At 35.5% G+C, this 144179-nt stretch overlaps 1 protein-coding gene across 2 annotated transcripts; it reads left to right on the top strand.

Annotated features, from left to right (window-relative positions):
* The first annotated feature begins 29254 nt into the window (after window positions 1-29254).
* Window positions 29255-120595, top strand: COG6 (component of oligomeric golgi complex 6). 2 transcript variants are annotated; one of them, XM_016212915.2, is made up of 19 exons: window positions 29255-29436; window positions 30150-30293; window positions 34749-34820; window positions 38853-38911; window positions 48394-48505; window positions 50290-50372; window positions 50711-50781; window positions 53325-53418; window positions 57092-57220; window positions 57300-57391; window positions 58907-58971; window positions 69787-69878; window positions 74892-75009; window positions 88636-88767; window positions 89107-89274; window positions 92203-92310; window positions 93400-93453; window positions 105030-105109; window positions 119099-120595. In XM_016212915.2, exons 1-19 carry the CDS (start codon window positions 29284-29286, stop codon window positions 119244-119246), a joined length of 1974 nt encoding a protein of 657 aa, XP_016068401.2. In that variant the 5' UTR covers window positions 29255-29283; the 3' UTR covers window positions 119247-120595. The 2 variants fall into 2 exon arrangements, with proteins under 2 accessions (XP_016068401.2, XP_016068402.2); XM_016212916.2 differs by lacking the exons at window positions 105030-105109; window positions 119099-120595 and adding an exon at window positions 103605-104812.
* The last annotated feature ends 23584 nt before the right edge of the window (window positions 120596-144179 follow it).

Here is a 144179-nt window from a genome sequence, read left to right as displayed (position 1 = left end):
TTTAAATGGTTTTCATCTCTATTTCTTCTTTGGTGAATTGCTTGTTCTTAACTTTTCCTAATTTTTCTTTGGGGTGCCTTGGTGGTTTATAGAATACGTGTCATACAGGACCAAGGGATAAGCCTCGAAAAATAATTTAAGACTTATTTAAGAGGCCTTAAAGGCCTGACTGAGCATTTAAACCTGAGATATTAAACAATAAGACTTTGCATCAATGATCTGCATGTAGGAAGGGCCACTTGATTTTGAACCTTTGGGTGGCCTCCTACTGGCAAAGTCTGGGACAATTTGAGCATAAAAAGAAATAATAATAGCAATGAACTATGACTCATTGAATAAAATGGCAAACTCTAAGTCTTAAACAAACAAGTTTAAAGTTTGATGAGAAATGGAATATTTAAATAGTTTCAAATTACTCCCATGAAACTCTTATTAAATAGAAATGAAAAAGGGGCAACTTCAGTGAAGAATCCTGGCAGACACCACCTTAATCAAATGACCAGGGTGAATATCATCAGAAATTAGACTAAGTAAAACTCTGCACTGCCTGATAAGAGGCAAAGAGAACCCAGCATCAACTACAGTGACACTCCTACCCATAACGCCGAATCTCATGATGAGAAAACAGCTCAGAAAGTGAAATTGAGGGCAATCTATACAATGTGTCATACTTTTCAAAAGTGTCAGTCATAAAAGTTAGGAAAGGTTGAGAAACTGTCCAGGACTGAGAATAAAAAAGAAGTGACAAATAAAGGCATCTGTGATTTTTGTCTTTAGTGAAACTTGAACGGGACCTAAGGATTTTTTTTTCAAGACCTTCAAATAATTTACTGCGACTCAACCTGTGTGGGACAGGCCAGGAGAGGGCTGGGAGGGGAGTGGACAGCCGGGGAGCTGGCAGCATCTGGGACGGTTCGCAACAGTCTGCAAAGCGTCTGTGGGAGATTCTGCTGTGGCCTCGATCCGCTCTCTCCGGCTGGCTGGCTTCTGGGGAACTTCCTTTCTCTCCCCCCCCCCCCCCCCCCCCCCCCGCACCTCCTGGTCTTGCGCCTGTGCCAGGGACTTCAGGCGAGGCCAGGAGGGCAGCCTGGGCCCGCAGCCCCCGCAGGCTCTGCTTGCGCACCTGCGCCGCCCTGTCAGGCACGCGAGGGTGCGGAGGACACCCTGGACGCCAGCGCCAGGCGCGGCGGGCCTCGGCGGTTCCTGGGGTCGTGGGGTGTCCCACAGCTGGAGCCACAGCCGCCGCCCCGGCGCGTCCTGGCCAGCCCGCGCTTTGATGAGGGGAACGCGGGAGCGCAGAAGCGGCCGGTCACACTGCTGCCCGTCAGCCCAGAGGGCGAATCTTCCGAATTTATCACCCCCTTCCTTGACCCACAGCCTGTGCTGGTGACTGTCCTCAAAGGGCTTGGTGGCGCTGAGCAGGTCAATTTACACAGCCAGTAATTTTTCAGTGCTATTTTCCTGATTTTGATGTTCTTATTGTGGTTATATTTGTGGAAAATATACACTGAAGCATTTGGTGTGATGGGTGTGGAGTTGGGATTTTATTTTACTTTATTACAAGCTAATCAGTTAGCCTGTTACTATTTTAAGGATGCTGGCAGAAAACATAAGAGGCCTGGGGCAGAGACAACGTATTTCATTACTCCTGACACAGGAAGCAGCATGAACATAACCATGTCTATTCCCGTTCCCATTGGAGGCAACCCAGAGAACCCAGATGGCACCTGCATATGCAGTGGGTTGCAATACAGGGAGAAACACTGAGCTTGGAGAGCCTGCTGTTTTATAGGAAACAGTAAGCAAGCCTGATCTTTGTCCAGAACATTACCTCATCTGTCAAGGTTGCTCACTGCAAACAGAACTCTGCTACATACCCAAAGGAATAGAGCGTGTGTCCAGTAAAAACATGTACAGGAATTTTTGTGGCAGTGTTCATATTATTCCTCCTACCTCAAGATTGTGAACAACCAAACTCCCATCAATAGTAGAGTATAAGTTGTATTCATAAACTGAGTATTTGTAGCAACTAAAAAGAATGAACTGTTACATTAAACAACGTGAATGAATCTTATGATCATAAGGTTAAATGACCACATAAGGTTAAATAACCAAGCACAAATATAAAAAATATGTATATAGTGTATTGTTTCATTTATATAAAGTTGAAAGGCATATGGAGCTAATCTGTGGAGATGGAGGTAAAAAAGATGGGATCCTGAACATAATGACTAGGAGGGGCATGAGGAAGGCTTCTGAGATGCCAGTAATTTTCTTCATCAGTGTGGTGGTAATATGGTTATATTCACTTTGTGATACTTCATTGAGCTTCACACATGATATATGCAGTTTTCTATTTTTTATTCAACAAAAGATTTAAATATGAAAAAAATGCTCGTGTAAGCTTACAGTATAAGTGAAATAATACGAAGATGTGTAAAGGCGATGCTAAGAGCTTTCTCAGCTTCATCTCCTGGATTATCCATATTTAATAGACCACTGTGCATCCTTTTATATATTCTCCTAGTTAAACAAGCAAATACAATAATTTATACACAAATATCTCTGGCTTCTCTTTTTTGTTTCATTGTTTGCTTTGATCCATTATATAACACATACTTTATAGACTTTAAGCTCCAATATTTTTATTTAACAACTTGTTATGGACTTTTCTATAAGTCAATAACTATAGTTGGAACTTCTATGTCTAAATTTCCTACCTAACATGTAAAATTTTACATAAATAAGAAGATACACTGTCATTTGTTTTTAATGAAGTCTTTTATTTTCTTTCTGTGTTCCTCCATGTGGTCTCTCTGACTTGTTGAAAAACCTGGCATTTTTCTCCCTACTTATATTATTATTTATAAATGAATAGTTTGTCTATATAATCATTTATGTATATAAAATGAAAATTTACATCAAAATGTATAAAATATGTTCATATTAACATTCTCATACTTGCCCTGGCTCCTCTCTCTCTCCCCTCCTCTCTCTCTCAAAGTATGTCCTAGGGTGAAGATTAAAACTTTTTAAAAAAATATTCTCATACTTATTAATTTTACTATTTATACTCTATCTTATTCCCAAAATACATTTAATGTTGCACTTTCACTCATTTAATAATCAAAACTCCATATAGTGCACAGACATTCAAAATGTTATACAGCCCTAGCCAGCCTGGCTCAGTGATTAGAGTGTCAGCCTGTTGTCTGAAGCAGCCTGGGTTCGATTCTGGCCAAGGGCACCTTCCTCAGTTGTAGTGGACTCGATCCCCGGGCCTGGTCGGGGTGTGTGCAGGAGGCAACCGAGCGATGTGTCTCTCTCACATTCTCTCTCTCTCTCTCTCTCTCTCTCTCTCTCTCTCTCCCCCTTCCACTTTCCTTGAAATGCAATGGAAAAAAATATCCTCACGTGAGGATTACAAAGAAAAAGTTATATAAATGTACCTAGCTATTTGAAATACAGCATGCTAAAGATGAAAAAGTGTGAGTAGTTTTAGTTTTCATCCCAATTTAAATATTATTTAAGGCATTTGGGGAAAAAGTACTTTCTTTACCCAAAGTACTTATTACACATAAGACTTTACCAGATGTATTGTTTGCACCTACTGGAAGCAAATGGAAATGTTAGGCTCAATAATATGCATTAATTTTTCTGTCTACTATCTGCATTTTATTCTCTTCTCTCTGGTGGGGAAAAAACTCATTATTAAATCATTAATGTTTTTGCTTATAAGAAGTTATAGCCAGATAACTAGGTGTTCATTCATTACACTTAATTTAAATTCTCTTACCTTTTGAAGGATATCATAATTTCAACAAATAATTGTTTGTTTTGTATTTTTTTAAGAAAATTACCCTGTAAATTGACATGTATTTCCTCAGAAATCCTGCCTAACATGTGGAATTAAAATAAACTCAATGGCATTTTATGGGGGGGTTTTTTGTTTGTTAATCCTCACCTAAGGATATTTTTTTCATTGATTTTTAGAGAGAGTGGAAGGGAGGGAGGGGGAGGGGAAGAGGGGGTTGCTTCCCGCACACGCGGGGGGTGGGGAGTGGGGGAGGCAGGAATAAAACCTGCAACCCAAGTATATGCCCTTGACTGGGAATTGAACCTACAACCCTTTGGTGTGGGGGCCGATGCTCTAGCCACTGAGCCACATCGGCCAGGGCTATGGCTTTTTTTTTTTTTAAAGAGTGGTATTAGCATCATTAGAGTTTACAAAAAGTTTACATTCCCTTATAAAGTTAAACTGGAACAAGGAGCATCAATTCAATGACCAAAAAATAATAATTCTCAATATAAAAATTCATCATCATAAATTTGTGTCAAGCATGGTAAAATATGTAGATACATACTTTATAATTAATTTTTATTTGATGTCGACTTTCTGTCAGAGGCAGGTGATTTATAAGTCAGAAGTAATAACTGTACTTATCCTTTACTTAAAAAAAATAAGAGATGGGTTTTAGAGACAGGAATCTGAGGAGCCAGCCTGCAGTTATGCAAGAGAAAGAGAGCATTCTTCGTTGCACAGAATCACTCATATGATATGTTTTAAGTCTGAGATTGAGTCTGGTTTGAGGATCCTGCCAGGGGTGACAGGATCAGGATGCTTTTCATTTGCAACATTTCTATTAATTAGGTTTTGGAATAATCTCATCTTAATTAAAGGGTCTCCCCCTGTCTTCTCTCCTCTGACATTATTAGAGCACACTGTTTTTGCTCTTTCAGACATAAGGAATAAGGCTGACCTCAGTAATTCACCCTCCATATTTTATCAGGCCTCTCACTCAAGGTGCTGGTGCTTCATAAAAGTTGCCGTTCACCTATTGTCATTCCTCCCCAAGCTTTTCTCTATGTTCTTCAATCCCTCGTACAAAGTGCCAGCTGGTTTTGGTGGCTCTGTTCCTTGGCCTCACAATTGAATTTCTTGTTCAGGATGAACCACTTCATTGCTGACACCAGGTAGCTCTTTGAGCAGACTGGCTGAACACTGCAAACCAAATAACCCCAGGGGTCAGCTATTCATTGTGAGGGCTGTAATCATTCATAATCATATGCCAATTGCTGGAAAGCAATTCAAATTTTACTAACCAGTTACTGTTGATAGCTTTGCTATCAAATCTCCTATGATAGAGTCTCTCCTGATTTAGGTCTTGCTGCTTTTGTGTACTTACTGCTTTAAGCTGACCAAAAAATTGCATTGCATTAATATTTAAAATTAAAATCGATGATTACCCTAGCACAGTGACAGAATGCTTCTGCTGAATGCCATTGAATTTCTCATTAATATTAATTAGTAGTTTGTAGAGAAATGGTTTAACAGCTAAGCTACACAAAAAATAATTCAAATATAGATTAACTGAGACGTAAATCTGTGATCAAAAAGAATTGCTTTTAACCATGTGTTTGATTTTATGGTCTTTCTTAGCAGTTTCAAAATTCTTAATATTTCAGTAATAACATGTAATGTATTTTTTCTAGTAGGTTGGTTATTGGCAAATATTTTCAATTTTATGATCAGCATAAATTTGTTTTAGGTTGCCAGGGATGACATAAAATTTTCCAGTGAGATCTTTACCTATAGGCATAATAACCCTGATATGCATATGATCATCACTAACCATGACTTACTGAATATATTTTAAGAACTTAAGACCGAACTAAGAATCTGATTTTCCTTACCCAAAATTATTATCATACTTAGTTTAAATTCTTTTTCTTGATTGTGATAATTAATTTCCTCTGTGTTTAAGCTATAAACACATGTCATGTTTGTAACATTAGATGAAAATGTGTCCACAGAAGAGTAATTAAACATCCACCATCCTAACTGGATGTGTTTGTAAATTTCAAGCAGAAAACTTGATTTTTATAAAAGAAAGTGTGTTTATGTATTTGTTAATCAACAAATATTTATTGATTTGCATAAGGTATACTAATTTCTGCTGTGGGGTATATAGATGAATAACACTATTCTTTAAGGTATCTTACTATAAGAGAAGAAACTGATGAGGAATGTATGCAATAATCACATACAAATTCCACTTTATATTTATTCATTTTTCCACAAACTCCCTAGGTTTGTGAGAACAAGAGGGAGAACAAAATTATTGTAGGAATAAAGTTTCTCTTTGGTACCTGTCATATTTGGATATATGTTCACTGAAAAACACACGTGCTGAAGCCAGAACAGGAGAACACAAACTTTAGAGCACATCACAATCATCTGGACGACAGTTAGAACACAGGCTGCTGGGCCTCACCCTCAGTGTTTCTGATACAGTGGGTCTAGGGTAGGGCCTGAGAATTTGCTTTTCTTACAAGTTTCCAGGTGATGCTGATATTCCTAGTCCAGGAACCACCCTTAGAAAAACCACTGGATTTTTAGTAAAAATTACATAGGAGCATTTCCTTCCTTTTTAAGCATTCCCTTTCCTTTTTTCCTCTCTTTCTCCCTCTCTTTCTCCCTCTCTTTCTTCCCTCCTATCCTTCCTTCCTTCCTTCCTTCCTTCCTTCCTTCCTTCCTTCCTTCCTTCCTTCCTTCCTTCCTTCCTTCCTTCCTTCCTTCCTCCCTCCCTCCCTCCCTCCCTCCCTCCCTCTCTCCCTTCCTCCCTTCCTCCTTTCCTTCTTTCTTCCTTCTCTTTTCCTTTGTAACATGGAGCTTCCTCCTCCTCACTCTTGAAGACTCAGTGGGTCTACACAAAGGATCAAAAATCAACACTTTGAAAAAGTTTACACTACAATTTGCTGAATTCTGGGTTATTTTCCTTTCACTCTACTGGGGAAAATTAAATAGGGGAGAGGACTGGGTAAACATGGTAGGTAAGCATAACTTAAAGGGATTGGTTAAAGTGGAGAATTTGTACTCTTTCATTTAATTCACTAGTCATTAAAACTTCCCTCCACATAAACACCCAGGTGAGCAGCCTTAGGTGTCCAAAGGTGGCAGAATTTAGAACATTCTAAAAGGGCAGCTTTGATTGCTGATGGGCTGTGTACTTCCAGTGTTGGAGCTCATTAGGAGCTAAGTTTGATGCTCCACAGGGGCAATAACAAATAACTCTGTGCATCATAGGTATTATCCTATTTTTAAGCCACTTCAAGGACCTATATCATGTTTCACCCTCACTGTTCTTAATCCAGTAGCACACTTTTATATTTCCCAAACTCTACTGTGAGAACACCACAAATGAGTATAGGCACCTTCTGAAAGCGTTAATTTTAATTAAAAACTGCACTGCTACATTATCTCTCAGGAGAAACTCTAATGCTGAGTATTTCAACACACATTCACTTCTTTGGTGCTGAGTATTATCTTAAGCACCATAGAAGTGAATGTGTGCATGCATGTATGTGTGTGTGCAAGTGTGTTTTATACTTTTGTGATGGTAGGATATTAACAGTCCTTCTAGACACAAGCAGTGTCTACAACTATTTTTTTCTGATTGCTAAATGGTAACAATTGGGGGTGGAAGATGGGAAAACTAGTCCTGCAATAAATTATGTAACTTCCATTACCTAAGCTGCCTTCATTATCTGTGCCTTCAGAGCGTGGTTAGATGATATCATATTAAATTAACAGATTTAATACTTCTTGTTATCAACAGGACAGCCAGCCCTTTAAAATAAGCTTGTACATAATCAATTACTAAACTCGTTAATATGTTAAAGAATGACCAAGCCTATCAAAACCTGAAATAACTTTTTGTTTTTAAAATAGTATCACAGCCCAGCCGGGCTTGACTCAGCGGTTGAGGGTCGACCTGGGATCCAGGCGATCGTGGTTCAATTCCCGGTCAGGGCATATGCCCGGGTTGTGGGCTGGATCAATGACTCTCTCATCATTGATGTTTCTATCTCTCTCTCTCCCTCTCTTTTCCTCTCTCTGAAATCAATAAAGATATATTAAAAAAATAAAATAGTATCACATTTATGACTGGGAATGGTCTGCCCTGGCCAGTTTGGCTTAGTGGTTAGAATGTCAGCCCATGCACCAAAGGGTCATGGGGTCAATTCCCAGTCAAGGGAATGTACCTGGGTTTCAGGTTTGATCCCCTCCCTGGTCAGGGGCCTCCAGGAGGCAACCTATGGATGTGTCTTTCTCTCATTGATGTTTCTCTCCCTCTCTCTCTCCCTCTCTCTCTCTCTTTTTCCCCTCTCTCTCTCCCCCTCTCTCCCTTCTCCCTCCCTTCCACTCTAATTAAAAATCAATGTAAAAAATATCCTTGGGTGAGGATTAACAACAACAAAAAACTGGAAATGGTCAATATAATTGAGATATGGCAGATGACTTTAAATTATAACAACATTCTCCTTGGAAATGGCCTTTAGAGATGCGGTGTTTCTTTCTGCTCCAAACCATAGACCCATGCCTTTGAAAGGAACTTCAATGTCATGTTCCACCAAATGGAGAAGTCTCTTCTGTACTTTCCTGAGATACTGTCAGTTGAATCCTGCTTCACCCATTCCAGTGAGAGTGATCGTATAACTATTCTTTTGTTGAACAGATCTAAATAATAGAAGTTAATTCCTTTCCAAAGTTTTCACAAAAATACTAATCCTCCTTTCACAAGTCAGGTCTGACTTATTTCCAAGCCCATATTGCTTTTATAGTATCACATTGCCCCCTAATGAATGCCTACTATGTGCCAAGAAGTTTGCAGGATAATTGTTAAGAACATAAAAATTAATGAGACCCAGTGCCTCTTCTTAAGGTGTTTATAATTTACTCATGGAAGAGATAATAAATACATGCATATAATCATTAATAATTCAAGGACAAAGAGAACTGTTAAGTTCTATGAATCTTTGTTCAGATGAGATAAAAAGGAATCATACTCAGATGGAAGGAGGTCATGAAGGAGAAACCTGGTAGGTGAAGATACAGAAGTAAAGTGGGGAGAACATACAAGGCAGAAAGGAGGGCATGTGCATAATGGGCACAGAAAGCACTGGGCATGTTTAGAAAGAAATTAAAATGCTTGGAGTGCAGCATAAAATAAATATAGTTCACTGATCAGAATGAAATATAATAACTTATTTTTCACATGGGTGGGGTCAAATTATAGCTCACCTGGAAGCCAAAGACAGCTGTATGGATTTGATTGTCTACACTAGTGTTCTGCAAAGTGGGGCATAACTCTAGGAGGTATGTATGAGAATGCAGTGGGTGTGAGATGTCAAAACTTCACTTAGTTTTTTTTCTTCAATTCATTACTAGTTTAATTTTCACACAACTCACTTCAGTAAATATGTTAAATATTTATTAATGGTGTTTGTAACTACTATAATAATTCCTTATATATACATAACAATTCAGTGCACAAGCATGTGTGCATGCATTGTCACTCTAGAATTTCCAGCCTCATGAGCACAGAGAAGTGACTTGTGTAGCATCTCTCTGGCAAGACTCCACCTTCCTTCAGTAAATATTTGAGAATATACTATGTATCAAGCACTATTGAAGGAATTTGTGAACAAAAATGTTCTCTTGGAGCTCATAATCAAATGGAGAAGACACACAACAAACAAGTAAGTCAGCAAATACAAATATGGATTGGAGGGATATTTTTGTTGCTCATACACACAATTTTTCTGGAGCCAGGAACATACCGAACTTCCAAACCAACCTTTGGAAGTGAAATACCAAGTAAAGGGAGAGTCTGAGACTCTTGGCATGTTAACTCATAGGAGGTAAATTATTTGAGGCAGTACAAAATATTTTATTGTTTTTTAGATCATCTATCCACTACCGCTCCATCCAGAAGAAAATTCATTGGCATGGAAGAACTTGAGGGAAGAGAGCCAGGAGTTAGGGACCATGCCAGATGGAAAGAACTGAGGTTTGGCCCAGACTAGACGGATTTTTCTTCTCCTACAGAGTGCATAATGAGATGCTAAGGTGGGGGATGAGCAGGAGAGAATAAGGGAACCTCTTCCACCTGCGTTCCCCCATGCACCCTGTAGACACTAAAAGAGAAATATGGAACCTGAAGAGATGAATTTTGTATGTTCTCCTAGATTCTGTGGGCTTGACTTGCCAACAGCAAGCTTTATTATTAATGAAGTGTGTCATTCCTTGGTGAAGAAATCAACTCTTTATAATTTAAGGAGAACTACATGTCAGTAGTTAGAAAAAAGAGAATCAAAGTCTTCACAATAGGATAGATCCTTAAATTTTGAGAGGATGTTCATAGTTTATTAAATTACTATAAATCTGCCCACCCTTTCCCTGTTTTTGAGATCTCCTTATCTCTACTTAAAGGTTGTTAGATGCCTCCTTCTCTGCTACCAACAAGAAAATTCTTTCAGGGCATCTGAAGTTGTGCCATTATGTAAAAACAAAAACAAAAAACCCAACTGCCATCTCATGTGTAAAGATTCAAGGATGTGAAGATCAGGTCTGAATTGTTAATTATTTTATGCCTGGTCCTCAGCAAGGTGCTTTAGACAAAACAAATGCTTAGTAAGTGTTTGTTGAATGGATAAAAATGAATAAGTGAATTGAGTGTGTGAGTAAATGAAAGACTGATCACTCAAATACTTTCTTTTGCTGTTGAGTTATTAAGACAATTGGAGTTCAAAGAAACCAAATAATGAAAATTTGAGCACAGATGGGTGGTACTTTTTAAAATTTGTGTGAGGAGAGATCAAAGATGGTGGTGGATTGAATGGAAGCTACGTTGACATTCTCCCAGGACTAAACTGGAATTACAGCTAAAATATAGAAAAACCACCCTGAATAATCAAACGCAACTGAAGATGAACTGGGCAGCACCCTCATAACCAAGGACATAAAGCAGAGACTGTATAGAGGCTGTTAGGAAGTGTGGAGAAGACAAAGGGCTGACTGGGCTCCCACAGGCAGCAGGTAAAAGTCCAGGGGGATATCTCAGCTATGGGAGGTTTCTAATGAGAACTCTGAGGTTTAAACCCCAAGCTGGGCTCCCCAGCCCAGAACACCAGAACTGAGAAAGGTGCCTACATAGCTGTGAAGAGCAGCAGGGTTTCTGTCCAGCAGGGAGAGATGGCTGGAAATGCAGGCATGCTCTTAAAGGGCCAACACACAAAGTTTCATGTGCAGCCACCCTGTGGAGTTTCTATAGCCTGAGGCTCATTAAGAGACTGAATAACAGCCTCTGAGTACTTTTATTCATTGCCTGATTTGCTTCTGGACCCAGGGTTTAAAAAAGCAGACCTTGGTGCACATCTTGGCCCTGTCCAAACACACCCAGCCCCAGCAGAGAAAATCAGAAGCTGTGGAGTGTGGAAAACTTCAAACAGTCACAAAGAGCATCTGACATTGACCTGCACCAGAAACCATCCAAAAGACTGGGAGCCGTAGCAGATCTAATACATAGAAAAAAATCTAAACAGGCAGCCAAAATGAGGACACAAAAAAACAAGAAAATACTCCACTTCTCTAAAAAATGAAGGAACAAAAGAAGTCTCCAGTAGAGCTAAATGAAATGGAGATAGGCAATTTATCAGATATAGAGTTGAGAATACTGATTATAAAGATGCTTAACAGCATGAAAAAAGATATAGAAACTATGAAGGAAATGAATAGTAACTTAGTAGAAATGAAAAAACATTGGAAAAAATGAACAGCAGATTAGAGGAAGCTGAGAATCAAATCAGTGAATTAGAAGATAAGGCAGAAAAATCCCTCAGTTGGAGGTCCAAAGAGAAAAAACAATTATAAAAGAGGAGGACAGTTTAAGGGAGCTGTGGGACAACATGAAATGTAACAATAGTCCCATCATAGGAGTACCAGAAGAGGTAGAAAGTAAGCAAGGGTTAGAGAACCTGTTTGAAGAAATAATGGCAGAAAACTTCCCTAACCTAGTCAAGGAAAAAGTCATACAAGTTCAGGAGGCAGAGAGTCCCAAGCAAGAAGAATCCAAAGAGGCCCATGCCCAGAGGCATCCTAATTAAAATGCCAAAAATCCAAGACAGAGAATCTTTTTATTTTTTATTTTTTTTATTTTTTTTAGAGAAGCGGAGTATTTTCTTCTTTTTTAAGGGAGAGGGAGAGGGAGAGATAGAAACATCAATGATGAGAGAGACATTGATCGAGCCCACAACCTAAGCATGTGCCCTGACTGGAAATCAAACCTCGATCTCCTGGATCCTAGGTTGATGCTCAACTGCTGAGCTATGCCCGGCAAGGCCAAGACAGGGAATCTTAAAGGCAGCAAGAGAAAAGCAATATGTTACCCACAAAAGAGCTCCCATAAGGTTGTCAGATAATTTCTCACCAGACACTCTACAAGCTAGAAGGAAATGACATGAAGTATTTAAGATAATGCAAAACAAGGATCTGAAACCAAGACTACTCTATTCAAAATAAATGGTGAAATACAGAGATTTCCAGACAAAGAAAGGCTAAAGGAACTTACTACCACCAAACCAGCATTGCAAGAAATGTTAAAGGGACTACTGTAATAAGAAGTTGATAGAGACAAAATGAGAAACATAGGCATAAAGAAATAAAATGGCAAAAAATAAATACCTATCAATTACAAAGGTAAATATAGATGGATAAAATGCCCCAATCTAAAGACATAGGGTAGCTGAACGGATAAGAAAAAAAGCCCAAATATATGCTGTCTACAAGAGACCTACCTCAGAACAAAAGACTCGCACAGGCTGGAAAAGAAAAAAAAAACTGCTGGAGGACTTTAAAGGAGAGATCGACAGCAATACAGTCATGGTAGGGGAGTTTAACACCCACTGACTTTACTGGATAGATCTTCCAGGCAAAAAGTCAACAAGGAAACAGTGACTCTAAATGACTCACTAGATCAGATGGATTTAATTGACATTTACAGAGCATTCCACTCCAAAGCTGCAGAATAGGCACTCTCCTCAAGTGCACATGGAACATTATCAAAGATACACCACATGTTAGAACACAAAAGAAGTCTCTACAAGTTCAAGAAGATTGAAATCATATCAAGCATCTTCTCAGACATTTACACAATGAAATACTATGCAGTTATAAAAACGAAGGATCCCTTACCCTGTGAGATACCATGGTGGGACCTGGAGAGTATTATACTTAGCAAAATAAGTCAGTCAGACAAGAGTCACATGATCTTACTCATATGTAGAGTCTAATGAACAAAATAAACCAATGAACAGAATAGATCCAGAGACATAGAAGCACGGAACAGACGGACAAATCTCAGAGGGAAGGTGGGGGTGGGTGAGTAGAGATTAACATAAGAATTTATATGCATATATGCATAACCCATGAACACAGACAATACTGGGGTGAAGGCCTGTGGTCAGGGGTTCAAGGTAGAGGAGATTAATGGGGGGAAAAAGGACATTTGTAATACTTTCAACAATAAAGATAAATTTTTAAAAATAAAAATTAAAAAATAGAAAAATAAAAATTTCTGTGAAAGTACCATCAACAATTTTGTCTACCCAGGTTCAGTGGACTTGGCAATGTATGGATAAATATACCAAGACTCTTTTTTTTTTTTTTACAAAATCTAATTAAATTTATTCTTATTTTAATTTTAAAAAAATATCTTTATTGTAGAAAGCATTACAGATATCCTTCCCTTTGTCCCCCTTGACCCTCTCCACCCTGCTGTCCCCCCGCCAGGCCTTCACCACACTATTGCCTGTGTCCTTGGGTTAAGCAAATATATATGTAAATTCTTTGTGAGCTTTGTGAGATTCATCAGTCTATTCTATGCTTCCATGTCTTTGGATCTATTTTGTTCATCAGTTTATTTGGTTCATTAGATTCCATATATAAGTGAGATCATGTGATATTTGCCTTCTCTGACTGGCTTATTTCTTTTATCGTAGTAATCTCTAGGTCCATCCATGCTGTCACAAAGGTTAAGAGATCCTCCTTTTTCTTCTTCTTCTTCTTCTTCTTCTTCTTCTTCTTCTTCTTCTTCTTCTTCTTCTTCTTCTTCTTCTTCTTCTTCTTCTTCTTCTTCTTCTTCTTCCTTCTTCTTCTTCTTCCTTCTTCTTCTTCTTCTTTCTTCTTCCTTCTTCTTCTTCTTCTTCTTCTTCTTCTTCCTTCTTCTTCTTCTTCTTCTTCTTCTTCTTCTTCTTCTTCTTCTTCTTCTTCTTCTTCTTCTTCTTCTTCTTCTTCTTCTTCTTCTTCTTCTTCTTCTTCTTCTTCTTCCTTCTTCTTCTTCTTCCTTCTTCTTCTTCTTCCTTCTTCTTCTTCTTCCTTCTTCTTCTTCTTCCTTCTTCTTCTTCTTCTTTCTTCCTTCTTCTTCTTCTTCTTCTTCTTCTTCTTCTTCTTCTTCTTCTTCTTCTTCTTCTTCTTCTTCTTCTTCTTCTTCTTCTTCTTCTTCTTCTTCTTCCTCTTCTTCTTCTTCTTTTTTTCCAGCTGCATAGTATTCCATTGTGTACATGCATCACAGATTTTTTGTCCATTTATCTACTGATGGGCACTTAGGTTGTTTCCAGATCTTGGCTATTGTAAATAAAGCTACTACGAGCATACAAGTGCATATTTACTTTCTGATTGATGTTTCAAGATTCTTAGGATATAGTCCCAGAAGTTGGATCACTGGGTCAAAAGGTAGTTCCATTTTTAATTTTTTGAGGAAACTCCATACTGTTTTCCACAGTGGCTGCGCAATTCTGCATTTCCACCAGCAGTGTACTAGGCTTCCCTTTTCTCCACATCTTTGTCAGCACCTGTCATTTGTTTATATGTTAATGGTGGCCATTCTGTCAGGTGTGAGATGATACCTCATCATTGTTTTAATTTGCCTCTGTTTGATAATTAGTTACTTTGAGCATGTTTTTATATGTCTCCCCGTCATATGCATGTCCCCTCTGGAGAAGTGTCTATTTAGATCAATTCTCCACTTTTTAATTAAATTATTTGTCTTCCTTTCATTAAGTTGTATCATTTCTCTATATATTTTGGAAATTAACCCCTTATCAGATATACATTGGCAAATATGTTCTCCCATATAGTGGGATCCCTTTTCATTTTGTTCATGGTTTCCTTTACGGGACAGAAGCTTTTTATTTTGAGGTAGTACCATTTGTTTATTTTTTCCTTTGTTTCCCTTGTCCTGGCAAACATACTGCTATGAGAGATATCTGAAATTTTGCTGCCTGTGGTTTCTTCTAGGACTTTTGTGATTTCATGTCTTACATTTAAGCCTTTTATCCATTTTCAGTTTATTCTTGTGTATGGTGTAAGCTGGTGGTCTAGTTTCATTTTTTTGCACGTACCTGTCCAATTTTCCCAACAATTTCCCAATTTACCTGTCTTTACTCCATTGTATGTTCTTACCTCCTTTGTCAAATATTGATTGAGGGTATTGGCTTGGTTCCCTTTCTGAGTTCTCTGCTCTGTTCTATTGATCTATATGTCTGTTCTTGTGCCAGTACCAGGCTGTTTTGATTACAGTGGCTTTGTAGTATAACTTGATATCTGGTATTGAGATCTCTCCAACTTTGTGCTTCTTTCTCAAGATTGCTGCAACTATTAGGGTTCTTTTTTGGTTCCCTATAAATATTTGAAATATTTGTATTAGAACTGTGAAATATGGCCTTGGTATTTTAATAAGAATTGCATTGAATCTATAATTGCTTTCAGTAGTGTGGACATTTTAATGATTTCTTTCTTCAAGTCCATGAACATGGCATATATCCTCCTCTATCTCTTTTTTCAAAGCTCTCTAGTTTTCATAGTATACTTCTTTCACCTCCTTGGTCAAGTTTATTCCTAAGTATCTTAATTTTTTTGTTGCAACGGTAAATGGTTTTGGTTTTTATTTTCTCTCTCTGAGAGTTCATTACTGGTGTATAAAAATGCCATCAATTTCTGGGTGTTAATTTTGTATCATGCTACTTTGCCAAATACATTTATCAAATCTAGCAGTTTTCTGGTGGAGTCTTTAGGGCTTTCTATTTATAATTTGTCATCTGCAAATAATGACAGTTTAAATCCCTCTTTTCAAATTTGAATGCATTTTATTTTTCCTTCTTGTCTGATTGCTGTGGCTAGAACTTTCAGTACAATGCTGAAAAAGAGCGGTCAAAGCAGGCACACCTGTCTTCTTCCTTTTCGTAAGGGAAACACTTTCAGTTTCTGCCCATTGAGTATGAGGTTGGCTGTAGGTTTGTCATATATGGCTTTTTTTATGTTGAGCTATGATTCCCCTATTCCCACTTTGCTGAGAGTTTTTATCAAAAAGGGGTGCTGAGAGTTTTTATCAAAAAAGGGATATTGTCAAATGCCTTTTCTACAACTATTGATATGGTCATGTGATTTTTATCTTTCAGTTTGTTTATGTGATATATATCTTATTTATTGATTTGTGAATACTATACCAGCCTTTCATTCCTGGGATAAATCCCATTTGGTCACTATAAATATTCTTTTTAAATATATTGTTGCATTCAATTTGCTAATATTTTGTTGAGGATTTTGACATCTATATTCCTCAGGGATATTAGCCTGTCATTTTTCTTTGTAGTGTATTTATCTGGTTTTGGATTTAGGCTAATGCTGACCTCGTAAAAAGAGCTTAGAACTGTTCCTTCTCCTTGAAATTTTTGGAATAGTTTGAGGAGGATAGCTGTTAGCTCTTCTTTGATTATTTGGCATATCTCTCCTGTGAAGCCATCTGGTCCAGGACTTTCCATTTCTGGCTGTTTTTTGATTACTGCTTCAATTTCAGTAGTTGTTATTGGTCTATTCAGGTTTTCTGATTCTTTCTGATTCAGTCTGGAAGATTGTATTTTTCTAAGAATTTGTCTGTCTTGCCCAGGTTGTCCAATTGTTGACTTGTAGTTGCTTATAATATTTTCTTACAATCATTCTTATTTCTGTGGTGTCAGTCATTCATTCACCTCTTTTGTTCCTGATTTTATTTATCTGTGTCCTCTCTCTTTGTTTTCTTTATGAATCTGGCTAAAGTTTCATCAATCTTGTTTATCTTTTCAAAGAACCAGCTCTTGGTTCCGTAGATCTTTTGTATTGTCTTTTTAGGTTGTATGCCATTTATTTCCACTCTGATTTTTATTATTTCCTTCCTTCTACTTTCTGAGTTTTCTTGTTGTTATCTTCTAATTCTTGTAGTTGTAGGGTTTGATAGTTCATTAGAAGTTTTTCTTGTTTCTTGAAATAGACACGTAGTGCTATGAACTTCCCTCTCGGGACTGCTTTTGCTGTGTGGCCTAGATTTGGGGTTGTTGTGTGTTCATTTTATTTGTTTCCAGGAAGCTTTTAATTTCTTCCTTGATCTCAGTGTTAACTTACTCATTGTTTCATAACATGCTTCTTAGCCTCCACGAATTTAAATGATTTTGAGCATTTTTATTGTAGTTGATTTTTAGTTTCACTATTGTGATCAGAGAAGATACTTGATATGATTTCAATCTTTTTGAACTTGTAGAAACTTTTTTTGTGTGTACTAACACGTGGTCTATCTTTAGGTACATCCCATGCGTACCGGAGAGGAATTTAAATTCTGCAGCTTTCTGGTAAAATATTCTGTAAAACTCAATTAAATCCATTTGATCTAGTGTGCCATTTAGGGTCACTAAATTGTTGACTTTTTGTCTGGAAGATCTATCCAGTGACATCAGTGGGATGTTGATGTCCCCTACTATGACTGTAGTGCTGTCAACCTCTCCCTTAAATCCTCCAAGATTTTTAAAAATATATTTAGGTGCCCCTATATTGGGTGCATATATGTTTACCTGGGTTATATCTTCTTGTTGGATTGATCACTTTCATATTATGTAATGATCTTCTTTGTCTCTTGCAATGGCCTTTGTTTTGAAGTTTATTTTGTCAGATATAAGTATTAATACCCAGTGTTTTATTGTTTCCATTTGCATGGAAAATTTTTTCCCCATTCTTTCACTTTCTTTTTTAAAAATATATATTTTTAATTCTCTCCCAAGGATATTTTTTTCCTTGCTTTTCAGAGAGAATGGAAGAGGGAGAGCAAGAGCGAGCAAGAGAGAGAGGAGAAATAAATTGGTTGCCTCCTGCACATGCCCCTTCCGGAGATCAAACCTGCAACCAATGTATGTGCCCTTGACCAGAATCAAACCCAGACCCTTTAGTCCACTGGCTGATGCTCTAACCACTGAGCTAAACAGGCTAGAACTCCATCTCTTCTCTTTCATCCTGTGTGAGCTGTTTGTTCTGAGGTGGGTCTCTTGTAGAAAGCATATGAATGGGTCACGTTTTCTTATACATTCAGCTACCCTATGCCTTTTGATTGGGACATTTAATCCATTTACAATTAAGTTTGTTACTGATAGGCATTTATTTTTGTCATTTTTCTTCTTTATGCCTGTTTTTCTCTCTCTCTCTCTCTCTCTCCCTCCCTCTCTCTCTCTCTCTCTCATTACAGCAGCCTCTTTAATATTTCTTGCAATGCTGGTTTGGTGGTAATAAACTCCTTTAGCTATTTTTTGTCTGAGAAGCTCTTTATTTCAATATCTATTTTGAATGATAGCCTTGCTGAATAGAGTATTCTTGGTTTCAGATCCTTAGCTTTTCATTACATTGAATACTTCCTGGCACTCCCTTCTGGCCTGTAGAGCTCCTGATGAAAATTCAGCTGACAGCCTTATGAGAGCTCTTTTGTAGGTAACATATTGCTTTTCTTTTGCTGCCTTTAAGATTCTCTCTTTGTCTTGAATTTTTGGCATTTTAATTAGGATATGTCTGGGCATGAGCCTTTTTGGGTTCTTGCTTGGGACTCTCTGTTCCTCCTGAACTTGTGTGACTTTTTCCTCGACTAGGTTAGAGAAGTTTTCTGCCATTATTTCTTCAAACAGGTTCTTTAACCTTTGCTTACTTTCAACCTCTTCTGGCACTCCTATGGTGTGAATATTGTTCTGTTTCATGTTGTCCCACAGTTCCCTTAAACTGTCCTTTTTTTTTTTAGTTGTGTTTTCTTTTTGGTTCTGGGATTGATTTTTTTCTATCTTGTCTTTGAATTTGCTGATTTGATCCTTGGCTTCCTCTAATATGCTGTTTATTCATTCCAGTACGTTCTTTATTTCTGCTATGTCATTCTTCATTTCCTACTGTTTGTTTTTCATAGTTCACCATATATTTTTCATGCTGTTGAGCATCCTTATAATCATTACTCTGGATTCTGTATCTGTTAAAATGGTTATCTCCATTTCATTTAGCTCTTCTGGAGATTTCTTTTGTTCTTTCATTTGGGGCTTGTTTCTTTGTCTACCCATTTTGGTTGCCTGCTTGGGTTTGTTTCTGTGTATTAGGTAGATCTGCTATGACTCCCAGTCTTCTTAAGGTGGCCTTATGTAGTAGGTGGGACCCAGTGGCACAATCTCCATGATCATCAGAACTGAGTCCTCTAATAATGTCCCTTGTATTTGTTCTTTGGGCCCTCCTGTTGTAATTGAGTCTCAATTGCTATTGGCTCATTCGTTCATAGGTCAACCCTCAGGCTGGTGGACAGTGAGGGACAACCCCCAACACAGTGTGCAGGCTGCTGTGCAGGTGCTTATCACATAAAGTGTAATTCACCTCAGCAGGGTTTGGAGCCTGCCTATATCTCCCTGTGGATATACTGCTTGTGAAACTTATTGGATCTTGTTCTGTTGTTATCTTAAGCTGGCCACTGAGTTAATTGGTTTTGGGCCTCTTTGGAGGGTCTCTGGTGAAAGCCAGTGTTAAACGCTGTTTGTGACTGGCCCTGAGTACCCTCTTTGGAGCTATAAGTGATCCTCACCTTGTGGCTCCCTCTTCTGGAGCTAGGTGGATGTAGAAAGTACCAAGATGTTCACTAATGTCTACTTTTACTAGACCCAGGTCCAGGAGCAGGACAGGCAAAAACTCAAATCACCTAGAGATCTGTCTCTGCCTGCAGTCTGACAGCCTCAGTCATGTAATGAGTCGCAGGCTGTAATCCTCAGTAGAGCATAAATTGCACAGGGTGAGGTGAGGGGGCTTCCAACAAATGGGGCAATTGCTTCCCCCCAGTGTAAACTGTGTTGATGGGAAAATACTGCTTGAGAAAGATGGCTTTTGTAGCATGGTGGAATAACTCAGCACAGGGATCCTGGCGGTTGTCCTCTCAGGTCTCTCCTGGGAGCCACAAACCTCAGACTCTCCTCACTCAGCTCTAGTCCACTCTGCCTCCCTCTGCTGGAGCCCAAGGTGAGAGGCTGCAAATGAAATTTACTGCATTGGCCCTTTAAGTGTGTGCCTCTGTTCCTAGCTGTCTCTCCCTGTCAGACAGAACCCTCGGTGCTTTTCACAGCCAGATGTTATTTAGGCACCTTTCCCAGTTCTGTTCTCTGGCCTGAGGAACCCAGCTTGGGGTTCACGTTTCAGACTTCTCAGGGGGATCCCTACAGCTGAGATATCCCTCCAGAACTACAGCTGCTGTGCGTGGTATCCTAGCCAACCTTCTTATATCTCTGTACTTCCTACCATTCTCAATGTGACCTCCTCTTTGTGCCCCTGATTATATGGGTTCTCTCCAGCTAATCTCCATTGTTTATTCAGGAAATGATTTTTCTATGTTTTAGTTGTAACTCAATATTTGGTTCTGGGAGAAGGCCATTTTAGCTCCACTTAATCTGCCGTCATCCTGGAATCTCCCAAAACTCCACTTAGTTTTAATTTTTAATCTTAAAAACAAAAGATATTAAGCATTACTAAATTTACTTTTGATTGAGTCTGGTTCCCATCCTGTGCATAGTTCAAGTTCATACGTCACACTGCGTATACAATAAGGGAAGGATCCTGAGGGAAAAGTGGACATAATGCTGAGAGATAAGGAGGACCTTTACTTTTAGCTGGTTTTAGGGTGTTTCTCACATCAACATGCTACCTTTCAGTGAGTTTGCAGATTTGAGGGCCTGGTTAGGTGCTTATAGATTATATCATCTAATTTTAACTAAACTCATCACAATATGGCAAATAGTTTTAAAAGATTCCTTCAGAGGACCCACAGATTGAAGATAATGTTAATAATACAATTACAAATAAATAAAAAGTGACAAAGCTGATATTCCGTCTACTCTAAGTACAAGATGTTCCTCGGCCACATTGCAAGACAAAAACAGGAATAATCTGATAAGAAATGCTATTCTAAAAAGTGGATATAGATTCAGCTTTATTTATAATGAACCATATTATACTATAAGTGGTATAACACATATTGTGCCTTTGTGAAAGCTTGAGGGGTTTGCTATTGTTTTGTTGTTCCCATTTTTGCGATGATAGCCCTTAAACTAGATATTGAAATAACCTGAACTTGAAACAAAAACAGAAACTTTTTTGTTTTATCATAAAATATTAACCAAAGTTTTAAAAAATAATGAAGCATATACACATATAAAATCTATGACTGTGAAACAATTAAGCATGTATAATATTTGTAAATCCTATGCATACATAAGTAAACACGTGTATTAGTGATAAAAAGCTAGAGAGTTAAAAAGTTATTTAAACACTAATAAATAAAATTATTAAAATATTTTTATATTCTTTTGATCTCAATCTTTTACATTTTTATACCTTTTTTGTTTAAGAATATATCTAACATATTAGTACAGTCATAAATTAAATATATATTTATAAATATGTGTGTATACACTGTACATTCTCAAAGTATTTTACCTGAGAGGGGCTGATAGTTTTTAAAAGTTTGAGTACCACTGCTTAACATTTTGGAATAGTGATTCACTGAAGGTTTTGATCCATGATACATCAATGTATCAGGATATTCAAGAACTGCATTGAGGAAAAAAAGTGGTACCAATGTGCTATAAAAGAGACTACTTGAAAATAGTCTATAATAAAGAAAGAAGGAGCCCAAGCCAGGTGGCTCAGTTGGTTGGAGTGCTGTCCCACACACCAAAAAGGTCTTGGGTTTGATTCCCAGTCAGGTCACATGTCTAGGTTGTAGGTTTGGTCCCTGGTTGCTGCATGTACGAAAGGCAACTGATCAATGTTTCTCTCTTCCCCCCTTCCTCTCTCTAAAATCAATTTTTTAAAAAACCACACAATCCTCTGGTGAGGATTAACATTTTTTAAAAAGAAAAGAAAAAATAAGAAGGAAAATGGTTAATAAATTGTTGAGTTAACTCAGAACTTGAGTAAGGGAGATCTTCATGAAAACAGAAAGGAGAAGCAGGATGCGGTAGGCACTTGGAGGCAGGATCTGCATGGTTTCAGTAAGTGATTCACTGCTAGGCAAGGTGAGGGGGGGATGAAGAGCCACAAGTGACTATGACTTTTTCCCCTGGAGAGCAGGATAAAAGCTGAGCACGTTTGAAAATAGAAACACTATGTTTTAAGTTTGATTTAGAAGGAGATATATTTTCTTTAATTTGGGTGGTGGTTTATTTTAAAAAAATCAGTCTATATGTTATTCATATTAATTTCTAACTTACTAAACAAATACCTATGCAACTCCTACTACATTTCAGAAACTACATTAAAGTGCCAACTATTCAAAGATGAGTGAGATGGTTTCTAGCTTCAGCAAGTTCACAGATTAGTGGGATAATAAAAACATGTCAATAATGATACATAATGTGAAAAGTACAGTGAGAAAACCACTTGTCATGTGATTTGAAAGCACAAGAAAGGGACACCAGGCCTGACTGGGAACGTTTTTGGAAGATGAGGCTCCGGAGCAGTCTAAAGAAATAAGTGCTAGTCAAGGGAAGAGGAAAGGATTTCATTCTGTGCAGAAGGGATATAAGATGGCCAAGCCACAGCACAGTGTATATGAGAAGCTCGAGCAGAAGAGTTCAACAGAAATCAGATTCCCTGTGACAGGTGGACTGCTTAATTCTGCTAAGAGGCTGCGGGCTCATATATTCTGCAAAGAAAAATCAATAGCAATCCATTAAAAGCAAAAGGTTGTCAGGCCCATGCAGGATGGCAACAGGGGGAAGCCAAATAGAAAGAAGGGGAAATATATAGTTTATATGGAAGCTACTTTATATAGAAGTTGAACAACAAAAATATTAACTGTGGCTGTTTAAATTAATCACATCTAGTAATTAAATGTGGTATGTGTTTAAATGTGGTATGTGTTAAATGAGAGAGGCCAGCTGGCAACCCTGCATATTGAGACCCCAGAGCAGGCAAGGAAACACAATCAGAAGATTGCTTCTGGAGAATACATGCCTCCATAAAAGATAAGAGGACATAGCTGGAACTCCAGAAAGTACATGAATATTTACATTTTACTATCAAAAAGGGATTTATGTGTATTCATGTACATGTGTCTGCCAGATGAAACTTGAAATTCAAAGTGAATAGAAAATGTGAGAAAATACATATGTATTGTTTGAGAATGTGGTACTGTTTATGAAACTTGGACAGGAATGAAGGATTACTGTATAATTTCACTGATGATGCTATGAAATAGCTCAGATTAATGTGCCAACTACGTGTTACTTTATATATTATATAATACATCTTGTATACTTAATCAAATCCTCATTAACCAATAATTCCGGTGGTGGTATAGCATTTTACAGAAGAGGAGATTAAGAATTGGAGGCAAAAAGTGAGTTACCCAGTATTGTATGGTGGGGGTGAGGTGGGGGTGCCCGAGACATACCAGGAGAAACTGAGTTGTGTGGCTTTGTGGCAAGGGCTTGAGGGACAACTGCCAATATTCCTGTGTTGAGTCCTTCCCACCACCACACAGATTTAGCGTGGTAAACTTCATTAGCTCCACCATGGAAACTCCCTGAGCAGTCATACTCGGCTAGGGGTGGGGGATGACAGACACCAGGGAGAAACTGAGTTGTGTGGCTTCAGGGCAAGGGCTGTCCTCCTGCACAATCAACAGGTGCCACCTTTTCTGTATGGAAATTTCCCCTCACAGGTCCAAATTTTAATCTGCATTAGTCTGGTGAACTCCACCAGTTAAGCCTGATGAATCCCTGAGACCCTGCCTACTGCAAAGGTCTGCGGGCCCTGGGAGGGTGGCAGCTGACTTCCATATACCCTGAGACTCTTGCTGAGTGGCCTCAGGCCCAGCATTGGTGCCAAATCTGAATCTGTATTAACCTGGTGAACATAACTTGCCCCATCTTGGTAATGTCCTGAGACCCTGCCTCAGGCAACTTGTGTACTGCCCATGGTCCTTTCAATGGCTATGCCTTAGAGGCAGCAGTGGCAAGCCTCTGCTTGCCTTGGGCCTTTTGATGACCTGGTCCAGGGCAGGTACTGGTGGCAGTTGGCCTCAGTTTGCAGTTTTGCCTTTCCCAGGCACACCCAGGCACTAGTCAGGCGGATACCAACCACTGATAGTTTTGTAGTTCCTAACACGTAGCCCCAAGCCAGTTACAGGCATCCTCTGACATTGACCTACACTGGAGTCCCTCTCAAGAGTCCCCAGAAGAACCAACATACCCAGTGGTTGGTTTCAGACCACAACATAGCACCATTTGATTAGCTTAATAAGTAGCGTACCCAAAGAGAGGCCTCAGCAGGGACCATATCCTGCTAGGGTGAATTCTGCTCCTTGGGGTCAGCCCCTGTCTATCATCTTTTAGGCTATGGTCATGGCTACTCTTCACAGCCAGCTATCCTAAGGGTCAATCCTACCCAGTGACATGACAACAGCAACCAAGATTCAAAAACAATAGGAGGGCATACACAACCCACAAAAGGGAAACTTCTAGAGCACCCAGCTCAGGTGATCAGGGAGACCACTGGGCCCCACAAAACACCTACTATATAAGTATACCCTACTAAGACTGGGAGATATAGGAACCTGCCTAATGTGTAAAAACAAACACAGAGAAGCAGCCAAAATGAAGAGACAAAGAACCATGTCCCATATTAAAGAATAGGACAAATCTCTAGAAAAATACCGAAATGAAATGGAGGCAAGCAAACTACCAGATAGAGCTCAAAACAATGGTTATAAGGATGTTCAAAGGACTTGGTAAGAATGTCAACAAAGAGATAGTAAGCATAAAAAAAAGACAAAGAAATCATAAAAAAGAACTAGTCAGAAAGAATACAATAACTGAAATAAGGAATACACTAAGAGGAATCAACAGCAGATTAAAGCAGAGGATCAAATCAGCAATTTGGAAGACAAGGTAGCAGAAAACACCAATCACAACACCAAACATAAAAAAGAATTTTAAGAAATAAGGATAGTTTAAAAGACCTCTGGGACAACAGTCTCATCATTGTGGTACCAGAGGGAGAAGAGAGAGAGCAAGAAATCCAGAACCTATTTGAAGAAATAATAACCGAAAACTTCCCTAATCTGGTAAAAACAAAAGACATACAAGTCCAGGAAGTACAGTGAATCCCAAACAAGATGAACCTAAAGAGCCCACATCAAGACACATCATAATTAAAATGGAAAATGTTAAAGACAAAGAGAAAAATTAAAAAGCAGCAAGAGAAATACAGTTAGTTACCCACAAGAGAGCTCCTATAAGACTGTCAGCTGATTTCTTAACAGAAACTTTGCAGGCCAGAAAGGATTGGCTCAAAATATTCAAAGTGATAAAAAATAAGGGCCTACAACTAAGACTACTCTACCCTGCAAGGCTATCATTTAGAATTGAAGGATAGATAAAGAGCTTCCCAAACAAAACAAACAAACAAAAAAAAAAGCTTCAGACAAAAAAAAAAAAAAAGCTAATCTAGTTCATCACCAACAAACTAGTATTATAAGAAATGTCAATGAAATTGCATAAAAAAGGGAGGAATCATAAAGTTGAATAATAAAATGACAATGATTAAATACCTATCATAATCATTTCCAATGTAAATGGATTAATTAAAACAGATAGGGTAGATGAATGGATAACAAAACAAAACCTATATATGTGTTGTCTACAAAAGACCCACCTCAGATGGAAAGACATACACAGAAAGTAAAGAGATAGAAAAAGATATTTTATGCAAATTGAAACATGAAAAAGCTGGGGTAGCAATACTTAGACAAAATAGGCTTTAAAACAAAGGGTATAATAGGAGACAAAGAAGGACACTACATAATGATCAAGGAATCAATTCAACAAGAGGATATAACCAGTGTGAACATTTATGTACCTAACATAAAAACATCTAAATATATAAAGCAAATCTTGACAGACATAAAGGTTGAGATAGACAAAAATACAATTGTAATACGGGACTTTAACACCCTATCAACATCAATGGATAGATCTTCTAGCCAAAACGTCAACAAAGGAACAGTGGCCTTAAATGACACATTAGGCTAGATAGTTTTAATTGATATTTGCAGAGTATTTCACCCCAAAGCAGCAGGATATACATTCTTTTCAACTGCACATTTTCCAAAATAGACCACGTTAGGCCACAAAACAAGTCTCAATAAATTTAAGAAGACAAATCATAACAAGTATCTTCTCTGACCATAATGGTATGAAACTAGAAATCAATTACAAGAAAAAAACTAAAAAACACACAAACATGTGGAGGCTAAATAACATGTTACTAAACAATGAATGGGTTAACAATGAGATCAAGGAAGATATCAAAAGATACTTTGTGCTATGTAAACACAATAACCTGAAAATCTATGGGACACAGTGAAAACAGTTCTAAGAGAAAAATTCATAGCAATACAGCCTACCTCAAGAAATAAGAAAAAAAATCTCAAATAAACAATATAACCTTACACCTAAAGGAACTAGAAAAACAATAACGAACAAAGTCTAAAGTAGAAGGGAGGAATAATAAAGATTAGAGCAAAAATAAACAAAATAGAGTCTGAAAAAACAATATAAAAGATCAATGAAACCAAAAGCTGGTTCTTTGAAAAGATAAGCAAGATTGAGAAACCTTTAAAGAGACTTACCAAAAAAGGAAAACAAAGAAAAAAAAGACCCAAATAAATAAAATAAGAAATGAAAGAGAAGTAACAAATGACACCAGAAAAATACAGAGCATATAGAAATGCTACCAAAAATTAATATGCCTGCAAATTGGACATTGTGGAAGAAATGGTTAAATTTCTAGAAACGTACAACCTCCCAAGACTGAATCAAGAAAAACAGAAAATCTGAACAGGCCAATTACAATGAACAAAACTGAAGCAGTAATAAAAAAACCTCCCAACAAACAAAAGCCCAGGACAAGATGGCTTCACAGAAGAAATAACACCTATGCTTCTCAAACTATTCCAAAAAATTCAAGAGAAGGGAAGATTTCCAAGCTCATTTTAAGAGGCCAGCATTATCCTGATTCCAAATCCACACACAAACACTACAGAAAAAGAAAATTATAAGCCTATATCCCTGATGATCATAGATGCAAAAATTCTTAAAAAAATATTAGCAAACCATATTTAGAAATACAGCAAAATGATCACACACCGTGATTAAGTGGGATTTATTATAGGGATGCAATTTTGGTACCATGTCCACAAATCAACAAATGTGATAACCACATAAACAAAATGAAGGATAAAAGTCACATGATCATATTAATAGATGCAGAAAAAGTATTTGATAAAATTCATCACCCATTTATGATAAAAACTCTCAGCAAAGTAAGAACAGAGGGAACATACCTCAACATAATAACAGCCATATATGACAAACTCACAGCTAACATCTTATTCAATGGGAAAAAGCTAAAAGCATTATTTCTCTTAAGATCAGGAATAAGACAAGGATGTTTACTTTCACTACTCTTATTCAACATAGTGTTGGAAGTTCTAGCCAGAGCAATTAGACAAGAAGAAATAAAGGCATCCAAATTGGAAAGGAAGAAGGAAAACTGTCATTATTTGCAGATGACATTATATTATATAGAGAGAACCCTAAAGATTCACCAAAAAACCTACTAGAATTGATAAATGAATTGAGTAAAATAACAGGATACGAAATCAATGTTCAGAAATCTGTTGCACTTTTATGCACCCATAATGAACTTTCAGAAGAGAAATTAATAAAACAATCCCATTTACAACTGCATCAGAAAATAAAATACCTAGTAATAAATTTAACCAAGGAGATAAAAGACCTGTAGTCAGAAAATTATAAGACATTTAAGAAAGTGAAAAAGATACAAATAAATGGAAGTATATACTGTGCTCATGGATAGGAAGAACAATAGAGTTAAAATGTCCATACTACCCAAAGCAATCTATAGATTCAATGCACCTCTATTAAAATACCAAAGGCATTTTTCATAGAAATAGAACAAATAATTCTAAAATTTATATGGAATTACAAAAGACCGTGACTAGACAAAGCAATATTGAAAAAGAAGAACCTGGTATCAAACTATACTACAAGGCTATACTAATTAAAACATCATGGTACTGGCTTACAAACAGACAGATGAACCACAAGAGGTGCAGGGATTTTATTCTGACCCAAAATTTAAAAGGTGAGAAAAGAAAAAAATATATATATTTGTTCTCTAGACCTTCCTAGGAATATATTTCTCATCTTGTTACTTATTTCCTTGTTATTTACAGCCACACCAGCTTTGGGAGTTTGTGGAACAAATTCTTTCTTGGCTTGGGGCCTTTGCATTTACACTTTCTCCTGCCTGGGAATGATTTTACTCTGTATTTTATATTCTTCAAATCTGTTTAATGGGCAATTACTTTCCAGACCTTCCTGGGTGAAGCAGGCCTTTCCATTACTATTTAATTGCACAGTACTTCGTTTTTTTCTTCACTAATCCTAATCTAATAACATTTATTAAGTCTTTTGTCTCAGACACAAAATGTAGAACCTCCAATGCCTAACGGAGTACCTGGCTCATAAAACACCTTCAATAAATGCTTTTTTACAAAAAGGGGAGGGGTGGGGGAGAGGAGTGGCTGGAGGTGGAAGAGGGCATAGAGGGGATAAATGGTGATGGAAAAAATAAAGTATAAAATAAAATTAAAAAAGAAGAGCATTCGGGTGAGGTGAATTTAATTTCAATTAACTTTTAGTGAACTTATATGTCAAGGCATAGGTCTGGTTGTATTTTCCTAATACTTAGTTTGTACTTTCTTAGATTCAGGATTCCGAAATCCTTTTAATCCTATAAATATGAATTCCGAGCTCTACGTACGACCGCCATGGCCGACCCCGTCGGTCACCCCTCCCCACGCTGAGGTTTTTGCGCCGCCTTCCTCTAGCTCCCCTCCCCTTCCTCGCTCCCACCGGCCTGGCTGAGCCGCGGAGTCTCCGCAGAGCCTTCCCAGGGGCGCATGCGCGGTACTCTGCGCACGCGCAGTACTCGCGCGGCCGGGCTGAGGTGGCCGCGGCCGAGCTTGGGGCTGGACCCGGGGCGCTATGGCCGAGGGTAGCGGGGAAGTAGTCGCAGTCCCTGCGTCCGGGGCTGCCAACGGCCTCAGCAATGGGGCCGGCGGGACCTCGGCGCAGCCCAACAACCCGCTGTCGCGGAAGCTGCATAAGATTCTGGAGACTCGGCTGGACAATGACAAGGTAACCGGCGCTGGCAGGGCCGGGTACCCCCGTCGCCCGCGGGGCTGAGCCGGGCCAGGGGCGGCGTCTGGCCGGCACCCACTCCCGCGCCCCTCCTGCGCACCGCGGAGGCACCCCAGACCTGCGCGGAGAGGGTGAGACGGCGAGGCGAGGGGCCCCTGCAAAAGCGAAGGGGTTTCCTGGGTACTGCTCCTATTGAAAACTTTGGATCGCGGAGGCAAACCGTGGAGTCCCTTTCTCCAACTCGGAGGCGGTTCTGAGCCGGGAGCGTTCGGGGCTGGGTGAGAAACTGATGCCGAAGAGCAAATTACAAGTTAAGCCAACGCGAACCGGGGGCCAGGAGGACCGGGAGAACGGGGCTAGGTATAATTGAGCATTTCCACTGACAAGTGAAAACAATTAAAATATGAAATTATTTTATGTAATACTTCATTTTATTTCTTATTTACATTATATTTTATGTAATGTAACGCGAAAGAACCTGCTCATGGCTAAAGTGAAATAGTATTTACTAGTTTTTGTTGTTGTTATCTAAGTACTGTCTATGATTTGTGGCCTCAAGCTGTATTTCTTTGCAAAATAGCTGTCCACATCTAAATTGGGTTTTTTAATGGAAAAAAATTATTTGAAAAGGATTTCATTAATTTTTGGCTTGAGATTAAGAAAACATTTGAAAATTGATCCTAATAATTTTTTTTCTATCAATTGTTTAGGAGATGTTGGAAGCTCTTAAGGCACTTTCAACCTTTTTTGTTGAAAATAGTTTGCGGACTCGAAGAAATTTACGCGGAGATATTGAACGCAGAAGTTTAGCCATCAATGAAGAATTTGTAAGCATTTTCAAGGAAGTGAAGGAAGTATGTAAACTCTTTTCATTAAGCATTTATTGAAAATTTACTGTATACCTGGCTCTGTACTAAGTCTTTTTATGAATTAGGTTGACATATTTGCTATTCATGTTTCATGTTCAAATAGAAAACTTACTTCTGAAGCATCTAGATCTTTGGATTAGCGTGATTTCTGAATCTGTGACTTCCACTAATGCTGGTAATTAGAAAGTTATGTTCTAGGATATTCTGTTAGGAATTTTAGCTTTTTAAACAATAAAAAAATTTTTCTCTGATTGGTTTTCCAGTAGAGATAGTCCCTCATTGAATAAACCTTCCTTGGAGGGGCTAATCTTAACTATCTCCAATGGAGATACTTAAGTATGTAAATAATGATTCCTCATATTTGAATGAACAGTCTACTCATCATGGGGTAAAAATGAGTTATATTTTTTATGTTCTATTTTATTTATCATGTAATATATTAATTATGTTAATATAACATAATATTGCATAGTTAATATTTCTGTGTGAATTGTATGGGAGAGTTATACGTGGCTTCAGTGAGTACTTAATAAAAACATTTTAAACAGGAGGATTTTACTGATTAAAGGATAATAATCTGGAAGTTTAAAAGGAAAGTTAAGTGGTGTTCACCAAAATAAGGAAGAAGTAGTAGTGATGAGCACATCCAGACTGGAGTCTCTAAACACCCCTTTCCACTGAAAGAAACAATCTTAACAGTATCATAAAGCAAGGAAGCTATGACTATTGGGAAATTATCAGAAAGACTGGAGCTACTTGAAGAGGCTTCTACTGGCCAAACATAGGACCATTTGAGCATCAATAAGAATAACTTGGTGGGTTGAAACAATGAATTCATGTGTAGTCCATGAATTCATAATCATATTGAAAACCAAACAGAACCCTTATTAGTTATCTTTCATGGATATAAGGTAACCAACTTATTATTTTGAAAACTGCTAAATAAAAGGAAAGCATCAAACATTTATCCTGTCTTTTGTACCAACTACCTGTGGTTGTTGAGGGCCAGCTTTTCTTTTTCTTTTCTTTTTTGTTTTTTAAATTTCAGAAAGAGGAAGGAAAAGGGAGAGAGAGATAGAAACATCAATCATGAGAGAGAGTCATTGATTGGCTGCCTCCTGCACACCCCCTACTAGGGATCAACGCCACAACCTGGCATGTGTCCTGACTGGAAATCGAACCATGATCTCCTGGTTCATAGGTTGATGCTCAACCACTGAGCAATGCCAGCTGGGCAAAGCTTTTCTTTATAGAAATATTCCATCTAATAAATGAAGAAGAAATGATAGAACTAGATTAGAAGTTGCAACCACTCTTGAACGTGTGGGTCTAGCTTAGGGTTTTTCAACCTTGGCATGATTGACATTTTGGGCCAGGTAATTATTGAGGACTATCTTCTGCAATATAGAATGTTTAGTAGCATCCCTAGCCTCTGCACACTAGATGCCAGTAGCACCACTTTCTCCCCAGTTATTGCAATCAAAAATGTCTCCAGACAATGCCAAATGCCCCCTTGGAGGGCAAAATTGCCCCAGTTGAGAACCGCTGATCTAGCCTTTGGTCATCACTAGCTGCTAACCTCATAAAAAGAGGAACAAACATTATATATGACTATCAATAAAGGTATACAACACCAGAATTCTTGCCAGAAAATTGAACCAGATATAATCAAGCTTCTAGATCTAACTGCTGCAGTTTATAGGAAATAACAGGTGACAGAAGAGTATATTAACACTATGAAGACTCAGGAAAATCTGGAATGTCAGAAACTGTATGGGCAAATGAACTGGTTTCTTCAACAAATAAATTGTAAAAAAAAAAAAAAAAAGAGTTCCCTGGGTTGCTAGTTGGTTAGAGTGTTGTCCCGATATGCCAAGGTTGTGGGTTCGATCTGAATGTATAAATAAGTGGAACAGCAAATTGATCTTCCTCTCTCTCTCTTGCTCTCAAAGCAATAATAATAATAAAAGAAATAGAGAAATATTCAGTTACTATTTGTGAATATTCTTTGGTTCCTTATTTGAACAAATTGAAAGAAATTGAGACAATTGGGGAAATTTGATCACTTACTAGATATTTTATATTAGGAGGTTATTGTTAAATGTTTAGATGTGTAAATAGCATTGTGATTTTTTTTAAGAGTCCTCTTAGAAGTATATATGGATACATTTATTGATGAAATTATATTTGGAATTCAAAATGATTCAGTTGTGGGGGAAGGAGCAAGTGGATGGGGAGAGAGGAAGAAAGTGTGTAGAGAGATGAAACGAAGGTGGTCACGCACAAGTTTGTAATTGTTGAACCAGATGATATGTACATGGGCATTCATATTATCTCAACTTTTGGATATTTTTGAAAATTCCAGATAATAAAAAAGATTTTAAAGAATTCATGATACTCTAGTTGTATTTCACAACCTATAATTTTATTTAGTTGGGGAAAAAAGAAGACACTTTAAGTTCCAAGACTTTACAAACAATGTAAAAGGCCCTTGAATTACAATTTAGCAAATCTCTGCATTTAAGTAATATATTAAGATATATAATTTCTATTAATTTACAAAGCAAACCAACTTAGTGTATTATGGTAGCGAAAGTAAAATAATATTAGGAGTAGTTATTCTTGACCTAGCTGACTGATAATGTCATAGTACTAGTCTTATTAGATTATATGGTAAGATTTGAGGGAATGGGGAGATGGGTTTGTGTATCTGCTATTGCTGACATTAACTGATATCATACTTTTATTATGTCAAAACAGTTTAGGACTTAGTTTAGTAACTTGAATTACATACTGATTATAGTAAAATATAAAGAGTAACATTTGAAAATATCTGGTGCTATACTTTTTATAATTTAAAGTACTTAATAGAGAGAAGGGGAAAAATTCTTAATTCTAGAACTAAGATTTATGCTCATATTCTTATAAGTGATTTCCTAACTCTGGTTTTTTCCTTATGTTTTACTTATAGCCCTGCTTGGCTTCTTTCTTTCTTCTTCTTTTTTGTTTTTTACTAAATTTTTATTTATTGATTTTAGAGACAAAAAGGGAAAGAGAGAGAGAAAAACATCACTTTTTGTTGTTCCACTTATTTATGCATTCATTGGTTGATTCTTGTATGTGCCCTGACCAGGGATGTTCTGAACGTGCAACCTTGGCGTTTTGAGACAACGCTCTAAGCAACTGAGCTACTTGGCCAGTGCTTAGCTGCTTTCTTATCTTTTGCCCCTGATTGTTCAGTCCCTTCATAAAACTGTCCAGTTTCTATTGGAAGGTATGAGTATTGTGTTGAAAGTGATAACAGTAAGACCCTGTTTACCACTGAAACTCACTTTCCTTGCATATCTTTATGTGACACCGAATTGAATTGGGAAAAAGAAGATAACAGCAAAGTATGAAGCTAAGTGTGATTTTGTGACTATATTTTCATAGTAAGATATTGGTTCAGTCAAATCTAGAGGATGGTTCAACAAAGAGTGTAGAGTCTGAAGACCTATTAGAAGACTTAAAAAAAAAAATCATTCCATGGAAGAGATAACAGTTGACCCAAACTAAATTAGTAGTTGTTTGGATAGTAGAAAGGAAATGGATAAGACATATACATTTAGGGGTGTAAATGGTAAGACTTAGTAACCAATTAAATTCATATGTATTTGGGGGGGCTGGGGTTGGAAATACATATGGAGAGAATGTTACTGTGAAAATTATCAGATCTGTGGCATGATTTAATATGTGACGACTTTAGAAAAATAGGCACTATTTGTGGGGTTTTCAAATTTGTTTGTTTTATTAATTAAAAGTTACAAATAATTCATCATAGAAAAGTTAGATAATAAAGTCAGAAGTAGAAAGAACAATTTATTTATGAGCCCGTTATCCAGAGATAACTATTGGTAGTATTTTATTCTATGGCCTTTTCTGTGTTCTTTTGCACATATATATATATATTTTTCTAAAAAATGGGGAGACATTATGTATTGTTTCATAATACTTTTTTAACCTTATATAGTCAGTAAGTGTGTGTACGCGTGTGTGTACACACACATACTCATTGATAATGTATGCTCAGATTTCCATTGTGTGGTTGGAAGTGTTTCACATTTTCCGTTTGTTTTAGGCAACTGTGTTGATCATCCTCAAGTATATTGTCATACACTTATCTGATTAATTCCTTAGGAGAAACTCTTAGTATTAGAATTTCTGAATACAGAGGTATTAATATTTTTAAAGCATTTGCTGTTTTTTATTATTTCACTAGTTTTTTTGTAACATCTTTTCTAACACTAGATGTTACTCCTTTTAATAATTTCCAGTCTTAGATATGGGATATTTTGTCATGTCTTGGCCAAAAAAATTCCTGGGTTGAAAATCAGGATTTGGCTAAGAAGAGAAATTTTTTTTAACAGTATATTTAATGATGTTCCTTTTCCCCTTTTTTAGGAACTTGAAAGCATAAATGAAGATGTTCAAGCAATGAGTAGCTGTTGTCAAGATATGACAAGTCGCCTGCAGGTACTGTATAATGGCTTGATTTTAGCATAGTTCCTGGTACAAAGTAACTCTTGGATAGGTCTACAAAATGTATGGTTATTTACTACATCATGCCCTGTAGGAAGTTTGTAGTATTGTTCAGTTAATTCCAGAAGTCTTCATATTTTGAAATGCTGCTCCAGAGTTAATTGTGTAGAATTTTGATAAACCTTTTAATCCCATAAATATCCCGTAAGCCCAGTAGAAATTAATTCCATAATAGAAAGCCTTAGGAGTAAGTTCAAACTAATGCTATGCCTGATAAAGACCAGCTTAATTATGATTCATGCTCAGACTAAAACAAAAAAAATCTCAGAAAAATATGTATACTTTCACTCATAGTCTGTTTATTAAAGCTGTTCTGAACATCTAGTTTGGCTGTAGAGTTAGCATTTGATCTAATTACCCTCAGTCATCTAATTCTGGAGTAGTGAATAGAATAGGTTCTTCCTAAGTTAAGTGTCTTTCATGATTATGGCTACTATCTTCACATTTTTATTCCAAAGTTTTACTCGTAAGACTCCCTTAGACTTATTGACAGCTGTAATTATTGTAGGAAGAATCATGAATCTATGCACATTCCACAAAATAATTGTAGTGACTTGTGTGATCTGTCTGTAGAACTAGCTGATTCCCTGTTTCTAAAATTTTAGCTTTCGTAGTCTTATCTAAACTTTTTTATTCTTAAATAATATATCAGATATTATTGGCATATTTATTTTCTAATCTTCAGATCTTTGTTAATACTCTACTTAAATAACCATATAAATTGCTAATTGTTGCCATTTCACTTTTTTTGCATGTTACTTCTTTTGCTTAATTGACTTTATTTGACTTTTGTTTTTAACTTTTTAAAAATTTCCTTTTCTCATCTTGTAGCTTCTATGATTTAATGCCTTTTTTCATACTATACTTTATAAGGTTTTCTGTATTATACTCTTGTATTTATTTTGTAATGTTAATCATATATTTTGTGTTACGTTAGAGTAGTTTCCTCTTCTTAATGTATTGCCTCTTATTTTCTAATTCTTGTCTTTAATTATATTTTTATTCTTTTTATCATACCTATTTTGAAGTGTAAAAGGTCAAAGTATTACTCTATGCTACTTTCAAAACAGTTTATATGTATTTTAAATCCCAAAGTGTCATCTATTTTGTCCTTTGTATTTTCTTTGGATCGTCAGTCTTCTTTCTTCCCTATAATGGCATAAAACTTTTTTCTTTCTTTTTTTTTATCTCAACTTTACTGAGAAGTAATTTATATACAATAATAAACTACATCTATTTGAAGTGTACAAATCCATGTATTTTCATAGTTTTATACACCTGTGAATCAACCATTAGTAATCAAGATGTAGAACATTATCAGCACTTGCAAGATATCCTCATAGTTTTTATACTGAATATTTAAAAATATTTTATACTACTTACTGTTTACATTCATTATTTTAATTTAATTAAATTTATTGGGGGTATTATTGGTTAATAACATTTTATAGGTTTCAGGTGTACAATTCTATATACATGATCTGCATTGCAGTGAGTACTCACCATCCTAAGTGAAATAAGTTAGGTGGAAAAGGACAAGAATCATGTTATTTCACTTACGTGTGATACATTCTTTTGCTTGTTTGTTTGTTAATCTTCACCCAAGGATATTTTTTCTATTGATTTTTAGAGAGGAGGGGGGGAGAGAGAGAGAGAGAAACATTGACATGAGAGAGACACATTGATTGGTTGCCTCCTGAATGCACCCTGACCAGGGCAGGGATTGAGCCTGCAACTGAGGTACGTGCCCTTGAACTGGAATTGAACGCACAACCCGGCGGTCTGTAGTTGACGATCTAACCACTGAGCAAAACTGGCCAGAATAATACATTCATTTTTGATTCTTAGATAAGTAGGTATTAGATCCATGATTTTGAAAGTTTTGTTCATTTACTGGCAGTAATTTATTTGGATATAGTTTTGTTGTAATTTTAATAGTACCCATTTATACTATCAACTCTAGAATAGTGTTTTCAATTCATTTATTTATAAAGAGAAGTATTTCTTGGTAACTCCCCTCTCTTTTACATTATAAGGTGTTATAAGGGCTTTACTTGTAGGGTGTTATAATTTAATTGGTTAATTATTTTTTTCTAAAATGCTTTGGATTTGGGACATTTTAGAAATTGATATTATGAGATACATTTAGAAATTTAATTAGTAATTTTTTGCATGCTATGGTTTATCCCTTTGGCTGTGGTTTTACTTTAATAAATTATATTTGGAGTGATATGTTTCTTATTTAATGAAAAATAGTAATCTTTAATATTTAAGATAAATTGTCTGAAAATTGTTTTAGGATAATGATCTTCACTAGTATTATTAAACATTATTTTGGAATCCTCACTACAATTTGTAAGTGAAGAGTCAGGAAATACTCAAAAATTCTTATTGCATAACATTGTATTCAAATATAATATTTCAGTGTTTAATTGACAGTGCTGTTTATAAGACATACCCTCAGTAATGACTGAGACTAAAAAGAAGCTAGTAAGCATTTTATGATAGTGATTTTGTGAAGAACTCTTTTTTTCACAAATATTAAAATGTAAGTAAGTTTTATAATTGAAATAGTATATTTTAAAAAATTGTACAAGGCAAGATAAAGGGTGGAAGTGGATCTTTAAAGCAAAATGACATTAGGAAAGATAAGCATTTGAAGAAGTTACTGGATTTGAAGAATGATAATTTTAGAAGACTACCATGGGAGCTATCATGTTCAGTTCCATTCATTAAAAGTTTGTGATCTGCTGAATTATTTAGGTTTAAATCTATTTTCTTAAAAATATCTACTATTTGTTGGGCACTTTATTTGGTTGCAAGGAACACAGACTCTAAATAGCTTCCCTAGAAATGGTGGTGGGGCTCTGTTACTGACTGACACGAGGTGTATAAATCAGTAAAACGGAAAATTTCAGTGACAATCTGGATTAGGCCTTTAAGAACCCAGAACTTGGTGGTGGTTGGGGGTGTTTTTAGATCTAACTAATGCAGCTCTAGGAACATTAGCTCTAGGAACATTGCCTCTTTTTTGTACTGACCTAGCATGAAAATGACCCAGCATCTTCATGTGTTTTTTCTGGTATCCCTTCTTTAACAGACTGCCCTCCACTCTTGTGTTTTTGTCTACTTTATAATTTCTGTTTACTAGTGGCTTTATGTATATATATATAATTCTGGCTCACTTAATATCCCCTTAAGGCATGGACCCTCTGTCTCTTTGCCTTACAACCACTTGTTTCTTCATTGTTAAATGCCTTTGTTGAGGTCTTTGAGAGAATCTGATTGACTACATTTGTCTTCTGTTTCAATCTACTTTATAAATATTTGCCTATTTTTGGTTAGAACACCTTATTTTTCAAGTTTTCACTCCCGATCCTTTCAGTTCTGAATTGTGGGAGGAAGGAATGCTTGGTATGAAACTTGGTCAGACACAGCCCTGTGTCCTTTAGGTGGGGCTGCCTCTAATCTTAACTAAAATCCTATATGAAGGGTAGTTTGTATATCTCAGCTTCCAAATTTTTATCTCCATCTTGGGCATTTCTGACACGTTCTATAGTATTTTAGTGACTTAACTTACAACTCCACTTACAGGTCTCATGGAATCTCAACATGTGCATAACTGAAGTCATATTCATCATTCTTAACTTGCTCTTCCAATGCTTCTGTTTCACAAAAAGCATCATGAACTGTTAAATTCCTTAGTCAGCATCTTGATATCCTTTTCTTTCCTGTAAGCCTTAGTATTATGTGTGTTTTGAGAACATTGAGTGAGTTCCTCTTGGTAAAGTAGTGTATGAACCATAAAACTTCTGTTTCAGTTACGACTCAGGCATTTTATAAACTTTTGAGTTGTGGAGTGTGATCTCATTTGCTATAAGTCTGAACTCAGTAAGTGGTAGTAATAGTTTTCTGAAGTATAATAAAATTGAAATGTACTGATACTAGATATGTTTATAATTTTAGGCAGCAAAGGAACAGACTCAAGATTTAATAGTTAAAACCACTAAGCTTCAAGCTGAAAGGTAAGTTTTTCCTTATATAATCACCTCTTCATTAATTTGGAGATTAAATAGGCAGAAAATTATAGATAAAACCAAATCAAACTTAAAACAAAATAATAAAAAACATGATTCAAAATTGATACAACATATAAGGTTCTAAGCTATTGTCTAAGAGTAAAATAAACATAAAACAAGAGCTTAGGAACATTAAACTTGATATTGAGGTTAAGAGAGTATTCCTTCTTTGGCGGTGACAGTGTGTTGTTTATTGTTTGCTGTAGAATTAAAAAATGATTGCTTTTAAAAATGTATTTTTAGATTTTTAATAAATTTTTTTAACAATCATTGTCTCTCTTTTAACTATGAACAGTTTTCTCTGGTATATTCAGGAGTTAATTATATAAATTCTTTTTGGAGTGGTTTACAAATAGGTATACTAATAATTGTTGACTGAATCAATGTGTGAATGAAGATGAGTATAATATGGATTCATGTATTGTAATGTCTTTTGTAATTTACTGTTGATTTGATTGTCTCTCTTTCCTACTGATTTGTGAGCTCCTTGAGAACAGTGACAATTTCTTATTCTCCTTCTGTCTCCAGTACCTAAAACGTGGATTCAATAAAAAATTTTTGAGTGCATGGATATGGAATGCAACTATTCTAATGTCAGGAAAGGAACATAAAATTAAAACTGAAAAATAAGCATTGTATTGGAGCTTGTAACATAAATGGTATTACAATTAATGTCTACAGGAGGCAATATTAGAATACTGTGCTTCTATTCATATTTTCTCAAAACTATTTAAGTAAGGTTATGTTCATTATTTTAGTAAGCCTATCAAAGTGTTTTGGCCTGGTATGCTTTTGGCAAGTGAAAATTTGTGACATTCTAGTATCCCAAGGGCTATAGATATGTGCCAAGTGGACATTTGTGTGACTGTATCAAATGAAAATAGCGTAGCAGAAAATATGATAACAGATTCCTAGGAGCTGGCAGAGAGTTTTTATTTTCCATTTCAAAAAATACTATGTTATTGTTGAGAGTATTACAGATGTCCCCCTTTGTTCCCCCCCACCCATCTTCCACTCCATCCCAGGTCTTCACCTGTCCATTGTCTGTGTCCATGGACTATGACTAATTCATACTTCTAAATCCCTTCACCTTTTTCACCAACATCCCCTCCCATCTGGCAACCGTCAAAATGTTCTCTGTATCTATGAATCTGTTTCTGTTCTGCTTGTTGGTTTATTTTGATTTTTAGATTCAATCGATAGATATGTATTTATTGCCATTTTGTTCACATTTTGATCTTTTTTTTTCCTTCTTAAAGAAGACCCTTTAACATTTTGTATAATACTGGTTTGGTGGTGGTGAACTCCTTTAGCTTTTTCTTGTCTGGGAAACTCTTTATCTGACCTTCAATTCTAAATGATAGCTTTGCTGAGTAGAGTAATCTTGGTTGTAGGTCCTTGCTTTTCATCACTTTGACTATTTCTTGACACTTCCTTCTGGCCTGCAAAGTTTCTGTTGAGAAATCAGCTGACAGTTGTATGGGCGCTCCCTTGTAGGTAACTAATTGCTTTTCTCTTGCCGCTTTTAAGAATCAATCTTTGTTTTTAACCTTTGCTATTTTAATTATGATGTGTCTTGGTATGGGCCTCTTTGGATTCATCTTGTTTGGGACCCTCCCTGCTTCCTGGACTTGTAAGTCTCTTTCTTTCAGCAGGTAAGGGAAGTTTTCTGTCATTATTTTTTCAAGTAGGTTTTCAATTTCTTCTTCATTCTCTTCTCCTTCTGGTATACCCGTGATGCAAATATTGGTACCCTTGAAGTTGTCCCAGAGGCTCCTTACACTATCTTCATATTTTTGGATTCTTTTTTCTTTTTGCTGTTCTGATTTGGTGTTTTTTGTTTCCTTATATTCCAAATTCTTGATTTGATTCTTGACATCCTCTACTCTACTGTTGATTCACTGTAAATTATTCTCTATTTCAATTAGTACATCCTTCATTCCTGACTGGTTCTTTTTATGTTGTTTATGTTCTCACTAAGGTCTTTGAAGTTCTCATTAAGATTCTTGAAGTTCTCAGTAAGTTCCTCAAGCATCCTTATAACCATTGTTTTGTACTTTGTATCTGGTAGTTTTCTTGCTTCCATTTCATTTAGTTCTTATTCTGGAGATTTCTCCTATTCTTTCATTTGTGACATGTTCCTTTGTCTGCATTTTGGCTGCTTCCTGGTGTGTGTTCTATGTATTATATAGATCTTATATGTCTCCCAGACTTGGTAAAGTGGCTTTTTGTAGTAGATGTCCTGTAGGGCCCAGTGGCTCAGCCTTCCCAGACACCTGAGTTGGGCACCCTTGTGTGAGCTGTGTGCACTGTCCTATTGTAGTTGAGCCTTGTTTAATGGTGTCACGGGGAGGGATTGACCCCCCAGGCCAATCAGTTACAAGGATTGGCTGTGACTACAGTGAAAGAGCTACTGTGCAGGAACCTGTCCCATGGAGCAGGACTTGCTTCATTGGGGCTTTGGTGCTCACCAAGTCCGCCCCTTGAGTGTGTTACTCATGGAGGTGGTAGGGTTTTAATCTGCCATGGTTGAAGCTGACCATCAGGTGCAATGGCTCTGGAGCCTCCCAGGAAGTGAAGAGTCAGCCACTGCCTATTCCCTGCCTGGGGCCACCCAGCATGAGTTACAGAGCAGTCTGCAGATGGCTGCTACTTGTGTTGGGCTTGGAGGTTCCCAGGAGAAGCCAAACTGTGAATGAAAGTGGGCTACTGCTAGTGCCAGGCCTGGGACCACTTATTGAGAGGTACAGGGCACACTGAGGCCTGCTTCTGCTTGTTTGAGAGAAAACAAGATTTTAGGAAAGTTCTAAGCATGAGGCAGGAGAGGCCTGTTGTATGGAAAAGCTACTGGAAATGGCTTAGGTGAGCCTGCAAGTAGGGAAGGGTAGGGTCTCAGAACCACCAGGGCAGTGTGAAAAATTTGAGCCATGTTGATGGAGATTCAGATATGGTGCCTGCCTGTGGTCTCTGTGGCAGGGAGGGCTCTGCAAAGGAACAGTGGCCTCTGCCAGTACTTCTGTCTAGGGGAAAACTGCCCCTCCAGCTCTTGCTCTGATTCTAGAGAAGTTAGGTCCTCCTCATATGTCCCTAGATCCTTTCAAGCTGCTATCTTAGTGCTGGAGCTTGGAGGGAGTGAGTCTGAGTAAGTCCGTGTGTGGGCTCTTTTAGAGGAACTGCCTTTGACTCTAACAGCCTCATGTCACTCAGCCACAATCCCCTCTGGTTTTTCCTGGCATGGAATCTACCAGGCTGCGGGGCCTGGTGTGGGAGAAATCTCAGTATCCAAGATAACCTTCCCAATTTTAAATTGCCACATGTGATTGTGGGACCAGCCAGTTCCATGATTCTTCCCCTTCTGCCAGTCTCAATGTGCTGCTTCTTTAATTCCCTAGTTGTAGGACTTATGTTCAGCTAGATTTCGGGTGGTTCAGAGTGATGGTTGCTCTGTATTTTAGTTGTAATTTTGATGTGGTTGTGGGAGGTGGCGAGTACCATGTTTACCTATGCCACCATCTTTTTTTCAATTTTTAAGTAACTTTTAAAATTTTCTTTTTTACAAGAAACTTTGTTAAGCAATTAGCTTTAGAAATAGAAATTTGATGGGCTTATTTGGATAACATGTTATTCTCATTCAGACAGTAAGTGTACACAGGATACGAATATTTTTCCAACTGGTTTTGATGGAGGTCAGTCATTGTGACAGCTGACGCTCTAATAGGTAAAGTTTGATGTAGCATTGTCTTCATAGAACTACCACTTAACATTTCCCCTTAATGTTTAGTTGATAGAAGATGTGTTTCATTGATGATCTGGAAAGGCTAAATCTACATGATCATTCTTCTATCTTTTTTAATACTATTGAAATCACTGTCTATTATATATATTTTATTATCTCCTGTAAATTGGCCCACTAGCCAAATTTCTCTCTGGACTCAGAAAAATAGTCTCTGGTAAATGTTTCTTTTTTAGGTATAATACGTTAATGTGGAAAGAATGTAGGCTTTGAAGACAAAAATCTCAATTCTAATATAAATCTTGGGTAAGATCTCATTAGATTTTTAATTATGCATAAGTTATTTCTTAATCTCCCAAAGCCTCAGTTTCCACATCTGATAAAAGGGAATATCATCTATGTGATGATTAAATGATTTTTATAGGTGCAGAACACTGCTTGACATACATCAGGGATTGTTACTCCTCCATTCCTCTCCCTTTTTATTAGACAAAGAAAGCTGTGCAGCACAGGTTGTTTCTACATAGGCTGTAGTGGCTAGGAAGCTTAGGCTATTTTGCGCTTAATTGCAGTAGTTTTCCTCAGCTGTGTTATTTGCTTTCTCATTTTACCTCAGTATTATTATTTTTTTTTTTCGTAGTTTTAATTGTTATTTATTTAAACTACTTTAAGGTTTTGAATTGGTAACACAAAAATATAAAACTGTTGCTTTTGTACAAATATACATATAAAAATATATTACAGAAGCATATGTCTGAAGCGGGAGCATCAGACCTCTTTCTTTCTTTCTTTCTTTCTTTCTTTCTTTCTTTCTTTCTTTCTTTCTTTCTTCCTTCCTTCCTTCCTTCCTTCCTTCCTTCCTTCCTTCCTTCCTTCCTTCCTTCCTTCCTTCCTTCCTTCCTTCTCTCCCTTCCCTCCCTCCCTCCCTCCCTCCCTCCCTCCCTCCCTCCCTCCCTCCCTTCCTTCTTTCTTTCTTTCTTTCTTTCTTTCTTTTCTTTCTCCCTTTCTCCCTTTCTCCCTTTCCCCCTTTCCCCCTTTCCCTCTTTCCCCCTTTCCCCCTTTCCCCCTTTCCCCCTTCCCCTTCCTTCTTCTTCCCCTTCCTTCCTTCCTTCCTTCCTTCCTTCCTTCCTTCCTTCCTTCCTTCCTTCCTTCCTTCCTTCCTTCCTTCCTTCCTTCCTTCCTCCCTCCCTCCCTCCCTCCCTCCCTCCCTCCCTCCCTCCCTCTCTCTCTCTTTCTCTCTTTCTTCTTTCTCTCTTTACATGTATAAAATTTAGAGAAGAAAATTAAAATTAGATATAACTTCACCACCCAGACATAGCCACTATTAACATTTTGGTGTATTTCCTCCCAGAGTGAGTATATATATTTTATTTTACGTAATTATATTTTACTTTATTCACTTAATATTTTATGTGCATTTTCCTATGTCTTTTATTTTGAAAAACTGTGTTGTTATTTTTTAATGGTGGCATTGTCTTGTGAACAAACCAACATATGTTAAAGCATTCTTAAGTTATTGAATATTTGTATTGTTTTCATTACTAAAAATAATGGTTTGGTAAATTCTTGTAAATCATTATGTGCATTTCAGATAATTTCCTTACGATATAGGATATATTCCTATATTATTAATGAATCAAATGGTAGGAACTTTAAAAAAATATCCTGATGTATATTGCGTAAATTACTCCCCAGAAAGGTTATATACCTACCATTTACACTTCCATCAGCAATATATGAGAATATCTCTTTTATTAAACCCTTGTCAGCATTAGGTAGTGTCATTAAAAACTTTGCCAATTTCATAGATGAAAAATAGTGTCACACTTTTAATTTACATTTCATTGAATATTGGTGAATCAACATTTTTTATTTTGTTTTTCCATTTATATTTATTCAGTTTTTGTTTTGATTATATCTTATGCTCATTTTTTGTCTGTTAGCCTTTTTCTTGTGATTTTGAAGTTATTTGGTGGAGGTAAGCCTAGAAGGTAGCGTTAAAATACAACAGACGCATATTTTCAGAGGGGAAAACAGCACTACAATACTCATAAATCATGTTCTGGGATGATTTGAAGAAATCATTATAAAGATTAAATAGTCTGTTTATTTTAAATATTCAGGCAATATATGAATACATGTCCTAAAAATTCATGTATATGTGTGTATAGTTTTTTTTTTAAATAAATGGGGGCTGCTATAACATTTTTCTATGATTTGCTTTTTGTACCTATAAAATACTTCGTAAATCATTTTGTTAGCACATATAGATAGATCCAGTATTTTTTGTCTGCTGCAATTATTCCCTAGAATATATTTGCCCCTTTTTGTATCTGCCATTTTTTAAATATATAACACAGTGAGTACATGAACACATCTCAAATACTCTAGAAGTTATTTATAATAACTATTTATATGTTTTATGTTAATGTTTTATGTAATTTTTATTTAGATATTAAAAACCCTCTAAAAGATACCATACTTCCATTATCATGAAGATTTGGGCAAGGTGTGGATCATATGTACCTTTTGTCACACCAGCTTAGGGCCTTTACACATTGTAGGTTCCTGCTAATGTTATTCGATTACACAGATACTCCCAAACCAAATCGCTGATACATCCAACAGTAACTTTCTGCCAGAATGGTTGTGAACTTTTACCTGGGAGGAATATATATGGTAAAACTAAAGAATAGTATAATTTTATTATTAGATTTATTCCATCACTACTTTAAAAGTTGTCATCTTGAGATATCAAACCCTTGCTTTAGCAGTGTAGTCATTCTTAAACATATATTTTGTAGATTTAGAACCTGTGGTTGAAAGTTTTTATTTTATGAATCAATTTTAAATATAGTAAACCATATTTTTGGAATTAACTTTAATGATTAAGGGGTATGATCAAGATAGGTAATACTTGATAAAAATGAAGTGAAACTATAAAGAGATTAATTTTCCTTTGTACCTAACAAAGACTCTAAAGATTCAAAAGAAGCTCCAAAAATGTTTTAGTTGAAATGGTTAATTTGTATGGTCTCAAAGAATTTTATGAAGTTTTATAATTACTTTAAATCCTGTATGATAATGGTTAGAGTTTTATCCAGGAGTATTAAACAGCTACAGGTGTCATCTCAAGTCTCCAGAGGCAAAGCACCCCCCCCCCCCAGAACCTAAGGGTACTCCTACCTGCCCAGAGGGGTCTATGTCTTTCCACTGCCAATCGCCAGTGGAATGTGCCCCTGCCCTCCTGGCTACCCCTACCCACCACCGGCACCTGAGTTCTATCTAGGACCTCCCATAATGGACAAGGCCATGGGATATGTGAGCGCCCACCACCTCCCTACCCTGGGCTCATGGAACCACCGGTAATTTCCCCTGATGTCCCCTCCACTCTTGCAGCCAGAGCCAAGGCGACAGAAGCAGCTGCCAGCACCTATTACAACCCAGGCAACCCACACAATGTCTACATGCCCAAGAACCAGTCTCCGCCACCTCCCTGCTACCCCCCGCCTAAGGTCCCCTTCCCATAGAAGATAAGATCCAGTAGATTCCTTACTCTCTGCCTCCTGCCTCTCATTCGCTTTCCTTTCTCACCCCTAGGGGCTGAATCTGGGGTGGGGGGTGCCGGGAGGCCTTGTTCTTCCAGGTCTGATTGCAAAACACCAGGAACTGACCTTGACGGAAGGGAAGGGCCCCCTGACTGGGAGCTGCACCTGCCGGTTCCCACACTAGCCCAGAGCTCACATGTGCTCAGTGCATTTCCCTGTCAGCATCTCTGGGGCTCTCCTTGGGAGCTCAGGGCTCCCCCGTGTAGCTTCTAGTAGCTTCTACCCAAAGAGGGACTCTGGCCACCTCGTCCTCTGCTGCATTCCAGCTCCCTGGTTTTTGTAGCCACTTGATCCTTAGCCTCCGATCCTCCCGAGGACACCGTCAGCCCTGCTCACATTCTCTGCACTCTGGTCTGTGACTAACCGTGGAGGCCCTCTTCCGTCGGACTGTCAGCCCACATCCCGTTCCCAGCCAGCCTCCTGCCCCAGTTACACCTGCCTTCCATGCTCTGACCTTGGTCATTCCTTTGCCACAGCTGTGACTTTCGGAGCTTTAACATGAGTTTCCAGGGTGTGGGTGGCATCAGGGACACACCACTGAGGTTCAGGGAGGGAACCTTCTGCTTCCCTACTAGTGTTTCTGGGATTTGTTTCCCATTGCCTTCTCTTTCCCCTGTAGAAGGGGCTTCTGGAAATGGAGAACGCATGCCGGTCCCAGCATGCCAGTTCCAGCATGCCCTTTGGGGTGTGCTGGGAGGGCTGGAACAAAGGCCTCTGACTCCTGGGACCTGAACTGGATGTGTACTCACCACGACCTCTTGGCAGCCCCTTAGCCTGTCCTCTTCCTTTTAAGCTTCATGCCTGGTTGGCGATGTGCCTCCTGGATGCACTCAAATCTGCTCTCATTTGCTCCTGGACTGGCCATGAAGTGAGAAGATGGTTAAAGAGAATTCCCTATTTATTTAACAAAAGAACCCAGTTAATATATTAATGTGAAATTAAAAAAAAAAATTAAAAAAGTATTAAACCAAACCTGTTAAGGTAAATTTTCATAATCAGTACTATGATTAAGGACACATGCCATTTAAATCTGTATATTTCATTAGGTGATTTATGTTATCATTTGCTATAAATAGAACGTTACTGCCACCTGGAGGAATTTTCCTTTTTAGCTTTTTATATTACTCAGCAGGAGCATTTGACTGAATTTAAAACCTCACAATGGAAGCGTAGAAACAAAGCAAAGATAACAGATACATTGTATTATGTATACAAATAGTGTTAATATTTATCTTTGGTCAGCCTTTTTTTGGGTATTAGGTTGTAGAATATTACTGCCTTGTGAATACTACTAGTGAAATACTTATAATTTTATTTATATATCTTCAAAGCTAAGATACAGAATCCATGAATGTTGAGGTTCTGCTCAGATAGTTTCTACTCCTAACTTGCCTTTACATGGTCACTCTGCTCAGTACTTCAGGTCCTTGCAGGTTGCATTTCAAACTAGAGTGTGCCTTTTCCTAATTTTCAACTAGTCTAAATAGGTTGCATTCAATTAATATATTTTAAAAGACTTTTTTATTACCGCAGTATACAAACAAAGCCAGGAAGGCAAAAGTGAGAATTGACTTTATAGATTTATGAAGAATTAGTAAATGAGTTCTTCTAGGCCTAACTTAAAATTAAAAAAACACACCAGAAACAAAAAACGATAGGCCTGATTTTTGGTTGTTATGTACTTCATCTGAAAACTGAAGTGGCTTAGGAATTTTTAGTGCCTGAGAAGAAAATAGTCGAAAATGGGCATATTTCTCTCCTGTAAGATAACCTTATTATTACAATGTGAACTATTTCAAGTACCTGTAAGTGGCTGAGAACTAGTAATGTAGTTTGTGAATTTTTTCTTCTTTTTCATAATTGTTAACTCCCTTTAACTGTGTGCAGGTATCTGAGGTAGAATGATACCAGCTAATTTTATCACCTACATACCTGATGAGCTTCTGGTATTTGAGACAGAAATGAGACATTAGAAGATGTTGAGAATCTTTCAAACCTTTATTTTAAGAAGAGACATAATTTGTTTTAAAGCTATGCAAATGCACAGTGTACTTGATTTTTATTGCTTGTTTTTATTATTATTATAGTCAAAGATTAGAAATAAGAGCACAAGTTGCTGATGCTTTCTTATCCAAGTTCCAACTAACTTCTGATGAAATGAGTGTTCTCCGAGGTACAAGAGAAGGACCTATTACTGAGGTATGTTGCTTTTGTTATAATCATTTAAAGTGTAGCAGTTACAGATGTTATACAGAAAATTTTAAGGCTTTGTTTTACCATCTAAAAATGTTTTATTTGGAAATAGTTTTAAATTTGGAAATTAAGATGCATATTTTAAATTGTTTTAATTTTTTTCAAAGCAATACATATACTTTTTTAAAAGAAGTCAGAGTACAAGGCTTATAAAGAAAACCTACATCACTTTTTCCACTCTTCTCCATCTCTTAAATCCTTTGTCAACTATTTCAAGCCTGTTAATTGCTTCTTTTGTAAATTCTGTATTCTAGAGCTACAGTTAAAAAGAATATTCTTTTAATGTAGGGGGACTAGACAGGCAGAAAGTTACCCCAGCAAATGCATTTAAAGATTACTGTTAGTTATTTGTACTAAATTTAGTGCTTTTCTCCTCCTGTTACCCTGGGGATGGGGGCTGTACAGGATATTAGATCAATTATAAAAAATAAACTTAATGTTCTTCCACGTAAAATATATGTTTTAATTAGCTACGTTAACTATTTTTTATTGATTTTCTAATATGAAATATGAGGATTTAGCTTCTTCCCCTTAGTCCCCTCCTACACAAACACATTCTCTTTCCTTCATACCTCACAGTACAGTAACATGGCATTTTCTGATTTTAGTACAGTGACATTACAGTGGTTACATGTTCTTCATTTTACAATTTTTTGTCTTTTCTGGAATTAGAAATTCCTTATTTTTCATCTAATTAATTTTTTAACCTATGCTATTCTTTCCAAACTGAGAGAACTATAGAACCTCTCAAAATGCTAAACAACAGGGAAAAGTCGTCTTTTTTTTTTACTTGAAAGACATTCAGTTTTTCCAGAAAGGGATCTTCCATTCTCCTAACTGGGAGGAGCTATAAATCTACACTTGCTGTCATTATTCTGGGGTCTGAGGGCAAGAAGAGTTTTTAAAGTGGGGGTGGAGTCTTACTGAGTGGCTCTTGATTGATATTGCTGTTGTCTTACAGTCTAGGCTGGAATGTCAGCAGTTACATGTGTGTAGGGACATTACTTATCAGCCCTTATAGTTTGAGCAACTTTGCACATTTCAAATATTTGACATCTCACCCTTCCCCCACTTGGGAGAGAAAATGAACTGTATTAGAGGAGATGTTTTTTATTTAAATTGTATTCATCAAAGAAAAATAACACATTATTTTCATGTTTAGAGTACTATTTGGCTATCTATAAACTAAGGCTATAATACACTTTTCTAAAGTAAAAGTATCTTGGAGTTCAGCATCTGTCAACTCTTAATATTTAATGAGCATCTCTTACGCATCCAACTACAGTCTACTCTTGGATGTGGGGGCAAGAACGGGTATATAAAAGATATATAAAACATCATCTTTAATGCCAAGAAAGCCATGCTTAATTAAGGCATAAGATGTGTAATACATAGCATGTTTTTTTTATGTAATAATCTTTAGGTTTGAATTTCTCTCTCACTAAACTATGCACTTCCAAGGACACAGATTTTTGTCTTTATCAATTTTTCATCCCTGACAGCTAGCACACAGTTCAGCATATAGTAGATATTGAATTAATAAATGTTTTAAAATTTGAATAAAATATTACACTTTACATAAAAATTTAGAGGAAGTTGAGATCAGCATAGAAAGGATCAGAGTAGGTGAAAGCATTTGTTTTTTTCTTTGTAGTGATATTTCATTTTAGAGTAATACAATTTTACCTGAAAACATGAGCATTTTTAAGGTTGTATTCTTAATTTTAAAGGCTTTTTTCAAGGGATTGGGAAGAGTAAAACAGATTCATAATGATGTCAAAGTTCTCTTGCGTACGAACCAACAAACAGCAGGGTGAGTATCCTTTTCAGTTCATAATTGCATTGCCCTTATATTTCCAAAATTAAAAAAACATTCTAGGTTCTTTTTGGAAAAGTTTAATCTTTATGTGTCTTTGGATAAGGAGGGAGTTATTTCCTGATGTGCTTAGAGCAAAATAGCAGTTGGATAACTGAGTGAGGGTAATAAAATTTGACATTTGTTTAATTATAAAAAATTGAAAAATCATTCCATAAAATGATAAAAAGCTAACAAGATGTAACCAAATCATTCTGTAATTAAACAAAATAATTAGGTGCTTAGATGTAGCTGTTGGCTAAAGTTTAAATTATAATAAATATTTTTTTTTTTAGTTTAGAAATTATGGAACAGATGGCTTTGCTTCAAGAAACAGCTTATGAAAGACTTTATCGATGGGCTCAAAGTAAGTGATGTCTTTCATGTGCTCTGGTTTTGTGAATATCATTGTTAGAATATTTTTTATCTCATGTAGTCTTTATTTGATATAATATTTTGATTTTAGTTATCAAAAAGTATTTTTAAAAAGAAAACAAACTTTACATTTGAACATATTTTCTTTAAGTTTGTATTATGAACATTTAACATCAGTCAAGCAATATGTTGATTAAAGATGGAAATTAAAAAATAAAGTCAATATTTGTAGATTATTTTATCTAATTAGATTATTTGGTCTAATCTAGATTAGATTGTTTTATCTGCTCTAGATTAGATTATTTTGAAGTTGCTCAGATGTTTCTTGTTATTTACATAACTTTATTATAAATGGTGAAATAATTTTGTTTTTCTGGTGTAACAAATTGCCGCAAGTTTAATAACTTAAAATATCAGAAATTTATTATCTTGTAGTTCTGTAGGTCAGAAATCATATATGGTTCTCATCACACTAAAATTAAAGTGTTGGCAAGGTTCTGTTTATTTCTGGAGGCTCTGAGGAGTAATCTGTTTCCTTACTTATTCAGTTTGTTGGCATAATTTTTAGTTCCTTGAGTCTGTAGGACTGAGGTTTGCATTTCCTTGCTGGCTGTCACTGAGGGCTTTTCTCAGTTTTTAGAGGCTGCTTGCATTCTTTGGCTTGTGGCGTCTTCTTCCATCTTTAAAAGCCAGCATTGGGCCCAGCCAGCGTGGCTCATTGGTTGAGCATCAGTCACCCTATGAACCTGGAAGTCCCAGTTCAATTCCTGGTCAGGGCACATGTCCTGGTTTTGGGCTTGATCCCCAGTAGGGGGAGTGCAGGAGGCAGCCAATCAATGAATCTCTCTCATCATTGATGTTTCTATCTCTCCCTCTTCCTTCCTTTCTTTGAAATCAATAAAAACATATTTAAAATAAAGTAAAATAAAAGCCAGCTTTGAAGGATAGTCACTCACTGTGAATATCTTCTGACTCTTCTATCTGTATCTCTAAATCTTCTGCCAGCCTCTTCCACTTTTAAGTCTTATGTGATTGCCTTGGACCCACTTAGGTAATCTTGGAAAGTTGCCCATTTTTAAGATCTATCGTCATAATTCCATCTGCAAAGTATGTTTGCTGTGTAAGGTAACCTATTCACAGGTTTCAGGGATTAAGGATTTTTGGAGGACCATTATTTTGCCTACCACAAATGGTTGATTTGCTTTAGTTTTGTTTTAAAATGTTTCAGTAAGTTCTCAAAATTGCCTATTAAAACCAAAGAAGATAGTTAAGAGCAAGAATGGAATAGGAGCACAGAGATTTGAATAAGTGTTACCAGCTGACTATTGGAAGTTGGGATTAAAATACCATTAACCGGTAACACCTGTACTGTGCTGTGAAAACCTGTTTATCTTACTCAGATTATTTACTCCAAAATGTGTTTCTGTTTCTACCTCTCTTGTTTGCACTGTTTACTCCTATTTGCAGTGTTGTCTCTTCCTTTTTATGTACTAGTCTTACCTCAACCTTCAAAGCTGAGCTTAGGTTCTACATCTTCCTGGAACTCTCCATAGCTACATTTAATCACAGTGTCTTTACCTCATCTCTGAACACTAACTGTTGGAAATATTTATTTTGCATTCAATAATTTACTAGTCTATTACTTTCTGTATATGTATATTCTTGCTCTCTAGTTAGATTTCTTTCTCAAGGCGAGGACATTGCCTCAGATTTCTTTGTGCTCCCATGACATCTAACATAGTGGTTCTAAACAGTGGGCCTTTGACTCCTAGGAACTTTAAGATGTCTCCATTTTCATACATATATATGTATGAAAATATATATGCATGCTTAAAATTTAGTGCTTGTGTGTGGTCTTTGTATCATATATCATACATGAGGTCCCCATGTGTGAAAATATATATACATGCTTAAAATTTAGTGCTAGTGTGAAGTCCTCACATAACAAAGGTTGGGAATTCTTGAACAAGTTCAAAGTTCTTTAAACATAGTGGACTCTTAATATTTTATGGATAATATTAGAATAGTAAAATAAAGAAAATTTGGTATAGAGATTTTTAAAAGTTTAAAATCTAAACTTTTAAATTATAATCTTATTACTGTATATTAGTTATCCATATAAACATTTTAAGTATACTGCTTAATGATTACTCCCAAGGAAAGGAACTGGTAATATATTTTTAATACTCTTCTTCTTCTGCCTTGAACATTACCATGTGTATAGCAGTCATTCAGTGAATATTTTTTCATTGATTGTTTTTTATTAGAAATGTAGTTTTTTTTATAATAATGAAAACGAAGTTTGTGGTATACCAGACAGTATATGTGGTCATTTAAAGTTATATAAGTACTTAAGCTTAGATTTTTAGTTTGGTTGACAGCATAAACCAGTTCTTGATAGGCAAATTATCTAGGTTTTTCCAAGCATTTTTTAAATGTGATATTTGCTATAGAATTTACACTTTGGTTTTACAACAGGCATAATAAAGACCTAACTTTAATTTAACAGGGGTTATCATGTTAATTATTTTTCAGGTGAATGCAGAACATTGACACAAGAATCATGTGACATATCTCCAGTATTAACTCAGGCAATGGAAGCCCTGCAGGATAGACCTGTTTTATATAAGTTGGTGACTTTTTCCTAATTAAAAACCAAAAACCCTACTTTTATTTTGATAATGTACATTAACTTTTTGTAGTATTAAATACAGTAGTTTGAGTGATATTTATAATAACTTAAAAATGATATTTTCAGATCATACTACGTGTATATCAATGCTAGCATCAAGTTATTTGCATATTATATGCTAAAGAATCCAGTATAGAGGTGCCCCTGTATCTAGACTACCTCTTATATTTATGTAGAGGTGAAGGGGCTTTTTCCCAACCTGTCATCTTATTAACTACCTTAGAATTGTAAGTAAGACTCCTGTAGCAACACTACCCTGGAGAGAAGGAGGTCAAATAAAAGACTGAGAAATGAAAAAAAAAAAATAATTAAATTTTATTAATAGGATTCAAGAAAAGAAAGATTCCAGGTCTTTGATCCTGTAAGTTATGCCAATCAAGAGATATGTGATAATGTTTGGACAGGAACCTATGCATTATTAACTTGTTTACATTTTTTTTTATTCTGCATTTTAATTTTATTATTTTCTCATGTAAAATAAAAGGAAATACTTTTTATTTTTAATAACTGGAATAATATGAAAATAGGGAGACCAAGTGGGGAATTACAATTCAGGAAACAGGCGGTAGTCTTGTACATTGTACATTGACATTAATTGAATCTTGCTCTGAATCATGCCTTTCACATGCTAGTAATATTTTTACAAAACTTCCCCATTTCTCTGCTTTCTGATTGGAACATTACTTGGCCTGTAATAAGGTTCTAGAACACAAATGCTGGAATAGCTGTGTAAACATACCATTCCAGTGCTTTTTACTGTGTGCTTAACTCTTGTGTTAAGCAGAGTTTAAGTTCTAGAGACACAACATCAATAAAACACTGCCTTTGAATTGCTTTATTTTACAAAACCAAATATAAACACATCCATTTTAATGAGTATATTTATTGCTGTTTTAGAGGTCATGTCTCAGGTGCTGTGTCGCTCAAGTATTCTGTGGTAGGGACCTGGGATGAACATTAGGGAAAGTTTCCTCTGGAAGTAGGTAAAGTGAGTTCTGAAGGTTGAATAGGCATTTTCCAAGAAGAATGGGAAGAGAGAACATCCTAGGTTGAGCCACCAGCAGCTGCCAAGATGCGAATTGAGAAAGAACATGCAAGCAACTTTGAGCAGTAATTGCAAAGGCTTGCATTGGCTCTTGGGTTAGTAGTAAGATCTGTATCAGAATAGCCCTAAATCTTGTGCATGCACATATGATCAGCTGATGTTCACTGTGGGTCAGAAGCTCTGCAGATTATATCTACTTTGAAATTTGTTCCCTAGCCTCTTCACTTTAAGGTATTAGTGTTTGGTTATAAGAGTCATTTTGTACTTAAAACATTTGGTGTTAGATTTTAATAAGTGTTACATTGTCCACAGATTCATATTTGTTCACAAAGTTAATTTTTCTTTTTTAAAAAAATGCTGTTCTGTGTTTTGGACATTTGAAAAGGTCAATTGACTTCTACCATGTAAATACATTTTCATAAACTTTGATTTTTGGTCAACACTTGGAAAGGAGCAGAACTGCATAATGGCTTAGAAGGTGTGCTCTGAGTTAGAGTTTTTGACAAGACTCTGCACCTTTATAAGCTTCTGTGTCCTTAGCTGTAAAATAAGAGGGGATTGGGAATGCTTATCTTAAAGGGTTCTGGTGAAGATTAAATTAGATTTTTCACATAAGGTGTTCACATAATTCTTTGCTCATCACTAAAGATTAGCTTTTATTTTTATTTTGAAAAGAGATAAACTGGAAAGTTGTCAACTAAAAAGGAGTGTATTTAGGGTCTACATGGCAGCCAGGCAAAAGCTTGAAAGACAAAAAATAAAATTATAATCAAGAGGAAAGATGATTTATCTCTGAAGGGCACATGCCAGGGAATAGGGTAGGGGGACAGTAGTGCAGATTTAGAAGATGAGTGGGACGGAAGATTTTAAAGTAGTTGATTACCATAAGATGAATGCTGAAAAAGAGAATACTGGCCTTTCATTAAGTAATCATATATTTTCAAAGTGCTGGATTCTTTAAATTTAGCAGAAACTTAATGTATCATGTTAAGCACCAGATGGTATTATATGAACTTTAAGTAACGTATACTAGCTTTTCTCTTCATTATTGTATCTCACATGTGTAGGCATCATGTATAAGAAAAATGTCAGTTATTGAAGTCCTTGGGGAAAGTTAACATACTCAGTTTTTGTTCATAGTATATGACTGGAATGCTAATGCATTATTAATTTTTGGTAAATCAATTATAGAAGTTTCTTCAAACATGTATGGTTATTGACTACTTCACTACATTTTCACTTTTATTTAGAAACATTTTCTCTTTCAGCTTGTGTTATAAGAAATGTATTTTATTAAATCAATAGCATATTTAAGAAAGCAGTATAGTTTAAGAGATTACTTCTTTGGAAACCTTTGAGAAATTCTGGTAACTTTATATGTACAGTAATAAAATAATTCTTAATAGTCTGTTAGAATACTGTTTATTGATTTATAAGTATCTGTTGCCATTGGACTGTGAAAAAATAATTTTGTTTTCCTGTGTACTTTTAAAATAGAAAGCATTTTCAGTTGGGTGACAGGTGTAAGGAATGATGGTGATAGTGGGAAATAAAGGGTGATTTTAGTCAAAGAAATGGGCACTTGTGGCAACTCCAAGCCATCCTATAATTTCACCCCAAATTGTTTGATCCCTCAGTTCAAAGTTTTCCTTCTCTAGACATTCCCTCATCTTAGGAAGCCTTTCTCCCATTTTCAACCACAATTGATAGCATGTAAACATACTTAAAAGAAAGTTATTTGCTTTGTATGCCAAGGTGGTCAGTAAATTTAAGAAACATATATCTAATATTGGAGTCAAAATACGCTTTTAAATGTGGATAGCATGTTTTGGGCAAATTATTGGTGGTAAGTTGTGATAATATGTAAAAGGAGAGGTTTTTTTTAAATGTAGAAGGAAACGGTTTGTTTTTTGGATTGCAGAGTTGTAACTGGCCCTGAGAATTAGATAATGTGGCATTATGTGAGCATTGGAGAATCATGTTTTGGACTAGGAGGAAAATGAAACTGAACAGTCCAAGATTTCCACCTTAACCTTGATTTTTACTTTTACCCAATCTACTGCTTTTTAAAAAATATTTTCATTGATTTTTAGAGAGAGAGGAAGAGAGAGGGAGAGGGAGAGAGAAACATTGATATAAAAGTGAAACATTGATCGGTTGCCTCCTGCACACCGCCCACCAGGGATTGAGCCTGTAACCCAGGCATGTGTCTTGACTGGGAATCAGACCTCCAACCCTTCAGTGCATGGCACAACGCCCAACCAACTGAACCACACTGACCAGAGCCCCACTGCTTTTTAAAAAATTTTATTGCCACTGCACCTGTGATTGATCCTAGATCCCAGCACTCTTTCTTAAGAGTAAGTGAAAATATGTACCTTTAGATTGAATTTTCATTGTGATAACTTATTTCCTGTATTTTTGTTGTTTAAAAACAGTATTGCTTGAGAGAGTTGTATAAAGAAGCTTTATAGATGTCTTGCTTATCTTAGAAATTGCTTGAATAGTTTGATATAACCATAAGGAAGAAAAACAACTATTTTTTATGTTACTTGTTTCTTCTAGGTATACCTTAGATGAATTTGGAACAGCCAGAAGAAGTACAATTGTCCGTGGATTTATTGATGCTCTTACTAGAGGGGGCCCAGGAGGTACACCTAGACCCATTGAAATGCACTCCCATGACCCTTTAAGGTACAGTAATTAGACAATATTGAAGCATTTGATGCTTTTCTGAAGGAAATCTTTACTAATATTTAGTTTTTTTCATTAGATATGTAGGAGATATGTTGGCTTGGCTCCATCAAGCGACTGCTTCTGAAAAAGAACACCTTGAAGCTCTCTTAAAGCATGTAACTACACAAGGTGGGCCCTCCAACTGATACTGCTAATGCCTAAATATATAAAATAACACAGAATTCTCTGTTTCTATACTTCTTCATGCAGATAAACTTTTCACACCTACAAGGTATAATAGCATCCTAATTAATTATCCTCTTCCTGTTTTTCTCTTTTTTTGCTAATAAAACTTTCTTCTCTATTCCTTTCATCCTGTCACACAACTGTTCACAGTTTTATAGTGGACCCTTATTACTTCCATCTCAAGGACTCCTGGACTCCTCTGCTTCACTTTTAAGGCACTGCCTTAGCATACATTATCTGATTTTCCATGCTACAGCACATCAAAGGCAATTTAGCTGTGAGGAAGCAGACTGAATGACTTGCTTAAGGTCATTAAGCTGCTAATTTTTTCACTCCTACTACACCACCCCCTTTTTCATTCTCATGTGATAGTTTTAAAGTTTTTTGAATAATTACCTATATACTAAATGTACTTAAAATTTTGGTTTTGATTTCAAGGAAGAAAAATTACTATTTTTGAATCGCAGATGTTTTCTTAGAACTTCAAATCATCTTTGTTATGACTACCTTAAGTTGCGTGTTGTAGAAGGGGGCTAATGGATAATTAAGAGGTTCTGTTTTTGATAGGCAGTGAAGAGAAACATCGTCACTGGTATCACTTATGTTTTGCTTAGTGTTGCCCCACATCATTCTGGTTCAGGACATGATCTGCAGAAGAGGCCAGTGTACAAATTGGTGGCAAGACTTAACCTCCTTATTTTTAACTCTTTGGCATTGGGATTAGACCAGTGTATCTGTTAGATTGACACAAAGTCTTCATTTTTTAAAAGTTGTTTTCTTTTATCCTAAGTACCCAGTTTAAGAGAATGTATTTCTTAAAAAATGTTTCAGAAAAGTTAATACGAGAGGCAGTGTTAAGACACGGGAAAAAAATAGATTGGAGTTGAATGAAATAGGTTATTCTGTGGGAACGGCTTAATTCTTCTGAGCCTAGGTTTTACTATATGTAAAAATGAAGGTGTTTATAAGTAGTAAATGTCAAATACCTAGAACAAATCTTGATAAACAGTTGGTGTTTAGTAAATATCAGTTTTTCCATTAGATTGCAAGGTGTGGTTTCCATCTTTATACCCTCAGCTTGTGTTCAGTATCACTGCCTAGAATAAGATGTTTGGAGAATGAGTGCTAATACATCTTCACATTACTTGCTTCAATTAATACATTTTACAATTTACTTTTCCTGTGACTCATATATTTACTTTTTCATAAAGAAATCATGTTCACTTTATTAATCACTAAACTAATCAAGTTAGTCAAATGAATTAACAGGGCTCTAAACTCAGATATTAACATAATTAATAATGTCCTAAGGGATATTGAACTTAATAAAATATGATTAAGGTTATTTTAAATGTTTATTAGTGCCATTAGTCATTGTATGTTTGTTAGGTTTTTGAACATTTGTAAAGCAAAGTGTAATATGGGAAAAAATTTCAATTATGGTATAATTAATTGTAGGTGTTGAAGAAAATATTCAAGAAGTTGTTGGACATATCACTGAGGGGGTGTGCAGGCCTCTAAAGGTAAAATATTTGTTTTTATGTATGTTATATGGTATGTAGTTAAATTATTGCCTTATTTTATGAATTTAAACATAATGATAACAGCCTGAATTAAGGTTGTAATTTTGTCAAATTGACACATTAGTGTAGGATAATAAGATACATTTTAAAATAATTATTGTCAGTTTTCTCTCTAAGAAAGAAAATTTGAGACATTCTCAGTTTGCATATATTGACTTATTCTTATCTATTATTTTTCCCATAGTAATTTGTCAATCAGTTGAGAAAAAATGTATTAAATTGAAGTAACTAATCTCTGAATTCATAACAGATTTACTGACAACATATTCCATTTACTTTATTGCTTCAAATATAATAAATTTTTGTTATAGCAGTAAATAATTATAAATCCAAGGTTAAAATAATATGTATGTGTTATCAATACTTATAGTACATGGAACAGAATTTGAAGTCAAAATTAGAATTCCCACTTTGCAACTTAGTTTTGTTCATTTGTCCAAATTGTCTAACTCTTCTACACCTTAATTTGCTCAGGTTGAACCTATATATAAAAATATCTACCGTCAGGGGTTGTAGGGATTAGCTGAGAAAACTGTAGATGAAGTACATAGCTCTGGCATCTACAAGGCCTCCAACAGATATTGTTTTTCTTTATTAAAATTTCCAGAATAATTTGCAATTATTGGTTTACTTTTTCTTGTTGAGTGACTTCGGTTTACTATATAGACATTGAAATTCAGAAGTTTCATGATTTATTCTTTCCAAGAACTAAATTTTAAAGCTTGAATATTTTTTTGTTTCTAATATTTTCTTTAGTATTTTGTTTCAAGCAGGGAAATCTCAGCTGGCACACCTTGCAACAATTTTAATTATTACTATTGTAAATATTATCATTAACATTTACAAATTTAATTACTTCTATAGCCTAACCATCTTATGGCTCAGTTGCATATTCAGTAAATAAATAGCAAAGTATTTTGAAATTATTTTATTTATTTCTCCCAGATGATAAACTTGCATTTTTGGTTTTCAAACATTTATACTCATATAAATGTTGAAGTTATTAGAAAGATAAAAGAAAGGGAAGAATAAATTTTTTTTATTTTCTTATATTTTTCCTACATATTTGTAATTACATATATAGTTAAATGAAACTCGCAGTCAGTTTGGTAAATAAATTATATTTTATGTGCCTTACCTTTTTTGTCCCCTCGTCTTACTTATGGTATTATGTTCCTTATTTATAGCTTTTTTAAAGAAAGCAAATTGTATAAAATAATATTCTAGAACCCTAAGGTTGGAATGGACCTAAGAGTTTCCTTTCCTGGTCTGAGTAAGAAATGTTGTTATGTTAAAAATGTTTAATATAACACCCACTGCTTATATAAATAAATTATATATTGAAGCCTGCCTTTGTTTTAAAATGTACTTAGAAATTCTCACCTTATCTTCCTTAAATTTATATGCTCAGAAAGGTGTTAATAATAGTGGTGGGCCATTATTGTTGATTCTCTGGGAAATTTAATGTTACATCAAAAGGTGAAGAAGAAAACTAGTAAGCAAGCAAAGATCTTTTTATTGTAAAATGAACAGAAATCCATTTTGTTTCTGAAATGACAGAAACCTTAAATTTTTCCATATGATAGTAATAGTCATTGCATACCCCAGAGAATATTAGCATGATAGTGATGATCCAAGAATTCTTCCCTTTTTTTAGGTATTGTAGGCAGAATTTTCTTTCAATATTACCTCATTTGACTAGTATTCTCAGTGATCTATTCTCAGTGATCTAGTATTCTCAGTGAGCTGAGGAAAAAAACCTTTATTTTAAAATTATAATTTGGAGTGTTTTTCTTAATGATGTATCTATGTTTACATGCCATTAATATAAATTTTTTACCTCCTAATTGATAAGCTGTTAAACTTTTCATATTGGCATGAAATATTGGATGTTTTGGTTACGTTTCTGTTCCTCAATCTTTTTACTCTGTAGGAATGAATTTTTTTAGAGCAGCAGTGATTTTGATTTTTAGAAGCATAAAGAAAAGGTAATGGTAGTAAGAGATATCCTTGTGAAACTAAATATTTGTGTTAGTCTACTCTATAACCTTTTCCTTCTGTTAATAAAGTGAAACTTCATAGGCAGTGGACTACTTATTTGTAAATACATATATGAAGATATGATCTCTAAAGTTATTGCCAGTTTTAAAAATTGCTGCTGTAAACTTAAAATTACATAGGGATAAAATTACATATATTGTAGAGGAGGATACTATGGGTCATCAGCATCAAGCCCTATTTACAGGTATCTTTATTCCAAAGCTGTGGCTAGAACCATCAGAATTAATATAATGAATCTTTGTTTTTGAAGTCCGTAGATAATACAATCTTTCTTTTATGTAAATGTTCTAGCTAATATTTGTGTACCAACAAATATTTTAATAAAAATGTTTATCTTTTTAATAAAACTTTAGTGTATGATATGCTCCTGAACTTCTTAAGTTGTGGTGGGTTTTATGAAAATAGGTGTACAGCGGAACCTCAGTTCTTGAACTTAATTAGGTTCAGAAGGCTGTTGGAGAAGTGAGTTGTTAAAAAACTGAATCATTTTTTCCCCTTAGAAATAATGTAAATTGAATTAAATCATTCTAGACCCCCAAGTGCTTCCCTGTTTTAACCTTTCTTATATATAGGAAATGTCTAACATACTTTTTATAAACAAACACTTCTTTTCTTAAATTTATCAAATCATCCTCTACTAGCCTTAAATGAATCACTTTTAGCACTCCTTCCAGGGGTGTCGTTTAGGTCAACATGCAGCATCTTCTCTTTTTCACATATCATTGTCTCCAAAATGCTATCACCAGAAAGCTGCTCTTCGTTTTTCGAAACCAACAAGTTTTCTACCTCTTCAGTTGCCTGTGATCATTGTTTCATGAGCACTTTCACACCCTTAGCAACATCAGCACTCGATGGCTTTATCTTTTATGGCCTTTTTATGCTTTAAAATTGTGCTAATCATCCATTTCACCAGCAACAGAAACAAAAAAACCCTGCAAGAATATTCACAGCATAATTTCCTGAGATGTTAGCAAGAGGAGGTTTAGTGGTAAACTGACTCATAATTGCACATTCTCTCCTTTGTTTGTGGCCTGAGAGATGCTTTTTGTTGTGCTGATCTATCAGCATGAAATGGTTGTCAGGTTGAGAGCGGAAGTTTTGTTCGACACCCAAGCCATTTTTCCCATGAACAGCTTGGTCAAGGACCGAATTATTCTATATGGGAGACGTTTGAGAGCTGAGATTTGACTGTACATGCAAAGATAGATGGCATGGAAAATAGAGCTGAATGCTGTATTGCATGATACAGTCATAGTGCACTCAAGTTGCTGATGTGTACTTGGGAACAAATGTGTACCCTAAGCATCTATCTATGATGGAAGGTAAAGGAGGTTTGTCATTATCCCTTTCAGTCTTCCCTTCTCCTTTTTTCCCTATCCCCATAAACACAATTTCTCCCTCTTTCCCTTGCTCTCTTATTCTTGCTTTTGCCTTAGCTGTCTCTGGCATTGCAATGGAGAGCCACTATTCTATCTTTTGTCTCTTCCTGAGTTTGTCAGATTGCCTGCAACTCATTTTGCTACTTTTAATTTCTGCTTTTATCATCTATTCCACCTCTAATACAGTTCCAATTTATTGATTGCTTATTATGTTCCAGGGACTGTTCTAAGCTCTTTATACCTGAAACACTGTTCCCATAAACTCAGCTTATAATTTTTTTACTGCCATTACCATTATAATTTCTAGTTAGTAACTGCTGCCAGCACTTCTTTAGTCTCTTTTACCCTTTCTACTTTCTTTTTTTGTTTTTCTTATCTCCTGTTGTTTTCCCAATGACTGTTGGCTTTTGCTGGAAATGGTTGGCCTCTTACATACCCTTCATAAAACAGGGTGTGGCAAACTAAGCAGTTTTGGTGTATCATACATAAATCACCTGGGTTTTCAAAAACCTTTTTCTGTTGTTTTCATTGAGGCTGAAAGAGCACTTTTCCTCAAAACCTTTGTGCGTATAAAAATATGTGAAACTTATGTGTGGTTTTTTCTCTTTCTTCCTCTCTCTTCCCTCTCTTTTTTTTGTCTTACCCTCCCTCCTCTCCTTTCCCACTTTCTTTCTCAAGGGAGTTGGAATGAAAAGTATTTTCTTGATGCTTGAAAATTCTGGAAGGCAGGTTGTCAGATAACTGAGATGGTGCTATAAGTCTACTAAGGAAACACTGTCTGTTAACAATTAATATACTTTATATTTTGCCCTAATTGTTATATTTAAATTCAGAAAACATCACCTTTTTAATATAATTTACAATTTAAGTCCCTATGGAGGCCTTAGATTTAGAAAGACGTTGTAATATTAAAATTTTAGGTTTTAAATTCAAATGCTATTTATTATTTATAATACTGTGGCAGTTAGCTGGACTAATTTATGCCAACAGGTATATCAGTTTCATAAACATATTAATGTAAAGGTCAATTAATTTTTATAATCTTAGAGGTTTTTATATACTCGTATACATACATTTATAAAATGTATAGCAAATCACATCTGTTGGCATTAAGATATATTCCAAAATCTAAGTACAGAGAAACTTCAACTTTCAAAAGCATTTATTAAACATCTGTTGTATATATACTGTTTTGCCAGGTATTGCAGGGATGTAAAAGAAGCAGAAAAGACAATATCTGTATTTAGAATCTAGTTAGGAAATAAGAAGGTACAGTGTAAGCAGCAGCTTAAGATCAGGTATCATATAATATGTAAATAGCACATATCAGTGTACTTTTGATTATATTCATTAATTAGAGAATATAAAGTAAGAGAAAGATCAGTGAGGGATGAAATTTAATTAGAAAAGATTCCCAGTAGTTAATCTTGAAACAGGTCAAATTAATCTTGAACCAGATCTGATAATGCCTGGGTAGTCTTATAATAAGACAAATATTTTTATGCTAATTTAAGATTTATCTGCTCTTCTGTTCTCTAATTAAAACTGGGTAAAATAGTTTAAAGATAAAAGTTTTTTTGGAGAGTCCAAGATGACTGCAGAGTAGGTGGGAACTGCACACTCACCACCTCCTGGCCTCAAATTGTATTTACAGCTAAATTATAGAGCAGTCAACCTGAATAACCAACTGAAGGCTAGCTGAACTGAAATATTATAACCAAGGATTTATAGAGGAAGCTACATAGACACTGGTAGGAAGGGTGAAGACACAGAAAGGGCTAGCCTGAGGGTTACTGTGGCTGCAAAACCCTTAACCCCCAGGAGCATGAGGTTTCAATCCCACACAAGAAACCCCAACCCAGAGCAACAGAGCTGGGAAGAGGAGCCCACATAGCATCTTATAGTGGAAATCAGTGGGGATTCAGTCCACAGAGACCAAGATGCCACTTTTTCAGAGACGAGCATTGCTATTGTGACACCACCAGCCTAGGGAGTGCACTGTCTGGTCTCCCACTGCTGGCAAGACTGCACAGCTATACCTGAATCCTATAGAGGGTGTCTGCTGGCTGCACCCATAAGTGACATTTGGGGCCCTTTTTTTCTGTGGAGGACCTTGGCAGACACTCAGGCAGTGACTAAACTGTGTCGCTTTGGAAAGATGGCCAGTCTCCCCCACCTTGAGCTCACAACTTATGCCCCTCCCCTCAACTGTTAAATCACTTGGCCAGCCTAGTCCTGCTGACTTCGGCCATGCAGGGGACCAGAGTGCTGTGCAGAGCTGGGACTTCCAGAACATGTCTTCTGGGGAACCTTTTGTCTAGAACGAGAGAGACAGGTGCTTGGGTGTGTGGCTACATCATGGAGAGGCCATTCCTTTCTTACCTGTGTGCTCAGCCTGCACTATCCTGTGAAGGGAAAGAACTACCCATCCCCATCCTATAGGCTTATAGGCACCACCCCCCCCGCCCAGTGGGACACTGTTTGGATCACCCTGCCAAGTCCCCACCCCACTGGCTCAGTTCAGCAGGGAGAAGGGAGAACAGCTTAGAGCTGGGACATTCAGAGTGTGAGTCCCTTCGAGGTTATTGTCTGGGACCAGGATGAAGTGTTTAGCCTCCTCCTGTGGACTGGGTCAGCATTATCTCCAATGGGAGACTCTTTTGATCTGTCGCCCTGAGCCTGTTGGCTCCGCCTGGCTGAGCTTGCTCCTTCATAGGGTTCAGCTGGCTGTACCCAAGCTAAATCTGTGATGCTCTCCTTGTGGGGGAACTATAGTTAGAGACTCTGGCAGAGACTGAGTGGTTAGGCTCTTGTAGTAGAGGCCACTTTCCCTCATTGAGTGCCTGACTATATAACCCTCAAGTAGGAGCCCCACTAGCTCTCTTCTCCCGACCCTGGTTGCGTGGTTGCTCTCCCCTACCAGACTCACAACCTATAAAAGGGGATGTGGCTTGTGGCCAGCCTTAACACACTCTACAGTGTTTCTTTGGAAGGCTCTGGAGGAAGACTAGGCATTCTCATGGAGAGGTGGAGTAGCTGACAGGTGGAGGCAGAATTCAGGGATCCTTGGTCCTTTTACAGAACTACCCAAGCTCTAAGCACTCCTGCTTAGAGGAGGACACATATTGACCCCTCACACACACACCCAGCCCCAGTAGACACAACCACAGAATGAATAGCATGATAGCTACAGACAGATAGCCCAAGGCCAGTTACACACAATGTGTGACATTGACCTGTACCTGAACCCTGCCCAAGGGAACCCACACCAAAATAACCAGTGGTAGGCTTCAGACCACACAAGAACTCGATCCAACTAGCTACACAAGCATCACAGCCAAAGGGAGATTCCAGTAGGCACCAGACCCTGCTGGTTGAGAGGGGAGGACAGGCACTGAACAGTGTCTTATACACGGTAATCAAGAATTACCCTATAGTCAGCCAGCCTGAAGTGTTAACTCCACCCACAAAGGGGCGAACACCATTTGAGACTCAGATACAACACGGGGGTGCACATAACCCGCAAGAAACATCCCTGGAACACGGAGCTCAGGTGATCTGGAAGATTGTGCCACCGAGCCCAACAAGACGCCTTCATAAAGCCATCATAACAAGTATGGGAGTCATAGCAGATCTACCTAATACACTGAGACAAAATGAGGAGATAAAGTAATATGCCCCAAGTGAAAGAACAAGAGAAATCCCCAGAAAATGACTTAAATGTATTGGAAGCAACCAAAATGCCAGATGCAGAGTTTAAAACGGTGGTTATAAGGATGCTCAAGGACCTAAGGGAAGAATGGATGAGCTCAAGGAGAATTTGGGTAAAGAGACAGTAAGCATTAAAAAGGACATAAAAGCCGTAAAAAAGAACCAGTCAGAAAAGAAGAATACAGTATCTAAAATGAAAGGATCAATAGCAGGTTAGATGAAGCAGAGATGATCAAATCAGTGATTTGGAGGACACAATAACAGTAAGCACCCAAACAGAACATCAAAGAGAAAAGAGAATTTTAAAAAATGAGGAAAGTCTAAGGGACCTCTGGGACAATCAATATTAAGCATAACATCTGCATCATGGGGGTAACAGAAGGAGAAGAGAGTGAGTAAGGGATAGAGAACCTGTTTGAAGAAATAATGGCTGAAAACTTTTCTAACCTGATGAAGGAAAAATTCACAAGTTCAGGAAGAACAGAGAGTCCTTGTCAAGGTGAAACCAGAGCCCAGCTGGCATGGCTCAGCTGTTGAGCATCGACCTGTGATCCAGCAGGTGGATGTTTGATTTGTGGTCAGGGCACATGCCTGGGTTACAGGCTCAGTCCCCAGTGGGGGGCATGCAGGAGGCAGCCAGTCAATGGTGCATCTTTATTGTTTCTGTCTCTCCCTCTCCCTCCCTCTCTCTGAAATCAATAAAGTTAAAAATTAAGAAAAAAAAAAAAAAAAAAAAGAAACCAAAGAGACCCACACCAAGACACATCATAATTAAAATGGTGAAAGTTAAAGACAGTGAGAGAATCTTGAAGGCAGTAATAGAGAGACACTTAGTTACCTATAAGGGAGTTCCCAGAAAGCTGTGAGTTGATTTTGCAACAGAAACACTTCAGACCAGAAAGGATTGGCATGAAATATTCAAAGTAGTGAAAAGTACGGAACTGCAAACAAGACTACTCTATCCAGCAAGGCTATCACTTAAAATTGAAGGCAAAGCCTAGTCAGTGTGGATCAGTTTGCTGAGCTTCGTCCCTTGCACCGAGATGTTGCCAGTTCAATTCCCTGGCAGGGCACTTGCCCAGGTTGCAGGCTCAATCCCAAGTTAGGGGCATGCAGGAAGCAGTTTATCAATGTTTATCTCATCATTGTATCTCTCTCCCTCCCCCTTCCTTTGTCTCTAAAATAAATAAAAATGTATTTCATAAATAAATAAAATTGAGGTCATAATAAACAGCTTCCCTGACCTAAAAAATAAAAATAAAAAAGCTAAAGGAGTTCATTACCACCAAATCAGCATTGCAGGACATGTTAAAGGGCTTGTTTTAAGAAGAAGAAGAAATAGAGATGGGAACACAAGTACAAAGAATGAAATGGCAGTAAATACATGCCTATCAATTATACCCTTAAATGTAAATAGATTAAATGCTCCAATCATAAGACATAGGGTACCTGAATGGATATGAAAACATGACCCATATATAAGATGTCTATAAGAGACCCACCTAAGGCAAAAGACACACAGACTGAAAGTGAAGGGATAAAAAAAAAATACTGTATACAAATATAAACAACAACAAATAAAGCTGGGGTAGCAATACTTATAGCTGACAAAATAGACCACAAAACAAAGGCCATAAAAGTGACAAAGAACGTCTCTGTATAATACAAAAAGGATCAATCCAACAAGGGGATATGCCCCTTATAATTATGTATGCACCCCACATAGAAGCACCTAAATTTATAAAGAAAATCTTGATGGGCATTAAGGGAGAGTTTGACAGCAGTACAATCGACAGCAATTGTAAGGGATTTTAATACTCCACTGTCATCAATGGATAGATAATCTAGACCAAAAATCAACAAAGCAACAGCGACCTTAAACGACATACTAGATTGGGATGATTTAATTGATATTTATAGAACATTTCTTCTCAAAGCAGCAGAATATACATTCTTGTCAAGTGCACGTGGAACATTCTCAAGGATAGACCACATGTTAGGACACAAAATAAATCTTAACAAATTAAAGAAGATTGAATACAAAAGATAAGTGAAACCAAGAGCTAGTTCTTTGGTTTCAAAAATAAATAAAATCGATGAACCTTGAACCAGACTCCTCAAGAAAAAAGGACCCAAATAATTGAAATCAGAAATGAAAGCAGTAACAACTGACATCACAGAAATACAGAGGATTCTAAATTAAATATATTATGAACAACCATATGCCAATAAATTAGACAACCAAGGAGAAATGGATAAATTCCTAGAAACATACAATCTTTCAAAACTGAATCAGGAAGAATCAGAGAACCTGGACAGACAGATAACAGCTACTGAAATTGAAGCAGTAATTAAAAAAAACCAGCAAATCAAAGTCCTGGACCAGATGGCTTCATAGGCTAATTTCACCAAACATTCAAAGAAGAGCTAAAAACTATCTTTTCAAACTATTCCAAAAAATTCAAGAGGAGGGAAAACTTCCAAGCGCTTTTTATGAGGCCAGCATTACCCTAATTTCAAAACCAGATAAAGACACTATAAAGAAAGAAAATTATAGGCTGCTATGTTCATAGCAGCATTATGTACAGTAGCAAAGATCTGGAAACAGCCCAAATGCCCATCAGTGGATGAGTGGATAAACAAGCTATGATACATTTACACAATGGAATATTATGCAGCTGTAAAAAATGAAGGTAATCTTTTGGTTTGGAACAGGATGCATGGACCTGGAGATTATTATGCGAAGTGAAATTTACCAGTCAGAGAAGGACAAGTACATATGATTTTACTTTTATATGGAATCTAGTGAACAATATAAACTGATGAACAAAATAGAAAGAGGCCTGGATACAAGGAACAGACCAACAGCTGTCAGAGTGGAGGGGCTTGGCAGGACTGGATGAAAGAGACTGAATGGATAAGCAAAAAATCATACATACATGACACACAGACACAGACAACAGTGTGGTGATTGCCAGAGGAAAAAGGGATGGTAGCTAGATGGAGGTGGGCAAAGTGGGGAGAAATGGGTATGAAAAGAGACTTTTCTTGGGGCCATGGACAAACAGTGCAATGTGCAGGTTACACTTTCTTGAGTTGCATACTTGAAACCTCTGTGTTTTTGCAAATCAATGTCACCTTAATAAATTTAGTTTAAAAAAAGTAAAATCTGAGTTGCTATTGGAATAAAAAGTTTCATTTTATTTTTGAATATTTGATGAAAGAGCAGTATGTTTGCACTGAGAATCTCTTTTTAGGGATGTAACAGTTTTTTTTGAAATTTAATGATGAATTAAGTTCCATTATATACTGGTGGAAAACCTCAAAATGATCTCATTATTGTATTGATTATTTCTGGTAGCAACTGCTTTGAGCCAAGTTCTGTAGGTGATCAGTTAATTTTTGTAGGGTATATCTGTTAAAATGTTTTTGTTATTTCACCATTCCCCATGATTTAATATCCAGAAATCCTTTATTTAGAAGGAATTTTGTAGTTTCTGCCACAATAAAATACTATTTTTAATGCTTTTTTAACACACTAAATTAGTGATGAAAAGTTATACTTTTAAGAAATGTTTAATATTTTTCTCTCATGTTTTACTAGGTTCGAATTGAACAAGTAATAGTAGCTGAACCTGGGGCAGTTTTATTATATAAAATTTCTAACCTTCTTAAATTTTATCATCATACAATCAGGTAAGTGGAATGGTGAAATGTGCTTGTTAAATCCTGTGATACCTCATTTCAGTTAGAACAGTGTAAGATTTTTATTTTTTATTTTCACTATTTGCATGACTGAGTATAACTGATAGAACCTCCACATGAATGAATAAACCATATGAATTATTATATGCATATTATATGTCCTATTCTTTCAGGTTCATTGTTTTCTTTTGCCACTCTTCTTGAAACACAGTTATACACATACATGTGCACATATACAACTTATTTAACAGTGTAAATGCATTAGTAAAGTAGATTTATGACACCTAAATTACTGTATATTATACTCAGAATAGGATATAAGTGAAATATCCTATTATGGATATAAATAAATTCTTTTTTACCATTTAGTTTTCTGTTAGCTACAGAACAGAACCATAGCTTTATCTTCTCTAAATAAAACTACTTTAGCATTTCTAAATAAAAGCTCTTTTGGTGTCTCTAAATAAAACCTTTATCTGATTAGGAACCATTTGTCATTTAAAATACAAACTTTGACGCTAGAAGTTGCATTCAGTTTTGCTTTGCATATATCTGTTGATAAATGTCACTGTACGACTATGTTATATATATGTTGTTGTGTTAAAACAATGTCATTTCAAGCTTTATTTTTGATAGTTTCCATGTTAGTCCATTAAAAATGATTTACAAATTACTTTTTATCCAATATGACAGTGACAGGATCAGAATGCCCATTGTTAAAATCCAAGACAATTATTATAACAGATCCTGGAGAGGTTCAAGGCACTAGTTTGCAGAGCACCAAAAGAATATGGCAATGATGTTATCTGCATTCTAGTGACTGAGATTAACCACCCAGAGCTTCACAGCCAGGAGATGGATTTTCTATCCTATCGGTAGATTTTCAAACAAAACCGACATACCACAAAACTGATCAGAAATAGGATTTGGGTTAGTTCTCTAAAATTTTAGATACAAGTTTATTATCACTTGCCATGACTCAAAAGCAATAAATTAGTTTCAATTGTAAGATACAGGCTTCCTAAAATAAGAAAATGATACTTAAGAGCTGAAAGGAGCCAACACATAGCTTATGCTGTATTATGCAGCGATAGTGGTAAAATAATTTTAAAGTTATCTATGTAGTAATGCCCATATGATATTGCATGAAATTTATTATTCGAAGGTAATGAGAACTCAGTTTCTAATGTAGAAAATGTTAAGAATAAAATCATTTGGATTCTGAGCACAATGATAGGTTTTTTTAGGCTCTGATACAATTTTTTTGTCTTTGAAGATGATAATTTTGAGGATGACAGTTAAGATCTTTTGATACATTACATGTACTTTTCTACTTGTTCACACATTTTCTCATTTAGTCAATTAAAAAGTTGACTATAAATGTCATTCTTCTAGGTTTTAAGGAAATGACAGTGAACAAAACACAGTTTAAACTTACATTCCAGTGGCAGAAACAAACAAGTATAAAATAATTTTAGATAGTGTGATTAAGGACACTGAGGAGAAGTAAAGTGGGACAAAGGAAGTAGAAATGATAAGGAATGGCCACGAATGAGTAGGTGTATTTGTGTGTGACTGTTTTGGAAAATCTTTTGGTTGAGGTGATATATAGAGACCTGAATAATGGGAAGGAGTTGGGATTGAAAAGTGCTTTATGCTAGGGCATGCTCTGGCTCTGAGGCCAAGAAATATTTGCATTACAGAGGACCAGAAGGAAGGCCAGTGTTTGGAGTGGAATGAATTGGAAGAAGTACATAAGGGGTGATGAAATCACAGAGGTAGGCAGAGGCCAGATGATATAGGACTTTGTAGGCCATGGTGAGGTTTTAGATTTCTATACTGTGTGAGTTGGGTAGTTGTGGGAGGGTTTTGAAGGACTTGAACTGATTTATGTTTAAGGTGACTGTGGGTACACTGGATAATGTTGTGGGGCAAAAGGGAAGCAGTTTGTGATAGTCTTGGAGGTGGTGAAAAGTAGTTGGTTCTGGAGATGTTTTATCTTATAGCCTATAGGACATATCTGTGGACTAGATGAGGTCAGATGTGAGGAATAATTGGCTTATGATTTAAGCAAGTAGATGAATGATACTGCCATTTGCTGAGATGGGGAATGCTGGAGAGGAACAAGTTAATGAGATTGGGTGGATAATGAAGAATTCAGTTCAGTTTTGGCCCTGTTAGGTTTGATGTACTTGTGAACATGCAGTAGGAGATGTTGGATGAGCAGATAATACAGAGAAATCAGGCTGAAACTATAAATTTGATAGTTTGCAGATACAGTTGATATTTGAAGCCATTAGGAACTATGTAAGGTCATTTAGAAGGTGAATGTAGATCCAGAATAAGGTCTAGGACTGAATCTTGGGAAACTCCAATATTTAGTGGTTGAGAAGAGGAGAAACCCCCAAAGAAAACTGGGAAGGAATAGTCACTGAAGTTGGGAAAAAATAGGAGATATGCAAAATCTCAAAAATGTTTTTTCTCCTATACATTCAAACTGCTGGAGGATAGATTCCATCAAAATGCAGTAGTAACCAAAAAAGGGGAGATTTGGAATCCAGGAAACAGGGAATCCAGTATACCTTGATTGCATTTTCTTTCCTGTAAAACTTTATTTTCCTGTAGTTAATAACTGCTTGGTTTTGTACTTGCTTACTTTTCTATGTCCTTATCACTATTTTAGACCCAAACTATTAAGTGGACTGTGCATTTTCTACCATATAGTCAAGAACATCAAGTAATCCCTCGCAGCTTAGGTCCTCTCTTCCCACACCTCTCTCTGAGCCCTCATCCTCCTTTCCCAGTCTAGACTAGTTGCTCTCCAGGCCTCCTCCGTGGATGTCTTCTCACAAGCCTGCTCTTCCCTTGTGCTAGATTCCCTGATCCCTTAGTCAGCTCTGGATAGTATTTACATGTTTGTAATAATGAAACATTGAATATTTATTTACTAGAATGCTGTGATATAACTATTAGGAAGCCTGGTAGAGATGAAATTGGGGGAGAAGTATTGTGTACGTGAATTTGGCTCTCATCTTCTATATCAGGGAATTTGTATATAATACCTAAAATTGAAAAATTATTAGGAGTATAAGCAAATTGGGTAGGATTATGAAGTGAAATACCAAAAGGTAAAGTATATAAATGTCAAATCCCTATATTGTATGCCTGAAACTAATACAATATTATAGGTCAACTGTACTTTTAAAATAATAAAATAGGAAGAAAGAAAGGTTAGAAACTATGAATTGGTCTTCAGAATATGACAAGTTAGATAATGATTGAGAGATCATGATAATAAGGATTAGCCTTTGTATTCATGGCTTTAAAGAAACCAGAGTACCTCAATTGGAATTGGTCTCTGAATCCAAATAAAATTAGGCAGGGAGCCTAAAGGAAAAACAAAAACAAAAAAAATCTACAAGTATCTGGTCCAGTTACTGGTGCCTAGTGACTACTTAGTAAATGTTAGTAAATTCTAAATCTGAGTAACTGTAAAATATGGCTGAAAACTCAAGTTTTTAAAAATAAATAATGTAAATTTGTCTTGTTCTTGCTCCAAATTTTTCATTAAAATATCAGTTTCTTTTTGTATTCATTTAGTTTTCTTTCCTTTTTGCTTGATGTATTATAGTTTTATTCAGAGGCATACTTATTTTTATTATATGGATAGTCATATGTGGGAATTCCAATTTATTTTGGTGTTTAGCTTATAGTATATTTAACTGAGATACTTTGATTTTCAAAAAATACAGCTATTATGGGTCCCTGTTTAGGAATTTGCTTTTACTTTACTGTTTACTTTATATATTTTTTAAATTGATAATTTGTTTTTTTCCATTAATTGTAGAGGAATTTATCCCAATATATTTTCATTTCAGAATATATTAAACGATATAGTATTAGTGTTTACTCTTATAACATATGTAGTATATCAATTCTCAATAATTTTGCTGTATTTTTTGCTACTATCTACTGTTATTTATTAATGCCATTATATTTATCTTTAGTAATCTAAAATTTTTTTTAGTATGGTAAGTAATATGTTACTGTGCCTGTAGAAATTATTTCCTTCTGGATTACAGTATATTTTTGCATCAACCAAAACCTTTCCCCTAAAAACACATTTTAAAATCACTTTCAGTACAGATTTAGGAAAATAAAATTGGGAAATGTTTTATATACATGCTTGTCTTACATCCTGGGAAAAATGGGAAGCCTCATTGGATGGGTCTAAGAAATATCCTTGTAAATTGACAATTACAGAATGTGCTGATTATTATTTTCAAATATCATCAAGTTTTTCATAATTAGTCTAAATATGCAGCTGCTATTTAGGTAGCTTTATAAATATTGAGAAACTGTTTAATTTATAGGTACAATACTGATATAGCATAGTAGTTTTAATTCAAAGAATAACTCAGTATTATTAAAATTAAAATGTTTTATCAGTAGAGCTATTGATGGAATGGCTTCTCTGAAATTAAAATTATTCTTGGATAAACAAGACATGCATTTATTTTAATAGAGGAAAAATAGAAATACGGGCTTGCATATTATGAGTGTCTGTTCTAACCCACTGCTTTTCTAAAAGAGATTGTGAAGTATTGAAAAAATAATACTTTGTTTTCATTTGTTCATTACCTAACTCAAAAGGAACAAAAACAAAACCTGTCATTTTTATATGAAACTAGAGTAATTGTTTTTAATTCACAGGTAAGATTCTGTATAAAGCATTTTATTTTATTTAATTTATTTTATTTTATTTTATTATTTTATTTTATTTTTTAATTTGACTTTGGGTGGTGGCACACAGTGCATTATACAGATCATGTATCATAGAAATGTATACTTGCAACCTGTATGATCCTGTTAACCAGTGTCACCCCAATAAATTCAATAAAAGAAACTTTTACTTAAATCTAGAACTTTCTAAAGAATTCTTTTCAGTTAAAGAACTGAATTGTTTTAGCCTGTTTTGCAACCTGAAGTATTCTTTGCTTTTAGTGGCATTGTTGGAAATAGTGCAACCACACTGTTGACTACCATTGAAGAAATGCATTTGCTAAGCAAAAAAATATTCTTCAATAGCTTGAGCCTTCATGCAAGTAAATTAATGGACAAGGTATGTTTGAAAAATGCAATTCTTAAACTATTTGAATGTGTATCTCTCACATTTAATGTTTTGCTGTTTTTATACTGATGACTATTGTTTTTTCATTCCATACAATGTTCTTTTGTGTTCTTCCTATGAATAAGAAAATTCATTTTGAGATGGCTTACTGGATCTAGGTTTATAGTCTGTGTTCCTGGAACAGTATAACATTGAGTCATAATTGGAGATAGAATCTCAAGCCCTACTTTCACTACAATTTTTCTGTAACCAAAAATTTGTGACTAAATCAAATTTACTGTATTTAGGTCAGGGCTAAGATGACATACAGATTAGAAAGCTGGAACTCTTACTGATTTTCTAAATAGCTTATTTGTATTTGTACTCTTTGATGGTCCAGCTTTGCCCTTATGAAATTTATGCTCCTTTGAGTTTAGTATTATAATTAATTATGGAAACAAATAGGATAATAACCCCTTCCCCAAGAAATAAAACCAAATAAAGGGCAACAACAGAAACCTGAAAGAATCCTAAAGAGCTAATATTTTTAATTGAGCAGCGTGTTGTGGCAGGACCAAAAGGAATGGGTTAATAATGATCAAATCTATCTTTTGCTTAATTATTAAGGACTAAAGTTTTAAAGGATGCATCACAGTCACTATGCTGGCTTTTCCTTTTAACTATACTGCTGTACCTAGTAGCCTGGTTACATTAGGCACAGGTTTTGTAATATAGTATAGAACAGTCAGTAGCAATCCAATCCAGACTACCTGGTCAATTTTTACATTCCTAAACTCAGAGAAGCCTTACTAGGAGTTTTCTTTTTGACCCCCATGCATGACTAAAATTCTTTTGGAAAAACAGCATGAATTTGTAGAGCTAGAGTATTTATCTTATATTTTTCCTGTTTTATGTATTTCTATTTGCACAAGAAGTTTACTAGCAATTCTGGTATGTATACGATTAAAAAATATATTTATATGATAAAGACTTTGATCATGAACAAATGTGCTATGATGAGAGTATAAAAGCAAACAATCAAGGTCTGTTGACCTCAAGTTGCTTCTCCTTTTGCAGAAAATAGTCAGTAAATCAGTGATTACTACAGAATCACATGTTTTATCAAAGGCATGTGTTCAAGGTGTTGTCCTAGCACATTATATGTAGTAACCTTCATTTACTCCTTTGCAGAGAGGGAGCTTTTCAGAGAGGAAGATACAAGAATTTAACTTTGAAGGACATAGGGGATTTTAAATAGGTGAAATAGGGGGTGGGTAGAGGTCATCCTGAGTAGAGGAAACAAATAGAATATGCAAGAACACAAGCTGTGAGTTGCCGATAAACAGATTTTTCATTTATTAAAAAAATAACTTGGAAAGTAGTATGGCATATAGATAGGAGAGAGGTCAGGTTCCAACTAGGAGAATTAGGGGAGTTATGAAGTAATTTTTATGAAAATATGTGCTCTAAGGCTGATATTCTGGGAAGAGCCATGAAGGGATAGATTCTTTTTTTTTTTAATATATCTTTATTGATTTCAGAGAGAGAAAGGGAGAGGGAGAGAGAGATAGAAACATCAATGATGAGAGAGTTGCCATTGATCAGCTGCCTCCTGCACGCCCCAACCAGGGATGGAGCCTGCATCCCAGGCATGTGCCCTGACAGGGAATCAAATCGCGATCTCCTGGATCCTAGGTCAGTACTCAACCGCTGAGCCATGCCCAGCCAGGCAGGGATAGATTCTTGAAGGGTAAAGATAAATCTTCCAAACTTGGTGACTGATTGAATGTGAGTAAATGACAGGGAAGGGTCTAAAGTAATTCCTTGGTTAGCAACCTGGGAATATTGATACTAATCACGAGTATCTAGAGTACAGACAGTAAAATTTTGGTATAAAGATGCTGATATTGGTATTATTTAAGTTAGACAAGATACCTGTGGAATATTTTTCTTGAATCAATCTAATCTAGTAAGGAGCTGTACATTTGGATTTAGAGAGTGTTGCATATAAAATACAGTTGAATCCATGGTTTTGGATGAATTCACTAGGAATCATGTTTAATAAGATTAGAGCTCCCAGGACACAGAGTTTTGAGAAACACTGACATTTAAAAGAAGAAAAGGAGCATACCCATGGTATTCTGAAGGAGGATAACTGGAGATGCAGGGGAAAAAAAGGGGAGGGTTTTATCAGAAAAGCCAAAAGAATAAAGTTTCAAGAACGAAGACTTTGTTAATGACAGATACTATATGAAGAGTTGGAGTAAAACAAGGACAGCAGATATGCTGTCTTTGTCAGTATGTAGATGATCTATGACTTATTGAGAATAATTTTAGTCATGTGGTAGCTACAAGAGCCGGATTGCTGTGTATGGAAGAAGCACATTGATGAGCTTTACCAATTGGAAAACATATAGGCTAAAGACTGAAAATAAAATATAGTGGGCATTCTTATTTTGAAATTTGAAAGAAAATAATAAAACAAAATGGCTAAAGGTAGAATTGTGGTAAATTAAAATACAAAAAAATCATGTGTTGAAATGATCAACTAAATTGATAACCTCCTAATAATTCTTTCACCAAGGGGAAAAAATTAAAATTATGATATCAGAAATCAGAGATAATAACTAGAGATGAGGGTTAAAACCTAGAACACCATATTAAAATGTATTAATTTTATGCTAAAATCTGAAAATCTGATTAAAAAGAATGATATTAAGAACTATAAATTAAAAATGATTTAAAAAGTGGAAAACTTGAATATACTTAGAGTGGGAAGAAAATTTATTAAAGAATATGCTGCTAGGCCTACTTTAGGTTATGTAGATAGCTTCATTTGTACCTACAAAGAACAGATAATTCTCTAAAACAGAAAAATATGGAAAACTTTCCAGTTCTTTTTGGTTGGTGTACCACTGATATAAAAGCCTTTCTCAGGACAGTCCAAAAACGAAATCCTCCAACCAGTCATTTTTTAAGTTTAAAAAACAATAAACATAGTTAAACACCTTGCTGACCAGTCACAAGTATACACGTGTTTCTGTGTCTGAACGTTGCTGACCGGTCACGAGATAACTCACGTCTGCACTTAAACATTAATTTAAGTAATTTTAAACACCTTGCTGACCAGTCATGACTAAAAAGTAGCTGGCCACACAGATGAGTTCCGGTTGGAAATAGTCAGCAGAACCATTCAGTCAAATCCAGCATTATAATGAAAACAAATATAGGTTATTTTTAGGAATATAAGACCGTTTCACTGTTAGGAAATAAATTAAGTGTTTCATTGTTAATTAAGAACATTTTATATTCTTATATCTGAATTGTTGGGGGGAAATCTTAATAAATAAGAAATTAAACATACTTCCGTAACCATATAAAAATAAATAAAACTAACAGCCAACATTGTTAACATAGGATTTTAAGAGGGTATTATTGAACAACTATATGTCAACAAATTGAGTAATCTAGATAAAATTGACAAATTCCAAGAAGTACGAAAGCTACCAAGAACAAATCATGAAAATTTAGAAGAATTGAATACTTGTAACTAGCAGAGAGATTATATCAGTTAATCAAAAATCTCTTTAAACTGAAAGTTCTAGACCTTGTGGCTTCACTGGTGAATTCTATCAAACATTTGAAGAAAAACATATTAATTCTCAAACCTTTTCAAAAAATTGAATAGGAGGCAATACTTCCTAACTTGTTTGATGAGGCCAGCATTTCCAATACCAAAGCCAGAAAAAGATACTGTAAGAAAGGAAAGTACAGATCAATATTCTTTATGAATACTGATGCAAAATATCTTCAACAAAATACTAGCAAATCAAATTAAGAAGCATATTAAATGATTATATACCCTGCCCTAGTGGGATTTATTCCTGGAATGCATATGAAAGTAAATGTAATTACCACATTAACAGAGCAAAAAAAAGAACCACATGATCATCTCAGTTGATACAGAAAAAGCATTTGACTTAATTCAACACCCTTTCATAATAAAAACTCAATAAACTAGGAATAGAAGAAAACTACCTCTGCATACCATGTATGAAAAGCTAAGGAGATAAAAGACTTGTACGATGAAATATGAAAAACATTGCTGAAAAAATTTAAACATGACATAAATAAATAGAAAGATCCCATATTTATGGATTGGAAGAATTAATATTGTTAATTTTTCATACTACCTAACAATCCATAGATTCAGTGCACTCACTATCAAAATTTCACTGACAAATGTGACCTCATGAAAATGAAAAGGCTTTGTGCATTAATGATACTATCAACAGAGTAAAAAGGCAACTCACAGAATGGGAGAACATATTTGCAAATCATATATTTGATAAGGAATTAATATCCATAATATGTAGAGAACTCCTAAAACTCAACAACAAAAAATACAACCTGATTTAAAAATGCGCAAAGGACTTGAATAGACATTTCTTTAAAAAGATACATAAATGGCTGGTAAGCACATGAGAAGATACTTAATATCACTAGTCTTCAGGAAATCAAAACTATAAGGTACCCATTAGGCTGGCTACTAGCAAAAACCCCCAGAAAACAGCAAATGTAGGCAAGGATGTAGAGAAATTGCAACCCTTGTGCATTGGTGGGAATGTAAAAGATAGTATGGTTGCTGTAGAAAACTCTATGTCCGTTGCTCAAAATATTAAAAGTTGAGTTATATGATCCAACAATTTCACTTCTGGGTGTATATTCAAAAGAATTGAAAGTTGGGTCTCAAAGAGACACTTGCATAGTTATGGTCATAGCACTATTACTCACAAGAACTAGATTGGAAGCAGCCCAAGTGTCTATCAGTGGATGGATGGATAAGCAAAATATGGTACAAACATACAATGGAATATTATTCAGCCTTAAAAAGGAAAGAAATTCTGATGTGTGCTATAACATGAATGAACTTTGAGGAGATTATACGAAGTGAAATAAGCCAATCACAAAAAGACAACTACTGTGTGAGTCCACCTATATGAGGTACTTGGAGTAGTCAAAGTGGTAGCTAGAGAGAGAAAGTAAAATGGTGGTTGCCAGGAACTTGTAAGTGGGGGATGTTATTTTAATTTACTTTTATTTTTAAATTTATCTTTATTGGTGAAAGTATTACATATATCCCCCACTTTTTCCCCATTGATCCCCTCTACCTGGCCTTCACTACACTATTGTCTGTGTCCGTGGGTTATGCATATAAGCATGTAAGTTCTTTGATTAATCTCTCCCCACCCACGCCCCCACCCCGCCTTTGCACTGAGATTCAGCAGTCTATTCCATGCTTCTATGTGTCTGGATCTATTTTGTTCCGCAATCTATTTTGTTTATTAGATTCCACATATCAGTGAGATCATGTAAAACTGAATCAGGTAGAATCAGAAAACCTGAATAGGCTAATAACAACTGAAATCGAAACAGTAATAAAAAAAGCTCCCAGCAAACAAAAGCCCTGGCCTGAATTGCTTCACAGGGGAGCTTTCTAATTCTTTAAGTTGTAGGATAAGATAGTTTACTAAAAATTTTTCCTGCTTTTTGAGGTAGGCCTGCAGGGCTATGAAATTCCCTCTTAGGACTGCTTTCACTGTGTCCCATAGATTTTGGATTGTGTGTTCATTTTCATTTGTTTTCAGGAAGTTTTTGATTTCTTTCTTGATCTTATTGGTAACCTATTCATTGTTTAATAACATGCTATTTAGCCTCCATGTGTTTGAATGTTTTTGAGTGTTTTTACTGTAGTTGATTTCTAATTTCATGCCATTGTGATCTGAGATGCTTGATATGATTTCAGTCTTGGACTTGTAGAGACTGGTTTTGTGTACTAAAATGTGGTCTATTTTTGAAAATGACCCATATGCCCTTGAAAAGAATGTATATTCTTCAGCTTTGTGGTGAAATGTTCTGTAAATATCAATTAAATCCATCTGATCTAGTGTGCCATTTAGAGTCACTGTTACTGTGTTGACTTTTTTTCTGGAATATCTATCCATCGAAGTCAGCGGGGTGTTAAAGTCCACAACTATGCCTGTGTTGCTGTTGATCTCTCCCTTAAAGTCCTTACGGTTATTATTGATAGGTCCTTATTTATTGCCTTTTTAATTCTTTATGCCTGTGTTTCTCTATTTCTTCTTATTATTACAGCAGTCCCTTTAACATTTTCCGCATTGCTGGTTTGGTGGTGATAAACTCCTTCAGCCTTTTTTTTTTTTTGACCTGGGAAGCTCTTTATTTCACCATCTGTTTTGAATGATAGCTTTTCTGGGTAGAGTAGTCTTGGTTTCAGATCCTTGTTTTGCATTACCTTGAATACTTCATGCCATTCCATCTGGCCTGTAGAGTTTCTGATGAGAAGCCACCTGACAGCCTTCTGGGAGCTCCTTTGTAGGTAACATTGCTTTTCTCTTGCTGCCTTTAACATTCTGTTTGTCTTGAATTTTTGGCATTTTAATTAGGATGTGTCTGGGCATGGGCCTCTTTGGATTCTTCTTGCTAGGACTCTCCATGCCTTCTGAACATGTGTGACTTTTTTCTTGACCAGGTTAGGGAAGTTTTTGCAACCTGGGCATGTGCCCTGACCAGGAATTGAATGAGATCTCCTGGATCATAGGTAAACTGCTGAGCCATGGCGGCTGGGCTTGTTTCACTTTTATATCAAATGTATAATTTTCCTGAAGTTTATTTTTGTCTATGCTTGGAAGACGGGGCTCTTATTTATTTTTCCAGTAGTTATCCATTTATTTTATTTTATTTTTACAGAAGAAAATGACCAGGTTCTTATATATTTTATTTTTCTTGTAAAGTTTAAAATGAAAATTGCAAGAAAATTGGAAAAGAAAATGAATAATAACAGGCAAGTTTTCAAGATGGCATCTTCCAATTAACACTTAGAATAAAATAGGGTAAAAACGGGGAAAGAAAGTAATTGTAATTTGAATATATTAAGTACCGATTATTACTGGAGCCTATGTGAGTTTATAGCAGTGAAATGGTTTTGATTATTTTTGTTGCTTACTATTGTCATTATTATCAATAATTGTGTCCTGAGTTGTTTTTCTCAGATATGAATTGGGCCATATTCAGGGCTTTTTTAAGTATTAAATTGAGTTTGTAATATATGCTGTTTATAGCTTATATGTTGCTTATATCCACAAAAATTTCAGATTTCTTCCAAGAATTACCAAATTTTAATCCATATTTTATATTAATTATATCTTATTCTGCATATTATATGCCACTCACTTCTTCTAAAAATATTCTGCCTTATGAGTAAAATAACATGTATTGCAGAATGGTCTTCATTATTAACAAAGCACACAAGAGGAAATTTTTTTTAATAGAATTTTAAGTGGATAGCAATCTTGTTTTGAAGAATAGCTTTTAAAATAAAGGGTATAGCCAGAGATGAATTCTTTTCATATAATTCCTTTTGTACTTTTAAAATTTTAGACATATTTGGGAACTAATTCTTTATCTAGCATGAAAAAAAGAAAATTCAAGAACATTAGTTTATTGAAAGATGTGCCTTTTCCCTAACAAAGCATTTTGAAGTTCTCAAGTATTAAAGTATATGTACTCCCTTATCTTGCTCTCCTAAAACATTCATTACTGCAAATCTGGCCTAGTCCAAGGGGAATATGTATCTGCACTGCAAAAGACACAACGCCATATCAATTTAAGCTGGACATTTTCTAAATTTCTTTTCACTATAGGAATAGTACAATGCTAATTTAAAAGGGTATGGTATATCATAAATGAAATCCATATCAAATTAATAGTAGTCAGGATTAATTTGTCCAGGTTTCTGAAATAAAAACTTAAATGGTCCTTTAAACAAATTCTAGGATACAGTTACTGTTTAGAATTTCTTTTTACTGTTTAAAGTACTGTACATGGGCCAGCAGCTTGGGCATCTTGGAGCTTATTAGGCATGCAAAAATCTCGGGTTCCACCCCAGACCCACTGAATCAGAATATGCGTTTAAAAAGATTCCTTGGCTATTTATATGCAAGTTAGGGTTTGAGAAGTGCTGTTCTAAATGAATACTTTGAGTTTTGCATTATACCTTACAGATTATTCTTCCAGGAAATACAAACTAAAACGATGTGTATTTGTCATGTGTGTGGTTGACCTGAAGTTCAGATTTCTGAGAGTTAGGAAAATCCTGACAAAAGTAGAGGAAAAGGTCAAACAAAGAAAGCGGGAGCTCTTTATTTGTAGAGCTAAAGTTAAGATTTTCTTCAACATTTTTTCCTACCAGTGTGTAAAATTTCTATCATTAGCTGGAGTCCTGGCCCAAGTAGCAGTGATAATATTAACACTCTTTCTCCCTCACATCACTGTGAGGATGCATCTGACACTCACTTGCTGGTGCTAGCTAGTTTCTAAGGAAGTAGAGTGTAAATAAGTTATTTGCTGCACATCCTAAAACTTCTAGAAATTTCTGTATTGTGATTATTGTTATACATGAAGTTCATAGGATTTGTTTTTAACAATTTTTATAGATTCTCAAAATTACAAAGCCCACTTAATTCTAGTGTTTGAGCTCCAAAGTCTTATAAGATAAGGTCAATTGAAGTAAGCACAGGAATGTATTGGAGGGATATCAAAAGAAATAGATTTGTCTTGTATAAAGTTTAACCATTAGAAATTAATTTCACTTCATTAAATGAAATTACATTAAAGTGATAGAAGGATAGCAATCAGATATTTCTCTTTATGTATTTATTTTGCTTCCTTTTTATTGAATTTACTGAGGTTACATTGGTTAACAAAATCAGACAGGTTTGAGGTGCACAATCCACAACATAACATCTGAACACTGTTCTGTGTGTTCACCACCACAATTCAAATCTTTCATTGCCCTTTATAACTTCTTCCATCTCCCCCTACACTGGCAGTCACCACACTGCTGTCCATGAGTTTTTCTCTCTCATTTTTTTCCTCCTTCTTTCTGTTATTTATTCAACAGAAGTATAAAGTCATAACTCTTGTTTATCTAATAACTGCCACACTTTTCACTTTGCTTTAAAAGTATGATTCTGACGTGTTGCTGATCTGATGGATGTGTGTAAAAGCACCTCATCGAATGGCAGTTTGTTGAATGAAGTAAGTTCACGTAGTACTCACTTGTATTATTTACCATTGGCTCTAACTATGGCAGGTATGACTTCTGCTTAAATTTGTACAGCCTTTAAAGACCTTAATTCAAGGGGACGAAAAAAAGATTTCAGCTTTCTGGCATCTGTGCATAAGATTTCTGTCATTGGTCTTTTGTTTTTATTGGCAATTTTAAAACATTGTAATGAATTTTTGAAAGAAATTATCTAAGTTCTTTTGTTTCTAAAAGCCACTATGCCATAGTTTATAATTAAGAAGAGAATATTACACATTAAAATTTAGGACCTTAATGATGTAGTGTGTGTAGTTGTACTAAAGGTCTACACCCCACCTAGCTTCCCTGGAGGATTTGGTAAATTCTTTGTTATTATTTTTTCTATTTAAGAAAGGTATTGCGAAATGGAGACACACACATTTCCTCTGGTTTATGTGGCTCCCTATTCTAAATTAAAGCTGTTAGATTTCTGGCCAATCTTATGATATGTAGAGATTCTACCAAGTAATTTTAAAAAATTTTTATCTTTATTGTTGAAAGTATTACAGATGCCCCCTTTCCTCCCCCATTGCCAAGTAATTTTTTATATGAATAATTTCTGTTCATTTTACGCTACCTAGATATATGTACGCATTTATATGTTATACCTGTATATTTTAATTAAATTTCTAAACTTATGAATACACTTATTTTATTAAATAGATATTTATTTTATTTTAAAACATATGAAAACACAGAGAAGAGAATAACAACCACCCATACCTTGTCATTCTGAATTAACTGTTATTAACAGGTTGGCATTTTTTTTCAGTTTTGGGGACAGGGATCACTGTATAATTTTCGTAAAACTGATACGCATTTACTCATAAGAAATTTGCACCATGCAAAAAAGCTCAAAGGTAAAAGTTTTAAAAATCTTTCCACTTAGAAATAACATTAGCTAACCATTGTTACCATCAATTTAATAACATTTTAGCTATTCTTTAAAAATGGATGAATGGCTCTGGCTGTTGTGGCTCTGTTGGGTGGAGCATCGTCTGATACACTGAAAGGTCGAAGGTTCAGTTCCTGGTCAAGGCACATACCGAGGTTGTGGGTTTGATCCTCAGTGGGGGCCTGTACAGGAGGCAACTGATTGATGTTTCTCACATCTCTGCCCCCCAACCCCTGACCTCCCTCCCTTTCTTCCTTCCTCTCTCTGTAAATTCAGTTAAAAAAACATGTCTTCCGGCCCTGGCCAGTGTGGCTCAGTTGTTTGAGCATCTTCCAAGCACCAAAGGGTCCTTGATTTGATTCCTGATCAGAGCACATGCCCAGGTTGCAGGCTAGATTCCCAGTGTGGGGCGTGCAGGAGACAGCCAATCCACATTTCTCTCTCACATATATTTCTCTCTCTCCCTCTCCCTTCCTCTCTCTCTAAAATCAATAAAAACATATTTGCAAAAAATAAGCCCAAGTGGGGGGAAAATATCCTTGTGTGAGGATTTAAAAAAATGGATGGATAAAATTACTTTTATAAAGATGACTTTATATTCTGGAGTTTTTCTTAGGTCAGATTTATTTGAATTTAATAGAAAAGGGGAAATAAAACTAAAGGAGGTATGAAACTTGAAATAAATATTTCCTTACTACAGAAGATATTTTTCCTTTAATTTTTTTGATTTTGGCTTTAAGTATTTTGGGGCTATGTTGTCAGATGAAAATATTTTTATAGTTGTCATATCTTTCTGATAACATTATACAAATGTCCTTTGTAGTGGCAGTTTTTATCTTAAAGTATGTTTTGTCTGAAATTACTGTAGCCACTTTGGCTCTTTTAGTTACTGTCTGCAAGGTATATCTTTTTCCACCTTTTTACTTTTAAGCTTTTTGTATCTTTAAATCTAAGGTGTGTTTCTTGAACACAGAATATAGGCAGGCCTTTTTTTTTTTTTTTTAATCCATCTGCCAGGCTCTGCTTTTTGGTTGGCAAGTTTAATCCATTTACATTTAATTTAATTGCTGATAAAGTAGCATTTATATATGCCATTTTGTTATCTGTTCTTATATTTCTTAAGTGTTTTTGCTTCTTCAGTCCCTCCATTACTGACTTCTTTTGTATTAAGTAAATATTTTCTAGTATGCTACTTTAATTCCCTTACTGTTTATTTAAGTGTGTGTGTGTGTGTGTGTGTGTGTGTGTGTGTGTATGAATAGTTTGTTATTTTCTTAGTGGTGACCTGTGAATTACAATTATCTTACTTTATAATTCTAGTTTTGATTAATACCAAGTTACTTTCAATAATATACAAAAACTTTGCTCCTATATAGTCCCATTATCCTCTGCCTTCATGGTATTATTGTTATGAATTATGTCTTTATACATTGTGTGTTCCCCAACAGTTTTATAATTATTGCTTTGCAGTTACCTTTTAAATAAGATAGGAGAAAAAAGGGACTTACAAACAGAAAGTACATTAATATTCTTTTATATTTACTTATGTCAGAACCTTTAATGTGTTCTTTATTTCTTCATGAGAATTTCAGTTACTGTCTAGTGTCCCTTCATTTTAGCCTGAAGGATTTAGTCTCTCTAATGTCTTGTAGAGCAGGCTTGCTAGAATTTTTGTGTTTTGGGGAATGTGTTAATTTCTCTTTCATTCTTAAATAATAATTTTGCTGAATATAGAATTCTTGGTTGACTGTTTCTTTCAACCTTTGCATGTTTCATCCACTGCCTTCAGGTCTCCATGTATTCTGATGAGAAGTCAACTGTTAATCTTATTGAGAATCCTTTGTTCATAATGAGTTATCTCTCATTGCTTTTATAGTCTCTCTTTCTCTTTGTCTTTTGACAGTTTGATTATGATATATCTCTGTGGATCTATTTAAGTTTATTCTACTTGGAGTTCATGAACTTGGATGTTTAGATAGATTTTCAGAAATCAGATTTGTGAAGTCTTCTGCAATTATTTCTTTAAATACTGTATTTGCATTCTCTCCTTCTTCTGAGATCTCCATTTTAGTTATGTTGTTATTGGTGTCCCACAGGTCTCTTAGGCTCCGTTAATTTTCTTTCATTCTTTTTATTTCTGTTCTCAGACTGAGTAATTTTAATTGACCTATCTTCAAGTTCATTGATTATTTATTCTGCCTGCTCAAATCTCCTGTTGATTTCTTGTAGTGTTTTTTTTGTTTGTTTTTTGTTTTAATTCTGTTATTGTGTTTTCAACTGTAAATTTACTATTTGGTTATTTTTTTAATTATCTCTTTCTTTATTGATATTCTTTATTTGGTGAGACATTGTTCTCATATTTTCCTTTAGTTTATTAACATGATTTCCTTTAATTCTTTGAACATATTTAAAATAACTGGTTTAAAGTGTTTGGCTTCCAGCGTTTGGACTTCCTTAGAGAAAGTTTCTATTGACTTCTTTTTCTGTGCATGGACCATAATTTTTTGTTTGTTTGCATGTCTTTAAATTTTTTGTTTTAGTTGCTTTTATGAAGGAGGGAATATTTTTAGAGGTCCATACTTTATCATTCCTGCCGATGTCACTTATGTATTAACTTCTATACATAAAACATTCTTAATATAAATCTGATATTTTAAAATTCTTATGCCTTTCTGTCTGCCTGACACAAGACTGTAGTCTATTACATGGACTTCTAAGTACTGGATTTTGTTTCACTTACAAATCTGACTATATTAATATTATAAGTACTATGAAAAATGTTGTTTCCTTTTTTAATTGATAGGCACCTCTTTTTGGCTGTCATATGCCTGCAAGTAGAGATAATGAACTTGGCATTTGTTTCAGTAAGTGCCAGATACTCTACTCAGTAATTTAGATGCAACAATCCCATTTAATCCTTACAGAATTCCCCTGAAACTCTGAGAAGTTAAATAATTTTTATAAGGACACCACTAGTAAGTGGTAGATCCAAAGTATAAAACTAATCTCCTTAACTCCAGAGCCCAAGATTTTAGTGGCAGTGTTGTACTGTTTCTGTGCAGTGTATAGTCCATGGACTAGTCTCTTGAAAATTGCTTGGGGTGCTTGTTGAAAGATGGGTTTCTAAACCCCAAACCTATACATATTGAACCAAAATCTTGGAGATTTGGGCCTAAGAGTGGGCGATGATTCTCCATTATAGCTATTGAAGTGCTGTCTCTGGATTGCTTTTTTCTTGTAACTTGGGCTGAAAACCAAAATAGGCCATTTCAAATTTATATGAAAATATAATTCTGCAATTCAAAGAACACTAAATTTTCTCACAATTTTTTGAATATTAAAGGTATAAATTCTTTACTTCTAATTGTGACATATTAATTCTAAGATAATCTAACAAAAAGCTTTTGTGTCACTTTCTGTGTTGATTAGGATAATATAAGCTGTTGATAAATTACTGATTTTCTAATGTGCCAGCTCTACAACTTTTGTATGTATTATTTTACCGTGAACTGGCATTTATTTATACATTAAAATTTAGTGGAAAATATAAGCAGTGGGTAACCATAGTTTATTTTAGGTTGAACTTCCACCACCTGATCTTGGACCAAGTTCTGCACTAAATCAGACACTCATGTTGCTGCGTGAAGTTTTGGCATCTCATGATTCTTCAGTTATACCACTAGATGCCCGTCAAGCTGATTTTGTGCAGGTATGTTGTAAATTTTTTTTTAATTATTGCTTATTACTCCTCTATTGTAAATTCTGTTGAAATTCTGGTATTTTATGACATATATTTTGACAAACTCTCCCATTGATTTTTCCTTCAAATATAAATCAGCTCTCTTTAATTTAAAAAGTATTCATTCAGTGATACTCATTTTAAAAACTATTCTGATTATTATACCATTTAATTTTTTTTTTCTTATGTGATTCTGTAAGTTGGCCCCCTTCAAATTAGTTTGGCATTCATTCAGAAGTGCCATTAACCCAGGCCTGTATCACTCATTGGGAATGAAAGAATAAATTTTATTTTATTTTTCATTTGCAGGTTTTATCTTGTGTCCTGGATCCTCTCCTTCAGATGTGTACTGTATCAGCCAGCAATTTAGGCACAGCTGACATGGCAACTTTCATGGTGAATTCACTATATATGATGAAGACAACATTAGCTCTATTTGAATTTACTGACAGACGTTTGGAAATGCTACAGTTTCAGGTTAATTCTGCCATAAAATGGTTGTTTACTGGGATGGAATCTTTTTCTATATGTCATCTCAGTTACTAGCTTTGTGCCCTAATTCCTATAAATCCTTTGTTATAGTCTGATGGAAGGGCACACACACATGTACACACACACACACACACACACACATATTCACTATTTTAGTTTTGTTTTGGAGAAGTCAGAATATGTAATGGGTAAGATAGTATATTCAAACCACAGTATGTGGTGGTAGAATGAAGCTTTTCTGATTAATTTGAACAATTATTCTATATGCAGATTTCAGTTTCTGAACTGTAAATAATAATATGGTATGTTTTTCAAGCTGTGAAGTTAGTCCAAAATGTGTTATAAAGGACAGATACATTTTTATCTGTGTGTAAACCAGTGTTAGGCAAAACGTTACAATTAGTTATACCAATCACTCTCTTCCTTAAACCAAATGGTATCACTTAGGAGATTATAAAATGGCTAAAACAAAACCTTATAGAAAATTTACCAGATACTTGGGTTCTGATTTTGAAATAGTGATTTTCCGTAGCTGTAATTTTTTTTAAAACGCTGAATGTTGTGTTATCACAAGTATATAAACAATTTGGCAGTGGCTATAGTAAAAATTCATTTGTAAAGTTTTGGGGTTTTCTGAGGAAAGAGTGTGATCCATCTAAATTTGTGATATTTTCTATTTAAAAAGAAACATAATGAAGGATGATTAATTTTTCTTTCCTGCATAACATTTTTATATAGAATTAATAAAATTCTTTTAAAAACTTAGTTTTTCCTGTATTTATCACTAATTCAACTCCAAATTCTTCCTGTTGTCTAAATCTTTTTCAAGATATATAGGTATATCAGGTGTTCATCAACCTGTTTTATCACCAATTACCTGCATTTCTTAAATATCCATAGACATTTTTTTGCATTTCAAGAGAACAGGCACCACTGTATAAGTGCTTATTAAGTGTGCACTTGCATTATTCTTATTGATAGACAGTTGGCTGGTACTAGTGGCATGGACCAGTTCATAGACAGTGTGTGAAAGGATTATATAAGTATGTGGATACTGGAAGACATGGTTTATTAGGCCCCGCAAAGTAGCAGTTTACCTTGTTAAGTAAAAGATCCTTGATTTTCAGACCTTTTCTATTAATCCTGCTAATTTTCTTCTACACTTATTAAGCTTCCTTTAGTATATGTATCTTTTAATATATCTATTGATTTCAGAGAGAAGAAAGGACAGGGAGAGAGAGAGAGATAGAAACATCAATAATGAGAGAGTCATTAATTGGCTGCCTCCTGCACACCCCCGACTGGGGATGGAGCCCAGCAACCCAGGCATGTGCCCTGACCGGGAATTGAACCCCGATTGCCTGGATCCTAGGTTGATGCTCAACCACTGAGCCATGCCCGACTGGGCCTTCCTTTAGTATTTCAAGTGAGAAGTCTCGGCTAGTTTGTTTCTCTTTTGTTTGTGGTAATCTGTTTTATCCATTTGGAAGCTTGTAAGGATTTCCTTTGAGTTCAGATATTTCCTCAGGATATTTTTTGGTATATGTCTTTTCCCCTTATTTTTATCTTCAACTTTTCAGAGCTATTTCAATCTGAAGATTCAACCCTTTCTTTTGCTCAATAAAGTTTTCTGTTATCTTTAATTATTACTTCTCCATCTGTTACTTTTTATATTCTGACGCTCCTGTCCTTATTTGGCTTTATCTCTTGAATCTTTCTTCTAATTTCTTTTTAAACCTCTTCACTGTAACCTATTTCTCTGATGTTTATTCTGTGTTACTTTTCTTCAATTTTTCCTTCAGATATTAATTTGGTTCTAATCAGTAACTCTTTCATTAAATGTTACATTTGTACATCTTGTTTTTCTTGGATTTCCAATAAGTCTAGTAAATACGGACTCTGATTTTACTTTTTTGGGTATTCACTTAAAAAAGTAAAATTAGAGCCCTTACTTACTAGACTTATTGGAAAATTAGTTAAAAGTACTCTGTCTTTCAATAGTGTTACCCCAAGAAGAGATACCTGTTCTGATTATTCAGATGAGTGTCCTCTTAAAACCTACTCACCTCTTTTAAACAGTTGTAAGTTTTTTATGGGGAAGGGCTCAGCTATTGAAGTTACTTAGACAATGGCAAATATTCAGATAGTAACAGCACAGTTAGTAGGGTACAGTGTCATTGGCAAACAAAATGGTAAAACTTACGGAACTTTCTGGGGAGGAGTAGAAGGAAGACCTCCATACTCTCAGGCCTGTACTAAGTAAAATAAGGGAGCAGCAGACTTCTTCCTACTAGGGAATACTTCTGAGCACATACAAGTAATTTCTGCTAGCTGAGTCTTAGGCAGTTCTTGAATCTGATATCTTTGACCAAATGTCATTTGGGTCCTCAACTCTCCCCTGTTGTCCCAATACCTACTTTCTCCTCAGGAGAACTTACAGCCCCAATGGGATTTACTTCAGGCTTTTCCAGATGGCATATTTGATTGATGGAGTCAGTCCAGCAAGTTGGGAAGGTGAGGGAGTGAGGAGGTTAAGAATATCAGGCCCTTATCTTCCCAGAATTCTTACTAAGCGTTTTAGTTTACATTGTTGTTTGTTAGTGTGTGTGTTTGTTTTTCTTTTGCTTATTACTGGCTTTTAAAAGAGCTGAGAAGCAACTCAAAATTTTTGAAATTCTTTTTGATTATCATCTTTGAAAGTAAGATTTTCTCTCCTTTTTGAAGAAGGACTTCCTCTTTAGGGGAAGGAAGAGCCTTTGTTACAGAAGCAGTCCCTGTGGCCGATAGTCTGGTGTTAGAGCCACTTCAAGGAACAGCCCCATGGTGAAGAACTAAGACTGCAGGGTAGTCTTCTACTCTCCTCAGTCTCATATCTCTTTTGAAATATTTTCTTTTTATTGTGTTTTATTTTAGATTGAAGCACATTTGGACACACTTATAAATGAGCAAGCTTCTTATGTTTTAACTAGAGCAGGATTGAGTTACATCTATAACACCATACAGCAGCATAAACCTGAACAGGTAAGCACGTGGATGTTCCTAATTAGAGAAATATATCAGTTCAGAGTATGCGTTCTAGAGCTAGACTCTGGTTTGAATCTTGGCTCTGCCACTTTAGAGCTATTTTTCACTCAGAAAATGACGTATCCCTCTGTTTCCTCTTCTGTAGTTTGGAGGATGTGTTTCATAGGGCTATTCTAGGATTAAGTGAGATAATACATGTATAGTTCTTAGATGATTACCTGAGTGCCCCAAACTATGAACTATCCTTTTTATCACAGATAGTTTGGGTTAAAAGTAATGAAAATATACAAAAATTCATATAAAGTATATAAAGAGTATTCATTCTGGGAATTATTTTAGGGTCCTATATCTCTTTCAGTTAATTGAACATGTACATTACTATATAAATAGCAGCCATTCCTTTCTTAATTTAGCAAATCATGATATATTACTTTGGAAAGGTAAATACTTCTGGGACCAGCATATCATCATGTTAAGTAATAGAACTCCAGTAGAACTAGAAAAAGGAGTGATAGAAACCCTTGAAAACCAGGTAAGCATCTTTCTTTAAAAAGCAAATAACTCTTTTAAATGACATCTACATGAAGACTATTTTATATTCCAGGAATTCTTAAATGAAGCTGTCAAAAATCACAAGTTCTAAATTTTTTCTTTTGATAAAGTAGAAAGCAAATTTCTATCAGAAGGAACCAATTCTGCTGTTTTTATACTATCTAAAATTATCAGTTAAACCCATAAAGCCTCCATGTCTCATTGCCATTTTCTAAGTGCCTAATTGCCTTTTTTTTTTTGCTTATAAATAAATCTGAGATATCCTGATTTTTCCATTGTTAATAAACATATGTGCTTTTTACTCCCTCCAACAACTATTATTGAGTGCCTTTTTGCTACTTATAAAAAAGTGAACAAATCATTGTCCCTACTCTAATTGAGGTTGAAGAGATGATACTTGAGTTCTTTGGAAATAAGCTAAATCTCCAAATGTGGGCAGTTCACTAATGGACTATGTTTTATAAATGAACAAAAATGCATAGCATGTTTTTTACATCTTGTTTCTTTTTCTTTTTCTGTTTATTTTTGTTTTAGGGTTCTTTAGCTAATTTTCCCAACCTAGATTCTGTGGCACTGAAGGCTGCAATGGTAAGTGCATAATAAAGCATTTCAATATAGTTTTCCTTATGGAACATTATTCTTTTTAAATTTTTATTTTAATTTCATTTTTTAATTACAGTTTACATTCAGTATTATTTTGTATTAGTTTCAGGTGTACAGCATAGCGAACAGACAATCATATACTTTACAAAATGATCCACCTGTCATGATACATAGTTATTACAATATATTCCCTATGTTGTACTTTACATCCCCATGACTGTTTTGTAACTACCAATTTGTACTTCTTAATACCTTCACCTTTTTCAACCATCCCCTCAATATCCTTCCTTTCTGACAACCAGCAGTCTGTTTTCTGTATCTTTGAGTCTGTTCCTGTTTTGTTTGTTCATTTATTTTGTTCTTTAGATTCCATGTATGAGTGAAATCATATGATATTTGTTGTTTTCTGTCTGACTTATCTCACTTAGCATAACACTCTCTAAATCCCTCCATTTTGTTGCAAATTTTAAGATTTTGTTCTTTTTTATGGCCAAGTAATATACCACAACTTTTTTATCCATTTGGGTTGCTTCTGTGTCTTGGCTATTGTAAATAACACTGAAATGAACATAGGGGTGCATATATTCTTTTGAATTAGTGTTTTATTTTTTTTCCATTATGTACCCAGAAGTGGAATCACTGGGTCACAAGGCAGTTCCATTTTTAAATTTTTGAGTAACCTCCATACTGTTTTCCATAGTGGCTGCACCAATCTGCATTCCCACCAACAGGGCAGAGGGTTCCCTTTTCTCCACATCCTCACCAACACTTGTTTTTTGTTGATTAATTGATAAGAACCATTCTGACAGAAGTGAGATGATATCTCATTGCAGTTTTAATTTGCTTTTCTCTAATTATTAGTGACATTGAACATTGGCTATCTGTATATTGTTAGTTTTGGAGAAGTGTCTGTTTTAGTCTTCTGCCTATTTTTTAATTGGATTAGGTGAGGTTTTTTGGTGTTGAGTGGTATGAGTTCTTCATAAATTTTGGATATTAATCCCTTATCAGAAATATGATAGGCAAATATCTTCTCCCATTCTCTTCATTTTGTTGATGGTTTCCTTTTCTGTGCAAAAGCCTTTTAGTTTGATGTAGTTCCATTTGTTTATTTTTCCTTTTGTTTCCTTTTCTGGAGGAGATATGTTAAAAAAAGAATGCTAAGAGTAATGTCAGAGATTTTCTTTTTATTCTTCTAGGAGTTTTATGGTTTTGATTCTTACACTTAAGTCTTTAATCCATTTTGATTTTTCGTTATATGATGTAAGAAGGAGTCTAGCTTCATTTTTTTTTTTTTTTGGCATATATCTGTTCAGTTTTCCCAGCACCACTTATTGAGCAGACTGTCTTTTACTCATTGTATGTTCTTGCCTTCTTTTTCAGGCATTTTTGGGTCATATAGGTGTGGGTTTATTTCTGACTCTGTCTGTTCTCTTCCACTTATCTGTGGCACTGTTTTTATGCCAGTACCATACTCTTTTGATTATAATAGCCTTGTACTATAGTTGTATATCAGGTGGCACATAAATTTTAGGATTATTTGTTCTAGATCTGTGAAAAACACCATTGGTATTTTGATGGAGATTGCATTGAATCTGTAGATTGCTTTGGTAGTATGGACATTTTAGCAATATTTATTCTTCCCATCCATGAGCACAGTATACGTATGCTTACATTTATTTGTATCTTTTTCAGTTTCTTTCTTCAGTGTCTTATAATTTTTTGAGTACAGGTCTTTGGCCTCCTTTGTTAGATTTATTCCTAGGTTTTTTTTTTGTTTTTTGTTTTTGTAATTGTAAATGGGATTGTTTTCAGTTTCCCTTTCTGATCATTATTTGTGTATAAAATTTCAACCAATTTTTGAATATTTATTTAGCATGTTGCTACTTTACTGAACTTATTTATTAGTTCTAGTAGTTTTTTGATGGAATCTTTAGGGTTCTCTATATACAGTATCATATTATCTTCAAATAATGACAGTTTTACTTATTTCTTTCCAATTTGGATGCCTTTTGTTTCTTTTTCTTATCTAATTGCTATGGCTAAGATTTTCAATACTATGTTGAATAACAGTGGGGAAAGTGATCTTAAAGGGAAACATTTTTAGTTTTTTCTTGTTTACTATGATGTTAGCTGTGGGTTTCTCATAATGGTCTTTATTATGTGGAGGTATTTTTTCTATATTTCCACTTTGCTGAGAGTTATTTTCCTAAATAAGTGCTGGAGTTTATCAAATGCTCTTTCTGGATCTACTCATAATCATGTGATTTTTAAACTTCGTTTTGTTTATGTGATGTGTCACCTTATGGATTTGTGGATATTGAACCAACCTTGAGTCCCTGGAATAAGTCCCATTTGATCATGGTGGGATCATCTCTATTATTGGATCCAGTGTGCTAGTATTTTGTTGAGGATTTTTGTATCTATATTCATGAGAAATATTGGCTTATAATTCTCTTTCTTTCTAGTGTTGTTATTTGGTTTTGGAATTAGGATAATGCTGGCCTCGTAAAATGAGCTTGATATTCTTCCCTCCCTCAAACTACTCTTTGGAATAGTTTGAGAAAGATGTTAGTTTTTCTCTGTATGTATGGTAAAATACACCTGTGAAGCCATCCATTCCAGACTTTTGTTTGTTGAGAGTGTTTTGTTTTTATCACAGCTTCTGTTTTGCTCATCTGTTCAGATTCTCTGATTCTTCCTGATTCAGATTTGGAAGATTGTATATTTCTAGGAATTTATCCATTTTTCCAGATTGCCCAGTTTTTTACATATAATTGTTCACATTACGTTTTTTATAATCCTTTGTATTTCTGTGGTATCGGTTGTCATCTGTATTATTTTATTTCTGATTTTATTTACATGGCTTCTCCCTTTTTTTATTTTTATTTCTTGACAAGTCTGGTTAAAGGTTTATTAATCTTTTTTATCTTTTCAAAGAACCAACCAGCCTTTGGTTTAATTGAAATTTCTTTGTATTATTTTTGGACTCAATTTTGTTTATTTTTACTCTGAACTTTATTATTTCCTTTCTACTCACTTAGGGCTTTGTTTGTTCTTTTTATAGTTTCTTTAGGTGTAACTTTAGATTATTTATTGGAGATTTTTCTTGTTTTTTGAGGTAGGCCTGTATAGCTATGAATTTCCCTTTTAGGACTGCTTTTTCTGTGTCCCATAGATTTTGAGTTTTAGAGTTTTTATTTTCATTTGTCTCAAGGCATTTTTTGATTTCTTTTTTTTTCTAATTGTTAACACATTCCTTGTTAATAACATGTTATTTACCCTCCATGTGTTTGTGTGGTTTTTCTTTCAGATTATCTCTTGTTTTTTCAGATTATTTCTATTTTCAAACCACTGTGTTAGAGAAGATACTGCACATGATTTCAATCTTTTAAAATTTATTGAAACTTCTTTTGTAGCTTAACGTGTGGTCTGTGCTGGAAAATGTTCCATGTGCACTTGAAAAGAATGTATATTCTACTGTTTTCATGTAAAATGCTCTGAGAATATCAATTAAATTAATATGGCCTAATGTGATATATATATTTATAAATTTATCTTTATTGTTGAAAGTATTACTGATGTCGCCTTTCCTGCTACCATTGATCCCCTCCACCCCCCATCTACCCATTCCTCAGGCCTTCTCCACACTATTTGTCTGTGTCCATGGGTTATGCATGTATGCGTATAAGTTCTTTGATTAATCTCTCCCTACCCACTGCCCCAGCCCTTTCCCTCTGAGATTTGTCAGTCTGTTCCACACTTCTGTGTCTCTGGATTTGTTTTAATCATGTTTGTTTTGTTCATTATATTCCCCATGAGTGAGATCATATGATACTTGTCTTTCTCTGACTGGCTTATTTCGCTTAGCACAATAATCTCCAGGTCCATCCACGTTGTCCCAAGTGATAAGAGACCCTTCTTTTTTACAGCTGCATAGTATTTCATGGTGTAAATGTGCCACAGCTTCTTTATCCACACATCTACTGATGGGCACTTGGGCTGTTTCCAGATTTTAGCTATTGTAAATTGCACTGCTATGAAAATAGGGGTGCATGAGTTCTTTCTGATTGGTGTTTTGGGTTTCTTAGGATATATTCCTAGAAGTGAGATCACTGGGTCAAAAGGCAGTTCCGTATTTAATTTTTTGAGGAAACTCCATACTGTTTTCGATAGTGGCTGCACCAGTCTGTATTCCCACCAGCAATGTACCAGGGGTCCCTTTTCGCCACAACCTTGCCAGCACTTGTCATTTGTTGATATGTAAATGGTAGCCATTCTGACAGGTGTGAGGTGATATCTCATTGTCATTTTTAATTTGCATCTCTCTGATGATTAGTGACTTTGAGCATTTTTTCACATATCCCTTGGCCATCTGTATATTCACTTTGGAGAAGTGTTTATTTAGATCCTTTGCCCATTTTTCAATTGGGTTTTCTTCCTTTTGTTAAGTTGTATGAGTTTCTTGTATATTTTGGATATTAACCCTTTGTCAGATGTGTCATTGGCAAATATGTTCTCCCATACAGTGGGATCTCTTTTCATTTTGGTGATGGTTTCTTTTACTGTGCAGAATCTTTTTATTTTGATGTAGTCCCACTTGTTTATTTTCTTCATTGTTTCCCTTGCCTTAGGAGATGCATCAGCAAACATACTGCTACAAGAGATGTCTGAGATTTTGCTGCCTACATTTTCTTCTAGGATTTTTATGTTTCACGATTTTCATGCCATTGTGATCTGAGAAGATGCTTGATATGATTTCAGTTTTCTTGAACTTGTAGAGACTTGTTTTGTGTCCTAACATGTGGTCAGTCTTTGAGAATGTCCCGTGTGCAGCATTGGGGTGCAGTGTTCTGTAAATGTCAATTAATTCCATCTGATCTAGTGTGTTGTTTAGGATCACTGTTTTCTTGTTCACTTTTTATCTAGAAGATCTATCCAGTGAAGTTACTGGGGTGTTAAAGTCCCCTACTGTGACTATTTTGCTGGCAATCTCTTCCTTAAAGTCCTCCAGAAGTTTTTTTATATATTTAGGTGCTCCTATATTGGGTGCTTATATGCTTACCAGTGTTATATCCTCCTGTTGGTTTGATCCCTTTAGTTCTGTGTAGTGACCTTCATTGTCTGTTGTTATGGCTTTCATTTTGAAGTCTATTTTGTCAGATATGAGTATTGCTACCCCAGTTTTTTTTCATTTCCTTTTGTATGGAAAAAAATTTTTCACCCCTTCACTGTCATCCTGTGTGAGTCTTGTTCTGAGGTGGGTGTTCTGTAGACAGCATATATTTGGGTCATGTTTTCTTATCCATTTAGCTACTCTGTGTCTTTTTATTAGAGCATTTAATCCATTTACATTTAATATTATTGGTAGGTACTTATTTATTGCTGTATTAATTCTTTGTACCCCTGTTTCTCTCTCTGTTTCTACTTTTTATAGCAGTTCCTTTAACATTTCCTGCAATGCTGGTTTGGTGGCAATAAACTCTTTTAACCTTTTTTGTCTGGGAAGCTCTTTATTTCTCCATTTATTTTGAATGAAATAAAATAGTTATTCTTTATCAGTAGTTCTTCTTTCAGACCCTTGCTTTTCATTACCTGAATACTTCATGCCATTCCCTTCTGGCCTGTGGAGTTTCTGATGAGAAATCAGCTGATAGCCTTAAAGGAGCATACTTGTAGGCAAGAAATCACTTTTCTCTGACTATCTTTAAGATTCTTTCTCTTGAATTTTTGGCATTTTAATTATGATGTGTCTATGTGTACGCCTCTTTGGATTCCTCTTGCTTGGGACTCTTTGTGCCTCCTGATCTTGTGTTACTTTTTTCTTGACCAGGTTAGGGACATTTTCTGCCATTATTTCTTCAAACAGTTTCTCTATCCCTTGCTTACTTTCTTCCCCTTCTGGCATTCCTATTACGGGAGCATTGTTATGTATCATGATGTTCTACAGCTTCCTTTACCTGTCCTGATTTTTATTTCTTTTTGGATCTCTGATTGAGTGATTTTTTTTGTGCCCTGTCTTCTGATTCAATCCTCAGCTTCCTCTAATCTGCTGTTTATTCCTTCCAGTGTACTCTTTATTTCTGCTATGTCATTCTTCATTTTCTTAATTGTTTCCATGTCTTTTCTTATGCTGTTGAGCATTCTTACAATCAGTATTCTGAACTCCATGTCTGATAGATTGCTTATCTCCATTTCATTTAGCTCTTCTCAAGAATTCTCTTGTTCATTCATTTGCAGCTTGTTTTTTTTTTTTTGTCTCCCCATTTTGGCTGCCTTTTTTAGTTGTTTCTATGTATTAGGTAGATCTGCTAGGACTCCCAGACTTTTGGAGAGTCTCTGGCGCATGCCAGTGTCACACGCTATTTGTGAGTGGCCTTGAGTACCCTAGTTGGAGCTATCAAAGATCCATAGCTTGTGGCTGTCTTAGCTGGGGCTGAGTGAGTTTGTAAAGGGCCAAGATGCACACCAAGGTCTGCTTTTCCGTGTCCCACTTCCAGAAGCAGGTCTGGCAAATACTCAAAGCACATAGTGATTTACCTTTGCCTGTGGGCTGATTGTTACTTTGTAGGCTGATTGATAGTCTGAGTTTCTTAATGAGCCTCAGGCTGTAGACTGCAGCAAGGCATAAATTCCACTGGATGGTTCAAGAGGTTTCCCGACAGGGTGGGGCAGTTGCTTCCCCCTCCAGGCAAAAACCTCCTGGATGGAAAAGGTCTGCTTAAGAAATATGTCCTATTTATTATGGGGTAATAACTCAGCACAGGAATACAGATAGCTGCCCTCCGAGTTCTTTTCTCAGCACCTCTGGGTTCTCCTTACACAGTTCTAGACCACTTTGCCCTCCCTGTGCCAGAGCCCAAGGTTAGTGGCTGCACATGAAATTTTCTTCATTGTCCCTTTAAGTGGGTGCCTGCATTTCAGCTGTCTCTCCCTGGCAGAGAGAAACCGTGCTGCTTTTTGCAGCCAAATGTTATATGGGCATCTTTCTCAGTTTTCGTGATCTGGGCTGGGGAACCCAACTTGGTGCTTAGACCTCCGAGTTATCATTGTGAACCCCCCACAGCTGAGATATCCCTTGAGAACTTCAGCTGCTGACTGTGGGAGCTCAGCCTGCCCTCCTGGGCCCCCACACTTCTTACCAGTCTCTATGCAGTCTCCACTTTTCATCCTTGTTATGTAGGTTCTCTTCAGCTAGTCTTCAATTGATTATTCAGGATTTTTTTTCTCTATTTTAGTTGTATTCCAGTTTAGTCCTGGAAGAGTCTCACTGTATCTTCCACTTAATCTACCACCCTCTTGGAATCAAACCTAATGTGACATTTTAAGGCTCTCCTTTCCTTGGTGAGTTTCTGTCTGGAAGATTTATTCATTGATGTTAATGGGATATTAAAACCTTATATTATGACTGTATTAATGTTACTCTCTCTCTTTATGTCCATCAAAATTTTCTTTTATATATTCAGGTGCTTCTATATTGTGTCCACAAATATTTACAAGGGTTATATCCTCTTATTGGATTGATCCTTTTATTCTTCTTTGCCTCCTATTATAGCCTTTGTTTTAAAGTCTATTTTGTCTGATGTAAGTATTACTAACTGAGCTTTTTTTAGTTTTTATTTGCATGAAATATCTTTTTTTATTCCTTTCCTTCAATTTGTGTGTCTTTCGATCTGAGTCGCTTCTCTTGTAGACAGCATATATATAGGTCTTGTTTTCTTACTCATTCAGCAACCCAATGTCTTTTGATTGGAGCATTTGCTTTATTATTTTATTTTTTAATCCTCACCCAAGGATATATTTTTCTTGACTTTAGAGAAAGAGGATGAGAGAGAGAGAGAAAGAGAGGGAAACAGAAACATCGATGTGAGAGAGAAACATCGATCAGTTGCCTCCCATAGGTGCCTTGACTGAGGATCGAACCCACAACCTAGGTATGTGCCCTGGCCCAGGATGGAACCCACAACCTTTTGGCGTATGGGACAACACTCCAACCGAGCCACCCAACTGGGGCTAAACCATTTACATTTAAAATCATTAGTGATAGGTACATATTTATTGCCATTTTATTATTTATGTTTATGTTCTTTTTCTCCCCTCTTCTTCTTAAAGAAATTTAACATTTCTTATGATAATAGTTTGTTGCTGATTAACTCCTTTAGCTTTTTCTTGTCTTAGAAGCCCTTTATTTCTCCTTCAATTTTAAATTATATCCTTGCTGGGTAGAGTAGTCTTGGTGGTAGATCCTTTTTTATATCATTTTGAATATTTTGTGGCAGTTCTTTCTGAACTTAAAAATTTCTGTTTAGATATCGCATGACAGTGTTATGCAAGCTTTCTTGTAGTTAACGAACCGTATTTCTTGTGCTGCTTTTTGAAACATCATTCTTAATTTTTTTCTATGTCTTTGGGTGATATTTTTAAATCTCTTGATATGCTGTATTCACATTGGCTCCAATAATGATTGCACCTGTATCTATTCTACTAAGGAAGTCTGACCAGGACATACATTTGTAGTAATATTCTACTATACCCTAGTAGACTCTTTATTTCTATTTAGATTTTTTTCATATTTAGAGTTTTACTTATAACCTAATAATGGAGAAACAGGAGTGATGGACATGAAGAGGTTAGACTCTATATTATTCTAGACTTTCTACTTATTGTCAGTGATCTTTGGCTTTTAGTTTTTGAATTCTTCCTGAGGTGATACCTAAAATTGGATTCCAATTTTAAAATAACATATTACCCTTTAGTGTCACACTCAACCGATTCTCCACATTATTACTTTTCAAGTGAAGATCTTGCTAGCACATCCCTTTCTGTAAGACCACCACTTTTTGTAGCATGCTCATGTCTTAAGTATATTCTTTGCATGAACATATATTCCTCAATTGGATTATACTCATTTAGCTCTCACAGGATGATTCCCTTTGGAAGCTTTACAATAATAACACTGCTAGTAATAATGCCAAATATGAATAATAACTGCCATTAACTTTATTTAGCCTACTAAATGTTTTTCATTTGTTAACTCTTTAATCCTCCTAACAACCGCATTCAACCCAGTACTTATGCTCTTAACTACTATATTATATTGCCCATCCTAAGTGTTTAAATGCTCAAATATACTCATTACCAAAACAGTTTGACTTTAATAAATAGTTCCCTTAGGTGTCTTTTTTGATGCCAGGGCTTTCTTATCTATCACCTTACAGGTATAAATTTAACTGAAAATAAAGGGATAGGGCCAGTATACCTAACAATTGCTAGGAACGCATAGCTGACGATACTAATATTAGACAAGGTAGAGTTTGAAAACACTAAATAGGATGAATAAGGAACATTATGTCATGATAAAACATATATATATAGAAGTAACAGTTATAACCTCTGTATGTGAATTATAAAATCAAAACTTAGAAATGCAAAACATTTGACTCTAAAACATTCAAATAAAAATAAATGAAAATGAATACATTTTAGACTTATTTAAAAAGATAAGTTTCTTAAAAAGTTAAATATACAGTTGCTATATTACCCAGTAATTCCACTTTAAGGTATTTACCTTCCAAAAATGAGCTCATATGTCTACACAAAGATAAGCAACCATAGTTAGTGCTCAATAAATGTGTTTCCTCCCTGTTTCTTCTACCCAACACATATCCAGTCCATAATATAAACCCATAAAATATATTTAAATCCCTTACAAATTCTTATTTGCCTTATTTTTTAACTTTGAAAATAATTCTTGTTTTAATCCTCACCTGAGGATATGTTTTTATTGACTTTTTAGAGAGAGAGAGAGAAACATTGATTAGTTGCCTCCTGTACACACCCTGACCAGGGCTCAAACCCACAGACTAGAAACGTGCCTTGACTGGAATGGAACCTACAGCCTCTTGGTGTACAGGAGAATGCTCCAACCAACTGAGCCACTCAGCCAGGGCGAGAATAATTATCTTGAATATCTTATGTGTCATTAAAGAAACAAAATCTTGATTGAGTTTTATATGTGATCTTTCATTTTATATATAACTGTCTGTTGCCTCCACTTGGATGTTTCAAAGACACTTCAGTTCATCATCTCTAAAACTGAACTCTTCTAACTCTTCCTATTCCACCCCCAATCCCAGATTCTTCCAAGTGTTCTTAACTCACAATGGTAAGAGCATCTATCTATTTATTATTTCAACAGTTATTGACCAAGTATGTACTGTTTTCTAGGCAACATACTAAGAATTGGGATGAAAAGAAATATGATTTAGTAAAGGATGCAGCCATTACACAACTAAATAAACATCTAAACTATACAATTGTGAGTTGTGATAATACTGTGAATTAAATTATACAGATCCAAAATCTGGGAGTCAGTCCCTTCATCCTATCACTAACCAAATCTTGATAACTTTACTCTTTAATTCTCTCACATTTCTCTTGTCTTCATTTCCCTTATAGACTAAGATGCTGTAGTAGCTCCCTATTTGTTGTCCTTGCAACTACCATTACAGTCTTTCATTACATTCTTTCTTGCTTTGGCCAGATTACTCCCTTACTTCAGTGGTTTCCTAGTGCTTTTATAGTCAGAATTAAAATCCTTTGAAAAAGCATGCAAGTTGAACATTAACTATTAGCTCTTCTCTTTCTCTCCTTAAGCCTTCATACATGCTATCCTTACCCCCTGAACTCCCACCACACACATGTACTTGATGTCTATTCTTGAGATCTTACTTAAAATCACCTTTCCTCAGATGCTTTTGCCAAACGTACAGAATAGGTCAGTCCTTCCGATTTATGCTTTTATAGTACTTTGGTTTCTTCCTTCATAGCATTTAACACAATTTGTAAATACATATTTATTTACATTATTATTTGTTTACTACCCTTCTTACTAGGCCACTAGCTCTTTGATGCTAGGGACTGTCCACTTTGACTCACCATTATATCTACATTACCTAATATAGTACCTTTGTAATAGTAGGTGTTTGATAAATATTAGTTGAGTGAATAAGTAACAAATACAATGGTTTAAAGAAAGTAAAGTAGACTTAAAATCTGATGACTTTACTTTTTGTTAAAATTGCTCAAAAGCTTGGTGAGGGAAATGAAGATTAATGGCTAAGGTTCAGAATTTTAAAAGCAGGTATTGCTGGATATTGACTACTTTAAAAGTTGACACTTTTAGGGAGTTTAGTTAGAATTTTTAAGGAAATAACTTATCATTTTGATCACAAATAACTTGTTATTTGGAATATGGGATTTTACCTAAGATTTAACCCTTAAAAGATAATATAGGGAAGCAGAGGCAGGTGGGGGTCAGGAGAGATTAACCCCTGGGAACTTATATGCATATATGCGTAACCCATGGACACAGACAATAGTGAGGTGAAGGCCTACACAAGGGGCAGGTGTGGAGTGTAGGGGTCAATGGGGGAAAAGAAGGGGACATCTGTAATACTTTCAGCAATAAAGATAAATTTAAAAGAAAGATATGGTGATATATTTGAGATGTCTATTAGGAAATATATGCAGTTTGTTTTACATTTCTCTGTTTCATTTAGGTTCAGTTTGATCGTTATCTATCAGCACCAGACAACCTGTTAATGCCACAGATTAACTTCCTTCTAAGTGCCACAGTGAAGTAAGTATATTTTGGTCCCAATTAGTCGGTAAAGATTCACATATTTTTAAATATCAAGCACATTTCTTTGAAAAAAAATTATTTTCATGAATAGGAGACTTACCATTGAAGATCTGTAGTTCTTAACCTTTTTTTCTGCCTCAGCACCTCTAAGAGATTTGTACTTATTCCTTGCATGTATGTAATTCCAAAATCTCTATTTAGTGAATGATTTTTTAAATGAACATGAATATAATTGGAGCTGTGTAGCCATAATACCACGTTCCCTTATATTAACAAACATGTCAGAATGACATGGAATAGTCATTGTGCCATGCAGATAAGCTACTTTATAGACTGTTTTGGACCTATGCCATTTCTGTAGATATATTATAAAAATGTTCAGTACTGTATATTTATCAGGAATGTGTTCAGGACAAAGAACTGTATACATTAAAACATTAAGATATCACAGTTAGAAGAAACTGAGAAATAATACTGTCTGAGTTTCTTGATTTAAAAAAAAAAGTTAACACATCATAATTGTCCACAAGTAAGAAATTAGGCCACAGCTGTCCTTTTATTTTTTCTTTTCTTTTCATTCAACCAGCTGTGTATTAAGTGCTTTCTTTATAGCAGGCATTCAGGATTAAGATTTAAAAGACAGTTGCACTGTCTCCATGGAGATTATAATATAATGGGTCTATTAGGTGAATAAATATTTATATTAAAAGGTACACTAAGGAAAGAACTGTTGAACTTGAAGAAAATACTTCAAATATCTAAAAGGATAGAGTGGCACAGAGGTGGTGCACTGCACTTGTTTTCTGTTGTTCTAGAGTAGGCTTATGGCAATAAATAAAGTAAGGAGACAGATTTTGCCTCAACATGCGGAAGAATTTAATATTGGTTAGAATTGGCTGAAAATGGCATGGTCCATTTTTCTGTAAGCCATAGGGAAGTACCGTATTAGGTGTGGTTAGAGTAAATTATTTTAATTTTTTAAATTTTATATATTATTCTAAAATATTTCATACTATCTACATAACCAGAATTCTGAGGACCTGAGAAAAGAAACTCTGCTTTGCCATGGCTCAAATTGTTTGTGTGTCATTCTTAAATTATTTAATTTTTTCATATATATATATATATATATATATATATATATATATATATAGATAGATAGATATTTCAAATATATCTTTTATTGATTTCAGAGAGAGGAAAGGAGAGGGAGACAGACAGAAATGTCAATGATGAGAGTCATTGATCGGCTGCAGTCCACAACCCGGGCATGTGCCCTGACTGGGAATCGAACCCTGATCGCCTGGATTCTAGGTCGATGCTCAATGGCTGAGCCACGCCCGGCCGGGCAATTACTTAATTTTTGAACAAAATACATTTAATTATTTTAGATTTAGCCATATTTCAGTATGTAGTATGTGAATGTTGAGTCGTTTGAAGCATCAGTAAATATAAAATATATAAACTATACCATTTTCTTTTCATAATGTAATGATTGAGGGGAAATTTTAATATATTTTAAAGATTGGCATATAGCCCAGATGCCATAAAGGAAAAAATGTACAAATTTGGCTACTTAACATTTTAAACGTTTTTATAGAGATAGGCAATATAAACTAAGTTAAAATACAAAAAATAATATGGAATAATATTTGCAAATTACGTAACAGACAGTTATCCTTAATGTAGAGCGAGATCCTACAAACCAGTACAAAACTGTAGGAAAACAGGTATCAACCCGGCTGGCATGACTCAGCAGTTGGGCATCAACTTATGATCTAGGAGATCAAGGTTTGATTCCCAGTCAGGGCACATGCCCGGGTTGCGGGCTCAATCCCTCCCTAGTTAGGGGTGCAGGAGGCAGCCGATCAATGATGACTCTCTCATCATTGATGTTTCTGTCTCTCTCTCCCCCTCTCCCTCTCTCTGAAATCAATAAAGATACATTTTTTTTAAAAAAAATACATATCCTTAAGCTCAGGGATATCTCTCTTTTAAAATATATTGTTCAATTACAGTTGGCATACAATATTATATTAGTTTCAATGTACAACATAGTGATTACACATTTATATACCTTATGAACTGATAGTCCCTACAAGTCTAGTACCCATCTGACAGCATACATAGTTATTAGAATATTATTGACTATATTACCTATATGCTGTACTTCACCTCTCCATGATTATTTTTATAATGGACAGTTTGTCCATCTTAATCCCTTTCACCTTTTTCACCCATCTCGGAGGCTCTCCTTCCATTAGGTGACCATCAGTTTATTTTCTGCATCTATGAGTTTGTTTCTGTTTTGCTTGTTGATTTATTATTTTTTTAGTTTCTACATATAAGTGAATGATATGATACTTGTTTTTCTCTGTCTGTGTTGTTGCACACCTGGGAATATTTCATTCTTCTTTATGGCTGAGTAATATTCTACTGTATTTATTTGCCACTTTTTATTCAGTCATCTATTGATGGACACTTAGGTTGCTTCCTTATCTTGGCTATTGTAAATAATGCTGCAAAGAATATAGGGATGCATATTTCTTTTCAAATTAGCGTTTTGGGTTTCTTTGGATAGATACCCAAAAGTGGAATTGCTGGGTCATATGGTAGGTAGTTCTATTTTTAAATTTTCAAGGAACCTCCATACTATTTTTTGTGTGTGCCAGCATCAATTTATAACCCTACCAACAGTGCACAGGGGTTCACTTTTCTCCACATTCTTGCCAACATTTGTTTGTTGATTTATTAATGATGGCCATTCTCACAGGTATGAGGTGATATCTCATTGTGGTTTTAATTTGCATTTCTGTCATGATTAGTGATGTTGAGCATCTTTTCATATGTCTCGTGGCCACCTGTATACCCTTTGAAGAAATATCTATTCAGGCCCTTTGGCCTATTTTTAATTGGATTGTTTGTCTTTTTGGTGTTGTATGAGTTACTTAGATATTTTGGATATTAACCCCTTATCAGGTGTATCTTTTGCATGTGTCTGTGCAGTTTTTCCAACACTATTTATTGAAGAAACTGTCTTTATCTTATTGTATATTTTTGCCTCCTTTGTCAAAGATTGTTTGACTATGTAGGCATGGGCTTATTTCTGGCTTCTCTATTATGTTCCATTGATCTTTGTATTTGTTTTTATGCCAGTACATGCTGCTTTGATTACTATAGCCTAATTTGATACCAGACAGTATGATACCTCCTACTTTGTTCTTCTTTCTCCAGATTGCCTTGACTGTTCTGGGTCTTTTGTGATTTTGTATAAGTTTTAGGATTATTTGCTCTAGTTCTGTGAAAAATGATATTTGGTATTTTGATTGCATTGAATCTGTAGATTACTTTGAATAGTATGGACATTTTAATGATGCTAATTCTTCTTATCCATGAGCACGGTATTTCATTTATTTGTGTCTTCTTTAATTTCTTTCTTCAATGTCTTATAGTTTTCCAAGTACAGGTCTTTTAACCTCCTTGGTTAAATTTATTCCTATGTATTTTTTATGCAATTGTAGATGGGATTGTTTCCTTAATTTCTCTTTCTGATAGTTTGTTATTGGTGTATAAAAGTGCAACTGTTCTCTGAATATTAATTTTGTATCCTGCTACTTAACCAAATTCATTTCTTATTCTAATAGTTTTGTGGGTGGAGTCTTTAGGATTCTTTATATATTGTATCCTATCATTTGCAAATAATGACAGTTTTACTTCTTCCTTTCCAAATTGGATGCATTTTACTTTTTCTTGTCTGGCTACTCTATGACTTCTAACTATGTTGAATAAAAGTGGTGAAAGTGGACATCCTTATCTGATTTCTGATCTTAAGGAAAACACTTTTAGCTTTTCACTTTTGTGTATGATGTTGGCTGTAGGTTTGTCATATGTGGTTTTTATTATGTTGAGAGTATGTTCTTTTTATTCTCACTTTGCTAAAAGTTTTATCATCAATGGATGCTGTGTTTTAGCAAATGCTTTTCCTCATCTGTTGATATGAGCCACGTGATTTTTATCTTTTATTTTATATATGTGGTGTATTGTGTTAATTGATTTGTTGATATTGAACCATTCTTGCATCCCAGGAATAAATTCCACTTAATTATTGTATGTGATCTTTTTAATGTATTGCAGAATTCAGTTTGCTAACATTTTTTTGAGGATTTTTGCATCTATTTTCATCGGGGATATTGGCCTGTAATTTTCTTTTGTTTTATAATGTCTTTATCTGGTTTTGGAATCAGAGTAATGCCGCTAGCCTCATAATATGAGCTTGGGAGCCTTCTCTCCTCTTGAATTTTTTGTAATAGTTTGAGAATGATAGGTAATAGTTCTTTGAATGTATGGTAAAATTAACCTGTGATGCCATTCATTCCAGAACTTTTATTTGTTGGGAGTTTTTTTCATTAGTGATTTCATTTTTTTAGTAGTAATTGATTTGTTCGGATTTTTGCTTTCTTCCAGACACAATGTTGAAAATTCGTCTGTTTCTAAGAGTTTCTCCATTTTTTTCTGGGTTGTCCAATTTGTTGGCATATAATTGTTCATAGTATTTCCATCTAATCCTTTGTATTTCTGTGGTGCCATTTGTCACTTCTCTTTCATTTATGATTTATTTATTTTGGCTCTTTTTTTCTTGATGAGTCTAGCTAAAGGTTTATCAATTTTGTTTATCTTTTCAAAGAATGAGATCTTGGTTTTATGATTTTTTTCTTTTTTTGTTGTTGTTTCTATTTTGTTTATTTCCACTGTGATCTCTATTATTTTCTTCCTTCTGCTCACTCTAGGCTTTCTTTGTCCTTTTTTCCTAGTTCCTTTAGGTGTAAGGTTAGATTTTTTATTTGAGATTTTTCTTGTTTCTTGAAAGAAAGCCTTCTTGCTATGAATTCTTCTCTTAGAACTGCTTTGGCTATGTTTCATAGATTCTGGGTCATTGTGTTTTTATTTTTATTTGTCTCAAGGTACCTTTTGATTTCTTCCATGATCTTGTTAACCCATTTATTTTTAAGTAGCATGTTATTTAGTCTGCACATGTTTGTTTGATTTGCAGAGTTTTTTTCCTAATTGATTTTCACTTTGATACCATTATGATCAGAAAAGATGCTTGATATGATTTCAGTCTTTTTAAATTTATTGAGACTTGATTTGTGGCCTAATATGTGGTCTCTCCTGGAAAATATACCATGTGCTCTTGAAAAGAATATATACTCTGCTTTGTTGGGGAGAAATGTTTTAAAATATCAGTTAAGGCCGTCTGTTCTAATGTGTCATCTAAGGCCACTGTTTCCTTTTTGATTTTCTGTCTGATCTATTTATTGATGTCAATGGGGTGGGTGTTCAAGTCTCCTACTATGATTGGATTAATGTCACCTATTATTGTTGATCTCTCCCTTTATTTCTGCTTTATATGTTTATTTTCTTCTCTGTTGGGTGTATAGATATTTTCATGAGTTATATCCTTTTGTTGGATTAATCCCTTTGTCATTATTAAATGCCTTTATTTGTCTCGTTACAGACTTTATTTTAAAGTCTATTTACCTACCTATTACTATCCAGCCTTTTTGCTTCTATTTGCATGAACTATCTTCTTCCAAGGAATACCTCTTAATAGAATTTTTTCTTCCTTAATATTTATAAGAATTTAAAATAGTTTTTAGCTAACAGGGGTATTAAGCACTTTATATGGTTCTACCTGAATTTTTAATCTGCGAACTCAGATTTTTAAAACTTAAATTATATTTCAAATCAAATGTTTGTCTTCTTTTACTGAAGATATATTTTAACTTTATGTTTACTTTTATTGTCCCATTGTTTAATAGTAATAATGCGAATGTGAATTTTGTTATTAAAAAAGTCAAATGAACATAGATTTTGTAGTACATTATTTTAAAATACAAACTTTTAAATTAGTATTTTGGTTTTATAATATGTACCTAATCTCCTGTTATAAATTCTTACCAATTATAATGACCTATAAAATTCAAGATATGTGTATAGTTTATATAAATAATAACAGTGCAACTAATAATTAGTCATTGGTTAGTATTATTTAACTATTCCTTTTACATTCAGAAAATATCTAAAATGTTATTTGCAAAGTGTTTTAAGGTAGTAAAGCACTAAAAGAAACAAACAAAAATTATCTAAAATGCTGATAGATAAAATAGAATGTTAAAAAGCATTTATCCAAAGAAGGGAAGAAGAACAGGTGAGACAAATGACAGCCTTGTAAGTAACTATGTAAACTACAATTAAAAGTCAGAGCTAGTTAGAGTGGATGAAAAACAAGGCCCATCTGTCTGCTATCTATTAAAAAATCCACTATGAATATAAAGACACAGGTTGTTTAAAAGTAAAAGGATGGTAAAAGATATACCATGCAATATTAATCATAATAAAGCTAAAAAAGCTCTATTAATACCAGAAAACTTAGACTGCAGACAGATAATAATATGAAAAATAAAGAGGGGCATTTCACATTAATAATAGGGTCAATTCATTGAGAAGATATAATAGTAAATATGTGCATTTAATAGCAGAGTTTCAAAAACATGCAGTATAAGCTTACAGAATTGAGAAGAAATAGATACATTGATAGTTTATAGATAGATTAACAATCTTTTGTCAGTAATGGATAGAAAAAAGGTAGACAGAAAACTAGGATAATGCAAAAGAACTGAACAGTGCCACCAATCAGTTCATCCCTATAGAATGAGATAGAATACCATCCACAACTATAGAAAATAACATTCCTTTCAAGTACATATAAAACATTCACCAAGCTAATGTAAGAATGAACAGAAAAGAAATAAGAAAGCCACTAGTGGATGTTCCCATCTACAAACAAGGTATGTCTGTTTATTTCAGAATTTCCTTTTATAATTTTCAATAAAATTTCTTCATATAATTTTCAGTCTATATTATTGTGTTTATTCCTAGGAAACCATTCTGTGGCTATTATGATAAGATTTTTTATTTTCTATTATATGTTCTCATCATATATTGCTATTTCTAAATTTTGTATGTTAATTTTGAATCTGTCCAAATAACTAAACTTTGTTTTACTTCTAGATTTTTTCAGTTGTTTGCCTTGTTTTGTTTTTGGTACAGACATCTAATATTAATGAATATTATTAATTCTTTTCAATATTTATGAATAAACTCATTATATTGGCTAGGAGTGCCAAAGTAAATAGTTGATGTAATAGTGAGTGTGCATATCTTATTTTGAACTTTAATGAAAGTATTTCTGATGTTTCATCATTAAATGCGATGTTTGCTGTAGATTTTCAGTATTTCAACATGGGTACAGGTATTCTTCTCTAACTGGTTATGTAATATAGTAATTTGTAAATTCAACATAACTCCAATCAAAATTCCCAAGGAATCATTTCATTAAATATTTAACCAGAAAGAAGTATGTGAAAGGACATTCAGGTCCTCTTTGACTATCTCCACAGTTATCATTCTGGTCCAAGGTAGTATCATCTGTACCTTGATTATCAACATTAGCCTTCAAACTATCCTGTTTTCAGCATTGCTCTCACTACCAGCACCACACGGATCTCTACAATGTAATCTGAACACCTCAACCAGAGTGATCCTTAATGGATTACTTCACCTAATTCTCCCAATGAGTCTATAAATTAGGATCTCCATTTTATGGAAGAGGACATTGCTTAGAAAGGTTAAATAATTGAACCAAGGTCAAACAGTCAAGATTTGAATCCAGTATTTCTGATCCCAGAACCTATTATCTTTAACACTAGCCTATACTATATTTTTATTAACTCTTTCTATGTTGAGATGATATTTTATTATTTTTAAAGGGAAGTTCAAAAATGTTAGGCATATGTGATAGACAAGACTTATGTAAAATATGTTGCCTTGATCTCGTGTAAAATATGCTTCAGTTTTACTGTGAGTAAAAGAGCTCATCCAAGATGAAACATTGACTTGACCCATTGTAACATCCTTGATGTTTACATTGTGGTGAAGAGAAATGAAAATGTTAATTCTTTAACCAGCCGATTATTCATAAGTATATTATCTTTTTTTCCTTAGTTTTTCATGCTTAAACTATTTACGCCTTCTTTTCTCCTATGGCATAATTGGTTGCACTCTTAACTATGGTGCTATAATAAAGCTCAATTTTAGTGATCATAGAACCTAAATGTTAAAATATGCTATTTTTAGAAATGCTGAGTTTATGGTAATAATGAAAGTTGTTTCATGTTGTTATGGCAACCAAAATCCTAAAGTAATGATTATTGACAAGCTCACTGATTCTGGAAGTAAGCAGTTCATTTCTTATCACAGCTCAGTGCTTTTAAATAATTATTTAAAGTGTACTTAATTTCAGTGAACATATTTTTAAATGAGAATGATATCTCCATCTAGGTATATGTTAATTTTTATTAGTATTCTGAAATTTATAAATACTAGATTTTTATGGCATTGTGACATAACTAGACAAATAAAATTTCTTAATGTATGGTATTCTGATGCATAAGTAACTGAAAAATATTACCCTTCTGTCAAATTGTATAATTAGCTCATCTTCTCCATTTTTTTTCCTTTTCTTGAGAAGCAAATTAACTACATGATTATTATCTTTGATATGTGATACACTGGTATAGCAAACTACCTTCTAAATGTAAGAAAGAATTCCCAAAACTTAGAAATAAGGTGAATAGGTTCTAGAAGAATAGCATATCTTTGTCATTGGAATTATTTAATGACTTAGGGAAATGTACATTGTTTCTCTGTTTACTATTGATTAAAGGTCTCATGATTTTTCATGTCTTACGGTTTTTCTTGCTCCTTGGGACATTAACCCATTTTGTATCTACTTAATTTTGTTCTAACCTTCCTTTTCAAATGCCTGTAAATGACCTGTGAACTGCTTTACCATCTTCAAAATGTTCTGTGAACCAGCTTTATCATCTTAATAATTTCCTCATTAACAAGTTATTAATTTAAAAAAAATATGTTTTTATTGATTTTTAGAGAGAGAAAAAAAGAGAGGAATAGAAAGATAGAAACATCAGTGAGAGAAAAACATCCATCAGCTGTCTCCTGACCGGGAATCGAACCAGTGACCTCTTGGTTCCTGGGTAGACGCTCAGCTACTGAGCCACACCAGCTGGGCACAAGTTATTAAATTTTTTACATTCTTTATTTGTATGATTCATATTTTTAATTTTTTGAAAGTTATATTTGCACTGAGAGGATTATGAAACTGTCCAAAAGCCAGTAGGGTACCACTTAAGTTATTAACTATGAGAATTTCATGGTAGTAAAGAAAGTTAGTGATCTTACATTCAAATAAAAGATTTTCCTTTTCACCTGACCTTTTTTCATATCAGAAAAACAAGACTTATTTTTAGAATTTTAACCTACAGAGACAATTCTAAAAGTATTCTCCCTTCATCAGCTTCCGGGCTTGAACAAAATACAGTATGTAATTAAAAATCTGAGGTGGAGCCCGGCCGGTGTGGCTCAGTGGTTGAGCATCGACCTATGATCTAGGCAGTCAAGGTTCAATTCCTGGTCAGGGCAAATGCCCTGGCTTCAGGCTTGTTCCCCAGTAGGGCGAGTGCAGGAGGCAGCCAATCAATGACTCATCATTGATGTTTTATCTCTCTCTGCCTCTCCCTTCCTGTCTCTGAAATCAGTGTTTAAAAATCTGAGGTGGATGCCCATGCTAGAATGAGTGCTCAGCATACATGACTGAAAAGAAAATACTGCTTTTTTCTTCTTGTTCATGAGGTGATCAGTGGATAAGGACATTACAAGTGTTCAGAAGCATGAAATAATTTGTTGGTCATTTTGTTTTTAGTTATAGAATACTTGAAACTTTTGCATTTTGCACATTGATTATTTGTCACTATAATGATTTTTCATTACTTTAGACTTTGTATTTCATATATGATATTAGAGAATAATTTGGGCCAAGACACCAGGCAAGCAGGTAGGCAGGCAGGCATAACTGCAAAGAGCTTATAATCTGGCGACAAACAGAATAGTCACCCAAGTCAACCTCAGTCCTCTATTAAGTTGCTACACAGGTGTCCGTGAAATTGAGAGATGGGGCATCTGCAGGATCAGAGGTTCGGTAAGACACCATGTAGAAAGGCTGGAGGGACACATGGAGGGTGAACTCATGTTCACCAGGCCAAGGAGACAGGCAGGCAGACAAATAGATATACAGATACAAACACCTTTTAAAATAAAGGATGAATTTACAAAATATCACTATAAATAAAAATGGGATAGTAAAATGGCAAGAAAATAAAACTTTTAGTACTTCAGAAATACCACCCATTCATATACAAATAATAGATATGTTTATAAATCATTATTTAGGGAACCCATTTCCCCAATATAATTTGTGTGTGTGTATGTATATGTGTATGTATATACCTATGTATGTGTATAAATAGGTACATAGAGTTTTTTTAGAAAGCAGTTAATAAAATGCTTTTAACTCTCAATGGAATGGTATAATTTAAAAGCTGAAAGTACCTTGTAAAGATTATTGAGTTTAATATTTTGGTTTGCAATGGTGAAATTAGTCCTGGAAAGGTTAAATTACTTGTCCAAGGCTGCAGTAAGTGGCAGAGCTTAGCTAGAAGGTCTGACAGTAATGTCCTCCAATATCCGTTTATACCATTAGAAAAAATTAATGAGCATGAGTGCATGCACCTGTGCTTAGATTTAGTAGTGATAAATAAGCTTTTACATTTGTCCAGAGATAAGGAATCACTATCAGTTACAGTTCTTGGTCTGCACAGTTTGGATTTGACTCAGATTTTTTTTTGGAGAAACTGCCTTTCCATTACATTCTATCCTATTGGCTTTAGTAGCTAACAGCCCAGGTGGAACAATTCTTACTACTCTTTTTTCTTCCCACCATGTGAAAGATCTTTTTTTCCATGAGCTTTGGTATCATCATCTTCAGCACAGTCCATGTTCATTTTTTAATCCCTTCCCTATCTTGGTAACTTCTTAAACTGAGGAGCAGAATGAAGAGGCCCTGTACCATCAAACACCAACATTTAAAATTATATTCTTACTTAATTTTATTGGCTTGATTTTATTTAATTATTTGTGCCTTAGTAATATTGCTTTGTTCTGGTTTTTCTCCATTGCAGATTTATAATGATTTTTTTAGCTGCATTATGCATTTTAGATATTTGTAATCTAGTTTAATTTATAAATAGATATGTGCCCTGAATTATAAGTAAATTTAAAATTTTTCATCATTTGGACTTGAAGGTAAAACTTAAAATTTATTACTTCAAAATATTCAATAATTCTTCATTTACCAGTTTTAAAAATTATATATGATATTCATTATTGTACCTTGTTCTGATTTTAAACTTATGAGAAGGAATAACCTTATTTTTTTGTTTTTATATATATGTTTAAATATACACTGTGTTTAGATTGAGCATAGATTTTAGAGTATGAAGTATAAGTAATAAATACTGTACATATCCCCTAAGATTTGTCTTAATTGCTTTAAGTAAAGAACTAAATGCTGTATCTAAAATATCTTACTTGACTTGCTGCAAAATGAGTATCAAATATATCCTATATTTCACACATTTAAAAAATACCAGGTTATAGTGTTTTTCAGGTACTTCATTTCGGGGAAAAAATATTTTGCATCTTCTTGGTTCACTCATTGTTAAGCTTAATTAATTAGATGAATGATCACCAATCTATAGATCAAAAACTATTTCTTCTGGTGAAGTAGGTGTCCAAACCGGTTTCTACCATCTTCCCTTCCAACAAAAGCGTAGTATAGCCAGTAGCATTACTCCACTCTGCTCAGAGATTTTACTCAGGATATTTTCATTTTTCCTACTCATTTTGGAAGCTTTTGGGGAAACGTTAATTTGCCTCAACTCACCAAGAGTCTTACAGATGTATTCTTTTATTTGTGGACATTCCAAAAATGGAGTAATTATTTCTAACAGGATCAGGGAAGACGTTGTAGAGAGTACGTTTTTACTGCGAATTAAAGCCATTTAAAGGTGGTTGAGAGGTAGGCATTCCAGGCAAATGAAAGAACATGAGCAAAGGAATTGAGGTCAGCAAGAACAAGGCAGAGGGGACATTCAGGAACTGCATTGAACTGTGGAATTACAGTAGTGATATAGAAGGTATTTTACAGGATTTTGAATGATAGGGTAAGGCATTTTGACTTCTCTGAAACCAGAATAAGCTGTTAAAGCTCCTTGAAGGAAGTTGCTGGGTAAAGTGAGCAATGATAAAAGGTATGCTTTAGAAAGATTAACAGAAGTGCTTATGATAAATTTAATGTTGATAATATTAGAAGGGGAAAAACCAGATAGGAGTTTTTTGCATACTCCAGGTGAGAATTCATTAGAGTCCAAACTGACATGATGGAACATGGTTCTGCCATTGACAGAAATAAGAAACATAGCAAGAAAAGTAGGTTTAGGAGTAAAGCTCTAAAGACACATTTTTAATTTAGTTACAAAAATGAGGGAAAAAAAGTGTTAGTCTTTTCATCACTGAGTAGAATGATACATAAATAGAAGTAGCTGGGGATGATAAGTAAATGTCATGAAAACTTGGAGAGAGTAGATACTGATTTAATAAACCCAATAGTATTTTTTTCTGGCCAGATACATTTTTAAAAACAGTTGCTTTAGAAACTTGAACCACCAATCAGAAAGAGTTTATGTACCCCTATGTTCATAGAAGTGCAATTTATAATAGCTAAGATCTGGAAACAGCCCAAATGCCCATCAGTAGATGAGTGGATAAAAAAGCTGTGGTACATTTACCCCATGGAATACTATGCAGCTGTAAAAAAGAAGGGTCTCTTACCCTTTGGGACAGCATGGATGGACCTGGAAAGGATTATGCTAAGTGATAAGCCAGTCTGAGAAAGACAAGTACCACATGATCTCACTCATTTGGGAAATCTAATGAACCAAATAAACTGATGAACAAACTGATAGAGACATAGAAGCATGGAACAGACTGACTAATCTCAGAAGGCAGGAGTGGGGGTGGGGGAGTAGGAGTGGGGAGAGAAATCAAAGAACTTATATGCATATTTGCATAACCCATGGACATAGACAATAGTGTGGAGAAGGCGGGGGGGGGGGAGCGTTGGGCAGATGCCCGATAGAGAGGATCAATGGGGGGAAAAGGGGGACGTCTGTAATACTTTCAACAATGAAGATAAGTTCCAAAAAATTTGCTTTAGTTTGTTTAAAGCTATTTCTATTATTTTATGTGCTTGTGTCGAAATGCATATTTGTGAAAATGCTGTGATTTGTTATAGGCAAGTGTCAGATTATTTTAGCCTGGTAATTTAAACAGATGTGAACTCTAGGAGATGTGGTTATTAGTGTAGGAGCTACAGGTACCTTGGACATATTGCAGGTTCAGTTATAGACCACTGCAATGATAAGAGAATCGCAATAAAGTGAGTCGGTTTTGCCTTCATTTTTAAAAAAATGCAACATCTGTGACGTGCAATGAAATAAAACAATAAAATAAGATCTGTTTGTATAAGTGAAAAAGCAATATATTGTAAGTTATTCTGAGATTTGAAGTGTTAATAAATTTGAATAATTATAAGCCTCTTTAGTGTTATCAGTTGTTTGCAAAATCAATACATTGATGGTGGGTCACAGTTTCTGTTTCTTGTTTAGTAATCCATTATATATCAGGCACTGTTTCATCCCTAAAGATATAGCAGTGAACAAAACACAGTCCCTGCCTTCCTGAAATCTTCATACTAATCTGGAAAATTTAACAAAGAAATAATAAATACAATTTTTTAAATAAATTGCATAAGTAACTTGTGTAGTGGTACAATGACTTTTTAATATTGATGTAATAATTACGAAAATGGAATGCATTGTTTCAAATATGAAGTTTTCTTACAGTTCTTAGTATTTTTAAATTATGTTTTCACATTTTGTTTACCAATAGAGAACAGATCATAAAACAGTCTACAGAATTAGTCTGCAGAGCCTATGGTGAAGTGTATGCCGCTGTGATGAATCCAGTCAATGAATACAAAGATCCAGAGAGCATTCTACACCGGTCGCCGCAGCAAGTGCAGACACTTCTCTCCTGATTATATTATTTGAATGTTAGCAAAATCTTGCACATCTAAAACACTGAAGGTTTTCTTGTTTTTTAGTCTGTTAATCTTTACTTTTAAATTTGATGGTTACAGTTTTCTTTGTATCGTAAGATTGTAAGTCCCAGTAATTGCTTTCTTTGGTTGCAATAATGTGGAAATAAGTAACATTTGTTGACCTGAATTAGTGTTGCTCTATATCTACTCTCTATGTAGAGATGTCCTGTTCTCTGCTAGCCACCTCTCCAGCTATGCAGTTTGCCCTCTATTCTGGAATATAATTATATGGAAAAAAAATTAGTATGAGAGGTTTGAGGGATTTTTTTTACAAGATTAGTTTTAAATGAACTATACATAAAAAATTAAACTCAGTTTAGTATGAGGATATGATCTAACAAATGTCTCTGTACTTAAAGATTATTTATGTGAGTAGGTGCACTTAAACTGAGGAGCAGAAATATACACTCAGCAAAAAGGGGTAAAGAGAAAGAGAAATAATTTAAACGGTGGATTCCACTCTGTGTATGCCGTGGGCTGAATTCTGTGTAGGTATCCTGTGTTGTGTTTAAGTCTAATATTTAAAGATAGGTACTTGTTATACAATGTGAACTCTAAATTCAACCAAGTACAAATTTTGTCCAGTGTTCAAACCAAAGAAATAATGATCTACTCTAATAATGGAAGAAAATGCCAGAGTAGCAGTTGCTAATTGACAGTAATTGATGTCTATCTCCATGGTTGCCTCTTACCAAAAACGATTTGGGTTCTCACTTTAGAACTTGACCTATAAGTAATATTCAAAGTCACTGTGGTTTTTTGAGAAATAAATTTCAGTGTGTTTCATGTGACCTTGCTTTGTTGGTAAGATTTTGAAAATAACTTATTAGCAAAATATCTTAATTTTTGGTAAATCAACAAAAATAAGTCATATTATAAATTAGAAAACAGGGATAAGAAAATGTTGACTAGGTTAAGATATTTTGAAAAATAGTAAAATGAAATTAATACTTATATAAAAATTTGTTATATAAAAATATATAACAATTAGTATTTAAAGGACATAACCTCTTCATCTCTCTGAAATTTATAATTATTTATGGAACAAGATTATATATCATCTCTTTTGTTATAAGTCTGTATTTTTAGTCTTTTTCCTTCAATGACTGTGTGATATATAAAAGATAGAAAATAAAGTATGATGTAAATCAAGAGCTTTAATTTTATATAATTTATTTTTACTGAGAAAAAAGATTGCTACCTTATCAGTGAATTCCTCTGTTATCTAAGAAAAAAATATATTTGACCTTTTACCCAGTTTTCTCAAATAAAATAAACTATTTCTAGAGCAGTGATCATTGCAGTATTTTTATACATTTTATTAAAATTCTTTTAGAAAATGTACTAACAGAAAAGAAAGTACAGTATAGGGTCAAATGTAGATACCACATTCTCCACATCAATTTTCCATTGGTTATCAATATGATCTTAAAAGCTAAGTCAAAGTAAGAGATTATAAGTGTTAATCCATTAGTATAACAGTTTTATTTGCCATATACTTCATAGTTTGGATTTTGAACTGTGCTGATGTGGCATAAGTATAACCTTAATTAATGCATGCTAGCCTTTTCTTCAGAGAGAAAAGGCAAAAAACTGGTTGAACTTTCCTGTTTCTTTCTCTGGGCCTTAACTTGAACAAGTGAAGGTTCAAGTTGAAAATTTCAAAAATTCGCTATAGGAGCGCAGCAGCAGTTTCTTGAAGGCCAGAAAAAGAATCAGCAAACTTGAAGGTAGATCATTGCAATTACCGAGTTTGTGGAACAGAAGAAAAAGTAGGGAAAGAAAATGAACAGATCCCCTAGAACCTGTGGGATATTATCAACAATATACACACAATGGGAGCCTCCAAAGGAAAACAGAGGAAGATAGGGGCCAAAGAATATTTGAAGAAATATGAAGAGGAACCTTTCCAAATATCATTAAAAAACATGAATGTATATATTCAAAAAGTTCACCAAACTGCAAATAGGATAAACTCAAAGAGATACACACTGATACACATCAAAAGCCAAAGACTAAGAGGGAATCTTGAAAAACAGCAAGAGAGGTAACCGTCATGTATGATCTCAATAAGATTAACACCCGATTTACCATTAGAAACCATAGAGGCCAGGAGACATTGGATGATACATTCAAAGTGTTGGAAAAACAACCGTTAACTTAGAATTCTGTATCCAGCAAAACTGCCTGTGAAATTATAAGTGAAATTAAGGCATTCCCAGATAAAAATGATTAGACTTTTTGTGAATGTTAAAGGGAGTCCTTGGGACTGAAGTGAATGGATATTAGTAACTAGAATAAACAAAACAATAGCAAAGAAATAGAATGCTTGGGTAACACTATAAACTAGCTAGAATTAATAGATGTCTACAGAACACTCCACCCAACAATAGCAGAGTACATATTCCTCTCAAGTGCATGTGTTTTATTCTCAAAGATAGATCATATTAGCCTACAATCCAATTCTCAATAAATTTAAAAAGATTAAAAGTATACCAATTATATTCTCCAACCACAAAGATGAAATGAGAGATCAATAAAAAAAAAATTTGAGAATGCATAAATATGTGGAAATAAAGTAAAACACCCTTAAATAGCCAGTGAGTTAAAGAAGAAATCACAGAGGAAATTAGAGAAAACTGAGATGAAGGAAAGTTGGGGTGAAACAGCATACCGACTCTTACATTATGCAGCAAAAACTGCTCAGAGGGAAGTTTATAGCCCACATTAAAGAAAAAGAAATGTTAACATCTTACACTGTAAAAAATTGAAAGAGAAGAGCAAAACAAAGCAAGAGGGAAATAAAATTATAACAGACATAGAGAAAATGTAGAATAGAAAAATAACATTTCAGTAAGTGGATGTCCTAACCTTTCTGTAACACATGTAGATATGTGCTTGAATACAGATGCTTGAACACATGTGAAAAAGATGTTTCAAAAATATTCTTGCACAGCCTATTGGGAAGAGTGTTATTTTTGAGACTATGTGCTGATCATTATGTCATGCATACAGACAAGTGTCTAAATACACATGTAAGACGATGTTTCTAGGAATACTCCCTACTCAGCCATGTTGAGAATAATTTTATTTCAGCTATTGGGTTTGCTTACCATTAAGTATTGCCTATAGGACGGTGTTTAAAAATATATGTAAAAGGCCTGCCTTCCTGGCCCACCTCCTTGATGGGCACCCACGGCCTGCCATACCTCCATGACAAGACCCCCCCCCCCCCCAAGCTTCCCTGCATGCCTGCCTTCTTGACTCCTTGACACAGCACAACCAGCCTGCCTGCCTTGATAGTAGTGCACCTGGCCCTGTCATCATGACCCAGTGCCTCCCAGACACACTTGCCTGTGATCAGGACCTGGCTGACTGACCTGGTGCTCTGGGACTACTAGAAATGAGGCCCTGTTCATGGCCTGCAGCCTTGACCTGGTACCACTGGACAACTGGCACAATAAAGTGGGGAGACAAAGAACACCCAAAAAAACAAAAGGAGAAAAGGCCAGAAAAAGAACTAAGTGAAATGGAGGCAGGCAATTTAGCAGAAATAGAGTTCAAAATAATGGTTATAAGGGTGCTCAAGTACTTAATGAGAACTTCAAAAGCTTAATAAGAATCAATTGTAGAAATACATAATTATCTATCTCCAAAAGCACATTCTGTCTGAGGAGATATAAATATGCATTTTCAAGCTAGTCATGTTTTATACAATTGTAGCCTCCAAATAACCATATGTAGGCCTATGTATATTTTGAGCAGCGTATTTAACTAAATATGAAAACTGACTTGCTGCCAAGTTTTTAACATTATGTGATTCTGCTTTTTACTTATATGTTTATTTTTAAACCCATATTGTATAAAAGATGAAAATTGATTGCTTAATATAAGACCAAAAAGATTTACATCTACATTTCCTTCTGTTTTATAGTTTTTATAAAAACTTACATTTAAATCTTTGGTCCATTCTAATTTTTATATGTGGTATGTGATATGGGTCAAACTTGAATCTTTTGCATGTGCCTTTCCAGTTGTTTCAGCACCATTTGCTAAAATGACTATTTTCCCCCCCATTAATGGTCTTGGCAGCCTTGTGAAAAATAAACTGACAATAGATATTTGGGTTTATTAACAAAACAATTGCATTTACAGTTGCACCACAAAGAATAAAATACTTAGATTGAACCAAGGAAATGAAATACCATTCCACTACAAACTACAAAACACTATTGTAAGAAATTAAAGGTGAATGAATAAGTGGAAAGACATTATATTGTTGGGAACTGAAAGACTTAATATTGGAAGATTTGATAGGATTAATATTATTAATTCTTTAATCATTTTGTAGAATTCACCAGTGGGGCCATCTGGTCCTGAGCTTTTTGTGGTTGCTCAAAGTGTAGATTCTGATTCAATCTACTAGCTATAATTTAGAGTCTCTATTTCTCTAAATTTGAATTTTTATAGGTATTTGTCCATTTCAACTGTATCATCTAATTGCTGACATATAATTATATAGAGTTCTGTTATCATATTTAGTTCCATAAGGCCAGTAGTAATGTCCCTTCTTTCATAACAGATTTTAGTAATTTGAGTCTTCTCTGTTTTTTATTGGTCAGTCTAGAAAAGGTTAGCTAATTTAAAAAATATTTTCAAAGAACCAACTTTCCTATTCTATATTTTTATAGATATCTTTTTTTAAAATTTATATTTATTGTTGAAAGTATTACAGATGTCCTCCTCTTTGCCCCCACTGATCTCCACACTATTGTCTGTGTCCATGGGTCATGCATATATGCATCTAAGCTCTTTGATTAATCTCCACCCAGACTCCCATCCCCTGCTTTTGCTCTGAACTGCATCCCACAGCTCCTTGCTTAATTCTACCAATCCGTAAACACGGTATATTCTTCCAGCTGTTTATATATTCTATCTCTTTTTGCAACATCCTGTAGTTTTCCGGGTACAGGTTTTTTACTTCCTTGGTTAGGTCTATTACTAAATATCTTAGTTTTTTGTTGCAATGTTAAATGTAATTGCTTTTTTAGTTTCCCTTTCTGTGAACTCACTATTGGTGTATAAAAATGCCATGGATTTATGGGTGTTAATTTTGTATACTGCTACAGTGCCAAATTCATTTATTAAATCTAGTAGTTTTTGGTGGAGTCTTTAGGGGATGGGGACATTGGTATGGGGAGGGCCTGGGGATGGGATAGATGTGGGGTGGAGGGGATCAGTGGGGTTAAAAGAGGGGCATCTGTAATGGTCTCAACAATAAAGAAAAAACACACAAAAAAACCCTATATTAGTAAGATGTAAGCAAGCAAAGTAAGCAAAATCAAAAAACTGTTGTTACAAACAAAAATAAAAACAGCATATCAAAGTACCCTGCCTTTATTCTGAATCTTACAAAGAAGAAAATTACTTATTCACTGAGTATTAACAGGTTATTAATGCGATGAATCATATAATAATAAACCATATGGATTATGCAGAAACCAAACATGTGCAAATACACTCTTATGATTTATTGAAAGACTCTCTTTGCAAGCGGTAAATCATTAGCTATGGTGTGACTCTTGGTAACTGCAGGTGCCAGGGGATGGTGTGGAATTAATATTATTCCCTGCCTTCTGTGTGTGATAACTGTCAGGTGAGGCTAGTGCCATCTCTGTCATAAATCAAATTTCCAAGGATGTGGATACATTTCTGGATCTTTTTTGCATTCTTCTCATAGATTTATTTATTCCTGCACCAATAACAAATGTCTTAATTAGTACAGCTTTATAGAAAGTCTTGATAACTAGTTGGATGTTCCTTTTTATTTTCTTCATCTAGACTGCCTCAAGCATTCTTGGCTTTTTGTTATTCCACTTAGGTTTTAGTATCACTTACATTTCTCAGTTATCAATTGGGAAAATGGTCTGGATGATTTTGAATCTATGTATCAATTTGTGTAGAATTTATATCTTTACAATATTAAATAATCCAGATCATCAACATGTTAAATGTTCCCTGTTAAATTAAGGTAGAAGTTTCCATTAAATTTTTAAAATAATTTTCTCCGTAGAAATCTAACAAAACTTTGGTATATTTGTTCCTAAGGAACTTAAAGTTTTGTTCATAGTATAAATGGTATGTATTTTTAATTACGTTTTAAAATTATTTCTTGCTGTATATAGAAATGGAATTGACTTTTGCATATTGATTATATTAGATCCAAGCATCATTCTAACTAACTTTTTACTTCTAATGATTTTGCTTTGGGTTTTCTGTAAAGACATATTACTTGAGACTAAATAACAGTTTTATTCCTTTCTTTGCAATCTATATGCCTTTTATTTTTCTTGTCTTAATATACTGGCTCGGACTTCTAGCAAAATGTTAACTAATAGCAATGATAATGGACACCTTTCTTAATTCAGATTTTAAATGTAATGTTCCAATATCTCATCATTAAGAATTACGTTTTCTATAGGTTTTCAATGTATTACCAGAAGGAAGTTTTTCTATTCTTATATACTCTTAATTATTAAGTTTTATTAAATGACTTTCAGAATCTACTGAGATGACCATGTGGTTTTTCTCTTTTATATGTTAATGTGGTAAATGACATTTATAGTTTTCTGATGACAAACCACTTTTGTATTCCTCAGATAATCTTAATTTGATCATCATATTATCTCTTTTTGCATGAATCAATGGAGTTAGTATTGTTTTTGTGTATTGACTAGTGACTTTGCCAAGTTTACATATTAGTTCTAAACGTTACATACAGATTTTTTGTAATCGTTATCTATAGATTCAGTCACAATAGCCTGTGATTAATGGCAGTTTTGTTTCTTCCTTTCATCCTATTCTGGCTTTATGACTCGGTGTGCTGTTCAGCCAGTGAAATGCTACAGTGTTGGAGAGAGTGTAATAATAGCCACTCATATTTTTCCCAAAATGTGGGGAAGGAGGGAAAACTTTTACTAGGTAGATATTTAGTAGATAAGCCTTATCAAATTCAGAAAGTTCCCTTCTGTTCCTGGTTTCTTATGATTCCTTTATAGCATGAAGTAATTTTTTCAAAATTATTTTGCATTTTATCAAAATTATTTTCTATATCTATTTGGATAACCATATAGTCTCTCTCCCCCTTACTTGCTTAATGTGGAGAATTTCAGACGTTGAAACAACCTTGCATTCTTGAAATAAATTTTATATACCTCCTGATTTGATTTACTAATATTTTATTCAGAATTTTTTCATCTGTGTTCATCAGAGAGATTGCCCTGTAATTTTCCTTTCTTTGCATGCCCCTGTCAAGTATTGGTAACAAGGTTATACTGGCCTCATGGTTCATATTCTCTACTTTTCTGTTATCTGAGTTCATGTAAGATTGCTGTTATTTCTTCCTTAAATGTTGGGAAGAATTCCAGGTGAAGCCAATTTACATCGATGACTATGGGAAGGATTTAAATTACAGATTCAATTTTTAAACTAGATATAGGTTTATTCATATGCTCTATTTCTTTATGTGCCAGTTTTTGTCCTATTTATCACATTACTTTTTTCCTTTTTTTCAGTTTTATTGAGATATTATTGACATATAACATATTAGTTTAAAATCTGATAGTTTATATCAAATTATATTAGCTTATAATTTGATGTATGTATATATTCAAAATGATTACCACAATAAGTTTAGTTAACATCCATTACCTCACAAAGTTAAATTTTTCTTTCTTGCACAATTCTTTTATTTTTTTAATTGATTTTATTGGGGTGACATTGGTTCACAGAACCATACAGGTTTCAAGTGTACAACACAAGAAAACATCATCTTCAGAATGCATCCTGCACCTATCACCCTAAGCAAAGTCTCTTCAGTCTTCATTTCCCCGACCTTTGCCCACTTCAACCTAGCCCCCACCCACCTTTCCCTCCGGCTATCTCCTCACTGTTGTCTGTGTTTATGTGTTATATATATGTTTTTTGGCTAATCTCTTCACCTTTTTTTACCTAGTCCCCTCTTCCATCTGACAGTTGTGTATCTGTTCCATGTATCCATACCTCTGTTTCTATTTTTTTCATCAGTTTATTTTGTTTATCGGATCCCATGTAGACATGAAATCAAATGGTATTCGTCTTTGTCTGACTGGCTTATTTCATTAGCATAATAATCTCCAAGGTCCATCCATGCTGTCCCAAAAGGTAAGATTTCCTTCTTTGTAATGGCCCGGTAATATTATATTGTCCCCTGTTTTACACTCCCTCTACCCATCTCAACCCAGCCTGGGCCCAACCGAGGCCGTGCCCACTCTCTTTTCTGTGTCCATGGGTTATGCATGTAAGCATATATGTTCTTTGTGTACCACAACTATTTAATCACTCATCTATTGATGGGCACATCTTGGCTATTGTAAATAACTCAGCAATGAACGTGAGAGTGCATATATTCTTTCAAAATAGTGTTGTGGTGTTCTTAAGATATATTCCTAGAAGTGGGATTGCTAAGTCATAAGGAAGTTCCATTTTTAATATTTTGAGGAATCTCCATAATGTTTTCCATAGTGGCTGCAGCAGTCTGCATTCCCTCCAACAATGTTTCCTTTTCTCCACATCCTCGCCAGCACTTGTTCTTTGTTGATTTATTGATGATAGCCATTCAGGCCGGTGTGAGGTGACATCTCGTTGTGCTTTTAATATACATCTCACTAATGATTGGTGACATTGAGCATTTTTTTATATGTCTATTGGCCATCTGTATGTCCTCTTTGGAAAAATGTCTATTCAGGTCCTGTGCCCATTTTTTTCATTGGATTTTTTTCTCCCTGTTGTTGTATAAGTTCTTTATATATTTTAGAAATTAACATCTTATCAGATGTATCATTGACTAATATGTTCTACCATATAGTGTGTCTTCTTTTCATTTTCTTGTTGGTTTCTTTTGCTGTGCAAAAGCTTTTGAGTTTGATGAGCCCATTTGTTTATTTTTTCCTTTGTTTCCTTTGCTTGAGGAGATACATAAGCAAAAATATTGTTACGAGAAATAAAGATTTTACTGCCTATGTGTTTTTCTTCTAGGGATTTTATGGTTTCCTGAACTTATATTTAAATCATTTATCTATTTTGAGTTTATTCTTGTGTATGGTGTAAGAAAGTGGTCTAGTTTTGTTCTTTAGCACATATCTGTCCACTTTTCCCAACACCATTTATTGATGAGACTCCTTACTCCATTGTATGCTCTTGCTTCCTTTGCCAAATATTTATTAACCATAAAGGCGTGAGTTTATTTCCGGGCTCTCTGTTCTGTTCCATTGATCTACATACCTGTTCTTATGTGAGTGCCAGGCTGTTTTGATTACAGTGGCCTTGTAATATAGTTTGATATCAGGTATTGTGATACTTTCAACTTTGTTCTACTTTCTTAAAATTGCTCAGGCTATCTGGGGTCTTTTTTGGTTCCATATAAATTTAAGGAATATTTGTTCAGATCTATGAAATAAGCCATTGGTATTTTAATAGGAATTTGATTTAATCTATAGATTGCTTTGGGTAGTATGGATATTTTCATGATATTAATCCACGAAGACCATATATGCTTCCACTTATTGCTATCTTCCTCAGTTATTTCTTCAATATCCTACAGTTTTCCGAGTACAGATCTTTTACCTCCTTCGTTAAATTTATTCCTAGGTACCTTATTTTTTGTTGTTGCAATAGTAAATGGGGTTGTTTTCTTGGATTTTCTTTCTGATAGCTGATTATTAGTATATAAAAATGCTATGGATTTCTGACTACTAATTTTGTATCCTGCTACTTTCCCAAATTCATATATTAGATGTAGTAGTTTTTTGGTGGAGGACAGTTTTACTTCCTCTTCCAATTTGGGTGCCTTTTATTTCTTCTTCTTGTTTGAGTGCTGTGGCTAGGAAATCCCTGTCTTTTTCTTGACCTTCAGGAAAATGCTTTTAGTTTTTGCCCATTGAGTATGATGTTGGCTGTAGATTTGTCATATATGGACTTTATTATGTTGAGTCATGATCCCTCTATTTCCATTTTGCTGAGAGGTTTTTTTTTTAATCATAAATGGGTGCTGGATTTTATCAAATGCTTTTCTCCATCTATTGATATGACCATGTGATTTTTATCCTTAATTTTGCTTATGTGATGTATAACATTTATTGATTTGCAAATATTGTACCAGACTTGCATCCCTGGAATAAATACTTGGTCATGGTATATAATCTTTTTAATGTATTGCTAGATCCAGTTTGCTAATAGTTTGTTGAAAATTTTAGCATCTATATTCATTAGGATTGTTGACCTATAATTTTTTTCTTTGTAGTGTCATAATCTGGGGTAATATTGGCCTCCTAAAATGAGTTTGGAAGTCTTCCCTCCTTTTGAATTTCTTCGAATAGTTTGAGAAGGATAGGTGTTAGTTTTTTATTGAATGTTTGGTAAAATCCACCTGTGAATTCACTTTTGTTTGCTGTGAGTTTTTGGAATTACTGTTTCAATTTCACTAGTTGTTATTTCTCTGCCCAGGTTCTCTGATTCTTCCTGATTCAGTTTTGAAAGATTGTATGATTCTAGGAATTTATCCATTTCTCCCTGGTTGTCCAATTTGTTGGTATATAGTTGTTCATAACTTTTTTTTACAATCCTTTGTATTTCTGTGATGTCAGTTGTTACTTCTCCTCTTTTGTTTCTGATTTCATTTATTTGAGTCCTCTCTCTTTGTTTCTTGATGAATCTAGTTAAAGGTTCATCAATCTTGTTTATGCTTTCAAAAAACCAGCCTTTGGTTTCATCGATCTTTTGTACTGTTTTGTTAGTTTCTATGTAATTTATCTCAACTCTGATCTTTATTCTTTCTTTCCTTCTACTTACTCTAGGTTTTTCTGGCCAGTTCTTTTAGGTGTATGGTTAGATTATTTATTTGAGATTTTTCTTGCTTCCTGTAGTTGGCCTGTATTATTAGAAACTTCACTCTCAGGACTGTTTTCACTGTGTCCCATAAATTTTGGATTGTTGTGTGTTCATTTTCATTCATTTCCAGGTAATTTTTTATTTCTTTCTTGATCTCATGTTAACACATTCATTGTTCAATAACATGCTATTTAGTCTCCACGTGTTAGAATGTTTTTCATTTTTTTATTGTAATTGATTTATAGTTTTATATCATTGTGGTCAGAGAAGAAGCTTGATATGATTTCATTCTCCTTTATTTTTTTAAGACTTATTTTGTGCCATAACGTGTGGTCTGTCCTTGAGAATGTTCCATGTGAACTTGAGAAGAATGTATATTTTGCTGCTTTAAGAAGAAATGTTCTGTAGGTATCAAATTAAATCCATTTGACCTAGTGTGTTATTTAAGGTCACTGTTGCCTTGTTGATATTTTGTCTGGAAGATTTATTCATTGATGATAGTGGGCTATTAAAATCCTCTGCTATTACTGTATTGCTATTGATCTCTCCCTTAATGTCCAACAAGATTTTTTTTATAAATGTACGTGCTCCTATGTTGGGTGCATATATGTTCAAAGGGTATTATCCTCTTATTGTATTGATCCCTTTAGTATTATATAGTGATCTTTGTCTCTTGCTTTTATTTTGAACTTTTATTTTGTCAGATATAAGTATTACTACTCTGGCTTTTTTGTTTTGTTTTGTTTTGTTTTCATTTGCATGGAATATTTTTTTCATTCCCTCACTTTCAGTTGTGTGTATCTATTGTTCTGAGGTAGGTCTCTTGTGGAGAGCATATATATGGGTCATGTTTTCTTATCCATTTAGCTACCTTATTTCTTTTGATTGGAGCATTTAATCCATTTACATTTAAGGTTATTATTGATAGGTACGTATTTATTGCATTTTATTTTCTATACTTATGTTCCTCTATCTCTCTATTTCTTCTTCTTAAAGTAGGCCCTTTAGCATACATTTCTTAAAATGCTGGTTTGGTGGTAATTAACTCCTTTAGTTTTTTTTGTTTGTTTTTCTGTCTGGGAAGCTCTTTATTTTAACTTCAATTTTAAATGATGGCCTAGGGGTAGTCCTGGTGGCAGGTCCTTGCTTTTCATTACTTTGAGTATTTCATGCCAGGCCTTTCTGACCTGAAGTGTCTCAGCTGAGAAATCAGCTGACAGCCTTCTGGTAACTCCCTGTGGGTAACTAACGGTCTCTCTCTTGCTGCCTTGAAGATTCCCTCTTTGTCTTTAACCTTTGCCATTTTAACTTTAAAGTGTTTTGGTGTGAATCCCTTTGGTTTCATCTTGATTGGGACTGTCTGTGCCTCCTGAATTTGTGTGACATTTTGCTTCAACAGGTCAGGGAAGTTTTCTGCTATTATTTCTTCAAACATGTTCTCTATCCCTTGCTCATTCTCTTCTCCTTCTGTCACCTTTATGATGTGGATGTTGTTAGGCTTCATGTTGTCCCAGAGGTCCCTTAGACTTTCCTCATTTAAAAAAAAATTTTCTTTTTCTTTAGATGCTCAGCTTAAGTGCTTACTGTTATCTTGTCCTTTAAATCACTGATCTGATCCTCTCCTTCATCTCACCTGATGTTTATTTCTTCTAATGTATTCCTCATTTCAGACATTGTATTCTTCATTTCTGACTGGTTCTTTTTTATGGTTTCTATGTTTTTTTTAAATGCCTACTATCTTTTTATTTATGTCTTCACTGAGATCATCTATCTCCCCTATGATCATAGTACATTATTATAACAATTGTTTTTGTTGTTTTGATTTTTTAAAATTGATTTTAGAGACAGGAAGAAAGGGGAAGAGAGAGAGAGAAACATCAATCAGTTGCCTTCTACATGTGCCCTGACAGGGGATAAGTCTTGCAACCTGGGTATGTGCTCTGATCAGGAATCAAACCCGCCACCTTTTGGTGTGTGGACAACACTCCAACTATGTGTGCCACACCAGCCAGGGCTATAACCAATGTTTTAAATTCTGCATCTGGTATTTTGGTTTCTTCCATTTCATTTAATTCATTTTCTGGGAATTTCTTCTGTTCTTTCACTTGAGACATCTTTGTTTCCCCATTTTGTCTCTTTGTATTGTATAGATTATGTTGTGACTCCCAAACTTGTTATAATGCTGTTATGATGAAGGTGTCTTGTTTGGCTCAGTGGCACAATCTTCCAGATGCCTGACCTCCGTGTTCCAGGAATGTTTGTTGTGGTTTGTATGCACCCACCTGTCATAGTTGAGTCTTGAATACTATTGGCCCTTTCATGGGTGGAGTTAACCCTTCAGGCTGGCTAACTATAAGGATAAACCTTGATCACTGTGTATGAGACATTCTGAAGGGGCTGCTCACTAAAGCAGTGTTGTTCCTAGCAGGGTTTGGTGCCTGCTGGAATCTCCCTTTAGATTTTCTACTTATGTGGCTTCGTGGGCCAACCTCTGGTATGATCTGAAGCCCACACTGGTCTACTTGGGGGGAGGTTGGGATTCAGGTATAGATCAATGTCAGACATTGTGTGTAACTGGCCTTGGTCTACCTCTCTGTAGCTACCACACTGTTCACTGTTTGTGGCTGTATCTGCTGGATCTGGCTGTGCGTGAGAGGGGCCAATCTGTATATAAGGGTTGGCTTTCTCTAGCTTCCAGCTGGGGTCAGATCTGAAAAAGGACCAAAGCTCCCTGAGGTCTGCCTCCATCTGTATATAAGGGTTGGCTTTCTCTAGCTTCTAGCTGGGGTCAGATCTGAAAAAGGACCAAAGCTCCCTGAGGTCCGCCTCCATATACTACCTTCTCCTGAGGTTACTTGGTCTTCCTCCAGAGCCTTTTCTGAAGAAAGACTGTAGAGTGAGCTAAGGCTGGCTGTGACCCACAGTCCCTTCTACAGGTTGTGAGCTCAGTAGGGTGGGCCAACTGGGATGAGGAGGACAGGGCTAATTGTTCTCCTTCTTGGGTATCACACATTCACTGAAGGGAAAATGGCCCCTATTCCAAAGCTAAACCACTCAGTCTCTGTCAGATTCTCCAACTATCCTTCCTCCTGGAGGGGCTCACTGCATGTTTAGGTTAGGTGCAGCCAGCTGTCCCCTCTGCAGGAACAAACTCAGCTGCCCCAGGCTTAGGAGAACAGATCAGTCTCTCATTGGGGGTAATGCCAGCCAAGCCTGCAAGAGGGGGCTTTATCCTGGTCCCAGACAATAGCCTCTGAGGGACTCACACTTTGAATGTCTTATCTCTGAGCCACTCTGCCTTTGCCCCATGCAACAGCCTGGTGGGACAGGGTATCTGGAACTTAGCAGGGCTGATCCAAACAATCTTCCATTGGTGGCAGTGCCAACCCCTGTGATTTATTCTTACACTCTGCACCCACCTGCCTGGTTTCTAGACAAAGCTTCCCTGGGAGACATGGTCCCAAAGTCCCAGCTCTCTGTGGCACTTTGGTCCCCCTGGGGGTTTAAATCAGAAGTTTAGGGCTGGCCAAGTGATTCAACAGATGAGAGGGATGCCAGCTGTGTGTTCGAGGGCAGGGAGACCAGGTCCCTTTCCAAAGCCACACAGTTTAGTTACTGTCTGGGTCTCCACCAAGAGCCTCCCCAGAAAAAGAGGACTCCCAAGTTCACTGCTGGGTATAGCCACCAGACCCCTTCATGAGACCTGAGTATGGCAGAGTGGCCTTGCCAGGAGTTGGAGACTGGGCAGTACACTCCCCAGGCTGATGCTGTAACAATGAGTGCTCGTCCCTGGGAAGGTGGCATCTGGATCTCCCATGGTAACTGAATGAATCCCTACTGATTTTACCACAGGTGGCGTGCGGATTCTTCTTCCCATCTCTGTTGCTCTGTGTTGGGGATCCCTGCCAGTGGAGACTCCTCTCTCCTGTGGGGAGGGAGTTTTGTAGCAGTGATATCCTTCTGACATCTCAGCTGCCACACCTGCATGTGGGGGCTAACCCTTTCTGCATCTCTGCCTTTCTTATCAGTCTCTATGTGGCTTCTTCTAGAAATCGTTGGTCATAATATTTCAGTTCAGCTAGTTTTCAGTGGTTATTCAGATTGATTACTCCATAATTTAGCTGTAAATCTCTTTTGGGGCCAGGAGCAGGTGAATGTAGCTTCTACCTACTCTGCAGACATCTTGGAATTTCTATGTGTCAGTTTTGGTGAATTATATTTTTCAAGGTATATGTTTATTTCATCTAAATTTATTGTCAGAATGTTGTTCTTTTTACTATCCTCTTTTCTTTTTGAATGTCTGTGGACCTAGTATTAGTAATTTGTGTTTTCTTTCTTTCTTTCTTCTTAATTAGTTTTGCTAAGAGTTATGGACTCTGTTAGTCTTATCAAAGACCTTTATTTTTAATCTCACACTCCAGGTTAATTATCTTTATTTTATTTTTATTATCTTTATTTTCTTTTTCATTGATTTTTGCTCTATTTTTATTTCCTTCTGTCTGGTTTTCTTGGTAATGTATTTGCTCTTCTTTTCTACCTTCTTGAAGTGGGAGCTTATGTCATCAATTTTCAGATTTCTTCTTTTGTAATATATTCATTCATTTAATATGTTTATCTGTACTTCCATCTAAACACAGACTTAGCTATATCCATAAGTTTTTATATGTCATACTCTCATTTTCTTTCACTTTATTTTCTAATTTCCATTGTGATTTCTTCTTGACACATGGATTATTTAGAAATATATGTCCAAACATATGAAGATTTTCTAGTTATCTTTTTTGTTATTGACTTCAAGCTTAATTTCACTATAGCCAAAAATACATATTTGGCATACCAGTCCTTTTATATTTGTTCATAATTGCTTTATATTCCAGTGTATGATCTTTTTAAATAAATGATTTCCCCTTTATTCTTGTACTTATTGGGTGCAGTGTTCTACATATGTTAAGAGGATAAATTTTGTTAATCTCATTTCAATCACCTATATAACCCTTCTGAAATTTGGTCTGCATGCTGGATGAGCTACTAAGATACATGTTAAAATTTTTAACTATGATTGTGGATTTTTTAAAATCCTCACCCTAGTGAGTATATGCGTTTATTGATTTTTTTAGAGATAGAGGAAGGGGGGGAGAGAGAGAGAAACATTTATGTGAGAGAGATACGTTGATTGCTTCCTGTACATGTTCCACCCAGGAAATCAAACCCACAACCTAGATATGACTGGGAATCAAGCCTGCCACCTTTTGGTGTACAAGATGATGCTCCAGCCACCTGAGCCACCCGGCTAGGCTTGATATGGGTTTTTAATATTTATTTTTAGTTTTGTCAGTTTTTACTTTATATGTTTTGAGCATATTTCTAGATATTTAAATTTTATTAATTGTACATTTTCTTTAAAGCATTAACTACTTAGAAGTATGTTATTTTCTTTTAAGGTTTTTAACAAAGAGTGAGGCAATACAATTTGTTTTCTAAACAGAATATTCAGTGATAAAGGTAGATTTCCTTTGGCCATACATGCTCCTTTGATGTCTCTCTCTGTGTCCTACTCCAGAGTTATAAAAATAAACTATTATTGGCTTAAGCCAATCACTGATATTTGAGCTATTGGCAGCCCCAATTTCTTTGGTCCCATTATAAATTATGCTAAATCCTCACTGTGTATTGAGATACCATTCATATTGTTCACCTCTATCACTTACTTCTACCTTTCCCTCTCAAATTCTGGGTGGGGTGATTTGGATTCTCTTGGCTCTGAGTGTTATTGTTTTTTAATACTTTAATAACTTTAATCTCTAGGAAAACTTGATATTTTAGGTACTAGAGATAATCTGATTTCATTAACTGAAATGACTATCTCAGAGTAAGCTATGGTACATAATCATGATAACAGGCATTAGCAAGTAGGTCACATTGATTCCTAGCTTCCAGTTTTCTGAGATAGTAAAATGTGAATCCTTTCTATCACTGAATGCAACATTCTTTCAAGATAGTTTCTTGAAAAAAATAAGGAGACAGTTTTCTTGCTTGGTGGATATTCTGCTGTTTATAAAACTATCCATAATTTAACTCAGTTTGATTTATACTCAATAGCTTCTGAGAAGTTTTCATAGAATTTTGGTGGTTGAAGTATTGAAATAAAAATTTCACAGCTTCTATGCTGTGTGCAGATGCTTACTGAATGTGATGAAGGAATTACTCTCTAACAGAGCAATTAGGCCAAGTGCCAAAACCATTAAGGCTCAAATGCCAAGCGCCTGCAGGGAGGGTTCTGTTACAGGATTTAGCCACCAGCCCCTGGCTCACCAGAGAGTAGCACTCTAGACTTCCTGACATTCGTACTAGCCTGGCTGAGTTTTAGCAGCTGCCACCTGGCCACTGCTAGCTTCTAGATCCTCTCCCCAGAGCTGCCTCTACCCCCACCCTTCTTGCCCATCTGTCCTCCATCTGCCTGCCACTTGAGCAGTGGGTGCACAGTTGGGGGCACCTCACAGGTTGAGTCATGACATCCAGCTGACACACTGCATTCACCTTTACTGTGCCTCTCCCCTCTCCCCCCACTCCCTTCTTACCACAGACCCTTCTCCAGCTTGGCAGTTTGAAAGGAAAGGGTTGCCAATTCCAGTTTAATAACATTTCAGGGGCTCTGTTCAGAGACTTCTGAAGTATCCTGGCACTCAAGGAAACTGGGCATGGGAGTGGGATAGGGAGATCCACTCAGGAGATTACGGACATCCAGGCTTCCCTAACCTGCACCCAAAAATACCTGGGGGAATAAGAATAGCCTTTAAAACTCCAAAATTTCATCAAGATGAGCCGAAATCTGGTTCTGTCATTTGCCCACCCCCCTGGTCCCATAACCTGCTCTCCAAACAAAAGAAAAGAAAACAAAACACCAGAGCAGTGGAATACCTTAACAACTTAACTTTTACCCAAAACTGGAGCTCTTTATTTGTTACAACTAAGCATTTGGTCCAAGATTTTCTAATTCTGTGGGAACTTGAATCAGCAACCCCTCCCCAATCCCCCACAAAAGAAGCAGATGGGGATCTTGGCAAGGTTCAGAAGTCTAGGACTTGGACAGGTTGGGAGTTCTATTTTCCAGGCTGAATTGCTTGTAATTAAAAAAGCTTATCCTTTTTTTCACTGCTCAACTTATCTGAGGAATCAAGGGGGTATTTAATCATGCATAACAAAAAATCTGCCCAAGTAAGTGAAAATCTGCATTTAAAGTCTAGAGTTTACCAGCAGAGGTGAGTCATGCAGGCTGGTGAAGGCAATAGGGCACAATTAGTGTTCTGCACACACACAGGTGAGGGCTGGGGTGTGGACCCATTTCTCTCTCCCTTTCCTTCTCTATTTCTTGTCTCCATCTCCTTGCCTAAGTTGTGCCTACAATAAACACTCCTGGACTGTGGGGTTCTCACACAAGTTTTGAGTCTCGTTAGTGACATTGACACCAGATTGTTAATGTTAATCTGCTTTCTGAAAAGAAAATACCTCATTAGTCTTGACATTTTAATGTGTGAGGGTTCTGAGACAAAACTTAACTTTGCTTCTTCCAGACTACGTTATGCTAATTGCCAGACTGAGTGCATGTTAGACACTTGAGAATAAAGTGAGGCATGACCACTTGTGGCTCTTGGTGCAATTAATGCTCAGAGTTATTTTCAGGAGAAACTATTTTTTTTTAAAAAACTGGGATTTTCTCCCTTTAGGAGCTCTTATATGGGCTTTGGTGATTTTGGGGATGGCAGTAGCAGGAAGCATTGTAGTTAATTCACATCTGTGGGGAAAGAAGAGATTATTTCACTGTGTGTTAATGGTGGGAGCTCTTACTGAATCTAACTAGAGCCTGGTTGTGTGAATACTTCCAGGGTAATAGGGAAAGATGTCACTTGGATGGGCTCCCTTACAGGTTGGCAAGGAATTGTGCTATTGCTTGAGACCATTCTCCAATTTTTAGACTTCCCTGTCACACAAGCAGACAGCTCCAATTCCAGCTCTGAATTCTGCCATGAAAGCAACCAGACATGAAAAGTTCCAATTGTACAGCTTGCTTGAGTAGCCATGCCAGGGTGAACTCGGGAGACAGTGAAGGGACAGAAAGATCCTTCCTCTACAAGACTAGAGTTTTCTCTTCCAAAATGGAGACACCCCAGCAGGAGATGAGACCTGGTTACCATTAATCAGCCTCAACTCAGCCATCATTGTGTGAGAGCAGCCACAAGTGGTGGGTTTCACAAGTCATTCAGAAGGCTCCTTTAGTCACCATGGCCTCCTCTATCAAGGTGGCACAGTCTGGAACTCTCAGATCACACCCACTTACACTCATTTATGAAATTTTGTTATCTTGCAGTTTAACACACATCTCTATCTCACACTCACATATAATGAGATTTAGTAACCCATTTTAATGAGGCAATTATATTTTAACTCTATTACGTGTAATTATCCACTTATGTAAATTGCCTCAGCTGGAGCGCCTGGTGTTGATGTCTCACTGGCACTCACTAGATGGCCCCTGGGAGCAGTGGGGCACTGGGCCTGGACAACCCCCATTCCCCCACTGCTCTCCACAGGTGGCTTAGTGCTGCCACAGGCCAGGAAAAATTGCAATTTCTGGCTCATGTAATGGAGCTCTTGATTGCTGTGTGGGTAGCCTAGATCTGCTTTGCTGTACTGGCAGGGTTGTTTATTTGGGCCCCGGAGCTCCAGGTATCCCTTTAGATTGGAGGGGCCAGAAAGACTTGGATAATCAGAGCCATGCAACTTGGATAATCAGAGCCATGCAACTTGGATAATCAGAGCCATAAAACTTGGTCTGATGTATTTTCTGTCATCTGGGCTTTAGGTGCCTAGGGTGATGGTTGGGAGGTAGAAGCTCCTGAATGCCCATCCTACCTTTGCAGTTTAGTCCTAATGGTAACTTTAGAAAACAAGGTTTGAAGTATGAGATATCTACTTTATTCAAAACAGTATATCTAATTTATATGGTAGCCATGAAGCATAACAAAGCTGTCATCCAATACTTTTGCATATATCTATGCGTATTTATCCCACTCCTGCCTACCCTCAGAGGGAACTGTTTGTTTGAATTTTGTCCTTACCTTTCACATGATTTCTTAAAAGATTTATCACATATGTATGTATCCTTATTCATTATCATTATTGTTAGTTTTGCTCACTTTGAGTGTTATTGGAGTGTCATTCTATAGGTAGCATTCTGTCACTTCTTCTTCTCCATTTAGTTTAATGTTAAAGATCCATCTCTGTAAATGTGTAGAGTTGTGATTCATTCATCTTCATTGCTGTATAATATTCCCTCATGTGACATCCTCCTGTCAAATGAATTTGTGGGCTTTTCTAGGTTTTTTGTCTTTTTTCTTTTTGTTTTGAATTATGAACAATGCTTCCATAACACTCCTGTGTATGTATACTAGTGCAAATGTATGAGAACTTCTCTGCCTTGGAGTGGAATTTCGGGGTTTGTAGAATATAAGAATGTTAGAGTATAAGAGAGTGCCAAATTTTTTTCCAAAGTGGCTTAACCAACTCATAGCCCTCCAGCTGGGCAATATCTCTTGCAATTTTCCAGATTCCCACTTTTTTAAATTCCAGAATTAAAATTATCTATGCAAAGCCCTAAGCACAGTGCTAGACATATAATAGTTTCCAATAACTATTAGCAATGATTATTTTATGTTAAAACTAGAGTTTAGAGTAGGGAAAAACTAGAGTTTAGAGTAGGGAAAAATACTTACTTTAGCCCAGTACCTAAAATCTAGTGATCATGTTGACAAACTCTTTGCCTTATGACAGTGCAGCATTCCTCAACAATCTAATGCTGTAGCATTGCCAAGGGCAGCCAGCCAAAATTCCTTGTGCTGTTTGTTTAGGATATTTGCTACTTAGTACTACCCACAATTTAAATACATCTTGCAAAGAAAGTGAGAGATCAATAATATACCAGAAGGTATAACCATTTTCTGGTTTGTGTCAGTGGTAGTAATTTGGTAATTTACCTAATTAACACCCACCACTACTGTTGTTGCCTTATACATGTTAGTTGGGCTTATCTTTGGGCTGTCAGTGGAACACCATAGCCCTCCGAGCCCTATAAGACAACACAAGCTACACAAAGACTTTCTCACATTGGTGGAGCTGTCCTTAGAGACAACCAATAGTGATGCAAAGAGCAGCAATGTTGATATAGGGTGTTTATAAGGCCTATTCTTTTATGGTCCTCAAAGATAAATGTTATTTCTATTTCCATTTTTATAGATAAGGAAGCTGAAAGAAAAAGTAAGGAGAGACTTGTCTTATGTAAGTGACAGAAGCTTGAATCAAGCCCAAGTCTTCTGTCACTGGATCCAATGTTTTGTCCCACTACTTCACCCTGTCTTACTGTATTATGGTCCATAGTATGTGTTTATTTGTTTTTGCTTTCTATGTTATATTTAAAAGAGAAGAAGCAAGATGGTTGCAGAGTAACTGGAGGCTACATGCCTTGCTAGGGACTGGATTTACAACAAAAATACTGTGTAATCAACTTGAAAAATCAAGAGAAGTGTAGCTGATTGGGTATATTATATCTAAGGAGCACTGAAGAAACAATGTAGAGACTGGTAAGAAGAGGGGAGTCCTTGAAAGGGGGAGCCCCCTCCTGGAGCAGGTGCTCGGCTGAGAGGCTGCTTGATATTGGCTGCAAAGCTCCTTCCCCTTGAGAGTGTGGGATCTCAGCCTCACACAGGGATTTCAAACCTAGAGCAACACAGACTGGAAGAAGAGCCCACATAATATTGGGCAGAGGGCCTGGGAGATAGGACCACACTTTGCCAGTGAAGAAGCACTCCTATTGTTAGCAGCCCCAGCCTGAGAAGTTCACTCTGGGCTCTGTTGGAAAGGCGCCACTGCATAGTTTGGGTCCAGCAGAACGGCTCCTGGATGGTACCCAGCAGTGACTTTGAGGGACCCTCTACCTTCTTGAAGGCATTGTGCAAAGCCCCAATAGGTGATTATGTGGCATGGGGAAGGGGGAAAGGATTCTCCCACCTCGAGTACAGGGTTAGAACCCTTCCCCCCACCCGTGAGCCCCCTATATTCCTCATCCTGTGGGGTTAGCACAAAGGAACAGAGCAGATTGGGCATTTGGGACCCACACTGCTGAGAATTGAGAGCACAAGCAGAGCTTGGAATCCCCTCCTCCATTTTGCTGAGACCAGCCACAAAGAGAGATCTGGGTCCTGCATGGGGCTGATTTTGTAACCCCTTTGGCTTGGACGTGTGGCGCAAGGGTGCCAGTTCCACGCAGAGCTGGGATTTTTGACTGTATCCCCCAGGACGTCTCTTATCAGAGAGACAGACAAGCTAGGACTGGACTTTGTGACTGCATTGGTGGGGAGGCTGATCCAAGCTCCCTGCGAGTTCAGCCAGCCAGTCCTGGAAAGGAGAGGTAGAGCCCATCTCCCCTCCTGCAGAGAAGACTGCAAGCTATACCCAACCTGAACCTGCAGCAGACCACCTTAGGGGGAACTAGAGTCAGTGTCTGGTACAGACCGAGGAGTTTGGCTTTGAAACAGAGATTAATTTCCCTTCATTGAGTGCCTGACTTTGTATTCTTTAAGCAGGGGGGCCACTAGCCCAAGCTAAGCTAGCCTGGATCCACCCTAAAGCCTCTCTTTTGAAGGCACTGGAGAAAGACCAGGCAACTTCAGGGGGAAGGCAGAGTAGCTAACAGGTAGAAGTGGACCACAGGGAGCCTCAGACTGACCACAGAACTGCCCCCAGCTCTAAGCTAAAAAAAGCTGATTCATTTACACAGATTGATACCTCTCATGAACACACAGGTCTAGCAGATACAGATACAAATAGTAAACAGAGTGGTAACTATACACAGGTAGCACAGGTCCAATGATATACAATGTCTGATACTGGCCTGCATCTGAAGCCCACCAAAAAGAATCCAAAAGGACGCAGAACCTTCACAATAAGTGGTGGGCCTCAAACCATATCAAAGCTTGACTCAACTAGACAAACAGCACACCCTAAGGTGAATCCTAGAAGGCTCTGCACCCTGCTAGGAACAACCTTGCCTTGGGGAAGCTCCTACATAGCGTCTCATACTTGGTGATAAAGGTTAACCTCTATAGACACCCAGCCTTAAGGGATAATGATTGAGCCACTGAGCCCATCAAGACACCTCGAGACTGCACCTGCACAGCAGATTGCATACCATGATCGGGGTTAAGCCTCATAGTCAACCAGCCTGAGGGTTAATCCCAACCACAAAAGAGCCATCAGCAATCAAGGCCCAATTACAAGAGGAAGGTACAAATAACCCAAACAAGAGACATTCCTGGAGCATCCAGCTCAGGAGAGCAAGGAGACTGCACCAGTAGGAGCCACAGACACCTACAACCAGGTCACCCCACCAAGACTAGGAGTCACAGCAGTCTTAACTAAAATATAGAAATAACACAAAGAAACAATGAAAATGGAGAGACAAAGAAACAGGCCCCAAATGAAAGAACAGCAGGAAACTCCTTAAAAAGAACTAAATGAAATGGAGGCAAGCATTAATCAGAAAGAGAATTCAAAGTAATGGTTATAAGGATGCTCAGGGAACTTCATGAGAACAATCACATCATGAAGAAGGATATAGAAACCATGAAAAATAATCAAGTGGAAAGGAAGAATGCCATATCTGAAATACAGAATACACTGGAAGGAATTGCAAGTCAATGGGACATGGCAGAGGATTGAATCAGTGAGTTATAAGACAAAATAGAAAAAAATCAATTAGAACAGAAAAAGAAAATAATTAAAAAACAGGAAGATAGTTTAAGGGGAAAAAAACAAGCAAGGGATAGAGAACCTGTTTGAAGACATAATGACAGAAAAATTACCCAGCCTGGTAAAGGAAAACATCACACAAGTTCAGGAAGCACAGACAGTCCCAAACAAGATAAACACAGAAACCATACCAAGACAGATGATAATTAAAATGGCCAAGATCAAACACAAAAAGAGAATCTTAAAAGCAGCAAGAGAGAAACAGGGATTTCCAATAAGGGTCTCAGCTGATTTCTCAACATAAAAATGTCAGGCCAGAAGGGAATGGCATGAAGTATTCAAAGTAATGAAAAGCAAGAACCTGCAACCAAGACTGCTCTATTCAACAAGGCTATCATTTAAAATTGAAGGTGAAACAAAGAGCCTCCCAGACAAAACAAGACTAAAGGAGTTTATTACCAAAAACCAGCATTGCAAGAAATGCTAATGGGACTGCTTTAAGAAGAAAAAGAAATATATATAGAGAGGAACATAGCATAAAAAATGGCAATAGAGGGTGAAGGGGATCTTAATATATGGTGACAGGAAAAGGTATGACTTTGGGTGGTGGGCACACAGTGCAATATACAGATCTTGTAAATAGAAACTCAAACCTGAAACCTATATGTTCATATTAACCAGTGTCACCCCAATAAATTTAATAAGTAAGTAAACAGCAATAAATGCATACCTTTAATAATACCCTTAAATGTAAATGGATTAAGTGCTCCAATCAAAATACATAAGGTAGCTGAATGTATAAGAAAACACAACCTATATATATATGCTCTCTACAAGAGATCCACCTCAGAACAATAGATACACAATGAAAGTGAAGGGATGGAAAAAAATATTCCATGCAAATGGAAACAAAAAATCTAGGGTAGCAATACTTACATGTGCCAAAATAGACTTCAGAACAAATGCCATAAAAGAGACCAAGAAGGTCACTACATAGTAATAAAGGGATCAGTCCAACAAGAGGATATAACCCTTATAAACATATATGCATCCAACATACGAGCACCTAAATATATGAAAAAAAATTTTTGAGGGAGCGATCAACAGCAATAGAATCATAGTAGGGGACTTCAATACCTCACT

Source organism: Miniopterus natalensis, chromosome 2 (assembly GCF_054644295.1).
Source record: "Miniopterus natalensis isolate mMinNat1 chromosome 2, mMinNat1.hap1, whole genome shotgun sequence".
Taxonomy (NCBI): domain Eukaryota; kingdom Metazoa; phylum Chordata; class Mammalia; order Chiroptera; family Miniopteridae; genus Miniopterus; species Miniopterus natalensis.
The sequence above is the reverse complement of the archived record's forward strand: the minus strand, read 5'-3'. Positions and strand labels throughout refer to the sequence as shown.

Coding starts and splice junctions, on each gene's coding strand:
- COG6 (XM_016212915.2), top strand. CDS start 29,284: ATGGCCGAGGGTAGCGGGGAAGTAGTCGCAGTCCCTGCGTCCGGGGCT. Junction 58,972..69,786: donor GGGTGTGCAGGCCTCTAAAG/GTAAAATATTTG, acceptor ATGTTTTACTAG/GTTCGAATTGAACAAGTAAT. Junction 88,768..89,106: donor GTCAAGCTGATTTTGTGCAG/GTATGTTGTAAA, acceptor TTTCATTTGCAG/GTTTTATCTTGTGTCCTGGA.